Source organism: Pelophylax lessonae (assembly GCF_965119305.1).
Source record: "Pelophylax lessonae genome assembly, chromosome: 9".
Taxonomy (NCBI): domain Eukaryota; kingdom Metazoa; phylum Chordata; class Amphibia; order Anura; family Ranidae; genus Pelophylax; species Pelophylax lessonae.
In genome coordinates this window covers 249,278,147-249,422,325 of record NC_138776.1, presented here as the reverse complement: position 1 = coordinate 249,422,325, position 144,179 = coordinate 249,278,147, and the positions used below count along the sequence as shown (strand labels likewise).

The following is a 144,179-nucleotide window of genomic DNA, read 5'->3' as shown; positions in this document are numbered from 1 at the left end:
AAGGACTTATAAATAAATGGTTGTGGAACGAATCATCTGAGTTTCCATTATTTCTTATGGGGAAATTCACTTTGATATAAGAGTGCTTTGGATTACAAGCATGTTTCCGGAACTAATTATGCTCACAATCCAAGGTTTTACTGTACTTTCTTTATGATGACAGCTAGGTCTGGAGCAATGACTGGTATCTGAAAAGTACTGTGATGGTCTGTCTGCCAGGTGCAGCATACCCTGGCTTCCTAACAGTGGAGAGGGAAAGGAGAGGGACAATAGAGGTGAGGGAGAGGAGAGGGGAGAGGAGAGGAGAGGAGGAGGGAGAGGAAAAAGGAAGAGAAGACGGAGAGGAGAGAAGAGAAGAGGGAGAGGTCAGGGACAGTAGAGGAGAGGGAGAGGGACAATATAGGTGAGGGAGAGGAGAGGGGAGGGAGAGGAGGAGGGAAAAGGAAGAGAAGACCAAGAGGAAAGAGGAGAAGAGGGAGAGGGACAGTAGAGGTGAAGGAGAGGAGTTGATAGGGAGAGGAGAGGGACAGAAGAGGTGAGGGAGAGGAGAGGAAAGGAGATAAGAGGAAAGGGGGAGGAGAGGAGAGGAGGGGACGGAGAGAAGAGAAGAGGGACAGTAGAGGTAACGGGGAGGAGTGGAGAGGGAGAGGAGAGGGACAGTAGAGGAGTGGAGAGGGAGAGGGACAGTGGGGAAGGGAGAGGCAAAAGGAAGAGAAGACAGAAAGGAGAGGAGAGGAGAGGGACAGTAGAGGAGAGGGAGAGGATTGGAAAGGGACAGTAGAGAAGTGGAGACGGACAGTGGGGAGAGGGAGAGGCAAAAGGAAGAGGTGACGGAGAGGAGAGCAGAGAAGAGAAGAGAAGAGAAGAGAAGAGAAGAGAAGAGAAGAGAAGAGGGAGAGGAGAGGAGAGGAAAGGAGATAAGAGGAAAGGGGGAGGAGAGGAAGAGGAGAGGAGGGGGAGGAGGAGACAGAGAGAAGAGAAGAGGGACAGTAGAGGTAACGGGGAGGAGTGGAGAGGGAGTGGAGAGGGAGACGGACAGTGGGGAATGGAGAGGCAAAAGGAAGAGAAGACAGAAAGGAGAGGAGAGGGACAGTAGAGGAGAGGGAGAGGATTGGAAAGGGACAGTAGAGAAGTGGAGAGGGACAGTGGGGAGAGGGAGAGGCAAAAGGAAGAGGTGACGGAGAGGAGAGCAGAGAAGAGAAGAGAAGAGAAGAGAAGAGAAGAGGGAGTGGAGAGGATTGGAGAGGAAGAGGAGAGGGACAGTAGAGGAGTGGAGAGGGAGAGTGGGGAGGGGAGAAGAGGGAAAAAGAAGAGGAGATGGAGAGGAGAGGGAGATGAGAGGGACAGTAGAGGAGAGGGAGAGGAGTGGAGAAGGAGAGGAGTGGAGAGGGATAGTAAAGGAGAGGGAGAGAAGAGGACTGGAGAGGGAGAGATGAAAAAAAATTAGAAGAAAGAAAGCAGAGAAAGGAAAGAGGGGCATGCTAATGGTAGGGGAAGTGTCGGGAAGAGTGTGGAAGTAAACATTAGCTAGTAATGAAATGTTGCTATGAAGTGATAATATGCTGAGGATTAAACTTTTTTTTTTTTTCTTTCTTTTTAGTTTGCCGGTGTTGTTTGTTTTTATAGGGTGTAATAGGAAAATGATGTGTTAATAAGGAAGAGAATTGGAATTAAATGAAAAGAAATGGAAAAATGTATTGAGCCTGGGTATGCCCAAGAGGCTCTGTTCTGTATCAATAATTTTTTTTTTTCTCTCTCTCAAGAAAAAAGAATGAAATAAGGGAAGCGTGTGGAAGGGCTGCAAAGAGTGTAGTGTGACTAGGATAGAGGCGAAGGAGGGAAAAGGAAGAGAAGAGAAAGAGGAGAGGAGAGGAGAGAAGAGGAAAAGGAGAGAGAAGAAAATAGGAAAATGTCGAGAAGTGGAACGAAAACATTTAGGTATATGAGGAGAAGAGAAAGAAGAGAGGTATATGAAAGGAACGCTGGGTTGGTGGTGTTCTCGTTTGTCCTGCCTCCCCTTCCCCACCTGTCAGCATTTTGGGTCTGCATGACTCCTTGTGGGTTCCTTGCTGGGTAATCTGGTCCAGAGCTTGGTGTCACAGAGGGAGTGACTGCTCTTTTAATTGGTGATGGTCATGTTCATCAATAATGTACGTTGATTGTAAGTGCATATAAGAACTTATTTGATGAGGCGGCTACTGTATTTACAGGCTTGCCATAACGTAAAACTTTGTTATTGTGGTAATTTATTACACTGTTTTCACCTATTCTATATTACTTAGATGATATCTGGTCATGCCCCTGAAGAAGACCTTTATTCCCTGATCGAAACTCGTCAGGGTCACCATCTGGATAATGCACGAGAAATATCTATGAACATATGACCAACGATATCTTCTTAAGGTTTTGTAACAGTGAATATCTTATAATAAAACCATACATGTTGGGTATTTATGTGTGATTGTTTTTATTATGTATAAATAAAGCTGGAAATTATTTTAAAGATTAGTGTCATTTTGCTGCCTGAAAAGTCACAAGGGGAACTGGTGGTATGCATTGCATCCTGTTAGGGATGTGGCGGCTCTTTACTCCTTCAGGGTGTTCTCGTATGCTTTTTGTTTAGGATCATGCATGAAGTTTTGCAGGACATGATCTCTGTATTGAAAGTAGAAAGTCAGCATGTGAATGTGCTTTAGTCCTTCCTGAGGGAGCGTTCTCTTTGTTCTGAGCTGAAAGTGTATCTAAACGCAAAACCAGAAACGTAATATATTGCCACTTAACATGAGGAAGGCTGCAAAAGCCGAAACACGTTAGCATCTTTTATATCATGCTTTAATACAGTACATGTAGCCAATAAAGAATTTTCTTCGCAATAGCTCTCCAAATTGCAGGCTTTAATCGTATTGATATCCACTACCTTGGGAGCTGAATGTCCCGGCCAGAGCACCGGACTCCAGCTCCTGGATATAAACAATTGCAAGTAGGTTGGGGTTAAGGCTGATGGCGGCACAATTGCCACATTCCAAAATTATACAATACAAAAAGCACAAAAAGTCCCACTGGGATTTTTAGGGCATAAGCCAGCCAAATAAGTAGGTAAAGTAAAAGTAGTAGACAGTATATAAAAATTGTCTCCCTGTGGAATCGGTATGACTGATGATCCAGACATACCTGTAAGTCCCTGTTTATATCAACCCCACTTGGGACTGGTTTTTCTTACTATATTATTGCCATATATTGATACATTCTTCCTTTTCCTCTCCCCCCTTTTCTTTTCCTTTTTTTTTTTCTTTCCTCCTCTCTCCATATCAGCTTCTTTTCCCCTTTTGGGGTAACCCATGTGAGCAATTCTGATAGACATAGCAGCAGAAATGCAGAAACAAATGGCTCGTTTCCATTGAGCGTTATGGTACGGTTCGGTTCAGTACGGTACGCTATTTATGCCGTTTCCATTGTGAATGGTACCCTAATTCCGAACCGTACCGTACCACTTTTTTGGGACCCTTTCGTTGGGGTACCAAGAACATTAGTACTGTACCAACAGGGTGGAGCTACACTCTGCAGAACTTTGATTGGTTGACAGAGAATCGTCTATCATAGCTTTCCTGCTACACCACGCCTATCATGAAAGGGTACTATTGGCAGTGGAAACGCAAGGTGTACCTTCCAAACCGTACCGTACTGAACCGAACCGTACCACTCAGTGGAAACGAGGCATAAGGTGCTTGAGACTTCTTGTCACAAACCTGTTATAAAAATGGCAATTTTTTGAAGAGGTAGATATTGCCAGGGCTTTTTTTCAGCGGGAACGCAGTTCCGGCACCTCTAGCACTGAATGTATTTTATGGCAAGGAGTGCTGGGGTGTGCCTGAAGGTCTATCGATGCTGGCTGCTGGGGGATCTATTGTCGTTGGTGGAGATCTATTTTTTGTGGGTGTCTATTGTTGCTTGTGGGGGGGGGGTCTTATGTTGCTAGGGGGTAAATTGTTGCTGGGAGAGGTTTATTGTTGCTGGCTGTTGGAGGGTCTATTGATGCTAGCTACTGGAAGATCTGTGGTTGCTGCTGGGGGTCTATTGTTGCTAGGATGGTATTTTGTTGTGGGGGGTCAATTGTTGCTGGGGGAGGATTATTGTTGTGGGGGAGGGGGGGTCTATTGCTGCAGGAGGGTCTATTGTTGCTAGGATGGTATTTTGTTGTGGGGGGTCAATTGTTGCTGGGGGAGGACTATTGCTGTGGGGGAGGGGGGTCTATTGCTGCAGGAGGGTCTATTGTTGCTGGAGGGGGGTCTACTGTTTCTGGGGTGGGGGTCTATCAAGTTTTATGCAAGTTATTTAGTAGCACAAAATGATACTTGGTTCTGTATTCTCTAAAAGGGGCGGTACTGGAAGGTGGGTAGGGGGTGAAACCTAGGGACCCTGCTCAGAGGTGGGTAGGGGGCAAAGACGAAGGGTGACTCAGAAGGTGATAGTTCCTGTACCTTTTCTCTGAGAAAAAAGCCCTGGATTTTGCAAACCGATTGTTGCAGCAGCTGTCCGGGTGGCTGGTCTCAGACAATCTTGGCGGTAAAGATGCTGGATGTGGAGGTCCTGGGCTGGTGTGATTACATGTGGTCTGCGATTGTGAGGCCGGTTGGATGTACTGCCAAATTCTCTGAAGCGCCTTTGGAGACGGCTTATGGTAGAGAAATGAACATTCAATTCACGGCCAACAGCTCTGGTGGACATTCCTGCAGTCAGCATGCCAATTGCACGCTCCCTCAAAACCCGTGACATCTGTGGAATTGTGTCTAATCAGCATCTTGATATGCCACACCTGTGAGGTGGACGGGTTATCTCGGCAAAGGAGAAGTGCTCACTAACACAGATTTAGACAGATTTGTGAACAATATTTTAGAGAAATAGGTCTTTGGTTTAAAAAAGTCTTAGATCTTTGAGTTCAGCCTATGAAAAATGGGGCCAAAAAACAAAAGTGTTGTGTTTATAATTTTGTTCAGTGTAGATGTATGTTCTAACAAGAGGGCTTGGTGAAAGGTGAAATGCAAGTTTACCCAGTTGGCATAGTGACAGTTATGGAAGAAGGCCTGTCATGAAGTGGGTATGGCCTGTTGACAACAGAAAACAGTCATTGCGTGGCAAAATCATTGTTTGCTTGCACAATCGGTCATTTTCCTTACTCCACCTCTCACAATAGAAATGTAAAGGGTCCAGGGGCATCACGTGTTCAGGCAAAGGTTAATATATTCTTGGAGAAACTCAGGCTTTTTGTTGGTAGTTACAATCCCAAGGGTTGTTTAGATTTTCACCACTCCCCTGGTTATTTAAGCCCCGTACACACGATCAGATTATTGAACGATCTATTGTGGCATGCTAGTCTGATGTGGAAAGTAAAGAGGTTATTTTCATACGAATCTTCCCGTACGACAGAATTCTACTTCAGAAGTGATGTTATGTGTTGGATTGCTTTGTATGTGTTCTTTCGTCTCTGAGCATGCCTAGTCTTAAGCCTCGTACACACACGTCTAAATTCGGCCGGGAATTTTCGTCCGACGACCGAACTGCCGATTTTCAGCTTGTTAGCATGATGCTTCCGACAACCGACTCCGACTTTTCGGCCGAAAAAATCCTGGTGTGTATAAAATTTTTGTCCACCGTCAAAACACATCCGATTTTCGTGCAGTCAGTACAGATTTCGACAGGGAAAAATCTTATGAGCAAGACTAGGCATGCTCAGAGAAGAAAGAACACATAGAAAGCAATCCAACACATGACATCACTTCTGAAGTAGAATTTTGTCATGCGGGAAAATTCGTGCGCAGTCTAGGCACATTCCAACGAACAAAACACCACTCTGGACAAAAGACGGACGACCGGTCGGCGGAAATTCGTTGCGTGTGTACGAGGCTTTACTCTTAAGATTTTTTTCCGTCGAAATCTGTACTAACGAGACGAAAATCGGACGTTGTTTTGACGGACGACAAAAATTATATAGCCTACACATCAGGATTTTGTCGGCCGAAAAGTCGGAGTTGGCTGTCCAAAGCACCATACTAACAATCCGAAAATCGGCAGATCGGTCGTTGGACGAAATTTCCCTTCAGATTTTCTTATCGTGTGTACAGGCCTTGAGGATTGGAACCTTAGCCAGCAAAAACCATCAAAAGGGCTACTATGAGTCGTGTTTTTTTTTTTTTTTTTTTTTGTAGCTGCAACAAATCCACATTTAAATGACCTTCTCTTCCTCTAAAGTTCAAATGAAAAAATGACTTACTTGTAGTGTAAGAGTATTAGGTGAAAACTTAATAAAACGAACAGATAGCCCTTATAGTTCATAACCTTCACAAACCGTAATTGGCAACCCATGCTTCAAAAGCCCTTTTTCTCCTGCACCCGGCCTCCCATTACCTGTCCCTGGCCTCACCAGTGTCCCCCTCCTCTACCATCCTATTAACAATCATCTATATTGGGCAGCACAGTGGGTCAGTGGTTAGCACTTCTCCCTAGCAGCACTGGGGTCATTGGTTTGAGTCCCAACCGTGACACTACCTGCCTGGAGTTTGCATGTTCTCCCTGTGCCTGCTCAGTTTTCCTCACACACTCCTAAGATGTGCTGGTAGGTTAATTGGCTCCTGTCTAACTTGGAAGAAAATGGCCTTTGGCCCCACCTATAACTGGCCTTCATAGCAAAGAACACATGGAAGGGCAACGCACATGAGACAAACAAAAAATGTATACTGGTGAGTGGACATACTGGATGCCTTTGCTGTAATACCATTGGCTGGGCTTCCATTATGCCCCCAAGTACCTTTAGGAGGGATGGGCCACCGCCAGGCTCACCTGCCCCCTATCTATCCATTAGCTTGCATGTGCTTCCACTCATAAATTCACTAGAGTTAGGACTGCAGGTAATACAGGGTGCCGTGGAGTGGCCCTGCAGCTTACACATGCGTTTGCAAATGTGTGCTACTAAACCCCTGTTTTGACGCAAACTGTTAGACAGGTTAATTTGGTTGGTAAGCAAACTGGTTAGCAAATTGAACTGGGAATTTTTATTTTTGTTTGTCTCCTGTCTAACTTGGCCCTAGAACAGTAATACCTTGGTTTGCGAGTAACTTGGTTTACTTGTTCTTTAAAATACAAGCAACATATTAAAAAAAAATTTGCCTTGATATGCGAGCACTGTTTTGATGCACAAGCAGTATTAGACTCACAATGTTAAAGTGGTTTAGCAATGCTAAAGTGGTTTAGTACAGTACAAGCGTGCCATCCCCTCTGTTACATAACATTATTTGTCTCTGTGCCTGTACTGTATATAAAAGATGCTGATTTCTACTGTATCAGTGTCTCCTGGCGTTCATATGACGCCTCGTCTCCCTGCTCCCCCCCCCCCTAGTGAGCGAGGCCGAGCACTCTCGCTGACGTCAATTGAGGCAGGAGGGGAGGAGAGAAGCAGAGAGCCGAGGAGTCACGTGAGCGCCAGGAGACGCTCTGATACAGTAGAAATATGTAACAGAGGGGATGGCATTCTTATACTGTACAGTACTGTACTTTATATATGATAGCAGCATACCTTTATGTATACCAATAAATGGCTGTGGAAGGAATCATCTGAGTTTCCATTATTTCCTATGGGAAAATTTGCTTTGATATACGAGTGCTTTGGATTACAAGCATGCTGCTGGAATGAATTCAGCAGTCCTGGGACCAACCTTGTTCAATTTATTCATAAACAGCATTGAGGACGGGATCAGTAGTTCTATATCAGTTTTTGCAGATGACACAAAATTGGGCAGGGCAATAACTGCACAGCATGAAGCAGATATACTACAGGATGACCTGGACAAAATAACGGAGTGGGCAACGACTTGGCAAATGAGGTTTAACGTGGAGAAGTGTAAGGTTTTGCACTTGGGGACTAAAAACATAAAAGCACAATACACATTAGGAGGGGAACCCTTGGGGGAATCAAAAATGGAGAAAGATCTGGGAGTCTTGGTTGATGATAGACTAGGCAATAGCATGCAATGTCAAGAGGCAGCTGCCAAAGCCAGCAGAATATTAGCATGCATAAAGAAAGGGATGTATTCCAGAGATAAGACTATAATCCTTCCACTTTATAAAACTCTGGTCCGACCGCATCTGGAGTATTCTGTCCAGTTCTGGTTGCCAGTCCTCAGGAGGGATGTGTTGGAGCTGGAGAGAGTCCAGAGAAGGGCAACTAAACTGATTAGGGTATTGGAGGACCTTAATTATGAAGAGCGTCTGCAATCGCTTGATTTATTCTCCCTGGAGAGGAGACGCCTGAGAGGGGACATGATAGCAATTTATAAATATCTCAATGGGGATCTCAGCTTAGAAAAAAAGCTGTTCAGTCGAAGGGATTGCATGAAGACTCGGGGGCATACAATGCGATTACAGGAGAAGCATTTTAACCTCAGGCAACGTGGGGGGTTCCTTACTGTTAGGGCTACAAGATTGTGGAATTCTCTACCACAAGAGGTGGTTTCTGCGGGAAGTATGGTGGCTTTCAAAAGACTCTTAAGCCCCGTACACACGTACCGATCGTCGGCCGACAGAACGTCCTACAAATGTTCGCGGCTGGTGTGTTTGTTGTTTGTCTGTTGAAAAGTGCTCTAAACTTGCCCAGGACATTTGTCTTCCGACAGAAAATGACGTCACTACGTTCCACGCACGTTCGCCGCTACAAAAGAGGAAGTGAGTGTTTGGCCGTGACCCTTCTGGGCATCTCGCGCTGATTTCGGTAGCATTTGTTTGGTTGACGACATTTCGCTATTTTCCGAGACATCGTTCGAGAATTTATTATGGCGACCGTGAATTCGTCCGTTGCTGTCGTTAGTGTTGGAGTTTTGGCTCTGAGACGACGTACGAGCAATAGGAAGAAGAAGCGGACCTCCTGGACGAAAAATTGGTTGCTTAACCGTGATCAATTTTCTCATATGTCCTTGCTGAGGGAGCTCCAGGAAAATACTCCTGATGACTTCAGGAATTATTTGAGGATGACGGATCCCATCTTTTACCGTCTTCTTGCCCTGGTGTCCCCCTATATTCTGAAGCAGGATACTTGTATGCGGCTTGCAATTACTCCTGAGCAAAGGTTAATTGCGACGTTGAGGTATCTTGCAACAGGGAGAAGCCTGCAGGATCTGAAGTTCACCACAGGCATCTCCCCCCAAGCTCTTGGTATCATCATCCCTGAGACCTGCTCTGCCATCATCAAGGTCTTGCAGAAGGACTATATCAAGGTATGTTTGATTTTTTACATTACATTACATGTATTACTAGTTTCACCCGAATTATGATGTTTTTGGATGTACAGCAATTGACACAGGCCATTATTTGTAAACTACCCTCTGTCCGCATGCACATAGTAGTAAAGATGTAGATTATCTTTAACCATTTGTAAAATTACCCACTAACCACCCCACCATTCTCTCCTATGTGTCCCTAAACGCATTGCCTGTTAACAGTATGTCGAATTTGGGTCATTTTATTGCTTTCCCTCAAACAATTATTCCTTGGCCAATGTTTTAGTACCTAGTTAATGATTTATCTAAAATACATCAGTCCATCCATTCCCACCTATGATTCTGTATGTTTATGTAATGATGTTAAAACCTTCACTGACCACAAGCCCTTATTGATGTATAAATGCCCAGTTTTACTTACCCATCCCCCACCCACATGCTAAATCTCAAAGTCAGCATATACCAAAGCTCAAGTTCAGAGGTCTTCAAACTATGGCCCACCAGTTGTTCACGAACTTCAATTTCCATCATGCCTAGTCATGTCTGTGAATGTCAGAGAATTACAAGGCCTCATGGGATGTGTAGTTCTGCAACAGCTGGAGGGCCGTAGTTTGTAAATCTCAGCTCTAGCTGGTGAGTATAATGGGCCATACACACTAGAAGATTGTCAGAACAATTTATCCTTCCGATTTACCAAAACCAAATAATATGAGGTCCAAAAAACACTTTCAAATCCTATGCAATCTGGTAGGCCCTTGCACTACATAGAAAAGGTAAATCTGCACGAAAAAGTCTTCAGAGAATCTTCTAGTGTGTATGGCCCTTTACAATATAAGAACAATAGGAGGTTGAAAAGAAATGTATGTAGATGTTACATCCCCATATCCAAACCTTTGCCTTCCTGTTGTATATTTTTTTAGCAAGTTGCATAAGCATTTAACAGACAACTGTGTGTGTAATTAATAATGTGATGTGCTCAAGCCCTAATTTTATTTTTTTTATTTTTTTTTATTTTTTCCCCACAGTTTCCTTCAAACGCAGAGCAATGGCTGGAGATTTCTGATCAATTTCTGGAGAAGTGGAATTTTCCCAATTGTGGGGGTGCTATTGATGGGAAGCACGTCCGCATTGTCCCCCCTCCGAATTCCGGCACATTTTATTATAATTATAAAGGTTTTTTTTAGTATAGTCATGCTAGCCATAGTTAATGCAAACTATGAGTTTATTTTTTTGGATATTGGCAAAAATGGCCGCAATTCGGATGGGGGAGTTATTGATCAGACGGAGTTCGCTCGTCGTCTAAAGAACGGCACTCTGAACCTGCCATCCAGGGAGCAAACTGTTGAGGGTATGAGCTTTGTGTTTATCGCAGATGAGGCTTTTGCGCTTGGGGAGCATCTCATGAAGCCCTACCCTCAGAGGAACCTCACCCCAGACCAAAGGATTTACAACTACCGGTTGTCCAGAGCTCGCAGAGTTGTGGAGAATGCCTTCGGGATAATGGCCAACCGGTTCCGGATATTCCTGACGTCCATAAACCTGGCACTGTACAAAGTGGATAATGTGGTCTTGTGTTGCTGCATTTTGCACAACTTCCTACGCAGGAATGCACAAAATTATGTATTGCAGCAACTGGATACTGACCCTGCTATGCCAGGTACAAGTGGAGAGGCCCAACCTTCTAACCAAGTGGAGTCCATGACGTCAATGGAAGTTGGACGGTCAGCATTGGCATCACACAGGGCCCGTCAGATCCGCCAGGAATATCTGGACTATTTCGTGGGGAGAGGAGCTGTGTCCTGGCAGCAATCACTGTCACACACCCATTAATCTTGTTAAAGATTGGACACACAAGATAAATGTCAGAGATATATTATTTTTCAACACATTAAACAAAAATTGCAATGATTCTGTATTGTGGATTATAATCATTTGGGCACATATGCCAAACACAATTATTTGGGTTAATCATGTGTTATATATGTGTGACTTTGGAAGGGTTAATACATTCATCAGTGTGTTTCTTGACTGTAGTCTCTCACCAGCTGATCCAAAGTGATGATGGCCATGTGTTATTTTTTAGCCAGTGGTGTAAATACAAGGGCCTTCTGCACCCCACAAAATGTGCACAAACCCTGTCACATTGAGAACTAGGTCACACCCAAGGTTCATCTAATGTCACCTTACATTGGTGTTCATTGTCCAGAAGTTGCCCATACTATATATTTCATATAATACATTAGGGTATTAACAAAGTACCTACACCTGTTATGTTGTGTTCATTTATGACATCCTTCTCACTGCCCACCAATGTTAGGATATGTCAGTGTTATGTGAAACTTGATCATTGTTCATCTCAAAGTGTTATATATATAGGTAATGGAAAGTGAACTAGAGCAACGAACAAGCAATACACTATAGATTACACTGATCTCCCTACACTGATTGCTACTGGCAATATCAATGCCATATTGAATCCTAGGACTGCTAGTACCTTGAGTGTTGAGTCACACTTATGCGATGCGGGAAGTCTGCGACTTTGCAGCCTTCCAGCATTGCATAAGGGTGACCCGCCACTTACTTTTTGCACAGGATTGTATTCCACAAGTGTTAAGCACTGTGCGATCCAATCCAGATACATCAGAAATAAAGGGTCATGTGCGACTTGTATGCGTGTTCAGTGCGAATGTAGCCATACAAAGTGTATGTCTCAATTCACACTGCACATCTGATGGCATGTAATATCGTAGCGCACTGCTCCTTTATTACATGCGATCAGATGTTCATGCGAAAATCAGCTATACAGTTTGTATGGCTCAATTCGCACTGCACTCGCACAAAAGTCGCACATGATGCATTTATTCAGCCGCATCAGGATAGGATCGCACAATCGTTCAAACTTGTGTGATCCGATCCTGTGTGAAATGTCAGATCGCACTGTGATATGCGTTAAAACTGGGGGTATCTTTAACATTTCATTGACACCTCCAGCAACTCGCATATGGCAGTGTCCAAAATGCTTTCTTTAACATGTAAATATGGGAATAGGACAGCCATCATACATTTAGTGCTTCTTTACACAGCTTTAGACCTCGACCCCCCAACGAAAGTCTAATAAAGAATTGAACACACATTGTTGAATGTAAAAACGTTTTAGTATCAAACATTCACAGGGTTAGGGTTAGGGTTAGGGTTAGGGTTAGGGTGTTGTAAAGTGCTTTTCCCAAACTTGGGTACACTCTTTAACATCTGAGTGTAATTAAAATGCCCTAAAACATTATAAAAAATTTGTAACATCAGGAACATCCCAATACAAACATTAAAAACCTAGTAAAATTGTGGCTTAAAATTTGCCAATCATGTCCACAAAATTGCGCATTTTGATTTGTAATGCCGTTGCAGTCTCCTTTATTTGTTCCAGGTCTGCGCAGCATTGGAGAGCCTCACGGGTCAATTTGGCTAATGTGCAACTATGTAAAACATGGTCTGTAAAAATTAAAAAAAAATGAGTCAATGTGAATCACCTACATGAGGTCATAATAATAGAGAAACATTTGGTGTCCAGGTAATCTTAAATTCCTCTCGAGTTAATACCTACCCTGTTCTTATGCTCTTTTGCCCTAGGCTCTTCTTCTTCCTCCTGTCCTCCTCCGATGCTGTTGCTGATGATTCTGCCGGTCTCCTGAGCTTACTATATATTCATTAGGGGTGTGAACGCATGATGACGTCATTGTGAGGGCATGGTTGTAATGTATATATATTAAGATGCAGAGACCAGAGACGGGCAGAATGCACGGCAACAGCATTGGAGGAGGACAGGAGGAAGAAGAAGAGCCTAGGGCAAAAGAGCAGACAACATAAGAGCAGAAGATTGGACAGCAGAAGACTGGAGAGGAGAAGATCCAAAGAGCAGAGTGGAGAAGACCGGATGAAGATCTTTAAGAACATTTCATAAACGTCTCCTGTCGTTATTCACATACACTTCCATTTATGTGGTTAATGTGTAGGGGTACTATGTACCCCATACCCATTCACATAGTGATTGGGGTCTGGGATCTGGGGGCCACCCTTTGTTAAAGGTTGCTTCCAAAGTCCTAGGAACCCCCTGGCCGCATGACCCCCCAAAACCACCAGACAGGGTTGTGGGGATGAGGCTCTTGTCCTCCTCTACATGGGAGTAAGGTGCTTTTGGGTGTGCGGTGCAGAGGCCCCCTGGCCCAAAGCAACAAAACCCCCCCATGTTGAGGGCATGTGTCCTGCTGTGGTCCAGGGGGTGTTTGGTCCGCTTGCTCGTTCTCTTTCCTGGCCTGACAAGCTGCATGCTTGTATAAGGGTCTGGTAGGGGTTTTGGGGGTAACCCAAGCTGTCTTTTTGTTGTGGGCATACCCTCAAACTCAATACCACACACAAAAGGCCTGGTTGTGAACTTGGGGGGACACCCACGGTGGGTTGTTCAATTTTTTGGTGTAGTTCCCCCTCAAAAATCTTCACAACGCAAGTGGCCCCGCAAGTCAGAGCATCCTGATCCGACTTAGGGTGCGACTTCCATTCAAATAAAGAGGCTCCCATAGGGAACTAGTGTTGTAAATTGGAGGCTAAAAATAACACTGATAAAAATCATTCTGCAAAAACCTACGTGGGCACACAACTGGCTCTCTGACACTTGGTCCTGGTTCCTCCACAGTTTCGGAACTGGCTTCCATGCTGCTTGGCAAGTTGCCAGGAGATCGGGGTTCTGACCTGGCTGGGGATGCCACATCCTGGCATGATGCAACATCTGCAATGTAAATTTGTAAGGGAATACAAGAATATAAGGTTAAACAATCATTGCAAATACACATATTTCTATGATCCCACTACACAAAAATCTGTGACTACCAACCTTCTTGTTGCTCTGGTGTCTCATCACTTATTGGCTCCACCAGGATTATTTCCGGAATAATGTCTTCATCTACATAATACAAAACATTGGCCATATCATAAAAGTCACAAGAGGTACATTTGTTAGGACATGGTGCCCTGCTTGATAGCTCTTTTAGTAACAAATATGAAGACATGTACATGGTTATCTACGAAAAATATGGTACATTAATGTTTGACAGTGCATAGGAACCAATTACCTTTAGTGGAATCTGTGCCACCTTCTGTGCCCATGTCCTCATCTTGTTCGGCAACTGCCGATGGAGCTGCCAGACCTCTCCTCCTCCTTTCCCATAGTTTGGCACGGAGTTTACGTTTTTCTCCTATTTAAAGGTTTGAATAATAATCTGTGATTAATAGGAATGTTTGCTGAGAAGATTCGTGCAGGAAAGAACGTTCGTTGCAACACAATACATATATTTTTAACTATGGCTTCCTGACTTTTAATGTCATATACTAAAACATCAACAATAGATCGATCAAATCACGACATGACAACTAAAATGAGTAATCTAACTTTTTACATAGACATTATAATCTAGACATGTTAATACAACATACACCAAATTATAAAAAACATATTGCATGATTAAAAAAATAAAGAAAAAATAAAACTTACTTTTTTTCAAAATCCGATGGATTTGGGAAAGCTGATCCTGCTCACGGTGTTTGAGGTCAGACCACCGTTTCCGAATCTGATCTTTCGATCGCTCGACACCGAATTTTTTGACCAAACAGGCCACCACCTTGTCCATGATGCCATCTTTCCTGGCATTGGGCCGCTCGTAATTAGCCAACTTGCCATCATAATCCATTTTTTCTAAAATGGAGACCATCTCCACCATTTCTGGCTTTGACATGGGTGTAGCCCTTGATTTTCTGGTGGCCCAATCACTTCGGCCCCCACTTGATGAACTCTGAGATATTTCAGACATTCTTCTTGATTAAAAGATTGTTCCTCTGCTTCAGGTGTGAGTGCCGCATGTAGGCCTGATCTTCGGCACGTACACACCCCTGCACAAGCCCGCCACTGGAGGAGGAGTTGACGCCTGCGCTGTATTTAAAGGACGCCAGATCGTTCGGCCGACGATTCGCTAGCGGACATATCGAGAGTTGGAGCACGATCGAGCGGCGAATCACGACTTTTCCCCACAAACAAAGGTACGACTCTTTTAATAGAAAGTGTGTGTTTTGGGCCCTATACAGCTTTTATTAGGAATATCTTTATTATGTGCCAAAATACATGCTATTTTAATATGTTTTGTGTGTTTTGTGTCTTGCAGGCATTTACTGTCCTGCAATATGGTGGACAATTTCACCACCCACAACTTTCTCATCAGTTTCATTGATGAATTCAGGCAACTCCCGTGTTTGTGGCAAGTCAAGTCCGCAGATTATAAAAATAGAAAACTCAGAAAACAGGCCATGGAACATTTGGTGGCCTTCTACAAGCCCGTCTGTCCTGGGGCAAATTTCACTTATATCCGCAAAAAAATAAACAGTATTCGCACTGCCTACAGGCGGGAGTTAAAAAAAATAGAGGAGTCCACCCAGTCTGGAGCAGGGGCACGGAATGTATATGTACCACGGCTGTGGTATTATGATAACATGCGGTTCCTGGCAGACACCATGGAATCCAGGCCGTCAATTTCAACACTGCCTTCTACTTCGGCAGAGGGCTCAGTGTCTGTAGATCCAAGCCAGGATGAGGATTTCCTGGAGGAGAGTTTTACTCAGGTATGGCATTTCACAATATATTGTCTGCTAAAATTTAATCATGTAACAAAATTATAAGCTAAACCATAATTGACCCTTTATGTAAACGGGCATAGCAAGGGGTTGGCATGACAGGCAACCGCCAGGGGCGCAGGCCAAGGGGGGTGGGTCACAAAAACATTGGCATTGTTTTATTGTTTATTTTAACAATCCACTCAGCCTGCACACCCCAGAACCCCCAGTTTGCAGGCGGATTCATGCAGGTGTAAAACATTGAGAGCAGCTTCATGCAGGTGTAAAACATTGAGAGCTGCTTCATGCAGGTGTAAAACATTGAGAGCAGCTGAGCCAAAAGACCAGGAGACTGAGACTGCCTCTCACTGCATCCCCAGCACCCCTCCGGTCTTACAAACACTGCTGCATCCCCAGCACACCTCTGGTCCTAACAAACACTGCTGTAGCCTCAGCATTCCTCTGGCTCAACCTTTTTTAATACAAAACTAACAGCTCCTGCAAATGATCCATCCATCCTTGCTTCCATGTCTCTGGTCTCTCACTGTGGGTCAGCAAGGCAGGTGGCTCCCTTATTCATGTTTCCCTGCACTGCTTCACCCTCAATGCCCTACATCAAGCCCTCTGCAAGTTCAGGCCCCTCTCTCTCTGCAACCCCCTCCTCTCTCTCTCACACCCCCTCTTTCTCTCCCTCTCTCTATCTCTCAACCCTCTCTTTCTTTTTCACACCTGAGACAATGATTGCCCACTAGAGAGCTCTACACTGGGCAAACAAGGGGCAAATTAGAAACTTTTAATGCCCTTTAATTTTTTTTGGGGGGGGTGGGTTACAGTTTTACATTGATCTTGGGGGGGGGGGGGTTGTTGCCAAATACAGCTCCTCAACAAGGGCACTGGAGACCCTAGATACGCCACTGTATGTAAAGTCTGCTATTTGTTCACAATAATATAACAAACATGCATTTTTATATACACTATAACATTCTAATCAATTGTTCATTTCATCAACAGGGAAGTGTCACTGAGGAGGAGCCAGGTTGCAGCCAGGAGCCTGGGGAGCCTGAGGAGCCTGTGGAACTATTTCCACCACCACCTCCTCCTGCCAAACGGAGGCAAAAGAGGAAGCACGTGGATGACATCACCGACGAGTTTATCCAGGAGGCCACCATAGCCCTACGTCGGAAACCGGAGGCCAATGAGTCCTTCGGCAACATGACGGCAAAAATTTTGGATAAGGTGGACCTCAGGCAGTGTCAGTATGCCAGAAAAATCATACTCGATGTGCTGCAAAAGGCTGAAAACGGCATACTTACTGAGCACAGCCATGCATGCCAGGAGCACCCGTGCCCTCCACCTCCACCTCCACCTCCACAACACCCACCACCTCGCCAAATGCCACATGGCCAGTGGCAATATGGCCAGCAGGATCCAAACCTGCCCTCATGGCAACCTGATTTCAGTTACCAGCAACTTTAATTTTTGTAACCCCCTATTATTTATTTTACCCCTGTTTGCCAGTTTCTAGTTTAATTTTGTCCAAATGGAACTTTTTTATGTTTAGTTTATTATACGGAAAGTATTGATGTTTTCTTTGGTTTTTTTTTGCTGAGATCCAAAAAATAAAGAAAATGAAAATAAAAAATGGCCTATCTGAATTTGTTAACATGTTTAATATTGTGCATAACCTGAAAAATATGTTTTAGACATTAATTCATACAAGAATAAAGGGTCATATCAATAGTTAGATCTTTGGTGTGAAAATACAAAAATAATGGTGAAGAGTTCAAATTATTTAATTATAAAATTTGATAGAACAGATAGAATAGACAAACATTATCTTCATCATAACAGAACACATGCCTTTTTATTAGAAAAGTATGGCATTATGAGCAGCATCTTCCTTCTTCTCACATTTATCAAGATGAGCATGTGCTCCGCATTTCACCTATTTCTTGGACTTCCGCGAGCCGAAAGTTCTTTCTGAATAAAATGTTGAGTTTACTAGAGAAAATTCTTCCGGGAACTCATTTGGTTTGATCATGCGTGTTGGGATTTGTAGCTGTGTGTCGGCCGAATTCTGTACTGACAGGCGAACAATCGTCCGTTCTGGTGTCGGCATACAAAAATTTTCATGTTTGCAAGAAAGACATTTGTCCGCGGATTGTGCGCAGACATCTGTCGGAGGCACCATACTAACACGCGTACAATCGGCAGATCCTTCGTCCACCGACGTTTGTATGCCGACGATCGGTACGTGTGTACGGGCCTTAAGACTTACATCTCAAGGATCAGAACATTCAGGGGTATGTGAGATGATTACAGCCACACACACCTACACAGGTTGAACTGGATGGACTATTGTCTTTATTCAACCTCACCTACTATGTAACTATGAATTATGCTCGTAAACCAAGGTATTACTATATATGTATGTATGTGAGTTAGGGAACTTAGATTGTAAGTACCTTAAGGGCAGGGACTGATATGAATGCCCAATATATATGTAATGTGCTGTGTAAATTGATAATGGTATATAAATACCTGTACTATATAATCCTACTGTGACAGATGTCCTGTAGAGGAGGGGGAAAAGTCCAGCAGCGGTTTATATCATTTACAAAAAAAAAAAGAGATGGACTTTATTCTAAGTACTAGATAATACATTGTGGCCTAGAATTCTTCTCACCATTACTTTAGAACAGGGTTTCTCGACCAGGGTTTTATCGAACCCTAGGGTTCCTCCTGAGGTTGCTAGGGGTTCCTTGAGCAATGGGCAATTTCTGCCTCTCGGAAAAGTTTCCAATGACACCAATTTTCCTTTTAGCTATCTGTAAGGGGGTAATTCTTCCCAATGATGACAAGAATAAGGAGAATTCTTCCCACTGACTGTCACACTAATGTCATGAGTTGTAGATTTTAAATTTTTACTAGGGGTTCCCCGAGACCAGAAATTTAATTCAAAGGTTTCTCTGTGTTGAATAGGTTGAAAAAGGCTGCTTTAGACCATTAAAGGTTAAAGAGGAGTTCCACCCTGGAAATACTTTTTTTTAATAAAAATACCCCGGGACAGTCAGGGCTAGTACATTCCACAATGGCTAGCCTCTGATCTGTCCCGGGTTGCACTTACCTTTTAGGAGAAATACTTACCTTGAAAATGTATTCTCCAGCGCTGCCATCTCAGGTGTGGGCAGCTTGAAGCCAGCGCGATCCTCTTCTGCGTCCTTTTCCTTCTTCAGTCCCACGATGCACTGCACCGGCCCCGCCGTCACTTCCGGTGCGCGCGCGTCATCCCTCCACAGCTTCTGGGCATGCCCAGAAGCTGTTTAGAAGGGAATTACGCGCGCACACCGGAACTGACGTCGGGGCCGTTGCAGGCGCAATGATTCCTGGGAGCGATGACGTTCAGCTCCCAGGAATCATTGCAAACGCCAGGAAGTGACGAATCGCCGTGGCCGCCGAGGGGAGGAAGAAGGAAGTAAGGTAAGTATATTTTCTCTACAAGGTAAGTAAAAAAAAAATTGCGATTATCCATTTGTTTTTCAGGTGACCCGGAGCGAGAAGATGGAGGTAAGTATAAATTTCGGGTGGAACTCCACTTTAAGTTCTCCATTTCCAGAAACTGGCCTGTACAATCAAGGGGCCACAGTGAATATTAAAAAAAAAAAGAAAAAACTATGCAGCTTTGTAAAATGTTCAATAATATTATTGTCATGCCTGTAGAGCATTCGGGTCCCCTTAGATGCCTGGCCTGAAAGTTCCCAGTTGACAATCCCCATGTCCTGTCTTGTTGCTAGGACATGAAAACCATTGGATGCCTACTTCCACCATTGCAGGATTGAAAACCAATGGTTGGCCATTTTGGGTTTTTCAACATCATTGATAGCGCGGTGTGGTTGCACAGTCTTTTTTTCTTTTTCCTTTCTTATATTTTGGTTCCTTTTCTGTCTGGAACTAGAGGTCTTTGCCGGTATTGAAATCTTTAGGGCCTTTTGGCCGTAGGTCCGCATATTATGGCATACTCTGGCATCCAACTACTTGATCTTTTCCTTGTTTTGTGGATGTACCTCATGTGTATCCTGTAATATTGTACACCATTTTTATACTGGCAACAATTCCTTTGTACTGTTATTAAAAGAAGGTTATGGATATTACCATGAGAGTTTGTATTTGTATTACAGATACCTTCGTAAAATAATAAAAATGATTGGAAATAGAAAACCAATGGTGGGATTCACAATTACTATTGTCTACTCAAGCTACGCGCACTTTATTTAGAAAGGACACGTGTACTGTATAGAGGAGTAGATATTTGTACTAGTTTTAGTATAATATATAGTTACAGGACATTCCTGGTAATACCTTACAGTTCTATTTTCAGCCTTTGTTATCTCCAACACACCAGATAACACTATAATGGCGCTTTTCCACTGCATGGAACTGAACGGTTCGGCTCGCTTTTGTGCTTTTCCACTGCTGGTACCGCATGGTATGGCGTAGGAACGGTTCGGTACGGTACGGCGGCGCTTTTCCAATGCATGGAACCGAACGGTTCGGCTCGCTTTTGTGCTTTTCCACTGCTGGTACCGCATGGTATGGCGTAGGAACGGTTCGGTACGGTACGGTGGCACTTTTCCAATGCATGGAACCAAACGGTACGGCTCTCAAAAACAGCACCACCTCGATTGTGGTTCCAAGAGGTACCATACCCGGTGCCATATCCCACAATCCTTTGCATGCAGTCACTACTAGCCACTGATTGGTCAGAGAATCCCATCCACCCCGTTGTTATCCCACCCACTTAACTTTAGTACTACTTTAGTGGAAAAGCAAACCATACCGTACCGAACCGTTCCAACACCGTAACATGCGGTACTAGCAGTGGAAAAGCAAACCGGGCCAAGCAGGGCCGAGTAGAGCCGAGCCGGTACTTGCAGTGGAAAAGTGCCATTAAATAGGCCAACAATGAAAGTTCCTGCACTGACTGCCAAAAGGAAGGTGGACAACTGGAGAGGTTGTCAAAAATAAAAAATGCTTAAAAACTCCTTTTCCAGGAGACCTCTAGGAGAGTTAATTTGAGAGTTGGGTCTGCTCCCGTGCGGGAAACACAAGTTCTAGAGAGTTTAACAGCCCTGCAGTAGCTCCTAGCCCTCAGTATTCGAAGGATGACTTTGCAGGACAACAATATTATGATGAACATGAATGGGGAACTCTCCGTCCTGAAGGATTACTGATAAAAGTGTTAACTAATAACTCATATATTCCTAGTCATCCTCCGGGACAGTTTACCTGAAAGATTAGCAAAAGTTATCGCTAGGGTTGGAACGCTAACTAAAGTGCCTAACTTCCCAAAATGTGATTTCCACTGGAACTAAGCCATTGTTTGTAGTTTTTGGTGCCTCGTGCCAGAAAAATGGGACTTTATGGGCAAGAGTAAGTAGATAGTAGTTAGGTTTAACAATTTATTTAGCAAAATTAAAGATATTATTTACAGACTTATATAGGACATCCGATTGGACACCTCCTCTGAACTTAGTTCCTGAACGATACATGGAACAGCATAGTAGAAATGTCCTAACAAATGTCACCCATTTTACTCACCTGTAAACTCACCTTCTATACTTTCGTCACCTCTCACACAATGGGCCTTCACCCATTCACAAAATGTTATACAAGTCTGTAAATAATATCTTTAATTTTGCTAAATAAATTGTTAAACCTAACTACTATCTACTTACTCTTGCCCATAAAGTCCCATTTTTCTGGCATGAGGCACCAAAAACTACAAACATAACTCCAGGGACGGTGGCAAAAAACTACTATAGGATTCCACTGAGATCCAACCTTTTTCTCTCCAGGAACTAAGCCATTAACCACCATGCTGCGTGAAATTACACCTGCATGATTGGTATGAGCTATGAGTTGCCATATGACTACATAAAGCATAATACATGGTAGCTTGAATGTAAGTTATCGCCGATGCTACAGATTCTTTATCATTATTTGAGAATGTCCTATATAACCATAACAAATGCATCACTGCAATAATGTGATACATGAAATGCCCTGCAAGCAACAGAACCCTGAATCTATATATCAGGCAACGTAAAATGTATATTAAAAAAAAAAAGTACCCTTGCAGTGGGGCCCTCAAACTGCAAGGGTTGAAAGCTTAACAAGACTAGGGGGTTGCAGAAGAGAAGGTATTACTTACCTTCATCTCACTCCAGTAGGCACCCTCGATCTGTTAAAGTGGGCCGCCACAACCTAAGTTGTTCTAGACCAGGGATCCTCAAACTACGGACCTCCAGCTGTTGCAGAACTACGTATCCCATGAGGCATTGTAAAACTCTGACATTCACAGACATGACTAGGCATGAAGGGAATTGTAGTTCCTGAACAACTGGAGGGCCATAGTTTTAAGACCCCTGTTCTAGACCATGGTTGCACTCCTGCCCCCACCATATGCAATGCAGGGTTCCACTATGTACAATGCATAACCCTTCACTGTGCATGATGACACCAAGGCTCTGCCCACAGAGCACAGCTTTGGGGAGAGGAGAACAGTGCCACCAGCTGCTGGAGCGAGGAGTCAGATAAATAATACAGTCTCTTCTACAAGCATTTAACTATTGCAATGTGAGGAAGACCCACTGCAAATATATATATATATATATATATATATATATATATATACACAGTATATTTTTTTTTTATCTTGTTTTCTGAGTTGGGTTTTATTATCCCATAAACTGCATGTAAAATGTATACCCAAATTCCATAATATGACATAACATCATAAACGTATAAAGTGTCTGCTCATGCAGACTGTAATCTTTGTGTGAACTGAACTCAGGGTACCTGTGCTGCAAGGCTATGAAACACTAAATCACATTTTTGTGGCCGCTTAGACTAATATAAACATCACAGCAACCGACAATGCTACATGACTAAAATGCAAAAATCTCATTATGAATATATGGTAGTATTAGCAGTTCAGTCCAGAACTGAACACAATAAGGCCCCTTTCACACAGGCGGACCGTTCAGATCCGCCTGTCTGTTTTTTTGGCGGATCTGAATGGTCCCCCCATGCATCTCTATGGGGGATCGGATGTCAGCGGAGACATGTCCGCTGACATCCGAACCGTCAAATCTGGACGGATGGAAACCCTATTTTCCATCCGTCCAGCGGATCGGATGAGAACGGACCGACGGTCCGTTCCCATCCGATTTACCCCATAGAGATGCATGGGGAACGGACAGCTGTGTCTCTGCACACAGCTCGGAGACACAGCTGTCACACTCCTGCTCAGCGGGGGATCGGCGGCTCGATCCCCCGCTGAGAAAAACGGAATCCGTCCGACGGACAAATAGTGTGAAAGGGGCCTTAGGGATTCTCTCTTCCCCCAGCAGGAGGAAGTGTCTTCTAGTGTGCTGAAAACAACAGACTGGAAACCAGGAGTTACAAAAAAGGAGATACAGAGTGTACGGCAAGAATTGTTGTTCCTATTCTACTACAGTGTACAGCCATAAAAGGTTCAAAAGGTAAAGCCAACTTCTTGCCACTGATGAGCTAGTGTCAACTGTGTCTCATTTATAGTTGCAAGACTGATGGAGATTCCAGCTAATTGTCCAGATTTGGGTGCCGCCACTACCACCGCACTCTGGTGCTGTGCATGCTCCTCTCTCTTAAAAGTAATATTCATGTACTGGGCTCTCATCCCCTGTTGGTATCTGGGACCTGTGCTGAAGTACCCACTACCTGCTGCAAGCACCTACCACACCAATTCCAGGATGCCAGCTTCCTCTCATATGAGGTTTAGAAACAAACAAAAAGTGATTTTATTCAAAGGCCAATTGTGAAGTAGATGTAAACAGCAAAAAGTCCCAAGCACTAATCTCTGTGGCCAACCACAGTGTTTACTGTCCCAAACCAATCCGGTGCAGCCATCAGAACTTGGTACAAAATGAGCATCCAACAAGCAACCAGTGTGGACAGCGCTATCCGGATGGATGATATCATGAAAGTCTCCAATTGTTAGCAAGCCAGTGGAAAATTAAAAATGTTATTGAACAAACAGTTGATATAGATAAGAGATAAAATTCAGTAAGATACCAGGCCTGCCTGGACAGTTGGAGCTTGGCCAATGTGTGCTGGGTCTGAAGGAATGGGTGAAAATATCCACTGTAGTGTAATGTTCTGCCGCTGAGTAGAGCCACAGACGTTCAGGGAGCCGGGCCAGACGTCGCTCCTACGTGACGTCACCGCAACTCAGGGACTCGAAAGCGGAAGTGGCAAACCCGGATGCAGGGAGTCGATGCAGTCAGCCTGGAACGCAAAGGAGGAGCGTTGCAGTGACGACACGTTTCGCGCGCATGCGCTTTCTCAAGTCACGGAAAAAGAGGCAACAACGTAATTTCAAAGTCAATGAATGAGGTGGGCGAGAAGTGAAATTAGCATAACGAGTAGACATTAACCCATCACCATTTATACAAGGCTCTTAACTATCTGCAACAATAGTAAACCATCATTAAAAAATAAAAACGTATACGTATATCTAGACACTTAAAAGTAAAACATAATATAAACCAAATGTCAGTATTGCTGTTGAGATATTTATTTACCTTATTTATTAAGTCTGCATCATAACTAAATAAGAAATAAAAAATAATAAATAATGACCAATGTGGATGTGAAATATACAATATATATATATATATATATATTTAAAAAAATAATAAATACTAAATCAAAAATAGAGTGTACATATTGAAGCTGGATATCAGGGTGATAAATTGATACACCGAATGTGAGAACACATACAGTAAGTACACCACCCACAGACATGTATGCCAAATGCACCCCGGTCCCAAATTGTGGGTGGGCCCAAATATAATGATGACAATCAAGGTAAGGATTTTGGAAAAAAAAGAAAGCTATGAAACACTCGGCTGACGCCTATTAAGGCCCCATGTATACAAAGGTGCGCTATATTTAAACAATAGTATGCATTTCTAGCTCCTTATTGAGGCCACAAGGAGACAAAGACCCAATTTTAAAGATCCAGAAAGTCTCCCGCTTACACAAGAGGGAGAACCTTTAATTTGCGGTCAAAGTGTCCTTGGGAATGGCCTCAATTGCCATGACCTCCAGGCAACTGATGTCCTTTTTAAGTGCCTGTAGGAAATGGCGAGGGACGCTGTGTTTATCACAACCTTTGCGAAAAAAATCTACGATGTTCTTCAATTTGTTTATGCATGGTGCTTGTTGTGCGTCCTACATATAGTACTTCAAAATGTAAATTACGTATTCCGTTGAACATGTGATAAACTGTTTAACATAAAAAGTATTACCTTTGTTGTCATGGTGGAGCGTCCATGCATTATCAATTGGCAATTTAGACAATCCCTTTTCTTGCATTGGAAAACCCCTGTCCAGTTATCAAAATAGGATCTAATATCTGATAGGGGTCTGTTACTGGTAATTTTAAGTTTAAGCCAGAATATGCTTTGTGGTTTGTGCCCTCTGGAACGTAACCTGTGGTTTAAAATATTAAAAATGTTTACGGATGATTCTGGAGATTTGTATTTATATTGGTCATTATAATTTATAATGAATCTAACTGTATTGGTATTCTCTCTTAGTAATGTCAATTTTGTATTAAGACCTAAAGGTGTTCTGTGTAAATTTAAGGCTTCTTTTATTAGTCCCTGAGGGTGCCCTTTTTCTAAAAACTTTTGAGACATTAACGTTCCTTGTGAAATGTAGTCATCGACCTTGGAGCAATTACTCTTTAGTCGATTGAATTGACCACTAGGAATGTTAAAATTTTAAAGTTAGATCAGAGGTTAGGCCCTACTTTACCGTCTGTACCACAGATCACGCTCCGGAGGGCACAAACCCATAAATATTCTGGCTACAAGTAAACTTAAAATTACCAGCAACAGACCCCTATCAGATATTAGATCCTAATTTTAATAACTGGACAGGGGTTTTCCAATGCAAGAAAAGGGCTTGTCTAACGTGCCAATTTGTAACGCATGGACGCTCTTGCGTATCTGAATACTTTTTTATTACACAATTCATCACAAGTTGAACTGAATATGTAATTTACGTTTTGAAGTGTTTGTGCAACCTACTATATGTAGGAAGCACCATGCGCAAACGAATTGGCGAACATCGTAGATTTATTCTCAAAGGTTGTGATAAACACAGTGTCCCTCGCCATTTCCTACAGGCACATAAAAAGGACATCAGTGGCCTGGAGGTCATGGCAATTGAGGCCATTCCCAAAGGCACTTTGACCACATAAAGGTTCTCCCTCTTGTGTAAGCGGGGACTTTCTGGATCTTTAAATTTGGGTCTTTGTCTCCTTGTGGTCTCAATGAGGAGCTTGAAATGCATACTATTGTGTAAATATAGCGCACCTTTGTATACATCAGCTGAGTGTTTAATAGCTTTCTTTTTTCCAAAACCCTTACCTTGATTATCATCATTATAGTTGGGCCCACCCACAATTTGTGACATATATGAGTCCAGGGTGCAATTGGCATACATGTCTGTGGGTGGTATACTTATGTGTTCACACGCTCACAGTCGGTGCATCAATTTATTACCCTGATATCCAGCTTCAATATGTACACTCTATTTTTGATTTAGTTTATATATATATATATATATATATATATATATATATATATATATATATATATATATTTATTTATTTCATATCCACATTTTTCATTATTTATCATTTATTTATTATTTCTTATTTATTAAAATTATTAAGTCTGCATCATATCTCAACAGCAATACTGACATTTGGTTTATATTATTTTTTACTTTAAGTGGCTAGATATACATATACACATACATTTTTATTTTAATGACGGTTTACTATTGTTGCAGATAGTTAAGAGCCTTGTATAAATGGTGATGGGTTAATGTCTGCTCAGTACGCTAATTTGCTCCGTCCACTGCACGCCCACCTAATTCATGGCCTTTTAAATTACGTTGTTACCTCTTATTCAGTCACTTGAGAAAGCGCAGTCGTGTGAAAGGAGTCGTCGTGGCAACGCTCCTCCTTTGCATTCCAGGCTGGCTGCATCGGGTTCCTGCATCTGGGTTTGCCACTTCCGCTTTCGAGTCCCTGAGTTGCTGTGACATCACGTAGACCGGCAGGCCTGGCTCGGCTCCCTGAGAGCCCTTGGATCTACTCAGCGCCAGAACATTACACCCCAGTGGCTATTTTCACCCATTCCATCGGACCCAGCAGACATTGGCTGAGCTCCAACTGTCCAGGCTGGCCTGCTATCATACTGAATTTTATATCTTATCTATATCAACTGTTCAATAAACATTTTTAATCTTCCACTGGCTCTCTAACGATTGGAGGCTTTCATGACATCATCCATCTGGATAGCGCTGTCCACACTGGTTGCCAATTGTAAAGTATTTTTTTTTTTTTTAACAGGTGGTGGTACATTTTAAGGGAAGGTGTTTCTCTATATGAGAAAGGAAAAGGAATTGGCAGCGCTCCAGGTTGAGTCAAAATCCAGATTTATTGACTGGACATCCAAATATGACAAGGTAGACGCGTTTCACACACTGTGTGCTTAATCATTTTGGTAATGATTAAGCACACAGTCAGTGTGTGAAACGCGTCTACCTTGTCACGATTGTCATATTTGGATGTCCAGTCAATAAATCTGGATTTTGACTCAACCTGGAGTGCTGCCAATTCCTTTTCCTTTATCAAGTTTTCACGAAGGCGAGCCGGGGCATGCACTGGTGTGAGTCATCAGGCAATTACACCACCTTGAGCAGTGAGTTCTTGTCTCTTCATATCTCTGTATGAGGCTCCTCTAATTTTGCTAACTACAAAGCACAAGTCTTCAGTGCAGTGACGAGAAATATGTGCCCAGAAACTGAAACACAGAGAAACTGAAGAAAGGGGGCATCTCAAGAGACACTTTATGGATTTTTTGTCAAAGGGGCATCTCCAGAGACCCTTTATGGGTTTGGTCAAAGGGGCATCTCCAGAGACACTTCATGGGTGTTGTCAAAGGGGGCATCACCAGAGGGGGCATCATGGGTGTTGTCAAAGGGCACATCTCCAGAGACCCTGCTTGAGTTTTGTCAAAGAGGGCATCCCCATGGGTTTTGTCGAAGGGGGCATCTCCAGAGAAACTTCATGAGTTTTGTCAAAGAGGACATCTCTAATGGGTTTTACCAAAAGACAGCATCTCCAAAGACCCTTTGTGGGTTTTGTCAAAGAAGGCACCTCCAGAGACCCTTCATGGGTTTTGTCAAAGGGAGCATCTCAGGAGACCCTTGATGGGTTTTGTCAAAGGGAGAATTTCAGGAGACCATTCATGGGTTTGGTCAAAGGGGGCATCTCAGGAGAACCTTTATGGGTTTTGTCAAAAAGAGCATCTCCGGGGACCCTTCATGTCTTCTGTCAAAGGGAGCATCTCCAGAGACCCTTCTTGGGTTTTGTCACATGGGTGATTCTGTAGCTTGACAGCGACAGCATTTATAAACTTGTGGCAGGGAAATCTCACTGGAGTAGCCAAGACATAAGAAGCCAATGGCTGACTCACCAGTACCCACCAATGCTGCTCTACTGGAGATCATTGTAAATTAACTAAATAATTCAATATCATGCAGCATTTTAAAAATTTCCTTTGTTCCCAAACCAACATTACCCAGAATTTGCTCTCTACCCAAATCTAGTCTTTTCTTGAATGGCTGTACACAGACACAATCTAATTGCAGAAGCATACAAATCCAGAAGCAGACCCCCACCCCACAAACAGGCAGGTTAAACAAACAATTTTGTTTCTGGACTTGCATGCTTCTGCAATTAGAGTGTGTCTGTGTACGACCATTCAAGAAAAGATTATCTGGCAATTACATCCTCTGCAGATGTGAAACATCTAGCGACATCTATGACCAGGCATTGCCTTTAATGAATATACAGAAAGAAAAAAAAAATACCACAACCCCTATTTTTGTAGAAACAAGTCAGCTTCATTTAAATAAGACACTATATGACTTAAAAAGTTGAATAAATAGAGCTTGAGGTGAAAGTTAAGAAAATCATAAATCATGAATATGATAAAAAATAGAGAACTTAAACGGAAGTCCAGGGTGCAACTTTTCAAAAAGTTGCTCGAGAAGGCAGCTGGAGCACATCGTCGCGATGTCACGCTACTCTGACTTAATCGTAAGGGACTGTTTTGCGCTTCTTTGCTGGTTCATCCGGTATGAGTTGAGTGTAGCTATTCAGATAGAGTGCCGAATTACGCTGCATGACCGCATTGTGATGCTGAATTAGGTCAGGGTCCATGAAGCTTCTTTTATGGACAGGTGGCTCCCCATATCTGCTCGTCGAAGGTCTTGGTTGGAAACTGCTAGCAGATGACATCATTTTGTCTTGCGACTGGCTTGCCATTGATGTCGGGATGTTATTAATAATGGCTGGCATTTTATGCTGCGCTACCTCGGTGGCGATTGAATGGTTGACGCTACTGCGTACGTTGTTCGGCATAGTTTGTGCCATTGAGGGGGCTGTCAAGAGGTGTTGTGGAAGTCTTTCTACCAATCTCTTTTTTGTAATATAACCTACTTTCTTCTTCGATTCTGGAAGAGATGCCCGGATTTTCATCGTCGTCATCATCGCTCGAATTTTCTGGATTCCTATTTTTGTGGAACGGAACCACTCTGAGAAAGCAGGGTTATAGTTGACGTTGGGGGCCAAATAAAAAGGGGCATCTGGTGCCATCATGGCACCAGGCCTAAAGCTCCTGTATTTTAGGTATGCGTTCACTGGATCTCTGTCTGGTGCATGTGGGGTTGCGTACATCCTTGGCTTTACTTGTCTAACATTTTTGCGGTTTTCCACTGTCTCCATCTGGCGATCAGTGTACTCCAAATACTGGTTCCCTCTCGGGTCCATTTTTAGCTTGATGTCGCCCCACTGGAGGTTGTACTGTTCCTTTGTCCGAAGGGCAAAATGAATTCCGTTGTTGAAAAACACCAAGTTCAACAAGCTTGTTGGGTTGTCCATCGACAGCGTACCACTCTTGAAGAGGTGTTCAATGTCGTCATCCGTCAAAGCCTCCTGTCTAATCGGTGGATTGCTCTCTGCTATCTTTTTCAAAAATTTAATTTTGGCATTGAGCGACTGCTTAGTCAACGGGAAGTCTTTGCTGTTCCCGTATACGATTGTATGCATATAGCTGTGTTCTTTTAGGTACCTATCAATGCTTCCCACCATGCAGCGGAGGGTGTGTGGCTCGTACTCGTTGCCATCCTTCCTTTTCACCACAAGAAGGAATTTTGAAAGCATTGTGTCAAGCTCGGTATGAGGTATGTCTTCAACTTTACGATTTTCGTTCATTTCACTCAAAAAATTTTGGAGTGTCTGAATGTCTGAGGTAGTTTTTCGGGCAGTGTTGATATTTTTTTGTTGCTGCTGTTGGTGTTGTTGCAGCATTTGGGCATGTTCCTGAGCAGGTGGAATTCCAAAGTGATTCATCAATTCCATCTGACCGGGAGGGAAAGTCCTCTGCGCCATAGAGCATCTTTTCCCCATGTGGATGTTGTTTAGTGTTGTACTGGAAGTTGCTCCATTATCCGGCTGACTTTTTGGTAAAATCTGAGCATTGCTTTTGCTTAGCGAAGAGCTTGCTTTTTCCTGAGGCCGAACAAGGCGCTGAGAGAGGGGAAAAGAAACATGGTGTATAAACAAGAAATCTGATTCACAAAACAATCCAGTTGATCAGTTGAAAAGACCCAACCCGTTCAGATGATAGCTCAACTCCCAAATACTTTATACTTGCCTCCCCCCACAACTCCTTTCTCCATCAGGGCTCACTTACACTTGCTTCGACTTAAAGCGGAGTTCCAGCTATTCACTCACCTGTCCAACAGTCCAGCGATGCGGCCGCCGAAGCCTCGATCCTCTCCCTCGGCGGCGCCGGCATCACTGCTGTGGGCACCCGGCTGTGACAGTTTGCGGCTTCACAGCCGGGTACCCACTGCTCATGCGCGAGTCGCGCTGCGCGTCTTGATTGGCCGGCAATCTTCTGGGATTGCAGGGAAGGAGGGGGAGAGGAGAACTTCCGTTCAGGGCGCCGCGGCGCTCCGAGCAGAAGTGGGAGCAGGTACCTGTCAAAACTAGGTACCCGCTCCCCCCCCCAAAAAAATGACATGCCAAATGTGGCATGTCAGGGGGTTAGAGTACCTAAAGCGGAAGTTCCACTTTTGGGTGGAACTCCGCTTTAACACACATTAAAGCGCCTACTGCTTCACCATGCTTTTTTTTATGTGTTTTAGACGCTTCTGTGATGCTTTGTTTGAAGCATTAATGAAACTTGACAAATGCCCCGTGTGTGTGTGTTGATTTTCTATTTGTTTTAAAGGGACTTAGTAGAACCCCAGCTTGGTAGATCATTTGTACTCCTGTTCAGCAGATCCCCAGCCAATTGGTACCCTCGTTCAGCAGATCCCAGCTTATTAGTACCCATGCTCAGCAGATCCCCTGCTCAGTAGTACCCCCAGCTTTACTGATTCCCCCCCCCCCCCCTCAGTTGTAACCCCCAGCTTTGCTACTACCCCTCAGTAGTAACTCCCAGCTCTACCGATCCTCTGGTTTGCTTATACTCCTCTCTCTCTCTGGTCTCCACTCACTTCCTGCTATATTGCTCCCACGCTGCACACCACATGTGACATTGCTAGTTTTTCCTGCTCCAGTCTCTCAGCTCTGCTGATCCTCTGCCGTTGAGTCCTCTCTCTCCGGTCCCCACTCACCTTCCGCTATAGTGTCCCCATGTGGCACACCATGTGTGCCATCTGCTAGTTACTCCACTCAAATCTGGAATCCACTCACCTTCCTGCTACTCCACGCTGCACACCAGATGTGACATCTGCACCAGTCACTCCAAAAATACATACAAATGAACCGGAAATGACTGCTGATGATGTCTTTCCAGTTCGCTTGTTGGTTTCCCGGTGCATCCTGGGCTAATACTGAATGAAAGCCCCTCAAAAGCTTTAGGTGCTGTTGGTGAGCATTTTTATAGACTTCTATAGAGGCTTTGGAGACAATTTGAAGCACCAAGAAAGTGACATGGGGTATCATTTTTGAAGCAAAACAAACACAATGTGTGAACAGGACTGTAAAAGTAACCATTTTATTTAGTGACAAGTGCTTTGATTGGCTCAGAGTGCTTTAAAAAAAAAAAACGTGTCCAATATTACTATATCAAGCAAGTGCAAATGAGCCCTCATAGCTGCCACCAATATTGCTGGTGCTGGAGCTCGAAGGGAGAGATGACATCACCCCTTAGGCCCAAACACTGTATCATGAGAGAAGGTCATGTGCTCCCCCATAATTGAATCCACTGGGTATTTTGAAGTGATGGCCACAAGAGAATGGGGGGGGGGGGGGGGGAGTATTGGAGACTCAAGTATAAAGTAGTTACTGAATATCAAGAGGGGATTTAGAGGCCAAACTGGGACCTAGTTCTAATGTGTGTCTCCCAGACAGGAAGGAAACAGAAACCTTCATTATTGTGACATATGCAAAAAAAAAAATAGAAAGAAAGAAAAAGAAAGAAAAAGAAAGAAAAAGAAGAAAGAAAAAGAAAGAAAAAGAAAGAAAAAGAAAGAAAAAGAAAGAAAGAAAAAGAAAGAAAGAAAAAGAAAAAGAAAGAAAGAAAAAGAAAGAAAGAAAAAGAAAGAAAAAGAAAGAAAGAAAGAAAGAAAGAAAGAAAAAAAGAAAAAAAGAAAGAAAAAAAGAAAAAGAAAGAAAAAAAGAAAAAGAAAGAAAAAAAGAAAAAGAAAGAAAGAAAGAAAGAAAGAAAGAAAGAAAGAAAGAAAGAAAGAAAGAAAGAAAGAAAGAAAGGTTTCAACAACTTGGCACTGTACGGGCAACTTAGGTTGTCCATATTTAAAGTATTACTAAACCCAGGAGCCTTCATTATATCTGGTCTCTAACAGTACACAGAACCTGGAAATGCAATTATTTTAGTAAATATAAACTGCTAAGCACTTTTTCTCATCAGCAGTATATAGCAGTCTTGTGACTTCTATCAGTGTCTGGTTAAAGCTTGTAGGAGGAGTTTTCATTCTCCTCCGATTGTAAAGTAGTTACTGAATATCAAGAGGGGATTTAGAGGCCAAACTGGGACCTAGTTCTAATGTGTGTCTCCCAGACAGGAAGGAAACAGAAACCTTCATTATTGTGACATATGCAAAAAAAAAAAAAATAAATAAATAGAAAGAAAGAAAAAAAGAAAGAAAGAAAAAGAAAGAAAAAGAAAGAAAGAAAAAGAAAGAAAGAAAAAGAAAGAAAGAAAAAGAAAGAAAGAAAAAGAAAGAAAGAAAAAGAAAGAAAGAAAAAGAAAGAAAGAAAAAGAAAGAAAGAAAAAGAAAGAAAGAAAAAGAAAGAAAGAAAAAGAAAGAAAGAAAAAGAAAGAAAGAAAAAGAAAGAAGGAAAGAAAAAGAAAGAAAGAAAAAGAAAGAAAGAAAAAGAAAGAAAGAAAAAGAAAGAAAAAGAAAAAGAAAGAAAGAAAAAGAAAGAAGTAAAGAAAAAGAAAGAAAAAGAAGGAAAGAAAAAGAAAGAAAAAGAAAGAAAAAGAAAGAAAAAGAAGGAAAGAAAAAGAAAGAAAAAGAAAGAGAGAAAGAAAAAGAAAGAGAGAAAGAAAAAGAAAGAGAGAAAGAAAAAGAAAGAAAAAGAAAGAAAAAGAAGGAAAGAAAAAGAAAGAAAAAGAAAGAGAGAAAGAAAAAGAAAGAGAGAAAGAAAAAGAAAGAAAAAGAAAGAAAGAAAGAAAGAAAGAAAGAAAAAGAAAGAGAGAAAGAGAGAAAGAAAAAGAAAGAAAGAGAGAAAGAGAGAAAGAAAAAGAAAGAAAGAAAGAAAGAGAGAAAGAAAAAGAAAGAAAGAAAGAGAGAAAGAAAAAGAAAGAAAGAAAGAGAGAAAGAAAAAGAAAGAAAGAAAGAAAGAAAGAAAAAAAGAAAGGAAGAAAGGAAGAAAGAAAGGAAGAAAGGAAGAAAGAAAGGAAGAAAGGAAGAGAAAAGAAAAGAAAGGTTTCAACAATTTGCCACTCTACAGACAACTTAGGTTGTCCATATTTAAAGTATTACTAAACCCAGGAGCCTTCACTATATCTGGTCTCTCACAGGACACGGAAATGCAATTATTTTAGTAAATATAAACTGCTAAGCACTTTTTCTCATCAGCAGTATATAGCAGTCTTGTGACTTCTATCAGTGTCTGGTTTAAGCTTGTAGGAGGAGTTTTTATTCTCCTCTGATTGTCCCATTAGGCTGCAGGACCCCTGACCCTCTGTCTGGACAGTGCCGATTGGCCCAGTGCTGATCACATGCACTCTCCCAAGAAAAAAAAAAAAAAAAACTCTCTAGCAATACACATGAAACTGAGCATGTGCAGCCTGACGCCTAACTCCTGTTCTATTAGGAGACATATTAGGGACAGCGGAAGAAGGGGGGAGGAACAGAGAAGACAGGATCAAACAGCCTTTTTACACAATGTGGAGAATTACCCCTTAGGTTCCACAGTGAGTATAACAAGCATGCTTAACTGCATATACAGACTGATTTTACTGTTGTGGATTTAGTTAAAAAGGTGTATGTTTACAGGTTAGCTTTAAATATACTTTAATTTAAAAATTGAATTAATAATTTATTGCTTTATAACTTGTCCCCATGTCCCCAGCAGATAAGTACAACTTATGGGGCCCCATAGCAAAACTTTGATGGGTCTCCTGGCTAATTCTCTGTAGGGTAGGGATCAGGGATGAGTACCATCAATAAATAAGAAAAAAAATGCAACATTTTGAGTTGACATCAGAACGGGAATAGAGGCAAATCTTTGATTTTCGATCTACTTCAGTGATTGTACCTGATAATCCTGGGATGAGTCATAATCATCTTCTCTGCAATCAAGATAGAGATTTGGGGGACATTTCTCGGGTGTATTTCCACCACTGGATCCATCTGTGGGAGGAATACAAACATGGGACTAAAGCTTCGTACACACGATGAGAATGTCAGACAACTGATTGTCGGTTGTTTTTTTGCATGCTTGTCTCATATTGAAAACGAATAGATTACCAGAGTTAAGAAAATTCTCATAAGACAGAATACTGTACAACTTCCCGTTATGATGTAATGTATTGTATTCTTTTATTTCCAAGTAAGTACGGTCTTGGTCACTCGATTTTTTAGGGACAAATACTGTACTGATTAAACTAAAATTGTTTGCTCAGTTACCATATGAGGAAAATTTTCGCGTTTGTCCCGTCGGATAATTTCGCATGAACGGTCTAGACCGGCTCTGGAAAGCTGTGTACTGAATGATCAGATTATCGGACATTTGCTCCAAAAGTGGTATTTTTCGTATGATTTTCTCATCGTGTGTACTAGGCCTTAGGAGTAATTTATTTAACTACTTGCCGACCACCCCGCGCAGATTTACTGCGGCAGGACGGCTCGGCTACGCATAATCATGTAGATCTACGCGATTATGCGCACACGGTCTCAGCGGTGCGCGATCTTCTGTCAGGATACCATACCCTATCAGAAAACCATACCTCCGTCATTTCCGGTTGCGGATCAGCTGTGGCTTCGTCATGCATCAGCTGTAGCCGTGTCACAAGTCCTACTGCGCATGCGCGGACTAGGTAGGGAATTTTGATAACATCGCAACGAGTCAGGCAAAAGTCCCACCAACGGGTCGGGCCGCGGCATCTCTCATAACAAACATGCATATTATCTCCATGCACCGGCCCGACACTGCACCGACCCGACAATGGGACAATCCTATTCCCTACCCCCACGCGCATGCCCACTGTCCATTTCATAGCTATGTGCCATTGTTGGGTTGGTGCAGTGTGGGGCATTGAGATCGGATTGTCGGGTCGGTGCAGTGTGGGGCATGGAGATCGGATGGATGTCTGTTATAAGAGATGCCGCTGGCCGACCCGTTGGTGCTCATGCGCACTAGGACTTTTGCATGATCCGTTACGATGTTATCTAAATTCCCTACCTATTACGCTCATGTGCACTAGGATGTGTGACGTGGCTATAGCTGGTGCATGACGTAGCCACAGCTGATCCGCAGCGGAAATGACGGAGGTATGGAATTCTGATGGGGTATGGGTTTTCTGATAGAACACCGGCACCAAGACCGCGCTCCCACTATGATTAGACACAGTGGGAGTCAGACCGTGGGAAGAGCAGCGGCGATCGCCCCCAGCCTCCCGCGATCTTCACAGAAACTGACAGAAGACCCGCCTGCCTATGTAAACAAAACAGGCAGGTTCTCTGTCACACAAGCAGACAGAGAGAGATCATGAGTTTCAGCTAAGCTACAACCCTGATCTCTCTGTGCCTGTCACAGAGCCCTTCCCCCACAGTCAGTAAACACAAACAGACATACATGTAACCCCTTGATCACCCCCAGTGTTAACCCCTTCCCTGCCAGTGTAATTTATACAGTAACAGTGCATATTATTTCCAATGATTACTGTATTAATGTCACTGGTCCCCAAAAAGTGTCAAAAATGTCAGTTAGGGATCCGATCTGTCCGCCGCAATGTCGCAGTCGCTGTTTACTGCCATTATTAATAAAAAACAAAAAATAAATAAATAAATAAAAAGTCCAAAAAAAAAAAAATCTATCTCCAAGTTTGTAAACGCTATAACTTTTGCGCAAACCAATTAAAACACGCTTTTTGTTTTTTTTTACCAAAAATATGTAGCAGAATAAAAATTGGCCTAAACTGATAAAAAAAATTAGATTTTTTACATTTTTTTTATTGGGAATGTTTTATAGCAGAAAGTAAAAAATATTGTTTTTATTTCAAAATTGTCGCTATTTGTTTATAGCGCAAAATCGAACAACCGCAGAGGTGATCAAATGCCACCATAGAAAGCTCTATTTGTGGGGGGAAAAAAAAGGACATCAATTGTATTTGGGTACAGCGTCGCACGGCCGCGCAATTTTTCGTTATAGTAACGCAGTGCCGAATCGCAAAAAATGGCCTGGTCATTAAGGGTGTAAAACCTTTCCAGAGCTGAAGTGGTTAATAAAATGCATCGTAAACGTACCTCATCATTGCAGTCACTGTACCTGCAACTACAACAGCAGCACGTTGTTGCTGGTGCAATTAGCATTGTCAACACTGATTGCCAATTCTTCAGCTTGTCAATAAGGTGTTGCTAGACCTAGCTCCATCTCCCCTGCTCACTGATTGGATGAGGCACTGGTCATGGGAAATAGGTCGTTCAAAAGTACAGCCCAGCCCCTCCCACCTTGACTGACAGTAAGGTCTTATAGACAGGTGTATCAGCCACATAACAAGCTTTAAAGTTCACCTTTAAAGAAAAAAAAAAATGCATATTTTTGCAGGCAAAAAAAAGAAAAAAGTGCATTTTTTTTTTATTGAGCCTTCAGAGCATTGCATCATGGGTGCAATGCCAGGCTCCTGCAGAATCTCAGTATAGCTGACTGCCCATACCTTCTATATGGCCAGACAGTTACTGGAGAGCAGGAAGATCAACGAGCTACAAGAGCATTCACCAACGCCCTCACTGTTTATTGAGTACAAGCAGTCTGCCGCAATGGAAGACAGTAGTTGTAGTTCATTCATTCACTGATGCACTTTTTAAATTGTGACAACAGGTGCAAGAAGAAGATACCCTGCCCTCTGTCTCAGAGGAGGATCGGGGTGGTTCAGGTGGGTGGACTTTGATAACATGTTACACCCTAAATACTGGAGTAACATGTAACAGTGAACTTATCCTTTAATAAACTGCAGGGGAAAAAAAAATGGGATTTTTGAATTACCGTAAAATCCATTTCTCTGATGTTCATTGACGGACACACCCCCTGTCATTCTTGACCATTGGGCTATGCTGCCCCCTACAGGAATAGGAAACTAGGCATAAAAAACTTCTGGCTACACCCATGGGCACTCCCGAGGGGTATACTCCCTCTCCCTGCTATAGTCACTCAGTTTTGTCACAAGCAGTGTCAGGAATATTATAACTCCACAGAGGGGGTGGGTACTGTGCCCGTCAATAAACATCAGAGAAATGTATTTTACGGTAAGTCAAAAATCCCGATTTTCTCTTTTGTTCATTGACAGACACAGCTCCTGTCATTCTTGACCATTGGGAAGTCCCAAAGCAGTGTCAAACATGAGGGGTAGGAAACAGCAAAAAATTCCCAAGGCTAAACATTAGCCAACCAGGCAACAGGGGCTCAACCAAAAACAACTATAGTCCACGAGAAAAAAAAACAATACACCCTCAAAGAGGATCAGGTCCTCCTAAACAGCAGCCTGCAAAACCTTGTGGCCAAAGAAAGTATCCGCAGATGCCAACACATCCACTTTATAAAACTTTGTAAAAGTGTGCACTGACGACCAGGTGGCCACCTTGCATACCTGTCTTGATGACAGAAGGCCCAGGAGGCACTAAGCGTCCTAGTAGAGTGTGCCTTGACGGGGAAAGGAGGAACCTGACCCCTGATGGAATAGGCCTGAACTACCGTCTGTCTGATCCATCTAGAAATGGTCGCAGAGGAAGCAGACAACCCTTTGGGAGGTCCATCTGTGAGCACAAATAGAGAGTCTGACTTCCTGAAAGACTCCGTAGCTGCCAGGTACACCCTTATTGCCCGGACCACATCCAAGGCATGCAACCCAATTTCCTTAGGATGTTTGGGCCTGGGACACAGGGAAGGTAACAATGTCTTCATTTAAATCAAAGTCAGAGACCACCTTAGGAAGGAATGACGGACAGGGGCGAAGCACCACCTTATTCTTATGAATCACCAAATAAGGTAAACGACGAGATAATGCCGCCAGTTCCGACATCTTGCACGCAGAAGTGATAGCCACCAAGAAGGCCACCTTTTGGGACAGCGTAAGCAGGGGAATCTTCCAAATATTTTCAAAGGGAGACTTATGTAGAGCTGAAGCACCAAATTAAGATCCCAAGGCGGCAACTGAGCCTGCACTGGAGGAACCAAATGTCGGATACCCTGAAGAAAAGTATGCACCAGGGTGTGCGTGGCCAAAGGTCGTTGGAAAAAAAATCGCCAATGCTGATACCTGGCCCTTGATGGTACTCAAGGCCAATTTCTGTTCAACCCCCGGTTGAAGGAAGATTAAGATCCGAGCCACCGAGAAGCAGCGAGGATGAACCCCAAGAGACTCACACAACACAATGTACGTTTTCCACGTACGATGGTAGATATTCCTAGAAGTAGATTTTCTAGCTTTTGAAAACGTAGGAATTGCCGACTCAGACGAACCTCTATCTTTTAGCACCTGGCGTTCAACAGCCAAGCCAACAAAGCCAGCAACTGTAAAACAGGATGGAAGATCGGTCCTTGGGACAGCAGATCCTCCCTGAGAGGAAGCTTCAAAGGGATGTCGGCGACCAGCCGCACCAGATCGGCGTAACAAGCCTGGCGAGGCCAGTCCAGAGTCACTAAAATGACCGGAATCCCTTCTGCCTCGATCCTGCCTAGGAGTCTGGGCAGAAGCTTGAAAGGAGGAAAGGCGTAGATCAGACGATACAGACCCCCACAGGGCCACCAGTGCGCCTGTGGCATTTGCCAGAGAAATCTTTGACCGGGCCACAAACCTCTGCACCTTTCTGTTGATCCGAGACCCCAACAGATCCCCGAGGTGCCCCACCGGAGACACAGCTGATGAAACCCCTCCGGATGAAGGGACCACTCCCCTTGGTCCAAAGCCTGCTGACTGAGATAATCTGCCTGCCAATTTCCACCCTGGGAATGTGCACGGCGGAGAGGGCTGGAACGAACCGTTCTGCCCACATTAAAAATGCCAGCTACCTCCAGAGCCGCCAGGGCACTTCTTGTGCCCCATTGGTGATTGACATACTCCACGGCCATGGCATTGTCCGATTGAATGCGCACTGGGCATCCCTGAAGACGATCTGTCCAATGATCCAGACACAGGCTGATCGCTTGGAGTTCCAGGACATTGATCGGTAGTTTGGACTCTTCCAGCATCTAGATCCCCTGAGCAGAATGCTTGCCGAGGACGCCTCCCCAGCTGGACAGGCTGGCCAGCACCCGCATGCAAGTCCAGAGGGATGACCATTTGTTGGATAGCAAGAGGCGAATTGCAGCCTGCAATTTCTGGAGTTTGTCCAGAGGAAGGAGCACTCTGTCTACGGCCGAGTCCAGAGTGAGGCCCAAATAGTCCAGCTTCGTGGACGGAAACAAGGCAGACTTCTGAAGATTCAGAATCCAGCCGAACTCCCGCCGAGTTTGTATTGTGATCTTCAGGTTCTCCACCACAGCAGAGGGAGACTCCACTTGCAGAAGGAGATTGCTCAAGTAGCCCAGTACCGCAATCCCCCGTTGGCGTAGCAAGGCTAGCACTGGAGCCAACACTTTTGTGAAGACCCAAGGAGTTTAGGCGAGACCAAAGAGTATCGTCACAAACTGATAATGCTCCTCTCCCACAGCAAACCAGAGAAAAGGCTGGTGACTGGCACGTATTGGAATGTGAAGATAGGCATCCTTGATATCTATAGAGGCGAGGAAATCCCCCTGATGCAGGGATGCCACCACCGTTCGCATATACTCCATTCTGAACTTCTGTACCCACACAAAGCAGTTCAGCGCCTTGAGGTCCAGGATTGGACGCACTTTGCCTTCCTTCCTGGGGACTGATGATCACCCCTTAAAGGAACAGATCTTGTACCACCCCAAACAGACCCTGCAACTGGTCCGTGGACAGGCACAGGTTGGAAGGAAAAACCCTTGCTGGGGGACAAGAATGAAACTCAATCTCGTAAACAGACAGATTGACTTCCTGGACCCACTTGTCTTGCACCAGGAAGGTCTACGGTACTGGAAACCGACGAAGATGTCCCCCCACCCCCGATATAGGTGAGGTCGCACCTTCATGCAGAAGGAGCCTTGTCCGCGGGCCTGGAGAAGCCCGTACTCGGCTTGCCAGACCAGGGTCGTTTGGATCTGCCAGAGGAGGCCCTGAAAGGCTTCGAGCCCTTGTCAGTCGATCCTAAGCGATAAAAAAACTTCTTATGAGCCGAGAAGCAAGGTCCACATCTACGATGTAGGCTGCGGAAGAAAGGTACTCTTCCCCTCTGTGAGACCTTTAATGATGTCATCCAGGGTAGCTCCAAACAGACAATCTCCTTGAAAGGGAAAATCAGTCAAGGCCTTTTTAGAAGTCAGGTCCACAGACCAGAATTTGAGCCAAAACACATGCCGCAGGACCACCACCAAAACAGAAAGGGGAGCCACATCAAAAGAGGCATCACAGATAAATTGCAGCCCCTGGACCAGCTGGTCCGCCAGCTCAGCATAGGCAGGAGGGAATGGTTTACTCTCCAGATAACAGCGTAGGAGCTTAGCCCACTCAGTCAGAGTTTGTGACACCAGGGCAATAGTAAAAACCAGCCTCATTGCCAAACCAGCTAAGGTGTACATAATGCGGGCCACAGCCTCCGCCTTCCGATCAGCCGGATCCTTAAAGGCCAGTGACTCTTCCGCCGGAATCATGTTTGCCTTGTTTAACTGGAAACCGGAGGGTCCACAACCGCTCTACCACCGGTGGCACAGTCCACTTCTTAAGAAGGGACTCATAGGGATAATGCCTAGTAAAGTGCTTAGGAACCACACGGGGACGCTTTGGTCGTCCCCACTCTTTAGCGACAATTCTGTCAAAATAGGCTCTAGATGGCGTGTGAGTGCGAAAAGGTACCTGCTCCTCCGTTGCAGCTTCAGCTGCACCGATACAATCAGTGAATCTACCAGCACCTTTTCGTGTGCAGTCGTAGATGTGGAGGAAACCTCCTCACTATCAGAGGATTCCAGGTGCGTGGTCGCAGACCCAGAAGGGTGACCCACGTCCTCTGAATCAGATTTAAGATCTGATCCGACACGCGCAAGCCGCCTCCACCCAAGACACAAGCGACTTCAGGACCGCCGTCAGTGCATGGATGGATGGTTGGGACCTGGAAGGCCCCGCAGCCTCAGAGAGGGGATCAGGTGGGCAAACGTGCTCTAAAAGACTCCATGAGTTACCAGTGGGACCCCAAAAAAAGTGTAACACACTGCTAACGGACAACCCCCACTGCGCTGGCAGCTCCACCCAGTCGCCAAGCACAAGGCAGAGAGGGAGAGGACCCCACCAGACAACACAGGCATCTGTAATCACCAGGAGAATCTGCACTACACATACGGTGATCAGAAAGCGAAATGATCCAGGAGTCAGCACCAGGGGATAAGGAGGGGCTCCCACCGCCAAAATTGCTTTACTGCCATGGCCGCCGCTATTTGCAATGCAAACTACGAGAAAATGGCCGCTGGACTACACAAACATGGCCGCCGTGTATAGGAATACACAAGACTACAACAAAATGGCGGCTCCACATGCTGCCACAAGGCCTCCAGAAATCAGGAGACCAGGCCTCAGGACAGATCCAGGCAGGACAGGGGGCCCTGGCAGGAGCCCCCACCAGATAGAGCCCCCCCCCCCCAGTCGAGCGTGTAGTCGCCAGCGGCATACCCCCCGATCGCCAGTTAGCACCCTGCCCCCACCCCAGGTAAGTGTCAGACCACCCCAAAAAAAAATACATCCCCAGCGTGGATGGGGGAGGGGGGGCAGGATGAGGAACTTGGCAAGGGGGGGGTGCCTGCGGTAAGGAGGGGAACCGGGGGGTCTGACCATCCCAAGGAGGGGCCCACGTCCACCCCAAAACCCTCCAGGGGTAGTAGGGGGGACAGCTACTCACCATACCAGGAACCAGGTGGCCACCACTCCAGACAGATCCTCCTCCATCAAAATGGGGGCTGTCGGCCAGGAGGAACACTGCGACTCAGGCCGAGGCCAGGTTGTATGCGACCTCACGAGGCGTTTAACTCACAGGGCCAGCCCCCGTCCAGTGGGGCTTTGTCGGGGCTGACCTAGCGCGGAGCTAAGGCCTGCGTGCGCTCACTGGCCAGACAAGGGTGACCACTGGATCTAGAATATCCAGCTTGTCGCCTTGTCCGGCAGTGGATTGTAGATCTCACAGGAAACCAGGAGGAAAAAAAAAATTATATCTAAAAAATTTTGCCAGGGCCAAATATCCCAGCAAGGAACTAGGTCCTTACTCCTGACTAGGCAGAAGAAAAAAACTGTGACTATAGCAGGGAGAGGGAGTACAGTATACCCCCTGGGACTGCCCATGGGTGTAGCCAGAAGTTTTTTCTGCCTATTGTCCAGCTTCTGTAGGGGGCAGCATAACCCAATGGTCAAGAAAAGCTGTGTCCATCAATGAATGAAAGAGAAAGTAGTTTCTACTACTTTATTGCAGTTATTAAAAAAAAAAGGAAGGGGCTTTTAGATGAACCTTAACATTCTCTTAGCATCCAGGTAGTAAACTAATAATATTTTTCACCTGTGTTAATATATATAGGGCTTTCTCCTTCTTTATATGTGTCATCCCATTCTTCATCATCCCACTCATCATCTGATAAGATCTCAATCTTCACTTCTTTCAGTTGTTCATCCTATGTGGAAAAAAAAAAAAGCCGAAACAATAAACATATGGAAATGCAATCTTTCCAATATTCATCTATCTCCTTGAAGATTCTACCTCATAATACTGCTGGGCCTCATCATCTTCCTGCTCCCAGTCTTTCCGGACATGGCCAGTGTTCCATCTGCAATCCTTTAAGTTACGCTCAGCTTCCCGTTTGCAGTCCTTTGGCGTGGAGTTAACCCCCCGTCTACAGTCCTTTGGAATACAGTCAACTTCCTGTTTACAGTCCTTCAGGATTGTGTCAACTTCCAATTTACAATCCCCTGAGGTATGTTTATTTTCCTGTCTGCAATCTTTGGAGATGCTGACTTCCTGTTTACAATCTTTAGGGATGCAGTCAACGTCCTGCCTGCCATCCTTGAAGAGGTGGCCAGTTTCCTGTTTACAATCTCTAGGGATGCAGTTGATTTCCGGTATACAGTCTTTTTGGATACGTGCAATTTCCCGTTTACAGTCCTTTAAGATCGTCTCAACTTCTTGCCTACAAATTTTTCGGATTAGGTCAATTTCCTGTCTACAGTCGTTTTGGATTTGGTCAACTTCCTGATTGTTTTCGTTTGGAAGGTTGGCAACTTCCTGTCTAGAATCTTTAGAGATATGGCCAACATCCTGTTTTGAACCCTTTGGGGGATCATCTGTTTTCTGTCCACAATCCTTCAATACACCATAATCTTCATTTACAGACCCCTGGTCACCTTTGTTTTTAGGATCTCGGGTAATACTGTCATTTTCCTCTTCAGGTTGTCGAGATACATCGACGACGTTCTCTAAACGATTTTGTGCACAAACAGGACTGGGACTTCTTTCTGGTGTACTGCAAGAAATGGATTCTCCTGTGGGAAAAAAAAAATGATTTACCTTCCTTACCAACAGGCTAGAAATTATATATATACAGGGCTCAAAATTTAAAGTCTTGAGCTACTAGCCAGGCCTTAAGGGTTACTCGCCACCAGTTGCCCCACCCAACTCCTACCCTGCCCCGCCCCTAATTCCGCCCCTAAACACGCCATAAAATTGTACTGTTAAATGTTTTTGCATTAATGCAGAAGTTACAAAAATAAATATTAATAACAACGTTTTCAGTGCCCATCAGTGCAGCCTAATCAGTGCCCATCAAGGGTCTGGAACCCCCAAATCACCATCCTAGTAACCCCCCCCCCCCCAAATTTCACCTCCTAGAACAAATCCTACCCGTCAAATCCTCCCCCCATCAAAATTTTCCCCCTAGCACAAAAAAACCCATTATTCCTACTGACACAACCCCCCCCCCAATACCCCTTTTTAACAGCCCCAAGACTTCCTGTTCTGGCACAAATCCATCCCCCCACCCCATTCCAATAATCTCTATAAGGGCGATCCCCAAATCCCCACTCCTGGCACAAATCCTCACCCCCCCAGCACGAATCACTCCTCCTAGCACCCTCCCCCCCCAATTCCCCTGCTAGAAGAAATCTTATATTGTCACCTCTCAAATTCCCCATCCCAGCACAACCCCGCTCCCCCCCCCCATATCGATCCCACTTAGAAGTAATCATCTTCTCCCCACCCCTCCTAGTACAAATACTTTTTGGGGGATTGTCCCTGGGGGGGGGTTGGAATAAGAGAATTTGTAGCATGAGGGGTGGGGAGAAGATGATTACTTCTAGGTGGGATCAATATGGGAGGGGGGTTGTGCTAAGAGGGGGGGGGGGGGGACTGTGCTGAGATGGGGTGGTTGTGCTAGGAGGGGGGATTGTGCTGAGATGGGGGGGTTGTGCTAGGAGGGGAGGGACTGTGCTGAGATGGGGGGATTGTGCTAGGAGGGGGGGGGCTGTGCTGAGATGCGGGGGGGTTGTGCTAGGAGGGGGGGGGGACTGTGCTGAGATGGGGGGGTTGTGCTAGGAGGGGGGGATTGTGCTGAGATGGGGGGGACTGTGCTGAGATGGGGGGGTTGTGCTAGGAGGGGGGGATGGGGACTGTGCTGAGATGGGGGGACTGTGCTGAGATGGGGGGGTTGTGCTAGGAGGGGGGGATTGTGCTGAGATGGGGGGGGACTGTGCTGAGATGGGGGGGGTTGTGCTAGGAGGGGGGGGGACTGTGCTGAGATGGGGGGGGTTGTGCTAGGAGGGGGGACTGTGCTGAGATGGGGGGGGGTTGTGCTAGGAGGGGGGGGGACTGTGCTGAGATGGGGGGGGGACTGTGCTGAGATGGGGGGGTTGGGCTAGGAGGGAGGGGGGGGATTGTGCTGAGATGGGAATTTGGGAGGTGACAGGATAAGATTTGTACCCCAGTGTAGTTCATCCTTTCCTCCAGCATGTCACAGACCTCAGATTCAGCACCTGTGATACCAGATACATCGCTCGGTGATCCTCCTCTTCATATGTCAGAGCGGAGGAGGAGCGGAGGAGAAGCCGATTCCTATTCCTAAAGCTTTGCACGGACAGCTGGCGGGAGAGATGCGGCTGCAGAAGGGGAAGAAGATTGCAGCTCAGGAAGGACACTGCATGTAAGATCGGGACTATACAGGAGTTTGTTACCCGCCCCCTTTCCACATTGCTTTGACTCGGAGGAGAGGGGATAACAAACTCTGTATAGTCCCGATCTGACATGCAGTGTCCTTCCTGAGCCGCAATCTTCTTCCCCTTCTGCAGCCGCATCTCTCCCGCCAGCTATCCGTGCAAAGCTTTAGGAATTGTCTTCTCCTCCGCTCCACCTCCACTCTGACTCAGGGGAGAAGTCCCGATCTGACAGGAGTGTGTGAAGCCCGGCGAGAAGACAGAGAGAGCGCATCCCGCTCTCTCCTGTCACAGAAACACTACTGGCAGCGCCCCTCCACCTCCCATGACACAGACACCCAGCCAGAGCAGCCATCCATCCCACCCTACCTTGTACGGGTGTACTGCCGATTTTTCCAACTTGGGCTTGAACCCCTCCATCAGTCCTGCTGGATAATGTCGGAGCGGCGGATCATCCCGCTCAGCTTTAATTGTAATTGGCGGGCGCTCGCTGACATACACAGTCCCGCCTCCTAGCCCGGCTTCTTTGATAGACAGAACACGTCCTGGTTGGCCAGGTGTTCTGTCTATCAAAGAAGCCGCGCTAGGAGACGGAACTGTGTGTCGGCGAGCGCCCGGCCATTACAATTAAAGCTGAGCGGGATGATCCGCCGCTCCGACATTATCCAATCCTTCGGCGGCTTTCCTCTCCTCTCTTCCCCTGGCAGTAGCTCGCCATACATAATTTTCCACTCGCAAAATGCGAGTAGGCGAGTGGAAAATTTGAGGGCTGTATATATATATATATATATATATATATATATATATATATATATATAAAAATTTATGGACACCTCAGGAGGTGATCAAATTCCACCAAAAGATAGCTCTATTTGTGTGAAAATAAGTTATATAAATTTCATTTAGGTACAGCCGAAATGGAAGTGGAAACTGGCAAACAAAAAGATATCAGTCAGCCAGTTATGTGGTTGGTGAGAGTTGACAGGGGACCGGATATATTCAAATGGTGGTGTTTGAAGAGTCTGACAGAATCAAGAAGTGATCCCATGGAGTCACAGGCGGGTCAAACTATGTGAGCAACACCATGCACAAAGGCTGCTACCAAGGAATGAGTGGCAAGCAGTCTTTGAAGAAGAATTGCTAAGGCCTAGATATAACAGTGTAAAAACTATCAGCGCAATAGTGATAAAATGAATCGTGTGATTAAATGAATATGAATCGTGTGATGCAATATGCTCTCAGTGCAAAAAAAAATCTTAAAGTGTCCGGCTGCTAACACAAAATAGTGTTAATCAATCAAAAACTAAAACAATATACAGTGCTGTGCCAGAAAAAATACAACTTAGGGCTCTTTCACACGGTCCGCCGGTCCGTGCTGCTCAGCGGGGATCGATCCGCCGATCCCCGCTGAGCCGGCGGATGACAGCTCCGTCTCCGCTTGCAGTGCGGAGAGGGAGGTGTCACAGCTCCCACTGCTCTCTATGGGGGATCGGATGAGAGCGGACCGCCTGTCTGCTCTCATCCGATCCCTGAACGGATGGAAAAATAGGGTTTCCATCCGTCCAGATTTCACGGACAGGATCGGATGCAGATGTCAGCGGAGGTGTCTTCGCTGACATCCGCTGCCCCATAGAGCTGCATGGAGGATCCGATCAGATCCGCCTAAAAAACTGACAGGCGGATCTGATCGGATCGCCCGTGTGAAAAAGCCCTTAAGGTTTAAGAACTATAAGTAATGTATACAAGTGTTTCCAGTGTCCAGAAAAACGTATAACTTATAAAAGTGACTCGTGAAGACAAATCTTCAATCTGTGATCACCACTAAAAAATCCGTGATGTGCTCCACTTCACCGCCACCAGAAATCAAAGCCTCTCACCTTACACACTGACCCAAGAATCAACCCGGGCCAGAAACAGCTGTACCCCACAAGGGTCACCAGATGGTGTAGAGCAGTGGTCCTCAACTCCGGTCCTCTGGGCCCACTAACAGGCCAGATTTTAAGTATTACCTTGGCGAGATACAGACTAGAATACTGCAATCACTGAGCAGCAAATTAGATCATCTGTGATGTAATTTAGTTATCTTACAAACCTGGCCTGTTAGTGGGCCCCGAGGCCCGCAGTTGAGGACCACTGGTGTAGAGGATCTTCATTGGGACACCAATAGAAATTCCCAGGGTAGGCTCCACTCTCACCATAAGCAGATACCGGGCATAAGAAGGAAAAGCACAAAATAATCGAATGCTCTCCGTATAAATGAATCAGCAAGATATTTATTTAAATGAGGTACTCACAAAGCAAGCACTAGACAGATGCATAAAAGATACACGCTCCGCACAGCTGAGAGGATGTAGCGTCCAGCAGGATAGGCTCCGCCCCCTATACATGTTACGTCATCGCCTATTGGATGCTGACTTCCACAGTAGAGCATTTATATGGAGAGCATTAGATTTTTTGTGCTTTTCCTTCTTATGCCCGGTATCTGCTTATGGTGAGAGTGGAGCCTACCCTGAGAATTTCTATTGGTGTCCCAATGAAGATCCTCTACACCCTATCTTGTGACCCTTGTGGGGTAAAGCTGTTTCTGGCCCGGGTTGATTCTTGGGTCAGTGTGTAAGGTGAGAGGCTTTGATTTCTGGTAACAGTGAAGTGGAGCACATCACGGATTTTTTAGTGGTGATCACAGATTGAAGATTTGTCAGTTATCACATTTTTTTGACACTGGAAAACACTTGTATACATTATAGTTCTTAACCACTTAAGCCCCGGAGGATTTTCCTGCTAAAAGACCAGGGGGTATTTTGCGATTCGGCACTGCGTGACTTTAACGGACAATTGCGCGGTTGTGCGACGCTGTACCTAAACGAATTTGACGTCCTTTTTTTCCCACAAACAGAGCTTTCTTTTGGTGGTATTTGATCACCTGTGCGATTTTTTGATCACGCGCTATAAACAAAAAAAGAGCGACAATTTTGCAAAAATAGCAATATTTTTCACATTTTTTTATATGAAATTCCCCCCCAAAAAAAATGTAAAAATCTAAATTTTTTAAAATTTTTGGCCAATTTGTTTTATGCTACATATGTTTGGTAAAAAAAAAAAAAAAAATCGCAAAAAGCGTATTTTGATTGGTTTGCGCAAAAGTTATTGCGTTTACTAACAAAGGGAAAGATTTTTGTCATTTTTGTTGTTTTTTTTTTTTAACGCGTAATGGCGGCGATCTGCGATTTTTTTTTGCGGTACTGCGACATTGCGGCGGACAGATCGGACCCTTGACTGACATTTTTGACACTTTTGGGGTTACCAGTGACATTTCTACAGTAATCAGTGCTATACATATGCACTGTTACTGTAAAAATACACTGGCAGTGAAGGGGTTAACTTTATTTGGGAGGGAGGGGCTGTGTGTGTCCCTAGGGGCGTGGTTTCTACTGCGATTGGCTGTGGCTCTAGCTGTAAGGACACTGATCAACGGATCTACATACTAGATCCGTGTGATCAGTGTCGTTACAGCGAGGAGAATGACAGGTGGCTTGTTTACACAAGCTGCCTGACATTCTCCCTCTCCCCCGACGATCGCCGAGTGGCCGGCGGACATCGGGTCCGCCGGTCACACGCACGGGGGGGTCCGTGACCGCGCGCTCGCTCCCCAGACCCTCCCAGGCTAGTGACGTTAATTAACGTCACTCTGCCTGGCAGGGGCTGACCGCCGCAGTAAATTTACTTGCGGCGGTCGGCAAGCGGTTAAACCTTATGTTGTATTTTTTCTGGTGCAGCACTGTATATTGTTTTAAAGCCTAGATATGGCCTTGATAGCACTTAAGGCCAAATAATGATCCAGACAAGTTAAAAAAAATAAAAAGTCCCTGTTTATTGCTCTCGTCCTCCTCCAAAGCTTGCTGCTGTAATCTGACCTCCCATTAGGGGGAGGCTAAGTTCATTCCTAATGGTCCCACTGTATGTAGAAACATAGCCTTCCTCTCTTGTTGGCTCCCGAGATAGATTAGGCACCGTGGACTATGGGATTTGTAGTGTGCATAGAGCAGTGAACATGACCGCAACTAACCCGCTGATAGACAGAAAATCTTCCAATGGAGACACTAGTTCTGCTGACCCTTGGGGCCCCAAGAAATTCCCTCATTTCCTCTCACTTCCTGTTTTGACTATGGGGACGGGAAGCGAAGGTAAATCTCCCCAATAGGACAGATGGCAAAAAAAAAAAAAAAAAAAACACAAAAAAAGGAAAAAAAACCCTGACAGAGGTTATACCCTCCTATCCAAAATGAAAAAAAAAAAAAAAAAAAAAAAAAAAAAAAAAAACGTTTTGCCTATTATTTTACATTAAGGATTCATTTTATGGTTGGGAATCGGCACAAGTTTTAGTATTAAGAGATTGGATCACTCTAATGGCCAAGTTAATGTCATGAACCAGTAAGTGTGTGTGGGGTCATTACCTGGCAAATGGGATACCGCTCAACCGACCAAGTGCTTACATAGGTGTATGGGCTCCGCCCACGTCTCTGACACATTTCGGGGGCTATGTCACCAAGGGGCTTGGTGAGGGGGCGTAGCCAGAGCAGCGCTGGTTGAGCCCAAACTCCTTTGTAAACACTGGGTCGGTAGAGCGGCACCCCATTTGCGGTATGTTGACACTTCTGAATTGGTAAAGCCAGACGCTCGCTCCCATACCGTACCGGCAGGGAGACACTCAAGCCCCTAGCTTTGAGTGGCGCTACAAGCTTTCCGTGATCGCAGTCCTGGGTTGTTGGCAGCATACCATCCACCATAGAAACATAGAATGTGTCGGCAGATAAGAACCATTTGGCCCATCTAGTCTGCCCAATATATCTGAATCCTATGAATAGTCCCTGGCCCTATCTTATATGAAGAATAGCCTTATGCCTATCCCATGCATGCTTAAACTCCTTCACTGTATTTGCAGCTACCACTTCTGCAGGAAGGTTATTCCATGCATCCACTACTCTCTCAGTAAAGTAATACTTCCTCATATTACTTTTAAACCTTTGCCCCTCTAATTTAAAACTGTGTCCTCTTGTGGTAGTTTTTCTTCTTTTAAATATGCTCTCCTCCTTTACCGAGTTGATTCCCTTTATGTATTTAAAAGTTTCTATCATATCCCCTCTGTCTCTTCTTTCTTCCAAGCTATACATGTTAAGGTCCTTTAACCTTTCCTGGTTAAAGGACCTTAACCTACAATGCTACTGGTAGGTGTAGAACCTCTGATCTAAGCTTTACGTCACATGAGAAAGCTTGGAAGTAGCAGATGCTTCATGGTAAGAAAACTTTTAATTATATATTGAAAATAATGGTAATGGAGACAAGTACCACATGAAGAGTTAATGTTTATGAGCATTTGAAAAAAGTGGGAAATCAAAATTCTTACCCAGAGGTGTGAAGGTTTGCCAATCATCCTCCATGATGTCCTCAAAGAGATTCTTGTGTCCTTCCAAATACTCCCACTCCTCCACTGAGAAATGGATTGTGACATCCTGACACCTTATAGGAACCTGACACACAATGATACAGTCACCATCCAGACACATTATTATTATTCAGGATTTATATAGCGCCAACAGCTTGCACAGCACTTTACAACGTAATGGCAGACAGTACAGTCAAATTCAATTCAATACAGGAGGAATCAGATCCCTCCCTCCCGGATAATGTCCCAGAATCCCCGGCACCGCTCACCTCTCCCGTCAGCAGAGCGATGATCTTCTGGGTGACTTCTAGTATTTTCTGGTCATTGCTTCTCTCAGGGATCAAGGAGGGAGGTGGAGGCTCCGTAATGGGGCTCTGGCTTTTGTTATGGGGTGTGTTGCAAACGCATTGTTTGTTAATAGGCCCATAATCCTAAATAAGGAGGAATAGATCAATGTTACACTGTACATGGTCTATTTAAACAAGAGTATCATCGCATACCATTTTGCCTTCAAACATATGATGCCCTGAATCCCGATCCTGTATGCGCAACTAAATGACACACAAAGGACCTATTTGTTACTAGTAATGGCTAGATTGGTTCCAGCCTGGTTCTTTCTTGTTTAATCTACTCTGACATCATGTCTGTCTAATATGTACTCCTATTAGTTCCATGCCTGCGAAGACAACTGCTGGTCAGTGACAGTTCATATAAGAGTAATAAAATTCCCAGAATCCTCCTCACCTCTCCGGTCAGGTCTGTGTTTTATTAATAGAGATAAGAGTGATGTCATGTGACCTCCCAGAATCCTCCTCACCTCTCCGGTCAGGTCTGTGTTTTATTAATAGAGAAGAGTGATGTCATGTGACCTCCCAGAATCCTCCTCACCTCTCCGGTCAGATCTGTGTTTTATTAATAGAGATAAGAGTGATGTCATGTGACCTCCCAGAATCCTCCTCACCTCCCCGGTCAGGTCTGTGTTTTATTAATAGAGATAAGAGTGATGTCATGTGACCTCCCAGAATCCTCCTCACCTCCCCGGTCAGGTCTGTGTTTTATTAACAGAGATAAGAGTGATGTCATGTGACCTCCCAGAATCCTCCTCACCTCCCCGGTCAGCTCTGTGTTTTATTAATAGACATAAGAGTGATGTCATGTGACCTCCCAGAATCCTCCTCACCTCTCCGGTCAGGTCTGTGTTTTATTAATAGAGAAGAGTGATGTCATGTGACCTCCCAGAATCCTCCTCACCTCTCCGGTCAGGTCTGTGTTTTATTAATAGAGATAAGAGTGATGTCATGTGACCTCCCAGAATCCTCCTCACCTCTACGGTCAGGTCTGTTTTATTAATAGAGATAAGAGTTATGTCATGTGACCTCCCAGAATCCTCCTCACCTCTCCGGTCAGCTCTGTGTTTTATTAATAGAGATAAGAGTGATGTCATGTGACCTCCCAGAATCCTCCTCACCTCCCCGGTCAGGTCTGTGTTTTATTAATAGAGATAAGAGTGATGTCATGTGACCTCCCAGAATCCTCCTCACCTCCCCGGTCAGCTCTGTGTTTTATTAATAGAGATAAGAGTGATGTCATGTCACCTCCCAGAATCCTCCTCACCTCTCCGGTCAGGTCTGTGTTTTATTAATAGAGATAAGAGTGATGTCATGTGACCTCCCAGAATCCTCCTCACCTCCCCGGTCAGGTCTGTGTTTTATTAATAGAGATAAGAGTGATGTCATGTGACCTCCCAGAATCCTCCTCACCTCCCCGGTCAGGTCTGTGTTTTATTAATAGAGAAGAGTGATGTCATGTGACCTCCCAGAATCCTCCTCACCTCTCCGGTCAGGTCTGTGTTTTATTAATAGAGATAAGAGTGATGTCATGTGACCTCCCAGAATCCTCCTCACCTCCCCGGTCAGGTCTGTGTTTTATTAATAGAGATAAGAGTGATGTCATGTGACCTCCCAGAATCCTCCTCACCTCCCCGGTCAGCTCTGTGTTTTATTAATAGAGATAAGAGTGATGTCATGTCACCTCCCAGAATCTTCCTCACCTCTCCGGTCAGGTCTGTGTTTTATTAATAGAGATAAGAGTGATGTCATGTGACCTCCCAGAATCCTCCTCACCTCCCCGGTCAGGTCTGTTTTATTAACCACTTCTGGACCGCCGGTATTTCGACGTTAATTACCGGTGTTATGGCAGCAGATAGCTCCCATAACCCTGGTATTTTCTTACAGGGCCGGCGGTCCTCTTTCACATAAAAGTGGTCCCAGTAGTGAATTAGCCGCAGGATCACTTTTATGGGTGGTGGGAGAGGTGTCCTGCCGCTTCCTGGTCGGTTTCCCTGCTTACCGGAGCCGTCGGTAGTGGGGAAAACGATTAGGTTTGCTGTCCCCTCAGGCAGGAAGTCGAGTGAGGGCAAGATGGCCCCCACTCCACTCTATGACCTTGAAGGCCCGGAGCGATGTCATATGTCAATTCAGCATTTTTTTTTTGTTTTTATGTGTAGATGTGAGATCTTTATGACCCCAGACCTTATATTAAAGACAAATTGTCCTGCTTATTTCTATTACATTCCTTGTAAAAAGAATAAAAGTGAGCAAAATTTTTTTTTGTAATGCGACTGTGTAAAAATAAAAAGGTAAAATAAATAAGAAAAAAAAAATTAAAAAAAATTTAAAGCGCCGTCCCTTCGTGCTTGCGCGCAGAACGCATACCCAAGTCGCGCCAACATATGTAAATGGTGTTCCAACTGCACATGTGAGGTATTGCCGTGATTGTTATAGCAAGAGCAATAATTCTAGCACTAGATCTCTTCTGTAACTCTAAACTGGTAAACTGTAGAAATATTTAAAGCCTCGCCTATGGAGATTTTTAAGTACCAATATGTGTTGCCATTCCATGAGCGTGCGCAATTTTGAAGCATGACATGTTGTGTATCTATTTACTCGGCGTAACATTATCTTTCACAATACATTAAAAAATGGGCTAACCTACTGTTTTCCTATTTTTTTTTTAATTCAAAAAAGTGTATTTTTTTCCCAAAAAAATTGCGTTTGAAAGACCGCTGCGTAAATACGGTTCGACAAAGTATCGCAACGGTCTCCATTTTATTCTTTAGGGTCTCTGCAAAAAAAATAATATATATATATATATATATATATATATATATATATATATATATATATATATATATATATATAATGTTTGGGGGTTCTAAGTAATTTTCTAGCAAAAAAATACTGATTTTAAAAGTGTCAGAAATAGGCCTGGTCCTTAAGTGGTTAACAGAAATAAAAGTGATGTCATGTGACCTCCCAGAATCCTTCTCACCTCTCCAGTCAACAGGTGGATGATCTTTAGAGTGAGCTTTAATATCTTCTTAGCCACATGATCTCTGTTCTTGTCCATCCTCAGGGAATCCGTAATGCAGGGTCAGCTTGAAGCAACTTCAAGAAGATTTCTACAAAACAACCAATGCGGTCTAAGACAGAAAGACTACTGAACACACTGGAATTGGCCAAATACCATCTACTGATAAATAATAAAAATATTACGATATTATAAATAATGGTATTTTTGACTTACCGTAAAATCCATTTCTCTGATGTTCATTGACGGACACAGCTCCTGAGCTTCTTAATCATTGGGTTATACTACCCCCTACAGGAGTAGGACACAAGGCAGAAAAAAAATCTGGCTATGCCTATGGGCAGTCCCAGGGGGTATACTCCCTCTCTCTGCTATAGGTACTCAGTTTTGTTGCAAGCAGTGTCAGAAGAATTACAACTCCACAGAGGGGTGGGTGCCGTGTCCATCAATGAACATAAGAGAAATGAATTTTACGGTAAGTCAAAAATCCCATTTTCTCTTTCGTTCATTGACAGACACAGCTCCTGCTCTTCTCAACCATTTGGGCGTCCCAGAGCAGTGTTAAACATGAGGGGGTGGGAACAGCGAAAAATAAATCCCCAAGGCTAAAACTACAGCCAACCATGTAAACAGGAGCTCAACCAAAACAACTGGAGCCCACCTGAAAAGAACAATACACTCTCAAAGAGGATCAGGTCCTCTAAACAGCAGCCTGCAAACCCTTGCGGCCAAAGGAAGCATCCGCAGATGCCAGCACATCCACTTTATAGAATTTTGTGAAAGTGTGCACCGACCAGGTGGCCGCCTTGCAAACCTGTGTCACTGACGCCTGATGACGGAAGGCCCAGGAGGCTCTAATGGCGCTTTTCCACTGCATGGAACCGTACCGGTTCGGCGCGCTTTTGTGCTTTTCCACTGCGGTACCGCATGGTATAGGGTCGGAACGGTTCGGTACGGTACGGTATAGGTTTGCTTTTCCACTGCAAGGAACCGAACGGTACGGCTCTGAAAAAACAGTACCTACTCGATTGTGGTTCCAACAGGTACCAAACTGGTACCATATACCACAATCCTTTGCATGCAGTCACTACTAGCCACTGATTGGTCAGAGAATCACACCCACCCCGTTGTTATCCCACCCACTTAACTTTAGTACTACTTTAGTGGAAAAGCAAACCTATACCGTACCGTACCGAACCGTTCCGACACTATACCATGCGGTACCGCAGTGGAAAAGCAAACCGGGCCAAGCAGGGCCAAGTAGAGCCGAGCCGGTACTAGCCTGTACTTGCAGTGGAAAAGTGCCATAAGCGCCCGAGTAGAGTGCGCCTTGACAGGTAAAGGAGGAACCTGACCCTCGAGGGAATAGGCCTGAATCTCCGTCTGTCTGATCCATCTGAAAATGCTCGCAAAGGGAGCGGACAACCCTTTCCGAGGCCCATCCGTGAGCACAAATAGGGAGTCTGAATCCGTAGCTGCCAGGTACACCCTAACTACCCGGACCACATGCAAGGCAACTTCCTTCAGCTGTTTTGGCCTGGGCCACAGGGAAGGCAACACAATGTCTTCATTCAAATGAAAATCAGAGACAAACTTTGGAAGGAATGATGGACAGGGGCGAAGAACCACCTTATCTCTGTGAAACATCAAGTAAGGTGAATAACAGGATAACGCAGCCAATTCCAAAACCCTACGCGCAGAGGTAATAGGCACCAAAAAAAAAAAAAAAAAAAAACACACCTTCTGGGACAGCTTAAGCAGGGGAATCTCCTCAAAAAGGAGGCTTCTGGAGGACTGAGAGCACCAAATTAAGATCCCAAGGCCAGTTTCTGCTCAACCCCCCATTGAAGGAAGGTCAAGATCCGAGCCAACGAAAAAGAGCGAGGCTGAACCCCAAGAGACTCACACCACGCAATGTATGTCTTCCACGTACAATGGTAGATATTTCTGGAAATCATTTATTTCCTAGCTTTAATAGCGTTGGAATCACCGACTTCGACAAACCTCTATCCATCAACACCTGGCGTTCAACAGCCAAGCCGTCAAAGCCAGCGAGGAAGCGTCCAAGGAATGTCAGCGGACAGCCACACCAGATCGACGTACCAAGCCCAGAAGGCAAGTCCGGGGCCACTAAGTTGACTGGAATACCTTCTGCCTCCATCCTGTGTAGAAGTCTTGGAAGGGGCTTAAGAGGAGGGAAGGCGAAAATCAGACGATACTGACCCCACAGGGCCACCAGCGCATCTGTGGCATCTGCCAGAGGATCCCCTCACCGAGCCACGAACCTCTGCACCTTTCTGTTGAGCTGACACACCAGAGAGATCCACCTCAGGGATGCCCCACATCCCTGACACAATTGATGAATCACCTCTGGATGAAGGGAACACTCCCCTTGGTCCAACGCCTGCCGACTGAGGTAGTCCGCCTGCCAGTTTTCCACCCTGGGAATGTGTACAGCGGAGAGGGCTGGATTAAACTGTTCTGACCACCTTAGAATGCCGGCTACCTCCAGAGCTGCCAGGACACTCCTTGTGACATAAGCCACGGCCGTTGAATTGTGCGATTTAATGCGCACTGGACATCCCTGAAGACGATCGGTCCAATGTTCCAGGCAAAGTCTGATCGCTCAGAGTTCCAAGACATTGATCGGTAGTCTGGACTCTTCCAGTGTCCAGACCCCGAGTTAAATTTTTGCCTAGGATACCTCCCCAGCCGGACAGGCTGGCATCCGTGGTGACCACTGTCCAATACAAGGGGAGGAAGGATTTTCCCAGCCGAAGCTCCAGAGAACGAAGTCACCATATCAGGGACTCTTTACTTTCCCCGGCTCATCTGAATCTAATTGTCCATAGGCTGCCGATTCTTGTCATATGTGCCCAGAATCTCTCTTTGCAGGGACGTCTTATGGAACTGTGCATACTGATCCACCTCAAAAGTAGACACCATCAGGCCCAGCACCCGCATGCAAGTTTGGAGGGATGACCATCTGCTGGACAGTAGGAGACGAATTGCAGCCTGCAGTTTTTGGAGTCTGTCCAGAGGAAGGAGCACTCTTGCTAAGGCCGAGTCCAGAGTCAGACCCAGATAGACAAGTTTTGTGGATGGAACCAGGGCAGACTTCTGAAAGTTCAGAATCCAGCCGAACTCCCTCAGAGTTCGTTTGGTGATCTCCATGTTTTCCACAAGAGCAGAGACTCCGCTCGCAAAAGGAGGCTGTCCAAGTAGCCCAGTACCACGATCCCCCGTTGGCGTAACAATGCTAGCACCGGGGCTAACACTTTTGTGAAGACCCAAAAACCAGAGGCGAGACCAAAGGGTAACGCCACAAACTGATAATGCTCCTCTCCCACGGCAAACCAGAGGAAGCGCTGGTGACCGGCACATATTGGAATGTGATGGTAAGCATCCTTGATGTCGACAGAGGCAAGAAAATACCCCACCCCCGATGCAGGGATGCCACCACCGTGCGAATGGACTCCACTCTGAACTTCTGCACCCACACAAACAGTTCAGTACCTTGATGTCCAGGATTGAACGCACCTTGCCTATCTTCCTGGGTACTGTAAACAGATTTGAGTATACACCTTGAAAATGTTCCGATGTTGGAACTGGGATAATCACCCCTTGAAGTAACAAGTCTTGCACCACCCCAAACAGACCCTGTAAGCGGTCTGGGGACAGGCGCAAGTTGGAAGGAAAGAACCTTGCCAGGGGGGAAAAAGGGAAACTCGATCTTGTAGCCGGACCGTATGACTTTGTGGACCCATATGTCTTGTACCAGGGAAGTCGTCCCCCACCCCTGATATGGGTGAGGGCACACCTTCATGCTTAAGGAGCCTTGCCCGCAGGTCTGGAGAAGCCTGCTCTCAACTTGCCAAGTTCACTTGGATCGACCAGAGGAGGCCCTAAAAGGCTTTGATCCCTTGTCAGGCGCCCCTGAGGGGTGAAAAAACTTCTTATGAGCCGAGAAGGCTGGCCCACGTCTACAACGGGGGTCCTTGCCCCGAATAGCCTGCAGAAGAAAAAGGTACTCTTCCCCCCTGTGAAACCCTTAATGATGTCATCCAGGGTAGCTCCAAACAAGCGATCTCCTTGAAAAGGAAGATCAGTCAAGGCCTTTTTAGAAGTCTGGTCTGCACACTAGCATTTGAGCCAAAAAATACACCGAAGGACACCTGATTAAACAGAGAGCCTAGCGACTAGGGGAGCCGCGTTGAAAGAGGCATCACAGATGACATGACAACGGACGCGGCGATGGAAGAGGAGAAGACGGGATGACGCGACGACGGAAGAGGAGAAGACGGGATGACGAGACGACGGAAGAGGAGAAGACGGGATGACGAGACGACGGAAGAGGAGAGGACGAGACGACGTAAGAGGAGAGGACGAGACGTCGAAACGACGGAAGAGAAGACGGGATGACGAGACGACGGAAGAGAAGACGGGATGACGAGACGACGGAAGAGGAGAAGACGGGATGACGAGAAGACGGAAGAGGAGACGACGGAAGAGAAGACGGGATGACGAGACGACGGAAGAGGAGAAGACGGGATGACGAGACGACGGAAGAGGAGAAGACGGAAGAGGTGAAGACGGAATGACGAGAAGACGGAATGACGAGAAGACGGAATGACGAGAAGACGGAATGACGAGAAGACGGGATGACGAGAAGACGGGATGACGAGAAGACGGGATGACGAGAAGACGGGATGACGAGAAGACGGGATGACGAGAAGATGGGATGACGAGAAGACAGGATGACGTGACGACGGAATAGGAAGACGGGATGACATGACGACGGAATAGGAGAAGACGGGATGACGAAAGAGGAGAAGACGGGATGACGTGACAATGAGCCCTTTAGGATACTTGCACATGGTATTGATGTATGAACATCAGATTTCTGGCTAAAAAATTCCTGCGCAAAAATGTGAGGGCGGGTCATATAGTAAATGTACACATTTGCGTGTATGTGCACAAAATTTTTTTTTTTATGGTCACGCTGTACAAGCACATATCCTGCATACGTGCGTGTAAAATACTCTCCAGCAATGCAGATTTTTGTCCTTTCTTTTTACTGGAAAGTGCCTACGTGTACAAGCCCATTAAAAACATGCTGCATTTACATTGGTAAAAAACAAACAAACACCCGAATGCCAAAAAACATGGCGTTTTTAGGCGTCCATGGGCACAGCCCTTAAGGCAACGCGTTTCAGTATCATATAAAAAAAACAAAAAAGCGCCCTATGGAATCTGAGGGCGAAGTGCGACCCGGTTGTCACACATAGGCCCCGATATCGGGGACAAAGGTGAACCGATCCCCAAACAGGGAACACAAAATGCAGCAATCAGGGCCCAGAACATCAGATCTACAACAAGGAACATTCTATAAAAGGGACATCCCCTTCCCCCATGTGATAATCTTCTATGGAGGGGGCTCCCTCTGACACAATAGACATTTAATATTCCTGGCAGCCATGAGCCCAGCTCAGCCCTGCAACACAGGCTCAGCCACCACACATGGCAGCCAGGGGCTCCACAACTCACCTACATACAAGGCTCCCCAGCCTCAGCTAGGAGAAGAAGAAGACATTGAAGCCAGCAGTGGGACAGCTCCAGCTTTGACATAACTTAAACACCGGATATTAGTTTGCTATAAACTTCCTGTCTGCGTTCCAAGCCTCTCCTTGGTTAACAGCAGCCAGCGCACACTAGAGGCCGAACGTTCCCCATACTAGCAGTGGGCTGTTTGTGCTTCCCCCCTTGGGTTCCTTATTCCGCCATTTTCCTGAAGGCCACAGCCTCTCCGCGGCTCCCAAGGGAGGCGCCAGGTCAAGAAGAAAAGGAAAACGCCTCTTGTTCTGCTGTGTCCCCGCTGAAGCAGACACGGCGCCATTTTGGCGTAGACCACCCGATGCTTTTCTTGCTTACGCAAAGCAATTGAATAATCACAGAGGACTTGTTTTAAACACAAATTTCGATTTGCGAATAATATATTCAGCCTTGCCGCCACTTTTACTTCAAATATGTGTGAAAAAAACATATTTTTCACATTTACTAACCTTTACGTCACCTAAATGCGTCGATTTTACGTGAATTGTGTGTTTTATAGATAATATTTCCTCATTTACTCAGCTTTGTGACATCTAAATAAAACCGACACAGCTATTTTTTTTATTTTATTGTAAACACAAAGAAAAAATGCTGTGAGAAAAAATGTCTCCAAACCTTGATATCATAGCCTCATGTAGGCGCCATTTTCTTGTAGCCGCTATTCCATTTATATTAAGGTTAAAGTACCACAGGAAAATGGCTCCTGTGGTAAAGACAGGTTTGGTAAAACAAATTTAATTCACGTGTAAGAAGTAAAAGTAGCTGAATTTTAGCAGACGCAGTTTGATAATGACTGTAGCCATGTGATATGTAAGCTTTGTGTTTAGTGAATTGGGATGTTTTGTCTCTTTGGGTGTCAGGAAGTGGAGTCCAATGTACTACAAGTCCCAGAATCCTCTTGGGTGGATAGTGGTTGTATTTCCTATGTATGCTGTGCCTATTACGTCGTTCCGTGAGAAAAACCTACCCGTGAGAAATGCCCACCCTCGTCACTTCCGGGTTACCTACGTCAGCACGTAACTCATTGAACAGCAGAGGGCCTGACAAGTGCGCATGCTCGGAGGGTATGGATTTATCACGGTAGTGTGTGTAACGTTACACTTGCTATAGCCTCCTGTAGGCGCCATTTTCTTGTAGACACTGTTCCAGTTTAGTCAGCTTTGTGTCATCTAAATAAAAGTCTTCAGTTCCCAACACAACTATTTTTTTTTTATTTTATTTTAAACAGAAAGAAAGGAGGTGGGAGTTTACTCTAAAAAAGCTGTGAGAAAAATGTCTCCAAACCTTGATATTATAGCCTCAGGTAGGCGCCATTTTCTTGTAGACACTGTTCCAGTTTAGTCAGCTTTGTGTCATCTAAATAAAAGTCTGCAGCTCCCAACACAACTATTTTTTTTTATTTAATTTTAAACAGAAAGAAAGGAGGTGGGAGTTTACTCTAAAAAGCTGTGAGAAAAATGTCTCCAAACCTTGATATTATAGCCTCAGGCAGGCGCCATTTTCTTGTAGCCACTACTCCATTTATATTAAGGTTAAAGTACCACAGGAAAATGGCTCCTGTAGTAAAGACAAGTTAGTGAAAACATACTTAATTTATGTATAAGACGGGAAATTAAATAGGTTTTCGTTTGATATTGACTGCAGCGATGTAATTTACCTTTTGTGTTTAGTGAATTGTGATGTTTTGTGTCTTAGGGTGTCAGGAAGTGGAGTCCAATGCACTACAAGTCCCAGAATCCTCTGCTGTGGGAAGATCACTTCCAGGGTGCTGTTTAAGGGTGATTGCAGGCAGTGTTATGGAGGTGGCTGTATTTCCTATATATGCTGTGCCTATTATGTGATTCATGCTTGGAAGGTAAGCAATGCTCAGTGCTGGGCTATTGAGCTGACAATCAATTCTGCCTGTGGGGGGGAGGGGAGCAGTGTGTATGTCAGGACCCATTGGAATCAAAGCATAACCAGGAAATGTATTCTGAAATGCAGGATCTCATGCTTCACTGGGCATCTGCTGTACATTCTTCACTTTATTCATTGGCTCCGCCCATGCAGAACTAAGATTTCAGGTTTAGGTGGAGATTGGCTGGCGATGAGTCGACTGCTGTATACAGCGATCAGCCATAAGTGTATGACCACTGACAGGTTATCTCATTACAATGGCATCTGAAAGGGGGTGGGGCATATTGGGCAGCAAGTGAACATGTTGTCCCTGAAGTTGATGTGTTGAAAGTAGAAAAAATGGGCATTACAGTTTGTTGTGTATGGGGCTGTGTAGCGACAGACCGGTCGGGGGGGCCAATGCTGATCTGCGTCCACATCCGCAGGTGCCTACAATGGGCATGGGTGCCCATGCTGACCCGTGTCCACAGCCAAAGGTGCCTACAATGGGCACGGGTGCCCTTGCTGACCGGTATCCACAGCCAGAGGTGCCTACAATGGGCACGGGCGCCTATGCTGACCCGTGTCCACAGCCAAAGGTGCCTACAATGGACATGGGTGCCCATGCTGACCCGTGTCCATAGCCAAAGGTGCCTACAATGGGCACGGGTGCCCATGCTGACCCGTGTCCACAGCCAAAGGTGCCTACAATGGACATGGGTGCCCATGCTGACCGGTATCCACAGCCAGAGGTGCCTACAATGGGCACGGGTGCCTATGCTGACCCGTGTCCACAGCCAAAGGTGCCTACAATGGACATGGGTGCCCATGCTGACCCGTGTCCACAGCCAAAGGTGCCTACAATGGGCACGGGTGCCCATGCTGACCCGTGTCCACAGTCACAGGTGTCCGCAATGGGCATGGGTGCCCATGCTGACCCGTGTCCACAGCCAAAGGTGCCCATGCTGACCTGTGCCTACAATGGGCACAGATGGCAATGCTGACCCATGTCCACAGCCATCGGTGCCCATGCTGATCCGTGCCCACAGCCACAGGTGCCTACAATGGGCACAGGTGCCTATGCTGACCCGTGTCCACAGCCAAAGGTGCCTACAATGGGCATGGGTGCCCATGCTGACCTGTGTCCACAGCCAAAGGTACCTACAATGGGCACAGGTGCCCATGCTGACCCGTATCCACAGCGAAAGGTGCCTACAATGGGCACGGGTGCCTATGCTGACCCTAGTCCACAGCGAAAGGTGCCTAAAATGGGCACAGGTGCCCATGCTGACCCGTGTCCACACCCAAAGGTGCCTACAAGGGGCACGGGTTCCCATGCTTACCTATGTCCACAGCCAAAGGTGCCTACAATGGGCACGTGAGCATCAGAACTGGACCACAGAGCAATGAAAGAAGGTGGTCTGGTCTGATGAATGATGTGGATGTGGTCGGGTGTGTTTGCGTCACTTACCTACGGAAGAGATGGCACCAGGATGCAGTATTGGAAGAAGACAAGTGGGCAGAGGCAGTGTGATGCTTTGGCCAATGTTCTGCTGGGAAACCTTGGGTCCTTCTATTCATGTGGATGTTTCCTAGACATGTACCACCTACCTAAACATGGTATTCCTTGATGGCAGCGGCAGCAGGATAATGCGCCAAGCTTGCCACATTCTAAAAATGGTTTGTGGAATGCAATGATAAATTTGAGGTGTTGACGCCAGATCTCAATCCAGTGGAGCATTTGTTGGATATACTACAAAAACAAGTCTGAACCACGGAGGCCTCACCTCGCAACTTACAGGACTGAAAGGATCAGCTACTGATGGCTTGGTGCCAGATACCACCGCGTACCTTCAGAGGTCTAGTGGAGTCCATTCTTTCATGGGTCAGGGTTGTTATTGCAGCAAAAAGGGGACCTACTCATTTATTAGGTGGGTGGTCATAGTGTTCTAGCTGATTGGTGTATCTGTTGGTCTCCAGTAGCAAGACATCCTGGCACTCTTCCATTTAACTTGGGGCCTTCCCGTCCCTCACACTGCGTTCTCCATAATAGAAAGTGAATGAGGATTCTCCGGAATGCGGGCAGGTCTCAGGAACTCAACAGCAGAGATCCCAATGAAGTCCCCAGGAGGTGGAAGAAATTTTCAGGGGGTTTATTTAGCCAATGTCTTGTGAGGACTTCCACTTTAAAACCCAACTCCCATCATCACAAATAAAACCTTGCATGGGGGGGCCACCACATGAGTAGGTTTCTCTCTAATTTTAGAGTTGGGCCTTGGCATCACTTTACCCACTTAAGGTCAGCCCTATAGCAGTTTTACTGCTACAGGGCGGCACCTCTACCCTGGATAACGTGTGTGTGTGTGTATATATATATATATATATATATATATACAGTGCTTTGCGAAAGTATTCGGCCCCCTTGAACTTTTCGACCTTTTGCCACATTTCAGGCTTCAAACATAAAGATATAAAACTGTAAATTTTTTTTTGAAGAATCAACAAGTGTGACACAATCATGAAGTGGAACGAGATTTATTGGATATTTCAGACTTTTTTAACAAATAAAAAAACTGCAAAATTGGGCGCGCAAAATTATTCATCCCCCTTAAGTTAATACTTTGTAGCGCCACCTTTTGCTGCGATTAAAGCTGTAAGTCACTTGGGGTATGTCTCTATCAGTTTTGCACATCGAGAGACTGAAATTTTTGCCCATTCCTCCTTGCAAAACAGCTCGAGCTCAGTGAGGTTGGATGGAGAGCGTTTGTGAACAGCAGTTTTCAGTTCTTTCCACAGATTCTCGATTGGATTCAGGTCTGGACTTTGACTTGGCCATTCTAACACCTGGATATGTTTATTTGTGAACCATTCCATTGTAGATTTTGCTTTATGTTTTGGATCATTGTCTTGTTGGAAGACAAATCTCCGTCCCAGTCTCGGGTCTTTTGCAGACTCCATCAATTTTAACCATCTTCCTTGTCCCTGCTGAAGAAAAGCAGGCCCAAACCATGATGCTGCCACCACCATGTTTGACAGTGGGGATGGTGTGTTCAGGGTGATGAGCTGTGTTGCTTTTACGCCAAACATAACGTTTTGCATCGTTGCGAAAAAGTTTGATTTTGGTTTCATCTGAGCAGTGCACCTTCTTCCACATGTTTGGTGTCTCCCAGTTGTGGCAAACTTTAAACGACACTTTTTATGGATATCTTTAAGAAATGGCTTTCTTCTTGCCACTCTTCCATAAAGGCCAGATTTGTGCAGTATACGACTGATTGTTGTCCTATGGACAGAGTCCCCCACCTCAGCTGTAGATCTCTGCAGTTCATCCAGAGTGATCATGGGCCTCTTGGCTGCATCTCTGATCAGTCTTCTCCTTGTATGAGCTGAAAGTTTAGAGGGACGGCCAGGTCTTCGTAGATTTGCAGTGGTCTGATACTCCTTCCATTTCAATATTATCGCTTACACAGTGCTCCTTGGGATGTTTAAAGCTTGGGAAATCTTTTTGTATCCAAATCCGGCTTTAAACTTCTCCACAACAGTATCTCAGACCTGCCTGGTGTGTTCCTTGTTCTTCATGATGCTCTCTGCGCTTTAAACGGACCTCTGAGACTATCACAGTGCAGGTGCATTTATACAGAGACTTGATTACACACAGGTGGATTCTATTTATCATCATTAGTCATTTAGGTCAACATTGGATCATTCAGAGATCCTCACTGAACTTCTGGAGAGAGTTTGCTGCACTGAAAGTAAAGGGGCTGAATAATTTTGCACGCCCAATTTTCAGTTTTTTATTTGTTAACAAAGTTTGAAATATCCAATAAATTTCGTTCTACTTCATGATTGTGTCCCACTGGTTGTTGATTACAGTTTTATATCTTTATGTTTTTTGAAGCCTGAAATGTGGCAAAAGGTCGCAAAGTTCAAGGGGGCCGAATACTTTCACAAGGCGCTGTATATACATACGTGATCCGGGTCTTTCGGGTAGTGGGCGCGGATGCGCGCCACCGGCGGCGTTCTCTCACTGTGATCACACAGCGGGAGCTGATCGGCGGTTATGGCGGATTTGATGTCCGCCAGCACCCGCTGATAATCCAGCATAGAGGCAGAATGGCAGTCTGTTTACGCAAACAAGGCAGATCACTGTTCTGCCAGTAGGGAAGGCATGGATCCTGTGTTCCTGCAAAGCAGGGGGACCGATCCATGCCTCCCTCTAGTAAAAGCAGAACACACACTGTAAAAAAAAAAAAAAACACTGGCTAGGAACATAGTTAATCCTTTGATCGCCACTTATGTTAACCCCTTCCCAGCCAGTGTCAAACATTGGCTGCACAGAGGGGCCTACGTATGTGCGGTGTGTGGGCAATAAAGCCCACCCTTTGGCTGCCACACACATGTGTTTGGTCTAGATACTCTTTAACCCCTTTACAACCAACCAAGGACAGAAACGTAAAATTGTATCAAATACTTACCCCAATTTTCCTTTTCCTGGGGCCAAACCATGACACCATGCTACCACATTTATGCTGCCATGTTGGCTCCTGGAAACCTAAATTTATTGCACGTTCCTGGGTGTGATGCCTGCATTTGTTCTTCAGCTTTTTTTTTTTTCTTTATTTCCACCTGGATATCCTGTTGGTAATGGGCCATACACACTATACAATTGTCTTTAGATTTTTTCCTTTACATTTACCAAAACCATATAATATGAGGTCAAACCTAAACACTTTACATTTGTATGCAATCAGGCAGGACCTTGCACTACATAGTTGAAGGTAAATCTAAAGGAAATCTGACAACAAAAGTTGTATGGTGTGCATCCAACTTAACACCCTTCTTGTCCTAGGGCAGTGATGGCAAACCTTGGCACCCCAGATGTTTTGGGACTACATTTCCCATGATGCTTCTGTACTCTGCAGTGTAGTTGAGCATCATGGGAAATGTAGTTCCAAAACATCTGGGGTGCCAAGGTTCGTCAGCTCTGTCCTAGGGTGACAACACTCACCTGGTGTACTGTATCTGTACAGAATCAATGTTGTCACCCTAGGGCAGGACTACAGAACTTCTTTCTCTCCTCATCTTTATAACATTGGAGGAGTTCTGTAGTCCTCAGATAACTGGGAGGAAAGTAATTGATGGCAGCAGCTGCTATCAAAATTTCTGGCAGGATCAACTTGTTTTTATTTATTTATTTTTGCATTTATCAAGCAGATAGAACAAAATGTATTCATTGTTATCCAGCTGCATCTCATACGATTAGAATATCATCAAAAAGTTAATTTATTTCAGTAAATCAATTCAAAGTGAAACTCATATTTTATATAGATACGTTACACACAGGGTGATATATTTCAAGCATTTCTTTCTTTTAATGTTGATGATTTATGGCTTACAGCTAGTGAAAGCCCAAAAGTCAGTATCTCAGACAATTAGAATATTACATAAACCAATTAAAAAAAAAAAAAGGATTTTTAATACAGAAATGTTGGCTTACTGAAAAGTCTGTCCATGTACAGTATAGAATGCACTCAATACTTGGTCGGGGCTCCTTTTGCATGAATTACTCCATCAATGCGGCGTGGCATGGAGGCGATCAGCCTGTGGCACTGCTGAGGTGTTATGGAAGCCCAGGTTGCTTTGATAGTGGCCTTCTGCTCATCTGTTGGGTCTGGTGTCTCTCATCTTCCTCTTGACTATACCCCACAGATTCTCTATGGGGTTTAGGTCAGGTGTTTTGCTGGCCAATCAAGCACAGTGATACCATGATCATGTGACCAGGTATTGGTAGTTTTGGCAGTGTGGGCGGTGCCAAGTCCTGCTGGAAAATTAAATCAGCATCTCCATAAAGCTGGTCAGCAGAGGAAAGCATGAAGTGCTCTAGAATTTCCTGGTAGAGGACTGGTAAAACACAGTGGACCAACACCAGCAGATGACATGGCTCCCCAAATCATCATTATCATCATCATCATCATCATGTGGTCACTTATAAAAAAAAAAAAAGGGTGTTTTGTTATATCTAAACCCAAATGTTTTGCCTTTTATTTATATTTTAGACTGAATGGGTTGTTTTACAAGGGGAGGGTACATAGACTTTTAACCTCCATAGCGGTATTCCCATATGTGGCTCGGGGTTAATATAGTGTACCAAAATTGGTAACTCCGAGCCACACTCGGGTTTACCCCAGAATTATACTTGCTTTCCCCTGCGATCCCCCGCTGTCCTCCCCAGCCGTCCTCCCGCTCTGTGCTCGGGCAGATGCCGGCACCTGTCTTCCGGTTCCCTTCCCTGCGACCGTTGCGACGTAGGGGGGTGGAACCGGCAGAAAATTCAAAAATGTAAATACACCAAATGAGATGATACAAAGCTGTGATCCTAACGGATTACACTGTATCATCCCATTTCACCACAGGATTTCACCTGGTGACTTTTCCAGTGCCCTGCCTGTGTTTTTCCAGTTCTTTGAGCCTGGAAAATAGAGAACGACCATGGCGTCCAAAAAGCGTTCTTTTTGCGCAAAATCGCTTTTAGACAAACTGGAAAACAGCGACAGCGAAACGGAGTTACTTGAACTGAGCGATAGCGATTCGTGGGAAAACTCATCATCAGGTACGGAAAGCGAGAACAGCGACGATTCTGATGTCTCTTTCTGGCACATAGTTGTGGAATTTGGGAAATATATCCAAGGATTCTTCAGAATTTCCAACGGAGCGATGTGCCAGAAAGAGACATCAGGATCTTTCCGTACCTGATGATGAGTTTTCCCACGGATCGCTATCGCTCAGTTCTTCAAGTAACTCCGTGTCGCTGTTTTCCAGTTCGTCTAAAAGTTTGTCTTTGCGCAAAAAAACGCTTTTTGGACGCCATGGTCGTTCTCAATTTCCAGGCACAAAGAACTGGAAAAGCACAGGCAGGGCACTGGAAAAGTCACCAGGTGAAATCCTGTGGTGAAATGGCAAGATACAGTGTAATCCGTTAGGATCACAGCTTTCTATCATCTCATTTAGTGTATTTACATTTTTGAAATTGCCGCCGGTTCCACCCCCCCCAGCGTCTCAATGGTCGCAGGAAAGGGAACCGGAAGACAGGTGCCGGCATCGGCTTCGGAGGACGGCTAAGGATCGCAGGGGGAAGGGGAGTTTTAAATGTAAAACAACAGATTTCCATGCAAAACAATGTACTGCTTTTAGCACAGAAATCTTGACATAATCAGACCGCCAGGGAGGTTAATGCGTCCTACTGCACCTCAAACTCAAGAGAAGGGAGAATCCAACATCCAACAACATCAGGCAACACGGTGGAAAATCGCAAGGGCACATGGAGGGATTTGTATCTTCAGTAAAAAACGAAGTATCCACTTAACTGATAAAAAAGCAGAGATTGATTTTTGGAAGTGCTGGAGGCCACACACAGATACCGGCCAGGCAGAAGGAGGTTAGGCCCTGGGCCTTCTGCCTATGAGAGATGCCGGCTCCATTGTACCCATGGCCACCCCAGCCTTTCAAAAGAGTAGGGCCCAGCTATAGGAATAAATTGGGGCAGTGGCACATGTGTAGTAGGTGCAGGACCTGGGTCAGGACGCTCCATTGTACCCATGGCCACCCCAGCCTTTCAAAAGAGTAGGGCCCAGCTATAGGAATAAATTGGGGCAGTGACACATGTGTAGTAGGTGCAGGACCTGGGTCAGAACGCTCCATTGTACCCATGGCTGCCCCAGCCTTTCAAAAGAGTAGGGCCGAGCTATAGGAATAAATTGGGGCAGTGGCACATGTGTAGTAGGTGCAGGACCTGGGTCGGGACGCTCCCTTGTACCCATGGCCGCCCCAGCCTTTCAAAAGCGTAGGGCCCAGCTATAGGAATAAATTGGGGCAGTGGCACATGTGTAGTAGGTGCAGGACCTGGGTCAGGAAGTTTGATATTTTTATTTTTTTTTTTTAGGTTGTTTTTGGGAGATGCTGAAGAATTAACCACTTTCCAACCAGCCACCGCAGATATACGGCGGCAGTTTCCTGCAAAACGACGTACATGTGCGTTGCTTCGCGGAAGGGGCACGCATGCGCCCATTCGCCAGCGGGGAAGCTGATCTGCGGGGCTAGCTGCCACGATTTCCGCCAGGCACTCGCAATCGCTCACCAGGGAGACAAAACGGTGGTCTGCCGTTCTAAACACAGCACACTGCTGTTCTGTCAGCAATCAACACAGGGCTCCTGTGTTCCTCCTATTTACGAACACAGGTCCCTGTGTTGATTCCATAATCCCCCCACACAGTTAGAAAGCACCCCCTAGGCACACATTTAACCCTCTGATTGCCCCTGGTGTTAACCCCTTCCCTGCCAGTTTCATTATTACAGTGACAGTGCATATTTTTAGCACTGATTACTGTAGTAATGTCACTGGTCTCCCCAAAAGTGTCAACAATGTCAGTTAGGGGTCCGATCTGTCTACTGCAATGTCGCAGTCCTGCTAAAAATCGCAGATCGCCGCTGTTACTAGTAAAGAAAATAAAAGTGACAAATCCTTCCCCTACTTTGTAGACGCGATAAACTTTGGGCAAACCAATCAAAATAACGCTTATTGGTATTATTTTTTTACCAAAAATATGTAGCAGAATACAAATTGGCAAATTATATACAAATATATAAATAAGAGGCGTATCTGACGTCCGGCCTTCCCCTGGGAAGCCATCACTGATGACGAAATGCGTCGGAGTTGGCTGTTACTGAAGACATCACACTTGCTTAGCCGTTACTCACGGCGTTCCTGTCTCAGGAGCTGACAGTCTGCTGGTTTTTGACTTGTTGGTGCCTGTGTACAACTCATCGAAGGTACTTCTTTTATATTTTAAATAAAAGGACTCAAATGTTAGCAGGCTTCACTATGCTTGTTCATTTTTTTTTTCTTCCCGCTCCATTTGGAGCTGCTGCTGAGCAGCCACCTCCTATCTTGGATGGTAGGTTATTTTCTGATTTTTTTTATTTTTTGACCATTATAATTTATGGTCCACGCTATCTGGTAAGAAGCATGTGCTAAGTGTTGGTGCTTGATGGTGGATTTCATCAATCAATGTTACTTATACGCTTTTTTTGCATTTTATAGACACTCTTGTTTAATATTGAAAAGGACTTTTTCATTGAAAGGACTTTTATTATGTTCACCTAACATTGGATTTTGCACCTTTTTTATTATATCACATTCATATGGTTGATTTTTATTATTTTTTTTTTCAATGATATATTTTGCTCATAATTTATTTATTGCAAGCTTAGTTGTTTTCATGGCACAATATTTACCATATGATTTATTCATGATTGCACTATTAGGACTTAGCGCCGCCTCTTATTTATATTGATCATTTATAGGTAGTTAAGCGGCTGCTCCCTGTACTGGATTCCCGGGTCTGTACACCTGCTGTGCCCATTATGAGGGGTTCCCACCACCCCTGTGCTGAGTTCCCGTTTCTGTACACCTGCTGTGCCCATTATGGGGGGTTCCCACCATCCCTGTGCTGAGTTCTTGGGTCTGTAAACCTGCTGTGCCCATTATGAGGGGTTCCCACTATCCCTGTACTGGATCCCAGGGTCTGTACACCTGCTGTGCCCATAATGAGGGGTTCCCACCATCCCTGTGCTGAGTTCCCGGTTCTGTACACCTGCTGTGCCCATTATGGGGGATTCCCACCATCCCTGTGCTGAGTTCCCGACTCTGTACACTTGCTGTGCCCATTATGGGGGGTTCCCACCATCCCTGTGCTGAGTTCCCGGTTCTGTACACCTGCTATGCCCATTATGAGGGGTTCCCACCATCCCTGTGCTGAGTTCCCGGGTCTGTACACTGGCTGTGCCCATCATGAGGGGGTCTCGCCATCCCTGTGCTGAGTTCCCTGGTCTGTACACCTGCTGTGCCCATTATGAGGGGTTTCCACCATCCCTGTGCTGAGTTCCCGGTTCTGTACACCTACTGTGCCCATTATGAGGGGTTCCCACCATCCCTCTTCTGAGTTCCCAGGTCTGTACACCTTCTGTTCCCCTTACGAGGGGTTTCCACCATCCCTGTGCTGAGTTCCGGTTCTGTACACCTGCTGTGCCCATTATGAGGAGTTCAGAGTATGGAGATCTCGAACAGCATCCAAGACCTAAAATAAGGTCAAGAGGCTCCAACTACAACTAAAATATAACTTTTGGGTAGATTGATGCTTTTAAGTCATTTCCAAATCTGTTGGTTTTAATGCGACATTGTGTCTTTAAGCTGAAATCTTGGTCTAATCACTGTGTGATAAGTGATATGCGATTGTCACAACTTAGGTTTCCGTCACCTATCAGCAAGACATTCCGCTGCCACGAAGACCGAACAACTGGACCGGCTCAGAGCTCTTCACTTACAATGGACAAGAATCACGTGACTGAGAGGATACTAAGCCTCACATTGGAGATCATCTACCTGCTGACCGGAGAGGTGAGGAGGATTCTGGGAGGTCACATGACATCACTCTTATCTCTATTAATAAAACGCAGACCTGACCAGAGAGGTGAGGAGGATTCTGGGAGGTCACATGACATCACTCTTATCTCTATTAATAAAACACAGACCTGACCGGAGAGGTGAGGAGGATTCTGGGAGGTCACATGACATCACTCTTATCTCTATTAATAAAACACAGACCTGACAGGAGAGGTGAGGAGGATTCTGGGAGGTCACATGACATCACTCTTATCTCTATTAATAAAACACAGACCTGACCGGAGAGGTGAGGAGGATTCTGGGAGGTCACATGACATCACTCTTATCTCTATTAATAAAACACAGACCTGACCGGAGAGGTGAGGAGGATTCTGGGAGGTCACATGACATCACTCTTATCTCTATTAATAAAACACAGACCTGACAGGAGAGGTGAGGAGGATTCTGGGAGGTCACATGACATCACTCTTATCTCTATTAATAAAACAGACCTGACCGGAGAGGTAAGGAGGATTCTGGGAGGTCACATGACATCACTCTTATCTCTATTAATAAAACAGAGCTGACCGGAGAGGTGAGGAGGATTCTGGGAGGTCACATGACATCACTCTTATCTCTATTAATAAAACAGAGCTGACCGGAGAGGTGAGGAGGATTCTGGGAGGTCACATGACTTCACCCTATCTAATAACCACTTGCCGACCAGCCGCCATAGCTATACTATGGCAGGTCGACGCTGTTACGTGAAACGACGTACCTGTGCGTCGTTTCGTGTAGCAGTTAGTGTGGGTGCGCGCACGCGCCAATTGGCTAGAGGGGGAGCCAATTAGCGGATCCGGCGGCCGCGATCGCTCCCCGTGGAGACAGAATGGCGGTCTGCGGTTGTAAACACAGCAGACCGCTGTTCTGTCAGTTATGAACACAGGGACCCTGTGTTTCTCTTCTTTAGGAACACAGGTCTCTGTGTTCATCCAGCAAGCCAATCCCTGGCAGTTAGAAAGCACCCCCTAGGCACACATTTAACCCTTTGATCGCCCCTGGTATGTTAACGCCCAGGGGGTGTTAACCCCCTTCCCTGCCAGTGTCATTATTACAGTAACAGTGCATAATTGCCTACATTTTTTTTTTTATTATTATTTATTTATTTATTTGTTTTAGCTTTTAAAGCATAGGGAACGCTAAGAGCCCATTCACACTAGGGCGACTTATGAGGCGACTTGTGTGCCCTCAAGTCGCCCCAAGTCGCTTGACATAACAAAAGCAATGTTAATCAATCAGTGCCGTCTTAATTGGCACTACTGAAGTCGCTCCGACTTCTGAAAAGGGTCCTGTACTACTTTGAGGCGACCTGTGATCCGACTGTCCCATATACTTCAATGGGAGTCGCCTCCTTATCTTAATTGACACGACTTGTGATCCGACTTTCCATAAAAATGGTATTGAACAAGAAAAAAAGAGCATTTTTCTTATAATTTTTATTAAAACAGGAATATGGCTCCTCTCCACCTGGCCGTTTTTATTGCAGGCATTTATCGGGCATTTTTGGAGGCAGGCATGACTTTTTTTGGATAAGTGTCTGGGAGGGGTCTAAAAAGTGTACCTGTGAAGTTTCATCTCTGTAGCATGTCCAGAACCCCCAAAAAAATACATTTTTCTTATAATTATTAATACAGCAGTGTGGCGGCTTCTCTACACCTGGCTTTTTTTCTTGCAGGCATTTATCTGGCATTTTTTGAGGCAGGCATGACTTTTTTTGGATTTAGTGTCTGGGGGGGGTCTAAAAAGTGTACCTGTGAAGTTTCATCTCTGTAGCATGTCCAGAACCAGAAAAAAAAGATAATTTTTCTTATAATTTTTAGTAGCACGGGCATATGGCTTCTCTCCACCTGGGCGTTTTTGTTGCAGGCATTTATCAGGCATTTTTAGAGGCAGGCATGACTTTTTTTGGATTTAGTGTCTGGGGGGTCTAAAAAGTGTACCTGTGAAGTTTCAGCTCTGTAGCATGTCCAGAACCAGAAAAAAAAGATAATTTTTCTTATAATTTTTAGTAGCACAGGCATATGGCTTCTCTCCACCTGGGTGTTTTTGTTGCAGGCATTTATCAGGCATTTTTTGGGCGTCTTTGGAGGCACTAAATCCAAAAAAAGTCATGCCTGCCTCCAAAAATGCCCGATAAATGCCTGCAACAAAAACGCCCAGGTGGAGAGGAGCCCTATGCCTGTGCTACTAAAAATTCTAAGAAAAATTATCTTTTTTTTCTGGTTCTGGACATGCTACAGAGCTGAAACTTCACAGGTACACCTTTTAGACCCCCCAGACACAAAATCCAAAGAAATCTAATTTTTTTTTTTTTTTTCAATAATTTTTTCAATAATTGGCTCTCTATCAAAAACGACAAATTTTAAGAACTTTTTTTTGTGTGATTGAGCATGACCCAGAACCATCATATTCTGATTGGCCAAATACAAAGTCGTCATACAAGTCGCGCTGAATACGCGCAAAGTCGCGCTAACAAGTCGCCCCTTATGAGGCGACTTAGAGGTGGCGGCAGTGTGAACCGGCTCTTAGAACCACCGTCAGGTTTTTATAGTCGTCCATAAAAACAGATGTAGCTGGAACAGGTGTCCCTACTGAAGATCCCTTCATCTCTGAAACCTTCCCGATTCTATTCAAAGCTGGAAAAAATGTTTTTTTTTTTTTTTCTGTTTTACATGGAAAAAAATTGCCTAAAGTGTTTTTTTTTTATTTATTTATTCATTCATTTATTTATTTTTTTAGCTTTTAAAGCATAGTGAACACTTAAAACCCCCGTCAGGTTTTTATAGTCGTCCATAAAAACAGACGTCACTGGAACAGGTGTCCCTACTAAAGATCCCCTCATCTCTGAAACCTTCCTGATTCTATTCAAAGCTGGAAAAAATTATTATTTTTTTTTCTATTTTACATGGAAAAAAATTGCCTTTTTTTTTTTATTATTTTTTTTATTATTATTATTTATTTATTCATGTATTTATTTTTTTTTTAGCTTTTTAAAGCATAGGGAAGGCTTAGAACCACCGTCAGGTTTTTATAGTCGTCCATAAAAACAGACGTCACTGGAACAGGTGTCCCTACTGAAGATCCCCTCATCTCTGAAACCTTCCCGATTCTATTCAGAGCTGGAAAAAAAAAATATTTTATTTTTTTCTGTTTTACATGGGAAAAAAATTGCTTAAAGTGTTTTTTTTTTATTTATTTATTCATTCATTTATTCATATTTTTTAGCTTTTAAAGCATAGAAAACGCTTAGAACCGCCGTCAGGTTTTTATAGTCGTCCATAAAAACAGATGTCGCTGGAACAGGTGTCCCTACTGAAGATCCCCTCATCTCTGAAATCTTCCTGATTCTATTCAAAGCTGGAAAAAATGTTTTGTTTTTTTGGGTTTTTTTTTTTTTTTGTTTTACATGGAAAAAAATTGCCTAAATTGTAATTTTTTTTTATTATTATTTATTTATTCATGTATTTATTTTTTTTAGCTTTTAAAGCTGGAAAAAAAATATATTTTTTTTCTGTTTTACATGGAAAAAATTGCCGCCCTAAAGTGTTTTTTTTATTATTTATTTATTCATGTATTTATTTTTTTTAGCTTTTAAAGCTGGGAAAAAAATATATATTTTTTTCTGTTTTACATGGAAAAAATTGCCGCCCTAAAGTGTTTTTTTTTATTATTTATTTATTCATGTATTTATTTTTTTTAGCTTTTAAAGCTGGAAAAAAAATATATATTTTTTTCTGTTTTACATGGAAAAAATTGCCGCCCTAAAGTGTTTTTTTTATTCTTATTTGTTTATTTATTCATGTATTTATTTTTTTTAGCTTTTAAAGCTGGAAAAAAAATATATTTTTTTTCTGTTTTACATGGAAAAAATTGCCGCCCTAAAGTGTTTTTTTTATTATTTATTTATTCATGTATTTATTTTTTTTAGCTTTTAAAGCTGGGAAAAAAATATATATTTTTTTCTGTTTTACATGGAAAAAATTGCCGCCCTAAAGTGTTTTTTTTATTATTTATTTATTCATGTATTTATTTTTTTTAGCTTTTAAAGCTGGAAAAAAAAATATATATTTTTTTCTGTTTTACATGGAAAAAATTGCCGCCCTAAAGTGTTTTTTTTATTCTTATTTGTTTATTTATTCATGTATTTTTTTTTTTAGCTTTTAAAGCTGGGGAAAAAAATATATTTTTTTCTGTTTTACATGGAAAAAATTGCCGCCCTAAAGTGTTTTTTTTTTTATTATTATTATTTATTTATTTATTTATTCATGTATTTATTTATTTTTTAGCTTTTAAAGCTGGAAAAAAAATATTTTTTTTTCTGTTTTACATGAAAAAATTGCCCATAGTGTTTTTTTTTTTTTTTGCTTTGTTATCCAGTAAATGATAAATAATAATAAAAATAATGTTTTTCTAGGGTTGCACGGTGGTTAATAAGGCCAGCGAGCAGATGACCCCTCGCAGCCACCCTCACTTACCGGATCGGTCCGGCAGAATCAACTCGAAGAAGATTCTAGAAGTCACCAACAAGATCATTGAGCTACTGACGGGAGAGGTGAGCGGTGGCGGGAACTCGGAAGGGATGTGTTTGTCAAGTGGCTTGAAAGCGCAGCAATGTGACCAAAGAAATCCTTGCAAGTATTTACCCCCTTAATGACCAGGCCATTTTTTTGCGATACGGCACTGCTATATAACATTCCCAATATAAAAAAAATTAAAACATCCAATTTTTTCATTAATTTAGGCCAATATGTATTCTACTACATATTTTTGTTAAAGAAAAATCCCAATAAGTGTATTTTGATTGGTTTGCACAAAAGTTATCACGTCTACAACCTAGGGGAAAGATTTATGTCATTTGTATTTAATTATTTTTTTACTAGTAATGGCGGCGATCTGCGATTTTTAGCGGGACTGCGACATTGCGGCGGACAGATCCGACCCCTTACTGACATTTTGGGCCCTTTTGGGGGGACCAGTGACATTACTACAGTAATCAGTGCTAAAAATATGCACTGTTACTGTAATAATGACACTGGCAGGAAAGGGGTTAACAGTATAGGTGATCAAGGGGTTAAATGTGACCCTAGGGAAGTGATTCTAACTTTATGGGGGTTGGACTTGTGAAATGATCACAGAGACCTGTGATCCTATATAGAAGGATCACAGGGGCTCTATGATCATTCCAAGGAGAAGAACGGTCGGCTGTGTTTACAATCGCTGATCGTTCTTCTCTCTCAGCGGGGAACGATTGCGGGTGTCAGACGGCAATCGGAGCTGGCAAGGAAGGTGTTAACACCAGGGGTGACCAAGGGCTAATCATAAGCCTAGGGGGTGCTTTCTAACTGTGTTGGGAAAGGACTCAATGGGTGAACACAGAGATCAGTGTTCCTGAATAGGATGAACACAGGATCGCTGTGTTCATCACTGACAGAACATCGGTCTGCCGTGTTTACATAGGCAGACCGCTGTTCTGTCTCCATCGGGAGCGATCGCGGGTGCCCGGCGGATATTGCGTCCGCTGGACCTGCTGATCGGTTCCCCCTCTAGCCAGTCATCCGGCAGCACGTGTAAGCCCCCTTTATCTGCTACACCAGGGATCTCCAAACTACGACCCTCCAGTTGTTGGGGAACTACACATCCCATGAGGCATTGTAAAACTCTTGACCAGGGATCCTCAAACTACGACCCTCCAGCTATTGGGGAACTACACATCCCATGAGGCATTGCAAAACTCTGACATTCACAGACATGACTAGGCTTGATGGGAATTGTTGTTCGGAACAAATGGAGGGCCATAGTTTGGAGACTACACGAAGAGACGTACAGGTACGTCGTTTCGCGTAACTGAGCCGACCTGCCGCTGTAAAACTATGGTGGCTGGTCGGCAAGTAGTTAAATTCTCCTTTAGTCTAGAGCAGGGGTCTCCAAACTATGGCCCTCCAGTTGTTCAGGAACTACAATTCCCATCATGCCTAGTTATGTCTGTGAATGTCAGAGTTTTACAATGCCTCATGGGATGTGTAGTTCCGCAACAGCTGAAGGGCCAAATTTTGAGGATCCCTGGTCAAGAGTTTTACAATGCCTCATGGGATGTGTAGTTCCGCAACAGCTGGAGGGCCAAATTTTGAGGATCCCTGGTCAAGAGTTTTCCAATGCCTCATGGGATGTGTAGTTCTGCAACAGCTGGAGGGCCGTAGTTTGAGGATCCCCAGTCAAGAGTTTTACAATGCCTCATGGGATGTGTAGTTCCGCAACAGCTGGAGGGCCAAAGTTTGAGGATCCCTGGTCAAGAGTTTTCCAATGCCTCATGGGATGTGTAGTCCCGCAACAGCTGGAGTGCCGTAGTTTGGAGATCCCTGGTGTAGGGGGAGCTGGGCAGGAAGGACTACTTACCAGACCCCTTGCTCCAGCACTATCCACACTGACAGGCACCGCAGCCGGCTAACTTTTCTTGTGGAGTAGGTGGATTCTGATGAGGAACTCTGAAAACTTAGTTCCCTATAAGGTCTGATCGCCTTGTAATTGACAGGAGATGGCAGTGTGTGACTTTAGGGATGCGCCGGTACCGAGTATTTTAACTTTTAAAATTTCTCCTGATACTAAAAACCGATACTTTGTGGTGCGATTTGCTTTAATACAAAATGAATTGGCGCAAATCACACTGCAAAGAATCACATGTGATTTCAACAGGAATCCTCCAGGAGAGAAGGTGTGCTATAGGGCTTGGGGAGTTGGGCTTTAACGATATAACTCTAAATGGTGACTGTATCATTGTGTGTGTCAGGTTCCTATAAGGTGTCAGGATGTCACTGTCTATTTCTCCATGGAGGAGTGGGAGTATATAGAAGGACACAAGGATCTCTATGAAGAAGTCATGGCAGAAAATGCAAAGCCTTTCACCTCCCAAGGTAAGGTACAACACATTCATAATATTGTTTTGTATACACTTTTTGTTATCTTCATGCTTTTTGGAGTGATTTAAAATTTAAATGTCTGGCGATTGCACGGTCATGCAGCACTGTACTCAAATGATTTTTATATCATTAGTAGAGTTTTCTTTTGGTGGTATTAGATCACCACTGAGTTTTTTTATTTTTTTTATCATATACCGTCAACGAAAAAAAGACCAACATTTTTGAAAAAAAAAAAAAAAGATATTTTCTACATTGTTTTAATACAAATTCAATAAAATCCAATTTTTCTAATACATTTTAACCAAAATGTATTCTACGTTTGTTTGTTGTTATTTTTTTGGGGAATTTCATATAAAAATTTTTTGAAAAATATTGTTATTTTTTCAAAATTGTCGCTATTTTTCTGGTAAAATTAAAGGTGCGCTAAATGTAAATCAACAATTCACAAAGTATATATACAAAAACATATACAATATAGTGCAAATTGATAGTGGGTTCACAATTGTGTGAAACAGTGAGTGTTGTTGAAATGAGGGACCAATGTCCAAACGTAACAAATCACAATATACACATAACAAAATATATGGAATTGTGCGTTTTCAAAATTAGGACCAGTGGAGTCCAATGTGTTAACATCCACAATAACGTGAATTCACCACGTGTATGGATGAGTGCACAGATGAACGAAATAAAAAGTCCCAAAATGAATCCAAAATATTCAAGTCCAAAATAGTGTTCTCAACAAGGTGCTGAAAATCAATGAAAACTAGAAGTGCTATATCCAGTGCTCCGTGACTGAAGATCCCGCCACCAAAAGGCTTGCCTCCTTACCAAAGGTATTAAAATAGTGTGCAGAAAAAATTCCACTACTGGATGGCGAGAAGGAGATATCTTTAAATGAGTCACCCCGTGGTAAGATAAGAATGGCCTCTTACCAACTATTAGGATTTAACAAGCACAAACTGAATCCACTGCTGCGAACTCCATACATGGATCAATTGTCAGATGGTGCAATCCCGCTCCTGCTATCGGTTCCTATTTTCTTATGGCTTCCACAAATGAACATGTGTGGGGCAAAGAAAGAAGACCATAGCATAATACCCCGAGAAACTGTTTATTTATAAAGATGTTGCACTTACATTCATGCAGGGGATACGAGCGTTGTATGCGAATCAGTGCACAGATCCCGGCTGCAGACCGGGCTTGTGTGTGACGTCACGTGGCGGCGCGACACGCCTCCTCTCTTACGTCGTTTCCTCTCAACAGGCTTCTACTGAGACAGGAGGGAAGGGCGCTATTTTTCTGTTTATAGCACAAAAAATAAAAATCGCACAGGTGATCAAATACCACTAAAAGAAAGCCCTATTTGTGGGAAAAAAAGGACGTCAATTTTATTTGGGTACAGCGTCGCACGACCGCGCAATTGTCCGTTAAAGTCACGCAGTGCCGAATCGCAAAATAGGCCATGGTCTTTGAGCAGCCAAATCCTCCGGGGCTTAAGTGGTTAAGACATGCCACATACATTGTAACTAGATATATGTGGGATATTTGTGGCTGGTCTTGAGGAAGCACGAAGTGAAACACGTCGACCACTACGCCAATCCAACACCTCTTGTGTAAAGTTTATATGTAGAGGTTGGAGATCTATGCCACTTATCTTGTGTGTAACCAATACATACCTTATGTGTGTTGCTTTTATTAAGCCATTATGGCGTCTATTATGTTTTATATGATGTTCAATAAATGATTTATTAATCGTTCTATGTGAGTGCCTTTAAAATCCACCACTAGCAGGATGCAGTTCCCGCAAATTTTCTACTTCACTTATTTGCAAACTTTTATAACAGAAACCTTTTGAAAATGAAAACTTTGGGGCTTTTTTTCCCCAAATGTGCTCACTTTTGTTGTTGTTTAGCAAAAAATAAAGAACTCATTGGTGATTAAACACCTCAGGAAGTTCCATCTCTCTCAAAAAAATGATAAAACTTTCATATTGTTAGATCGTTGCATGACCGCGCAATTGTCATTCACAGTATACCAGCGCTGAAAGCTGAAAATTGGCCTGGGCAGGAAGGGGCTGAAAGTGCCCGGTATTAACCACTTACCGCAAACTGACGTATATATACACGTCGGCAGACTCTGCGGGGTTATACCGGGATGATGCCTCTAGCTAGAATCATCATCCCGGTAACGTCGTTTACAGCCAACGGTCGGCTTTCCGTCCGTAACGACCGATGCGGCTCGGGAGCCGCTCGATCGTTACCCGGGTGAGCGGGAGGGGACGTCCCCCCTCCCGCCGCCTTCCGTGACTTTCAACGGGCCTCCCATCCCACCGGGAGACCCGAGCACCCAGCTGGCACGTCCGCCGGCTGGATGGAGTCCCGATCAAAGCCGGAAACGGCTTCGATTGGGTCTCCGATGACGTAACCCAGAGGCAGCGTCCATGACGTCACTTCCGGGTTACTGTGCTGCAAAAGGCAGCAAATTTAAAAAGCGGCTGTATGCAAAAACGGCATTTTGCATACATGGAAGTGTAGTGGAGGGGTTTGGGGTCTTTTAGACCCTCGATCCCTCCATAAAGAGTACCTGTCACTGCATATTGGTGTCACAAGGGATGTTTACATTGCTTGTGACAGCAATAAAAGTGATCAGATTTTTTTGTTTTAAAAAAACCTGTAATAAAGTTAAAAAAAATAAAAAAAGGAAAAAAAAATTTTAGCTGCCGCTGTCACCGTTAGCTCGCGCACAAAAAAAAACGTATACGGAAGTCGAGCCGCGAATGAAATCGCTGTTCAAACCACACGTGAGGTATCGCCGCGATCGCCAGAGCGTGAGCAATAATTTTAAAAAAAGAGCTCCACTCTAACTCTAAACTGGTAACCGTTAAAAAAATGTAAAGCGTCGCCTATTGAGATTTCTATTGACCGTAGTTTGTTGCCATTCCACGGGTGCGCACAATTTTAAACCGTAACATATTGGGTATCTATTTACTCGGCGTGACATCATCTTTCACAATATACAAAAAAAATGGGCTAACTTTACTGTTTAGTATTTTTTAAATGCAGTGAAATGTGATTTTTCTAAATTTTTCCAAAAAAATGGCGTTTTAAAGACCGCTGCGCAAATACCGCGTGACAAAAAATATCGCAATGACCGACATTTGATTCTCCAGAGTCTTTGCTAAAATAATATATATAATGTTTGGGGGTTCTAAGTAGTTTTCTAGGAAAAGATACTGGTTTTAACTTGTGAACAAAAAGTGTCCGAAATAGGGCTGGGGCTTAAGTGGTTAAAGTTGTTAAACAAAATGATTTGGAACAATAATTGAAAAATCCCAAATTTGCCTAAAACTTGCATTTGGCTAAAAATGACTCTCTCTTATTAAAATCTTAATTTCTCTTTATTTGTTTCCAGATGAGTTAGAAGTCGCAATCGCTCCCGATGACCATAAAACGAACAGGGTACACTATGACAAGCGGCCAATCTCAGACCCGTGTAAGCCTAAGACAAACGGTGCAGGGGCACCAAGCTTGGGTCAATGTGGAGTAACCACAGTGGCCTCATGTACTAAATACACGCAGACCAAGCTTGACCACAACAAGGATGTGTCTTCTTCTTTCCATGAAGACGATGATGTAATTTACTCCACCGCTGAAGATCCTGTAATCGACCGTATAACCGAAATTCCAAAACCACTTGAAGAACCCAGTTGCTCTGATGACGAGGACTGCCTGGTGACCATGGAACCTGAAAAGGAGATGGAAAGCGATGTGGTCAGAAGTCGTTCTCATCCACAAACAGTTCAAAAACCTGCTGATGTTCATGAACATCAGTCTGCGTGGCCCCCAAATTGCGTGTCCACCTATAAGAAAAGTCATACGACCCTAAATCTCCCAGAGATGGAATACCCATCAAACTGTATCCTCGAGGTCTCTTCTTTATGCCCAGAGGAAAGCGTTTCCCACATGGACGTATATGCAGCCTCCAACAGCCGGCCAGGGCCGTATAGATCGGCCCAAACCCCAGAAGAACCTAAGAACGTAATGTTCACCAACATCTTCACCCCCGACGACCTAACTCAAGATGAGTTAACGAGCATCAAGCAAGAGTTGGTTACATGGGAGGAGGAAAGCCTCTCGTTTCAAGAAATCTACCTACCTGTGAAACATATACAGGAGAATACAGCAGGAGGGGCGGTAGCAAGCCGCAGCAACAATTTACATGTCAACTTTGCTGCCACCCATGTTAAGATGGAACACGGAGAAGAGGACAACGTGGACGATTTTCCACCTCAAGAACCTTCTCAGGAGGCCTTCGTGGACGTTTGCATAGAAGAGGATAGCAAGGACTCTATTAGTGCGGAAGAGTTAGGCAAAAACCAGACTTTGCTGAATTACACGGGCTTTGGGAATAACTTTAACAGTGGGCTTGGTTACGTCACCCCACCGATGTACAACTGCCCAGATTGCAAAAGATCGTTCTCCAACAGCAGCAACCTGGCCAAGCACCAGCTGCTGTGCCGGGGCCGGAAGCCGCACGTGTGCTCAGGGTGCGGCAAGTGTTTCGCCAGCGCCTCCTACCTAGTCATCCACGAGCGCATCCACACCGGCGAGCGGCCGTTCGCCTGCTCCCACTGCGGGAAGAGCTTTTCGCGGAAGCCAGACCTGGTCAGACACGAGCGCATACATACTGGAGAAAGGCCATTTGCGTGCCCGGACTGCGGTAAACGCTTCACCAGCGTGTCCAACATTTTCATGCACAGGCGCATCCACACGGGCGTCAAACCTTTCCCCTGCTCGCAGTGCGGAAAGAGGTTTATCAAGAAGTCAGACCTGGTCCGCCACGAGAAGATCCACTTGCCGCAGAGACCCCTGCCTTGTCCAGAGTGCGGTCAACTTTTTGGGTCTAATCACATCCTTAATAAGCATATGCTGAGCCATGCGGGGAGGATGCAGGTGGCTTTCCAGGGAGGAAGTTGATTTAAAGGGGAGGTCCTCCTTAAAAATAATAGCTCGGTTTTGGGTGGGTGCTGATAGATCCAGTATTCCACTAGCACCTTAAAGGGCCAGTCTGCCAAAAATTGATATTTTGGTGTTGGGTAAATGCTGGCGAGTTAAACTCCTGAAAGTCTCGTATAGCTCTCAGAGGTTAGATCTCCAGCGCTGACTTCCCAAACTATGTAATAGTTTATGAGGGTAATACATTTTAAAGCATAGAAAGATGCAGAAGGCTCGTGAGCAAGCATTCCAAAAAAAATATCCAATCCATTTTATTCCTTAAAAATTGCAAACCAGGCAGAAAAAGCCTGGTGCTGTGAAATGGGCTTTTGCAAATAGGACCTTGTCTTTCCAAGTGCTTTGAGAGCATGCAAAAAGTGCTTTGTTTACATTCAGCATATTCATGTCTGCAACTGCAGACAAGGACTGAGAAGATGTCTACTCCATATACTGCTCCATATACATGTGGTATTTAGGGTATTCACTAATGAAGTTATGAATTATATGCTGCAGTGCACTCATGTAATCAATAAAGATCACTAGCTGCTAGAAGCAGATTGCGTATGCATAGGTTTAGCTAAGCTCTGCCCAACCATGTGACCTTAAACAGCCAATTGTCCACTTGAAGAACACAATACATACATTTACATTGTGGCTTTCAAGTGGTTCCTGCAGCTACAGGCTTTTTTTCAAAGCCATCCTAGCGGCTAATTAGCCGCTGGATGGCTTTTACAGGCAACGGGAAGAGTTGCCACCTGTCAATGCCTCTCCAGGTTCCCCCGACCCACCGGAGAACCCAGAACTGAAGCCAGCAGTTCCACCGGCTTTCCATAGAGCTTTGAAAAGACTGGAAGGTCCCCGTTCAGCTTTATGGTCTAGGACAGGGGTCTCGAAACTTGTAAACAAAGGACCAGTTTACTGATCTTTAGAGTTTAGGGGGGCCGGACTGTGGTCAGTGGGAGTAAAAAAAAATACATTGTGCCTGTGGTCAATAGCAGGAGGAATTGTGCCCCATAATGGATATTAGTGATAATAATAATGCCCCATCAATGGTGTCAGTGGGAGGAAACTGCCCCAAGATTGGTGTTAGTGGAAGGAATAATGTTCCATCATTAGTGTCAGTGGGAGGAATAGTACCCCATCATTGGTGTCAGTGGGAGGAATAGTTTTCCATCATTGGTATCGGGGGAGAAATAGTGCCCCATCATTAGTGTCAGTGGGAGGAATAGTGTTCCATCATTAGTGTCAATGGGAGGAATAGTGCCCTATCGTTGGTGTCAGTGAGAGGAACAGTGTCCCATCATTGGTGTCAATGAGAGGAATAGTGCCCTATCGTTGGTGTCAGTGAGAGGAACAGTGTCCCATCATTGGTGTCAATGGGAGGAATAGTGACCTATCATTGGTGTCAGTGGAAGGAATAGTCCCCCATCGTTGGTTTCAGTGGAAGGAATAGTCCCCCATCGTTGGTTTCAGTGGAAGGAATAGTCCCCCATCGTTGGGTTTCAGTGGAAGGAATAGTGCCCCATCGTTGGGTGTCAATGGAAGGAATAGTCCCCCATCGTTGGTGTCAGTGGAAGGAAAAGTCCTCCATCGTTGGTGTCAGTGGAAGGAATAGTCCCCCATCGTTGGTGTCAGTGGAAGGAATAGTCCCCCATCGTTGGTGTCAGTGGAAGGAATAGTCCCCCATCGTTTGTGTCAGTGGAAGGAATAGTCCCCCATCATTGGTGTCAATGGGAGAAATAGTGCCCCATCATTATTGTCTGTGAAAGAATTTGTTTCAGTGGGAGGAATAGTGCTTTATATCTGGGAGAGAAACCCCCAAGAGCCACATAAAGGTGGGCAAAGGGTGGCATCCGGCCTGTGGGCCAAAGTTTGGAGACCACTGGTCTAGGAGACTGGAAGCCCTAATCATTTGTGTCACTTCCGGTTTCTCCAGATGTAAAGAGCGCCACACGTGAGGTATCGCTCCTTATCTCACAGTGAGAGCCATAATTCTAGCACTAGACCTCTGAAGACTTTGAATCAAACAGGTAGAGGTAACGGATGTCTTCCTTTAAATCCATCCTGGTCACAGGGCAGACTGCAGACAGGCTGAACATAAGCAATGCAATGTTTGTACTGGCCAGTAATAATAGCTCTCAAAGCTCAGGGGAGAAAAGCAGAGATTATATTTTTGCTAGGTATCCCTGGATAAATAAAAACTGTTAACATGTTGATTCATATGCTGCAGTGCACTCATGTAGTCAATGAAGATCACCAACTGCTAGGAGCAGATAGCCCATGCATAGGTTAAGCTAAGCCCTGCCCACCCATGTGACCTTAAACAGCCAATTATGGAAAGCAGAATGCACATCTAAATCTCCAATGCCTTCTTTATCCACAGGTCTGGTCTGCACACACATGATCCCTAAACTAATACAAGAGCACATGTCTGCAGACCAGCCCTGCCAACATTAAAGGGGATGGAGATCTAGAAATCAATATCTATAGCTCCTGGCCAGGGCCGGCCCTACCATGGATCCCGGTGGGACCATGGGACCCAGGCGGCATTTAGAGAGGGGTGGGCCCCGGCCGCCTCTTCTCTTTTTCGGCTCAAGTAAAAAAAAAAAAAAATCAGCGGCCGGCCCGACATGCACACTGCGCATGCGCCGCCGCCGCTCTGGAAAACCAGTACATGTTCGGCTATTTCTGGAAATAGCCGAACATGTGCGGGCTTTCCCGAGCGGCGGCGGCGCATGCGCGGTGACGTGTTGGCGCTGGTCAGCGACATTTTTAAATCTAAAGTCTCGGGAACAGGTAAGTGACACTCCTCTACAGCCCCGCATTCTCCTGTACCATGCCTGCAGCCCCGCATTCTCCTGTACCATGCCTGCAGCACTGCAGGGCACTGTGGCACTATAGACAGGAGAGAGCCTGGTGCGCTCATCTGCCCATTGTCTACTGCTCTGTCCTGCTCCTGCTGTCACTCCGTACACACTCACACCCCTCTGACTGCGTTCATAGTCCTATAGAATGTGGGGGCCTTTTGGAGGGCGTGAAATTTTTTTGGGGGGGGGATGGGGGGCAGCATTTCATTCTTGGACCCAAGCAGCACAATGTCTTGGGCCAGCCCTGCTCCTGGCACTGTAGAATTTGAATCAAACACGTATAGGGAACAGATGTCTTCCTTTAAATCCATCCTTGTCACAGTGCAGACTGCAGACAGGCTGAATGTAAGCAACGCAATACTTGCAGTGGCTAGTAATAACAGCTCTCAAAGTACAGGGGAGCAAAGCATAAATATTTTTCCTGGGTATCCCTAGATGAATAAAAAGAATGAAAGTGCTGTAAGAGTACAGTAATTCCTTATGGCCCACCAACATGACAACTACATCTAAGAAAAAATGTAAATATTAAACATAAAGCTTGTTTAAAAATGTGTAGGATGCTTTAGAAGCTCTGCAAATAATACAATGAATATGTATATCTGTGATACTGCTAGAATTTGTTCACATTTTTGAGGTGAACCCTCAAAAACTTAAAGGTTTAGCTCATACAGGCTCCTTTTATATATTCCTATGAAGAGTCCAGCAGGGGGAGCCTGACAACAGATCTAGGAACAAAACGGTTTCAAATATGCAGCGCTATGAGGCAGAGTTGGGGGTCCCTTCAGGGAACGTTACCCCACTGGGGTACTGAGAGCTTTATAAATACTGTAAGCAGTAGACCACATCAGCATTTACTGAACACTGAGTTATGCTTTTCGGGTGGACTAATCCTTTAGTTGAAAATGATGGAAACTAAAGCATAAGCAAGCATTGTAATTTCTAATTAGGAATAAAGCGGGCAGGGCAAAGCCAGGAGGATCGGGTGACCGACTGTTCAGAGCATGCTATCCTCACCATGTCTATACGGTGGCTCAGGATAGGCTGAACAACTTACTACTAGGTTGCATACCACAGTATGGAGAGTTCCCTGTACCGCATGGGTTGGCACTTACTAAAGCTACTTATCACTTCTTCTAAACCTGGTGCTTTATTAGGTACACCTATCTTGTAAACCCCATAAAGATACATGTGATCGGCACAATAATGATATATTGAGACTATGAAAAGGATGCCTAGTTGGTATTAAAGGGCTTCGGGTGTGCGCCAAGTGAACATTTTGGTGTGTTTGTTACAGTGCTGGACCAATAAAAACAAGGTTAGGTATTGGTGCATACACTGTGGAGTAAGTCTTTCTTCCCGGGGCTAATACCCAATGTAGGTGGACCCCTATTACAGTCTTGGGTTTCTACCTCAAAGAGGACGCTCGGCAGAAAACTCTTGGATGGGTATAGAAGAGCACCAGGTACAAAAATTCATATGCTTCGAGAGTCTATTTGACATGTTTATTGAAGATAACCGGTAAAGGCAACGCGTTTCAGAGGAATGCCTCCCCCTTCTTCAGAGTTGGCATATTGAATGTAACTTAGAATGAGGCTCGTTACAAGTTCTCAGATCATCTAGTAACTGCAGGGTGGCGGCATGGTATGGCTCATTCAAAGTCCGATTGCCATTCCATTCATAGGCATTTTGGAGACATTTCCTCTGAACACATTGGATTTATTTGTAATGTTTATTCAAGACCGAAGGAAAACCCAACGCTTTTCGGGGGAAATGTCTCAGAAAGGTCTATGAAAAATAATGGGACTGGAAATAGCCAATTCCATGCCGCCACTCCAATGATCCAATGCCATGTCGCTCTAAAAGCTTGCAATGAGCCTCGTCCAAAGTCTTTTTACTGTTCCAGTGACATCCATTGTTCCAGCCCTGAGGATGTCCCCCGAAAAATGTTGGCTTTACCTGTTTATTTGGAATGTTTGTTGAAGACAACGGGTAAAGCCAACGCTTCTTAGTCGGAAATGTCTCTGATTGTAATTGGAACAGCAATGGGACATTGAATGAGCCAATACCATAATGCCACTCTGCAATAGGAAGTTCTGAGAGCTTGTAATGAGCCTTCTTCTAAGTCTAATCGTTGTTCCAATGACGTTCATCATTCCAACCTTAAAGAAGGGGGAGGCATTCCATGAAACGCGTTGCCTTTAGGTCTTCAATAAACAGTGATATGAACTTCTTCTATACCCATCCAATATTTTTCTGCTGAGGGTCCTCTTTGTCACTGTTAGAGAAGTAGAAGGAATGTTTATTGAAGACAAACAGGTAAAGCCAACGCGTTTCTTGGGAAATGTCTCTGAAATGTCTATTATTGTAATTGGAACAGCAATGGGACTTAGAATGAGCCAATACCATGTCGCCACTCTGCATTTATGGGAAGATCTGAGAGCTTGTAATTGTGATTTGAGCCTCCTTATAAGTCTAATCACTGTTCCAATTACATCTGTTATTCCAACCCTGAGAAAGGGGATAGGCATTCCACGAAACGTGTTGCCTTTACCTGTAATCTTCAATAAACATTTCAAACATATATGAACTTTTGTACCAGGCGCTCCTCTACACCCATCCAAGAGAACATTTTTGTCACCATTATACCTCCACCAGCCTAAAATGTTGACGTAAGCACCAGATTGTGTACAGTCCTCCACAATCTACATCAGGGGTCTTCAAAGTATGGCCCTTCAGTTGTTCAGGAACTACAATTCCCATCATGCCTAGTCATGTCTGTGAATGTCAGGGTTTTAGAATGCCTCATGGGACGTGTAGTTCTGCAACAGCTGGAGGGCCGTATTTTGAGGACCCCTGATCTACATAGTGCAAGTCCAGCAGACCAGACAATGTCTTCCCAGTTTGCAGTTGTCTGGTTTTTGGCAATCCCAGACCCACTGTGAAGCTATGTTGTCTCCTCCCCACCTAATATAACCCTTTGAAATCTGAGCTACCGTGCCGCAGTTGCGTGCATTGTACCCAATTGCAGGGCGGTTGGAGGGTTGCCTCGTAGAACTGTATTAACCGTGTTCGGCAGCGGCAACATGCTGTTTAAGCTTTGCCTCACGGGACGTGTACAGCCATGAGTATGTTAGTGGTCAGGCGCGGGGTAAAACCAAGACTCACCGGTCGCACTGCCCCCGGCCGCACTTGAGAACGAGTCCTAATAGTGACAAGGGTGGACTATGCCTGCACAATATATGTTTGCATGCTTTAGTCTCCACCAGAGACCCGTGTGACAGGGTGACAACACAAAAGCACAATTGGGAGACAGTTGTCACCCCAAAACAGGAATTGTCTGAACAAGGACCTAAATGTCAGGATCACCAGAAATTCTTAAATTTAAAGCATACGATTTAGAAACATTGAAAATGACTTTTGATGATGAAGATGAATTTTGGTGGCTGGGTTTACATACACCTCAATTTTCTTTCTGGTTTCCTACTGCTGAAGTCCATCCTCCTTAAAGTGGTTGTAAACCTCCGACATGAAATACGAAAAAGCCTATCCCTCTATAGTGTGTACTTGTCTCAATCCAGAGCACTGAGTGTAGTTTCTGTCTGCCACCTTCTTCCTCTGCTATCAGCATGAGTCACTTCTGACAGGTTTCTCTGACACCAAGTGATAAAAGGTGACAGGAGAGGGAGCTCCAGCACACAGCCTGTGATTGACAGCCTTGGTTCTGTTCCTGTGTGAAGGGGGTTGTTTCCCTTCCTTCCCATCAGCTCTTGCTGAGCTCTGCAGGGTGTAACTTTAGCTCCCCACCCCATGCTTTCTGAAAGCTCAGACAAGCTGTAAAAATTCTGCACTTTCAACAGATGTAGAGAAAAGAAGACTGCAGATAAACAAGTACAAATTATGTAGGGGGATTTGTTTAATCTCTGTGTATCACCAACAGGCCAGTCCGTTCACTGGGTATATAGAAGGGTTTACAACCACTTTAAAGTATAACTAAAGCCAAAACCTTTTTTTTTTTCGTTTTGGATAGAATGCGGAGGGATTAGAACCCCTGTCAGTTGTTATTGCGCTCTGTACCCCCATTAGGGAGATTTACCTTCTCTATTTGTCCTGTTTACTATTATTATCAAAAGTGAAAGTGAAAGTAAAAGAAAATCCCAAATTTTGGGTTGTCCCCAGAAGAGTAATAGAGGGGAAATCCTCTAATGGGGACTCTAGTTCTGGTGACCTAGGGGTCCCCAAGGTATTCCCTTAATTTGCAGGGATTTCCTCTCACTTCCTGTTTGGCTTTAGGACATACATGGTGAAAAAAAAATCTGACAGGGGTTATAACCCTCCCTTACTCTATTCAAAGTGAAAAAAAAAAAAGTTTTGCCTATACTTCTACTTTAAGTTTCAATGAGTTGTGTGTTCAGAGATGGCCTTTGGCACATGGGTGTTGTAGAGGGACTTGGTTAAGGAGCTGTGGTCTTCTTGCCTGCTGGGACAAGCCTCACCATTCTCCACGGTCCTCTGTTTTTCGATTTCTCATATGTTAAGACTTGAAGAGCTACAAACTCTGTTGAGATGGAATCTCTAGAGGTCATCCGTTTCCGAATTGTGTAAGCAACCACAACTGCACCATTGGTCAAAGCTACTTCAATTACACATCATGTCCATTTTGAGTGATCATCGACGAACCTGTTGCTTTGTATTGCAGCTACATGATTTGTTGTTACTTTTGCATTGAGTAGGTGTACCTAATAAAGTGAACGTACGTGTAAAGAACTAAAAAAGTAATAACACGCTGGGTCTATGTAGCTGTAACCATTATTTATGGTCTTCATCATCCTGACAGTTCAGATGACGTATATATCTTGGGCAAGTCTGTACTGGTTGCCCGAATGCGGGAGAAGGTGAAGAGCTAAAGGAGTCACCTATTCTCTGCTTGAGGTTAACTAAAATTCCTATACTAAAGCTGGCTATACACTAATACATTTTTGAACGAACTTTCAGAACTCTTTTGTACATTCAATATCTGGACGAATGTCAGTCGAAAGTACTTAAATTTCATTTGCTTTTAACATTCAATTTTGGTATGAATGTAATGTTCTAAATGAAAAAACCTTTCATCCTGCTCCTTGGAGTTTTCTCATCGTGGTCGAAAAGGAAAGTCAATATGACCCCACTAACCATTACAAAATTGAGCCAATTTTTCCAACCCTTTTTAATGCCACTGCTTTAGAGACCTGTTGGATGAAAGCATTCCTGCTCCTCTGCAGCTGCTGGATTGCTTCCACACAACCCCTGTAAGCGATGGTTCCCTACCTGGCGTGCGTGTCAATGCTATGTTTTCCAGGCTTTGCACGCCCATTAGAGGACCTGGGACGAAGTGCTAGGTGCCGCCAGGTAGAGGGGACTGTAAGTGGTGCTCCACCCCCCCCCCCCCCCAGCGTGCTCACCCCTGCCATGTTTTCCAGGCTCTGTATGCCTAGTAGTGGGTCTAGGATTGCGTGGTGGGTGCTGGTTCCTCCCCCCATGTGCGCCCCTGCTATTTTTCCCAGCGCCGCCCCCCCCTTCCTTTCCCACATGTGCTCCCCTGCCAGGTTTTCCAGGCTCTTCATGCCCACTAGCGAGACTGGGACTGGGGTGGTGGGTGCCACCAGGTAGAAGGGACTAAATACCAGTCCCCTCCCCCCCACCTGCATGCATGCTCCTGCCATGTGTTCCAGGCTCTGCATGCCTAGTAGCAGGCCTAGGACTGGCATGGAGTATGCTGCCCCCCCCCCCCAATGTGCACTCCTGCTATTGTTCCTGGTGCTGGTCCCTCCCCCCCTTCCCACGTGTGCTCCCCTGCCATGTTTTCCAGGCTCTGTATGCCCATTAGCCATCCTGGGACTGGAGTGGTGGGTGCCACCAGATAGAGAAAAACTAAGTATTCGTCCCCCCACCCGCGTGCATGCCCCTGCCATGTTTCCCAGATTCTGCATGCCCATTAGCAAACTTAAGACTGGCATGGTGGCTGCCACCAAATAGAGGGGACCGTAAGTGTCTGTCCCCCTGCCAACCTTTACGCCCCTGCCATGGTTTCCAGACTCTGCATGCCCATTAGCCAATTTAGGACTGGCGTGATGGATGCCACCGGATAGATGGGACTGGAAGTGGCGGGCCCCACCACCCATATGCTTGCCCCTGCCATGTTTTCCAGACTCTGCACACCCATTAGCCACCCTGGGACTGGCAGGGTGGCTGCCACCAGATAGAGGGGACCGTAAGTGTCGGGTCCCACCGCCCATGTGCGCTCCTGCCATGTTTTCCAGAATCTGCACAACTGGGACTGTCGTGGTGGGTACCACCTGAGAGGGGACTGTTAGTACCGGTCCACATGCATACCCCTGACATGTTTTCCAGGCTTTGCATGCCCATTAGCTAACCTGATGGGTGCCACCAGGTAGGGGAGATGAGGGGACTGCCCGCATATGAGCCTCTGCCATGTTTTCAAGGCTCTACTTGCCCATCAGCTGATCTAGGACCCACATAAGGGGTGCTGCCAGGGTAGAGAGGTATGAGATCTTTAAGTACCATAGTTTGGCACCGTTCCCCAAGCGTACGCAATTTCAAAACGTGACACATTAGGTATCTATTTACTCGCTGTAACCTCATTTTTTATATTTTATCAAAAAAATTAGATATTATATTGTGTCTGTCTGCAGTTAAATCCATAAAGTGGTATTTTTTTCCAAAACAATTTGCATTTCAAAAAACTGCTGCTCAAATACAGCGTGACATAAAAAATTGCAACACCCACCATTTTATTCTCTAGGGCCTCTGCTTAAAAAAATAATGTTTGGGGGTTCTAAGTAATTTTCTAGCACGCAAAAAAAATGTAAAAGGAAGAAGTGGTTAAACGTGCAAAACAAGAAAACCCCATAAAGATGGCTCTGGCAGCCAAAGAGTTCAAAATTCTACTAGTGTATAGCCAGCTTAAAGCTCTGACAAGCCTCCTGATACAGACCCTTACGGGAGTTGTGTTGGGAGGGGGGGAGTTCAGGTAAGAAGGCGGGGCAGAGACCACACTGGATGTAAATTATATAGCTTCAGGAAACGTCACATTTTTCATCATAAAGCCGTTATGTAGCTTTAGAGCACTGATGCAAATCAACAAGTCACTGTACAGAAAAAAGACAACCTTTTTTTTTTTTTTCGTGGCTGGGCAGCAGCCAATAGATTTTCCCGTCTTTTGAGCAGAGTTTCGCTTTAAGGTGTTGACGTGGTAGATTTGGGCAGGAAAGAGTTTTGTTATAAATTATTTAACACAGATAAAAGTTATAAGGAATGTTATGTTTATACGGTGGCTATTAACTTCTCGTTTTGGTATATATATATATATATTATATATATTTCTTTTTTTTTTTTTTCTTTTCGTTTTAATGTAAGTTGCATGAATTCTCTTTTATATGGAGAAATAAATAAAATAAACACGTTCATATTTCTTAGTCAGCTACAGAGTTTGTTATTGCTTCTTGACCACCCCCTTCGTGACCAGGCCATTTTTTTACGTTTGTGGTACTTCAACTGGCAATTTTGCGGTCATGCAACACTGTACCCAAATGAAAAATGGAAAATTTATATCAATACTTACCGTAATTCTCCTTTCCTGATGGACTCCATGGCAGCACACGTATGGGTAGGCTCCGCCTCCTCTTCTACCCAATAGGACCCCACTCCCATAAATTTTTGCTCCATACCAGAAGCCGTGTTCCATAAATAGACTACTCCAGCAGATGGGAGGGGACTCCTGGCAGATGGGAGGGGACTCCTGCTGCCATGGAGTCCATCAGGAAAGGAAAATTACGGTAAGTATTGATATAAATTTTCCATTTTCCTGACAGACTCCATGGCAGCACACGTATGGGAAATAACTAGCCATACACACCCGGGCGGGTAACTGCTGGTTTAACAGAAAATAGGTTTAATTTGCACCGTCAATAGACAAAACGTTTAAACCAAAATTAACCAAAGACAAAGAAGCCGGTTCAACACAATAATGCGACATGAAGGTATTGATTTATACCCAAGAAGCCGCTCTGCATATAACATCAGGTGCTACGTGAAGAGAAGCTGCCCACGACGTAGAGATCCCTTTGGTGGAACGAGCTGTCCCCACCTCTGGGGGAGCCAGTCCCTTGGCTCTATATGCCCACTGGATGGTCTGAACTATCCAACTTGCTATGGATCTTGAAGATGCTTGTTTACCTTTGTTTTTCCCGTAAAAGAGAACAAAAAGATGGTCTGACTGGCGAAAAGGAGCCGGGGTCTCCAGATATAACCGTAGTGTTTCCCCCACATCCAAAGGATGGATGAATACTTCATTTAGAGATTTAAATGTAGGAAAAACAATCTCCTGGTTAACGTGAAAGACTGAGGTTACCTTCGGATTGGAGCCAAGCATTGGATCCAAGACTACCCGATCAGGGAAAAATGTCAGGAACGGTTCCTTGTATCCCAAGGCACTGAGTTCGGAAACCCGTTTAGCTGATGTAATAGCCACTAGAAAGGCAGTTTTCATGGAAAGATTTTAAAGGAAGGACGGATCTTCCCGCTCCAAGGTAGTTGAGGAAAGAAAATCCAGGACTAGCGGAAGGTCCCATTTGGGGAACCTGGGCTTCCTAGGAAGCCTCAGCCTAGTGGCACCTCTGAAGAACTGGCGAACCAGAGAATGTGTCGCCCATGCAGTCCCGGTGAAGGCAGAAATAGCTGAGACTAATCCAGCCCGGTCTGGAGAAAACCTAAGATATCCTGAATTCCTGGATTAGTAACGGAACCGGACACACTATCCACATAATCCTTAAATTTAGACCAGATCCTTTCGTATATATTTTGTTGGTGCTGGGTCTTCTGGCACTCATCATCGTGGAAATTACCTCGTTTGGACAACCAAGGGCTTTCAGTCTTTCCCTCTCAAGAGCCATACCATGGATGAAGCTGTGCTGGACAGGGATGTAGAATAGGTCCCTGGGACAGAAGGTCTGGCCTGGACGGCAGGGGCATCGGGTCCCGACAGCTCAGTTGGAGCATCAGAGAAAACCAAGGTCTCTTTGGCCAAAAAGGAAGGATCGTTGTGATCTCCACTCTCTCCGCCCTGAGTCTCTGAAGAAATCTGAAAATGACTGGCATCGGGGGAAAATCCATAAGCTTTGTGGAAACTCCAGTGATCCGTCAGGGCATCTACCCCATAAGCCTGGGGATAACGCCACCTCGTGTAGAATCTCCAGTTTGGCATTGCTTGGAGAAGCAAATAGATCTACCTCCGGAAGAAATCCCAGAGACATGACCCACCTGAAAATCTCTGGATGAAGGGACCATTTGTTGTTGTCCAGAACGAACCTCGTGAGAAAATCCACCTGGACGTTCTGGACATCAGGAAGGTAGGCAGCCGACAGATTGGAAAGATATCTTTGAGCCCATGCCATAATCGGTTTCACTTCTTTCAGAAGAGAAGAACTGCGGGTGCCTCCCTGCGTCTTGATATATGCGACAGCTGTCGTGTTGTCTAGCCTTGGTAGGACCGAGGCACCGGTCACCAGATGATGAAAGGCCTGGAGAGCTCAGAATGCCACCCGAAGCTCCAGTACATTTGAGACCACCCCGAGGGCAGGGAAATCCCATCTGCCCTGGGCCACTTCTGACAAGCAGTGCACTCCCCAACCTGTCCTGCTGGCGTCCGAAGTCACGACCAACCTGGGCGCCAGAATGATCAAATGGCAATTCAGGAGATTTTCCCGCTGAAGCCACCAGGTCAAGCTCTCCCTCATGGACGATGTTATCTGTATGAAGATATCCGAACTCTCGAGACTCCATTGTTGGAGGAATCCTGTCTGAAAGGGCCTCATCCTCCACTGTGCCCATTTCACCATGGGAGCCGTGGAGACCATGGTTCCGATTATTTTCATGCACTGAGAGGCTGATAATGCTGGACGAATCCTGCTGCGAATTATCGGAATCTTCTCTAATGGAAGGGAGATGGTGCCTCTGGAAGTATAGAAGAAAGCCCCTAGGAAGACTAATGATTTTGTGGGTTCCAAATGGCTTTTTTCCATATTCAGGAGCCACCTGAATTCTTGAAGGGTGGAAATCACTTGAGACCTGTGACGCAGAATTTGTTCTTGGTGTTGTGATAGAAGAAGCAAATCGTCCAGGTAATGGTAAAGTCAAATCCATTTTGCTCTGATCAGGGCTACTACAGCCAGTAAGATCTTTGAAAAAATTTGAGGTGATGTGGTAAGCCCGAAAGGGAGACAGGTAAATTGAAGATGCGCCTCACCCACTGCAAAGCAGAGAAATTTCTGTATTTCCTTTGCTACTGGGACGTGAAAGTAGGCATCTTTCAAATCTATAGACACCATGCAATCCTCTGGTTGCACCATATGGCGAATTGTGAAAAGTGTTTCCATCCTGAACCTCTCTTTCTTGATGAAGGTGTTTAGGTGTGTCAAGTCTATGACTGGCCTCCAAGAGCCGATTCTTTTCAAGACCATGAAGAGCGGAGAATAAATGCCTTGGAATCTTTCTTCGATCAGAACAGGCACTGCTGCGCCCTGGGCAATCAGGGACTCTACGTATGATAGAAAAATCAGCTTCTTTTCTTCTGAATGGGGTAAGGCCGTAGGCATGAAGCGAAGTATGGGATTTTTGTCGAAGATCCAAACGTGGCCGTGTGACATGGTTCTGATAGTCCACTGATCTTCGACTGAGGCTGCCCAGACGTGCGCAAACATAAGCAAGCAAGCGCCTACCCGCACTGTCTGGACAGGTTCGATATCAAAAGGACTTCGCAGCCTCTCGGCCACCAGAAGATGTCCCTTTAGAAAACTTTTGTCCTGTAGACTGGGGGTGCTTCCAATTCTTTCTGAACTCGAGGCCAGGCCTGTAGAAACGCGCTTCTCTGGCACGGTCTGAGTTCTGTCTGTTCTGAAGTCTTCTTCGGTCCATCAACCGGTGATCTTGGGCAAGGAACCCTAATATACCACCAGTGGCACAGCTAATGGCACTGTCCAGCTTGTTGCCAAAAAGTGACGAACCCTTGAAGGGAATTCTACACCAAGCCTGCTTAGAGGTAGGGTCAGCCAACCAAGGACGCAACCACAAGGCGCGTTTGGCAGTGACAGAGGACAGCATGACCCGCGCCACCAAGCGGATGATATCAATGGAAGCCTCCCCCAAAAAGGCCATCGCCAGCCTCAATTCTTGAACAGCCGAGATTCTGGCCACCTCTTCAGAGACACTCTGTAGTGTAGCCTCCACATTGTCCACCCAGGCCTCCATAGCCTTAGACGTGGCCGCTAACGCCAGGGCCGGCTTACAGGCCATACCTGCGGACAGATAGATCTTCTTAAGATCTGTGTCAATCCGTCTGTCTAGACTTCCAATGGTAGGTCACGTGTTCTACCAACCTCATCAAGGCCGCATCTACTATAGGAGCGGAATCAAGATGTTTCACCTTATCAGTTTTGAAGGGATACATCCTGGAGACCTTGGATGACAAGGAGTTTTTCTTCTCGGCTCCTTCCCACTCATCCGTAATAATTTCACCCAGCTCCCCTAAAAAGGGAAAATGGGAACGCTATTTTTTTAGATGCTTAAAATATTTCTCTTGCTTTGCTGGGGATTACGCTGGATCTTCCCATTTCAGTGCCTCCTTAACCGCTTTAACTAGCGGTGGGATCATGGCAAACTCAAAGCCTGCATTCTGGCCCTCCAAGTCATCTTCACTGCCCGTGGAATCCTCCGAGAAGCGACTCGGTTGGGAACTACCCGGCTCCAATTCATCCCTCAGGAGGGGACCAGGAGCTTCAGAAGAGTGACTCGACATCCTACCAGGATCCCAATCTCTAAGGGATTCCTAAACAATCCGCCTGTTTCTCTTTTAGTGCCCGGGAATAACATGTATCACATAAGGACCTATCCTCAGGGACACAGGCCCGGCAGCCCCAACAGAACTTCTCTGTAGAGCAGTCAGAATAGCGGGAAGGTCGCAGGGAAACTGAACTAGCGGTATCTTCATGACGCCTGGACCTGGAGCTAGACCTATGGTGTCGAGACTTTGATGAGGAGTGATGCTGAACTGAAGGAGACTGATCCTTGGATCCAGAAATAGGGTGTTGGTCAGACCTAAATGGGCTGAATAGAGAAAAAGACAGGGGGAAAACACTTAAGCTCCAGCAAACAACCAGCCGAGGCAGACAGGCAAGGGTTAAGGTAACTGACTTACCTGTTGCACAGGGACTGGCCACCGAGGGGTGGTGAAGTATCCATTGCAGTCAGATGAACAGCCTGCAATAGGAAGAAAGTAAGCGTATAGTGCCTTGCGAAAGTATTCGGCCCCTTTCAACTTTGCGACCTTTTGCTACATTTCAGGCTTCAAACATAAAAATATAAAACTGTAATTTTTTGTGAAGAATCAACAACAAGTGGGACACAATCATGAAGTGGAACAAAATTTATTGGATATTTCCAACTTTGTTAACAAATAAAAAAAACTGAAAAATTGGGCGTGCAAAATTATTCAGCCCCTTTACTTTCAGTGCAGCAAACTCTTTCCAGAAGTTCAGTGAGGATCTCTGAATGATCCAATGTTGACCTAAATGACTAATGATGATAAATAGAATCCACCTGTGTGTAATCAAGTCTCCGTATAAATGCACCTGCACTGTGATAGTCTCAGAGGTCTATTTAAAGCGCAGAGAGCATCATGAAGAACAAGGAACACACCAGGCAGGTTCGAGATACTGTTGTAGAGAAGTTTAAAGCCGGATTTGGATACAAAAAGATTTCCCAAGCTTTAAACATCCCAAGGAGCACTGTGCAAGCGATAATATTGAAATGGAAGGCGTATCAGACCACTGCAAATCTACGAAGACCTGGTCGTCCCTCTAAACTTTCAGCTCATACAAGGAGAAGACTGATCAGAGATGCAGCCAAGAGGCCCATGATCACTCTGGATGAACTGCAGAGATCTACAGCTGAGATGGGAGACTCTGTCCATAGGACAACAATCAGTCGTATACTGCACAAATCTGGCCTTTATGGAAGAGTGGCAAGAAGAAAGCCATTTCTTAGAGATATCCATAAAAAGTGTTGTTTAAAGTTTGCCACAAGCCACCTGGGAGACACACCAAACATGTGGAAGAAGGTGCTCTGGTCAGATGAAACCAAAATCGAACTTTTTGGCAACAATGCAAAACGTTATGTTTGGCGTAAAAGCAACACAGCTCATCACCCTGAACACACCATCCCCACTGTCAAACATGGTAGTGGCAGCATCATGGTTGGGGCCTGCTTTTCTTCAGCAGGGACAGGGAAGATGGTTAAAATTGATGGGAAGATGGATGGAGCCAAATACTGGACCATTCTGGAAGAAAACCTGATGGAGTCTGCAAAAGACCTGAGACTGGGACGGAGATTTGTCTTCCAACAAGACAATGATCCAAAACATAAAGCAAAATCTACAATGGAATGGTTCACAAATAAACATATCCAGGTGTTAGAATGGCCAAGTCAAAGTCCAGACCTGAATCCAATCGAGAATCTGTGGAAAGAACTGAAAACTGCTGTTCACAAACACTCTCCATCCAACCTCACTGAGCTTGAGCTGTTTTGCAAGGAGGAATGGGCAAAAACTGATAGAGACATACCCCAAACGACTTACAGCTGTAATCGCAGCAAAAGGTGGCGTTACAAAGTATTAACTTAAGGGGGGCTGAATAATTTTGCACGCCCAATTTTTCAGTTTTTTATTTGTTAAAGTTTGAAATATCCAATAAATTTCGTTCCACTTCATGATTGTGTCCCACTTGTTGATTCTTCACAAAAAAATTACAGTTTTATATCTTTATGTTTGAAGCCTGAAATGTGGCAAAAGGTTGCAAAGTTCAAGGGGGCCGAATACATTCGCAAGGCACTGTATATAACCTACCTTCCCCCCTTCTCCACCGCACCCCCCTCACCCCAACAGCAACTGGTCCATTGCAAGACTTACCACCAATGAGCAGTGACGCAGCACGGGGAAGCCACCGCAAAGCCCGCAGACATCCCGAGGATAACGGCTTTGAGAGCTGTTTAAATTTCCCGGGAGCCGCGAGACGCAGGAGCGCTCCAGCCGCCATAGATAGGAAATAGCAAAGGTCAAATGAAAGTTTATACATTACCACCCGGGAGGCAGCAGGACAGTCTCAGGCCTGAGAATGGCATCCGCATGTGCATTAGGGCATCAGGGCCTCCCGCTAGTAGCAAGGACGTTTGGCCAGCGATGCATCCCACCTCTCATGCAGGATTTACGGCATTTTCAGCATCATGTAATATTGCCCGGGTCCACCCAGTAAATACTGAGATTACTGGACTAATACAAAGAGGCACTCTCCAGAAAAGAATGGTCACACGCCACCAGTTCGCCTGAAACCGATAAGTATCCTATAAGGTAAGACTTCCTTCTTGCAGGAGGAGGACAAAAAAGGAACACGGCTCCCGGTATGCAGCAAAAATTTATGGGAGCGGGGTCCTATAGGGTAGGAGAGGAGTGTGCTACCATGGAGTCTGTCAGGAAATAGAGCTTTCCTTTGGTTGGTATTTGATCACCACTGGGTTTTTTCATTATATAAACAAAAAAAAAGACCGAAAATTTTGAAAAATAATATTTTCTACTTTCTTATTTATGTAAAACATATCCAATAAAAAAATAATAAATTTAGGCCAAAATGTCTTTGGTAAAAAAAAAAAGAAATTAAATCCCAACAAGTGTATATTATTAGGTTTTTATGAAAGTTATAGAGTATACAAACTATGGCGTGTCTCAGTGGGGAAAATATCATGCTGGATATCTATACTGGTATGGACTGGGTAATGTGTTAGGATCTATACTGGTATGGACTGGGTAATGTGTTAGGATCTATACTGGTATGGACTGGGTAATGTGTTAGGATCTATACTGGTATGGACTGTGTAATGTGTTAGGATCTATACTGGTATGGACTGTGTAATGTGTTAGGATCTATACTGGTACAGACTGGGTAATGTGTTAGGATCTATACTGGTATGGACTGTGTAATGTGTTAGGATCTATACTGGTATGGACTGGGTAATGTGTAAGGATCTATACTGGTATGGACAGGGTAATGTGTTAGGATCTATACTGGTATGGACTGTGTAATGTGTTAGGATCTATACTGGTATGGGCTGGGTAATGTGTTAGGATCTATACTGGTATGGACTGGGTAATGTGTTAGGATCTATACTGGTATGGACTGGGTAATGTGTTAGGATCCATACTGGTATGGACTGGGTAAGGTGTTAGGATCTATACTGGTATGGACTGGGTAATGTGTTAGGATCTATACTGGTACAGACCGGGTAATGTGTTGGGATCTAAACTGGTATGGACTGGGTAATGTGTTAGGATCTATACTGGTATGGACTGTGTAATGTGTTAGGATCTATACTGGTATGGACTGGGTAATGTGTAAGGATCTATACTGGTATGGACAGGGTAATGTGTTAGGATCTATACTGGTATGGACTGTGTAATGTGTTAGGATCTATACTGGTATGGGCTGGGTAATGTGTTAGGATCTATACTGGTATGGACTGGGTAATGTGTTAGGATCTATACTGGTATGGACTGGGTAATGTGTTAGGATCCATACTGGTATGGACTGGGTAATGTGTTAGGATCTATACTGGTATGGACTGGGTAATGTGTTAGGATCTATACTGGTACGGACCGGGTAATGTGTTGGGATCTAAACTGGTATGGACTGGGTAATGTGTTAGGATCTATACTGGTCCGGACTGGGTAATGTGTTAGAAAAAAGATAAATTCGGATTCTGTGTTTTAAACCTGGGATCTTGCCAACATCCCTAATGAATATGGAACAAAAATAACCCCTGAGGATTGGGACTTTCAACGGCAAGAATCAGGACTTGAGTATGAAAATATATAAATTTTATTACACGTATTATAAAGATAAGTCATACATAATCACACATAAAGTATATGATAAAAACAAGGTCATAGATACGTCTTGGAACCAGGAGGGTCTGAGGTGTCTGGATCGGACTAGACGCGTTTCGGTCCAAATGCCTTTCTCAATGGTCCACAAAACACCAGAGCTCAGACTAGGAGCATAAAAGGTAACAATGAGTATGATACAAATGGTAAGTATAAAGTTAAATTTTACATGTATTAAACAATGTTAAAAGCAATATAACACATAATTCATTATACATAGTGTTTGTCGTATTTAGATGTGAAAAAGGGGGGGCAAAAATGCCTCTATGATTACATACCCGATATGTAAGACCTCTGTGGAATCCAGGACGTGAGACCAAAGGGATGGGCCTTGGTGGATGAGAAAAAGGCCTTCAATTGTCTATGGCCGCAAAGAGTATATGCTAGTTAAACTGGGTCTATGGAAGATAGGCTCAGAGCAATATGTTAATATTTGTATGGGCTTCCAAGGGAGATTTCAATAATTATAAGCCAAATACACAGTGGTATGGCAAATGACAGTGAGAAGAGAGCTCCACGAACAGAAAATCCCACGAGGATCTCCAAAGTGAGGTCAAAAACACACAGGTCATCTAGAAGTTTATGAGAAGAAATAGAGGGAAAATTAAATGAAGTATGTCTATGATGGAAAATAAAAGGGGAAATAAGAAAGGATATTGTTGGTAAAGACTACCTGTAAAATAGTAGTAGAATGAGCGTGTCTCCCGATGGATTTATAGTGCTGGGACGTATCCAGCCATGCATCCCTGTTGACATGAAATATGTCAAACATGAAATCGTGAGGGATATCAAAGGGTAAATAGGTAGGGAGTAAATGCAAGGGTAGAAAGAAGCCTCATTTCCCAACGTGAGTATTACAGTTCATAGGAAAAAAGGAAAAACTGAGAGGAGGAAAAACTGAGTGGTGGGGAGGAATATGGGAGCAATGTGTAGTCGGAGATAGGAGTCGCCAAGTGAGGGGAAGATAGTACTGGTAGAAGTCTCAAAGGGTGCCCAGGTACCAAAATAAATGTTAGCCAGAGTTCTATGACAAAAGCGGGTATCCTAAGAGCGGTTCAAATTATCCAAGAAGAGAATAACTTACCTGTGTAGGTCTGTGTGTATGAGTAATGGCGGCGCGCTCTGAGTAGAGCGCGGTCCGCCATTAAGTACGCCGGCGCATGCGCCGGAGCCTACATCTGGTCTCCTCCCAGGGCGTGTGTGGACCAATAGAGGTCCCCCGTGTCCGGAGCGCACAGACGCCGTCCACACATGGTTGGCCGCGGCGTGCGTTCCGGGCACGCCGACGCACAGTATCCGGGTCTGAGTCTCCGCCCACGGCGGGATCAGGTGACCGGTGATGGGGCGAAAGAACGCCCCTGTGTGCGCCGGGGGGAGAATCCGTCCGGAGAGCATACACTGTCATTAACATATAGCTGCGGCTGAGGGGACAAAGCCAAGACTAAAGACATATAAACAAGGCAAACTCTATGTTTACACAAAAAGGCAAATATAGAAAGAAGGATGTAAATTGATATTGGATACTTTGAAATAGCATTCAATAAGAACAGGAGCAAAAGACCACTGCAAGGAAGGTGTATTGAATAGCCACATGTTTACATAAAAAAGCAAATATAGAAAGAAGGATGTGAATTGATATTGGATACTTTGAAATAGCATTCAATAAAAACAGGAGCAGAAGACCACTGCAAGAAGGGTATATTGAATAGCCACATAGTGGTACTTATATGCTATGGTATATGATATAAAATATAGAATAGTAATAGTTAGAAAAAGATGGAGCAACTAATCCAAGAAGGACTAGAGGAAAAGTGAATGTAAATAATGAAATTCACAGATATTGGAATTAAAGTGGAATAAGGACGTGCAGACTAAATACATCCATTAGCAAAACCGATCTATATTTTATTGTCAGGCAAAATCTATGTAAGAATGAATCTATATGATGTAGAGAAATAATGTAATGTGGGTAATGTGTTAGGATCTATACTGGTATGGACTGTGTAATGTGTTAGGATCTATACTGGTATGGACTGGGTAATGTGTTAGGATCTATACTGGTATGGACTGTGTAATGTGTTAGGATCTATACTGGTACGGACTGTGTAATGTGTTAGGATCTATACTGGTACGGACTGTGTAATGTGTTAGGATCTATACTGGTATGGACTGGGTAATGTGTTAGGATCCATACTGGTACGGACTGTGTAATGTGTTAGGATCTATACTGGTATGGACTGGGTAATGTGTTAGGATCTATACTGGTACGGACTGGGTAATGTGTTAGGATCTATACTGGTATGGACTGTGTAATGTGTTAGGATCTATACTGGTATGGACTGTGTAATGTGTTAGGATCTATACTGGTACGGACTGTGTAATGTGTTAGGATCTATACTGGTACGGACTGTGTAATGTGTTAGGATCTATACTAGTATGGACTGGGTAATGTGTTAGGATCTATACTGGTACGGACTGGGTAATGTGTTAGGATCTATACTAGTATGGACTGGGTAATGTGTTAGGATCTATACTGGTACGGACTGTGTAATGTGTTAGGATCTATACTAGTATGGACTGGGTAATGTGTTAGGATCTATACTGGTACGGACTGGGTAATGTGTTAGGATCTATACTCGTCCGGACTGGGTAGTGTGCTAGGATCTATACTGGTATGGACTGGGTAATGTGTTAGGAAGAAAAGGATGCCACATCGTTTGATGGAAATGAAAATTATCACCCTACAGAGGGCTGAATTCAAAGACACCCCGAAAATCAAAGTGAAAAAATGATGCAGCAGGCTTGTCCATTTTGCAGAATCCACCAGCTCAGTGATGTCATGGAGGAGTGGAAGAGGACTCCAGTGGCTCCAGAAGCTCTGGTGAACTCCATGCCCAAGAGGGTTAAGGCAGTGCTGGAAAATAATGGTGGCCACACAAAATATTGACACTTTGGGCCCAATTTGGACACTTAGGGGTGTACTCACTTTTGTTGCCAGCGGTTTAGACATTAATGGCTGTGTGTTGAGTTATTTTGAGGGGACAACAAATTTACACTGTTATACAAGCTGTACACTCACTACTTTACATTGTAGCAAAGTGTCATTTCTTCAGTGTTGTCACATGAAAAGATAGAGTAAAATATTAACAAAAATGTGAGGGGTGTACTCACTTTTGTGAGATACTATGTGTGTATATAATATATATATAATCTCTTGAGGCCCTAAAATGCAGTACAAGGGCAGTACAAATATCCCTAAATGGCCCCCCTTTAACCACTTGCCGACCAGTCACGTTGACTGTACTGCGGCAAAGTGGTTTGTTATCGTCTGGCGACGTAGACCTACGTCACCAGACAATCCTCTCTCTCTGCGGCGCGCGCACGCCGCCGGAGGCTCGCTCCTGCTGTATTCAGTCACAGCGGGAGTCCGGCCAGGGGAGGAGCGGCGGCAATCGCAGCTGCTCTTCCCCGATCATCGGGGATCTAGTGTGGAAATCCGCCTGCTTGTGTAAACAAAGCGGGCGGATCTCCTAAATGACAGGCAGGGTCAGATTGCAGGGTTCAGCATAGCTGAACCTGCGATCTGTCCCTGTGTCACTCAGTCACCTCCCCCTCACACACGTCAGTAAGCACCAGGCATACATTAACCCCTCCTTCTCCAATAAAAATTCCCCTTCACTGCCAGTGTCATTTTTACAGTAACAGTGCATATTTATACCACTGATTACTGCAGTAATGTCACTGGTATCCCCAAAAGTGTCAAAAATGTCAGTCAAGGGTCCGATCTGTCCTCCGCAATGTCGCAGTCCCGCAAAAAAAATCGCAGATTGCCGCCATTACTCGTTAAAAAAAAAAAAAAAATGACAGAAATCTTTCCCTTAGTAAACGCAATAACTTTTGCGCAAACCAATCAAAATACGATTATTGCGGTTTTTTTTTACCAAAAATAGGTAGCAGAAAACAAATTGGCCTAAAATGTTAAAAAATTTAGATTTTTACATTTTTTCTGGGGGGGAATTTCATATAAAAAAATGTGAAAAATATTGTTATTTTTTCAAAATTGTCGCATTTTTTAATTAATATCGCAAAAAATGAAAATCGCACAGGTGATCAAATACCACCAAAAGAAAGCTCTGTTTGTGGGAAAAAAAGGACGTAAATTTCGTTTGGGTACGGCGTTGCATGACTGCGCAATTGTCAGTTAAATTCGCACAGTGCCGAATCGCAAAAAGTGGCCTGGACGTAAGACAGCAAAATCCTCCGGTGGTAAAGTGGTTAAAAGAAGTAGACAGCCCTTTGTATTTAGTAACAGGCATGGCAAGTTTTTTTGAAGTTGTAATTTTTTGGACACAATTTTTTGGAAAATAAAATATAATAATTTAATGCGACGTTATCCAAAAAAAAAAAAATATATATATATAACTTTTTTTTTTTTTTATATTTATTTATTAATTTTTTTAACATACTATGACTAGAGCAGTACAGTGTTACCATAGTAAGTGGGGAAGTGATTTTTTGGTTTTTTTCCACACACTCATGCCTTATAACAGTGACGACGGTCACTGTTATATGCAATCATCTTTTATGAATGAGATCCATGCATCCACTGTGATTGGCCCTGTGATCACTGTGACCAGTCTCAGAGATCAACACAATAGTACAAAGTAAATGGGTGTGAATGAAAGCCATTCATGGTGTACAAGGTCCATAAAGACATGGATGAGTGAGTTTGGGGTGGAGGAACTTGACTGACCTGCACAGAGTCCTGACCTCAACCCGATAGAACACCTTTGTGCTGAATTAGAGCGGAGACTGCAAGCCAGGCCTTCTCGTCCAACATCAGTGCCTGACCTCACAAATGCGCTTCTGTAAGAATGATCAAACATTCCCATAGACACACTCCTAAACCTTGTGCACAACCTTCTCAGAAGAGCTGAAGCTGTTATAGCTGCAAAGGGCGGGCCAACTCAATACTAAACCCTACGGACTAAGACTGGGATGCCATTAAAGTTCATGTGCTTGCTGGACTTCCGGAATGTAGGCAGCAGTTCTTTGGAGCTGCGTCCAATCCACCGCCATCCTGCATTAATCCTGCCCACCCAGCCTTTGCAACTTGTCCAAATTACCTCCATACCACTCCTGATCGTGGTGAGCGGCATATGAGATGGTGAAAATCGGATCTACCAGTGCGGATGGCCCGGGCTTCAAGGCTCCCCTCTCCTCTGCTGTCCGGACCCAAAATGGCGCCAATCCTCCTCGTGGACCGAAGACCACACCGACACGGACTGTTCGCCCTGCACAACCTCCATCTATCAGGGGCGAGTCACCAGATTCATGTGCGTGGGGCAGGCGTCCCAATACTTTTGGTTATATAATGTATATGGGGTAAGACGCTGCTCAAAACCGACCTAGTGCTTCAGATGTGAACTCGGCTGTTTATGGCCATGCCCCCCCCTCCCCGACATATTTCGTCCAACGGCCAAGTCCTGAAAAGGGGGGGCGAAACATGTCAGGGGGGCGTGGCTGGAGTAGCGCTGGCCGAGGCCATGCACAGCCATATTCACAACTGAAGCCCCGGGTCGGTTTTGAGTGGCGTCTTACCCCACAGATACTTTTAGTATAAAAAATAGACAAGTGGCAACTCACATGGAGACAATTAAAGTGTACCAATCATCGATCCTCACCAAACTTGCCTGGGGCTCCCAGCGAGGTATGGTACTTGTGCAGGCACACAGAGTAAGCAGATGTTCAACACCTAAAAAAGCTGAGGGGACACCAGGGGGCGCCAAACTAAGTGCAGCAATATAGTGATATAAGATAAATTAAAACAAATGTCAACATGTAGAGCAGGTGTGCAGATAACGGTGGTGGCGGTAGATCTGTTTGGTACGCCGGTCAACCATTCAAGAATCACCTTTGCTGTCCAGGAAGTATACGGTGTCCCAAGCAAGTGAGAAACAGGAAGCCGGGGTTTCGGCTGGAAGTGACGTCATAGGACACTCAGAGGGGGCGTGGCTATGGGTTTCGAGGCGCCTGCCTCTTTCTCAAGTCAGTAACTAAGGAGGATGCTTTATTTATGTAGGAAAGGGCGTGGGGCTACAAGGTGCAGATGTTTGGGTGGGACCAGATGAGTAAGTGAGAAACAGGAAGCAGGGGTTTCAGCTGGAAGTGAGGTCATAGGATGCTCAGAGGGGGCGTGGCTACGTGTTTCGAGGCACCTGCCTCTTTCTCAAGTCAGTAACTAAGGAGGATGCTTTATTTTTGTAGGAAAGGGCGTGGGGCTACAAGGTGCAGATGTGTGGGTGGGACCAGATGAGCAAGTGAGAAACAGGAAGCAGGGGTTTCAGCTGGAAGTGAGGTCATAGGATGCTCAGAGGGGGCGTGGCTACGTGTTTCGAGGCACCTGCCTCTTTCTCAAGTCAGTAACTAAGGAGGATGCTGTATTTATGTAGGAAGGGGATGTGGGACTACAAGGTTCAGACGTGTGGGTGGGACCAGATGAGCAAGTGAGAAACAGGAAGCAGGGGTTTCGGCTGGAAGTGACATCATAGGACACGCAGAGGGGGTGTGGCTACGTGTTTCGAGGCGCCTTCCTCTTTTTCAAGTCAGTAACTAAGGAGGATGCTGTATTTATGTAGGAAGGGGTGTGGGGCTACAAGGTGCAGACATGTGGGCGGGTCCAGATGAGCAAGTGAAAAACAAGAAGCAGGGGTTTCAGCTGGAAGTGACGTCATAGGACACTCAGAGGGGGCGTGGCTACGTGTTTCGAGGCACCTGCCTCTTTCTCAAGTCGGTAACTAAGGAGGATGCTGTATTTATGTAGGAAGGGGCGTGGGCATACAAGGTGCAGATGTGTGGGCTTCGTTCTAAGGTAAGTAATACATAATGAGCTAGTATGCGATGCATACTAGCACATTATGCCTTTACATTGCAGGTCCTAAAAAAAAAAAAAAATAGTAACCAGCTTTAGGTAATTAAAGCGGTTGTAAACCCAAAATCGCAAAAAAAAAACCTCCAAGACAAAGGCATAATGAACTAGTATGCATCGCATACTAGCTCATTATGTATTACTTACCTTAGAACGAAGCCCCGACACGGACCCCTGGACATCGCTGCGGGCGCTGCCATGATCCCTCGCCGTCTCTTCCGGGTTCGGCGGCTCCGGGGCTGTGATTGGCCGGAGCCGCGATGACGTCACTCCCACGCATGCGAGCGGGAGTGATTTTCCGGCAAGCAAAACTGAAGGTCCCCCCAGACCTTCAGAGCGCATGCGCCGCTCGCGTGAGCGGCTGCATGCACTGCAAATATCTCCTAAACCGTGCCGGTTTAGGAGATATTAATTGTACCTACAGGTAAGCCTTATTATAGGTTTTCCTGTAGGTAAAAGTGTAAAAAAGCGGGATACTACCGCTTTAAATATTGGGACAGTCCTGTGGAATCCAGGACATTGCAAAGGCATATGCTTGCTAAATACTCGGACTCAATCAATAATATATCAGTTATTATAAAATGTATTATTAAACTGCTATCCTATAAACTTTCTTAACGGCTGGGCAGCATCGCCCACAACCAAGATGGCGACTCATCCACTTCCTTGCCGTGACGTCACGAGCCTCTACACCGCGCTGCTCCTGAATGGCAGCAGAGGCACTTCCGGTGCGGACGGTGTCAGGTGTGAGCCGCTGGCAGCAGCCCGGAGAAGCCGGTAATTCCTGTAAATGCCTCGGTCCGGCCGTTCCTCTCTATTGTCCAGGTAAAACGTGTGGACCGTCAGACACCCGAGGTGTGGAAGGACTGCATGTCCCAGAATGCACCGCAGTGCTGGAGAGAGGCAGGGGATGCTGGGAGTTGTAGTCCCCCAGGGTGCTTGGGTTTTTTCCATTACCTTGACCAATGCTGATGTTGAACTTCATGCAGTCAGTGATGGTCAGGTGGTGTTTGGAATAGGTTCATGAGATATCCCGGCGTGCTTTGGGTCGTCGATGCAATTCTCACACAGGTCTCATGGGGGCGACATCAGGTTTGGGGCATTACTTGGAGCCCCGTGCCCTGAAAGCCATGAATTATTACGGAAGTCCTCCTTAGAACTTGATTCCGGGACGGCCAGTGACGTCACCCCGCTGCCTCGGCTCCCGGTCACATGACCAGAATTCAGATACGTCGACGATGTCTTTTCAGCACCGACCATGTGATCAGATCTGTGGTCATGTGACCGGTCCCTGGTAGAAAGGGTGAGTATATCTGGACATTTGTGACCCCCCCTAGGAGAGGCTGTCCTGACGGTGAACGATCCCCATGGCAACGGGTCATGTAGAGGAAGGATCCTCAAACTACGGCCCTCCAGCTGTTGCGGAACTACATGTCCCATGATGCATTGTAAAACTCTAACATTCACAGACATGACTAGGCATGATGGGAATTGTAGTTCCTGAACAACTGGAGGGCCGTAGTTTGTTTGAAGACCCCTGGCACAGGTGTCAAACTGGCGGCCCTCCAGCTGTTGCGGAACTACAATTCCCTTGAGGCATTGCAAGGCAGACTGTTACAAGTATGACTCCCACAGGCAGAGGCATGATGGGACTTGTAGTTCCGCAACAACTGGAGGCCCATAGTTTGAAGACCCCTGGTGTAGAGCAGTGATAGGGAACCTTGGCACTCCTGATGTTTTGGAACTACATTTCCCATTAAGCTCATGCACTCTGCAGTGTAGTTTAGCATCAAGGGAAATGTAGTTCCAAAACATCTGGAGTGCCAAGGTTCCCCATCACTGGTGTAGAGGGTTCCCAGCTCCGCCCCCCACCTGGAGGAATGAGGGGTAGGGTCACTCTACTAAGAAAGGGCAAGGAAACGGGTCCGACCCTCTCTGTACCTTACAGTACTTGATGGACTGTGCCCCAAATACCTAAAGACATTACTACTCCTCATCGGGGGTGGATAAAAATCAATAATTTCTTTTTTTGTTGTTTTTATTTATTTATTATTATTATTATTATTTTTTTATCAAATATATTTTAATAAAATGCTTTTAGAGTAAAAATTGATCTAAAGATAGTTTTCTATTTAGAATACATTCAGCATGAAATGGAGCTTAGTTATCTACATTGAACAATAAACGCAACACTTTTGTTTTTGCCTCCATTTTTCATCAGCTGAACTTAAAGATCTAAGACTTTTTCTATGTACACAAAAAGCCGATTTCTCTCCAATATTGTTCACCAAATCTGTCTAAAGGCCCGATCGGCCGATTTTTCGGCTTGTTAGTATGATGCTTCCGACAGCCGACAGCGCACTTTCGGCCGAACAGAATCTGTCGTGCAAGCATTAAAATTTTTGTATGCCGACACCAGAGCGGCCGATTGTTCGCCAGTCAGTACAGAATTCGGCCGACAGACAGCAGATTAGCAAGACTGGGCATGCTCAGAGAAGAAAAAAGACACGGAAAGTTAACCATCACATGACATCACTTCTGCAGTCGGATGTTGTTGGCCAACAAAATTCGTGTGCAGTCTTTTGCACTTTTCAACAGACAAGACAGCCCGCGGACAAAAGACGGCCGATCGTTCGGCCGACGATCGGTACGTGTGTACGGGGCTTAGGTCTCCGTTTCCACTACCGCGGCTACGTAATGTATCAGTCATTAGAAAATGTATCCTATTACATTAGTAATTACTATTACTATTAGTAATTAGTATCCTATTATCCTACTATCCTATTACACCGGCTGGGCAGCGTCGCCCACAACCAAGATGGCGACTCGGTCACTTCCTGGCCGTGACGTCACGAGCCTCTACACCGCGCTGCTCCCGAATGGCAGCAGAGACACGGAAAGTTAACCATCACATGACATCACTTCTGCAGTCGGCTGTTGTTGGCCGCCAAAATTCGTGCGCAGTCTTTTGCACTTTTCAACAGACAAGACAGCCCGCGGACAAAAGACGGCCGATCGTTCGGCCGACGATCGGTACGTGTGTACGGGGCTTAAGTCTCCGTTTCCACTACCGCGGCTACGAAGTCGTGCTACTTCTAGCACGACTTCGTAGTGAAAGTAAACTGTGGCTTTCAGTGCGACTTGTCCCTCATTATAGAGGGAAGTCGCACTGAAGTCGGCTCAAATGTAGCGCAACTGAAGCCGCGGCAGTGAAAACGGGCCCGATTGAAACAAATGGCTTTTGACTTGCTGTGCGACTTGACATGTGTCAAGTCGCACTAGTGGAAACCGGCCCTAAAGGTCCTTTAAAACCGGCTTTCCGCCCCGGCGGACTCTCTTTTGCTCAGCGGGGATCGATCGAAACGTAACAAAAAAATAGAAAATCAAATTTGTTCATGATTTTAGGCCAATTTGTATTCTGCTACATATTTTTGGTAAAAAAATCCCAATAAGCGTATTTTGATTGGTTTGCGCAAAAGTTATCACGGGAAAGATTTATGTAATTTTTATTTATTTTTTACTAGTAATGGCGGTGATCTGCGATTTTTAGCGACATTACGGCGGACAGATCGGACCCCTAAATGACATTTTTGACACTTTTGGGGGGGGGATCAATGACATTACTACAGTAATCAGTGCTAAAAATATCCACTGTCACTGTAATAATGGCACTGGCAGGGAAGGGGTTAACTCAGGGGCACTCAAAGGGTTTAGTGTGAGCCTAGGGGAGTGCTTTCTAACTGTATGGAGGAGGGGCTTGTGAAATGAACACAGAGACCTGTGTTCCTATATAGAAGGATCACAGGCGCTCTGTGATCATTCCAGGGAGAAGAACGGTCTGCTGTGTTTACAACATCAGACCGTTGTTCTCTCTCAGCGGGGAGCGATCGCTGGTGCCCAGTGGCAATTGCGGCCGTCGGTCCATTGGATTGGCATCCCTAGGAGTGCTCCCGCGAACCGCCATACAGATATGAGGGTCAGCCTTCCACACTTTTGGGGGTATCAGTGACATTACTACAGTAATCAGTGCTAAAAATATGCACTGTTAGGCCTCATGCACATTGGACATTATCAAAACGTCAGTAGAAAGCTGTAAAAGGCGTTTTTCAGCTTTTTTTGCAGTAGCGTTTTTTAGCTTTTTTTCAGCTGTAGCATTTTTTAGCTTTTTTTTAGCAAAATTATACTCCCACAAAAGCTTATGGCTCAAATACGTTGATAAAAGCCGCGTTTTTTAGGTTTTATCAAAGTTAGAGCGTTTTTACAGCTGAAAAACACCTCCTAAAACCCTCTAGTTCTGGGGTTTTTTTTACAGCCAGAAAACGCGCCTGCCAAAAAAAGTTGGTAACAGCCTGTGTGTGCATGGAGACATAGGAGGAGTTTACTGGCTGCAGAAAAAAAACATCTGACGCCAAAAACAGCCGCTGTAAAAACGTCCCGTATGCATGAGGTCTTACTGTAATAATGACACTGGCAGGGAAGGGGTTAACGCGAGGGGCAATCAAAGGGTTAAGGCTGCTCCTAGGGAGTGCTTTCTAACTGTGTGTGGGATGGACTCACTGGATGAACACAGAGTCCTGTGTTCCTAAATAGAAGGAACACTGGATCCCTGTGTTCATCACTGACAGAACAGCGATCTGCCGTGTTAACATCGGCAGACTGCCATTCTGTTTATATGGGGAACGATCGCGGGTGGCTGACGAACATCGCGTCCACCAGACCCGCTAATTGGCTCCCCTTCTGGCCAATCGATGCGTGTGCGCACCTCCATCGGCGCGCCCCCACTATTTATTACAAGGAGCGACATACAGGTATGTCCCTTTACGTAATACAGCCGACCTACCGCAGTATAACTACGGCGGGTGGTCGGCAAGTTGGTAAAGTAGAAGACATCGAAAATAAGAGAAGGGCGCTGTAATGTTCCGGTACCTTTGGTACCCTAAATTACACTTTCCACAAGTGTATGCGCATACACCTTTAAGACTGGAGCTGTCATCACCCAGCGCCGGACTAGATGGCTATTTAAAGCGCCGGTTCTCACTCACATGTGTTCGTTCAAACACCCTTACCTGGATGCTAACCTTGCTTGAAGCTTCCATGCTTGCAAGCTTACTTCGCTGATGGAACCTCGCTGCGCTGATCCCTGTATCCCGCTACTGGATCATCCGCCTCTCCTGAACCACCCTTCGGCTGTATCGCTAATAGTGCTAAGTACCCCGCAGGGGAATTCTCTATAAACTTATACTAAGCTTACACTATCTAGCTCTGCATAGTAAAGACTGTTTATCACATCTGCATAACTAGATTGCTAGCTCTTGAGACTACTGCTACTTTTCTGCACTGGGTTGATCTCTTTAGTATGTCCACCTGCTATTCTATCATCTGCTATCATACAACATTGCTAAACCTTCCTGCATCCATCTGCTACTGTCTCACCTTCAAGTGTCTATCACCTACCACCTCCACTCAACCTATCCCTCAACCTTCATCATTGTGTTACCACATGCATAAAGTCACTCTAGGAACCAGTTTGCTAATTGTGTGTATTTACTGGCTGAAATAAGACCTTCCACACATGATGAGTCATTGAGGTTGGGAATGGTATCTCAGCATATCTCTTACATGACTACTGACGTGGAACTATTTCTGCAGCTGAAAATCCACACCATATAAGAAACGCAGGAGCGTTACAGGCGCCCCCAGACCTAGTGCAATATCACAAGACATTTATTAAGAGATTAAAAGACATGCCATACATTATACTCATGAACGTATGCTAAAGGTAAGCATAAGAAGGGTTTCTTTTTGCAATCCGGAGACCTCCAGAAAAAAAGTGTGCTTTTCAGTAAAGCAGGAGGACTGGGAGGTGTCCGTGGTGATGGGGCTGACGCGTTTCAAGGGAGAACCCTCTTCATCAGGGCCATCTGAAGTCCAGGCAACACCTAACTAATGCTAAACCTGCTCTGTGCCGCATTCTAACCCTAATCTATCGAACACTGTAAAGCAAAAATTGCCTTACTTACCTATTCTGCAACCGATCTGGTCTGGTCCCAGCATCAGCTGTCAGCGGCAGCTTCAACGTGGAGGCGGGTGCATTAGAGGCAGCCGACAACGGAAGCCCCATAGCAACTCTATTGGTGGCGTCACTTCCCACTTTGCGTCACTTCCCACTTTGTGGCTTAGTCTGTATCTGTACGTGTGAGATACACCCTTTGGATACTGTTGTTCTATTCTGCTATTTAATAAACACCCATTTAGGGGAAAGAAAGATATTAAATTGCGGCTTAGTCTGTATCTGTACGTGTGAGATACACCCTTTGGATACTGTTGTTCTATTCTGCTATTCGATAAACACTGATTTAGGGGAAAGAAAGATATTAAATTGCGGCTTAGTCTGTATCTGTACGTGTGAGATACACCCTTTGGATACTGTTGTTCTATTCTGCTATTTAATAAACACCCATTTAGGGGAAAGAAAGATATTAAATTGCGGCTTAGTCTGTATCTGTACGTGTGAGATACACCCTTTGGATACTGTTGTTCTATTCTGCTATTCGATAAACACTGATTTAGGGGGGGGGGGGGGGAATGGCGGCCTAGTCTGTATCTGCACATGTGAGATACACCCTTTGGATACTGTTGTTCTATTATGCTATTCAATAAACACCCATTTAGGGGAAAGAAAGATATTAAATTGCGGCTTAGTCTGTATCTGTACGTTCATTTTACAGCCGTTGTTGGTCCTCTCCTGCACACAGCTTCAGTCGCTGAAGAGTGGACCGGATCAGTTGCAGAATAGGTAATCACATTGAGTTTTGCTTTACAATATGGCAGCGAGCAGGTTTAGCATTAGGTAGGTTTTCAACCAAAAAAATGGCCCCTGCCCCCACGTATAACTGGCCTTCATAGCAAAAAGCGCATGGAAGGGCAACGCATTCAAGATTAGTTAGGTTTTGCCTGGACTTACACTTTAAGCTATGAAAATTCTCAGACGACAGACTACAACTTTGGAAGTGATGTAAAGTGTTGTATTATAATGTATTCTTTAGTTTCCGAGCATGTACAGTCCTAGTCTTTTTAGATTTTTTTTTTTGTGGGACGAATACTTTACTGAATAAATGAAAATTGTGCATTCTGGTATTTATATGAGAAAAATTCACGTGTGTCCCATTCCCTTCAGATGAACTGTCTTGATCAGCTCTCGAAAGCTGTGTACTAATGATGAGATTATTGTACGATCGATTTGAAAGGGGTATTTTTCGTCCAGTTTTCTGATCGTGTGTACTAGGCATTAGTTGAAAAGTTCTGGTTAGCAAACACTGATTGGTGTGACGTTTTATTGCCAACAGATTAACTGAACAATGGATCAGCATAGTGGAAACAATGCATCTCAGTCACAGAGCACTAACCATTCATCAACCATAAACAATCCATCGTTGCCTGTAGGTTCAGGGCAGCAAGCGTCCATCTTGCAAGTTGGTGGTCAGTCTTTCCTGATATTGACCTCAGGGCAACTATCGTCTCCACTGCAGGGTCTTGGACTTAATTTGGTACCAGTTGGTGGACCTGATGCATCCTTAATACAGACTGGTGGACCCCAGGAACAGCTTCTTCAAGTAAGGGGTGTTCAGCCAGCTATCGGTCAGATCAGTGGAAGCAAACCTCTCTTTAACCAAACTGGAAGAGTTCAGCCCAACCTTGTCCAGATGCGTGGTCCTCTGCCTGCTACTATACAGCTTGGCCCTTGTGTTCAGCCACAAACTGTCCAAGCCAATGAGCTAAGGTTTATATCATCTCAGTCCATCAGTCCACTTGACACCAAAGTTCAAGCTGGCGGCCTGCGATCTTCATCGATTCAAGGTGGACATACAGTTTCACCTCGATCGGCAACTTTGCAAGTTCGTGCTCCCAAATTTACAAGTGAATCTTTAGTTGAGGACAGAGTTCAGTCAGTTATAACCCAGACTGGTGGTGCTATGCCTCTCTTAACCCAGACTAGTAGAGCTCAACAAAGGACTGTCCAGATTGGTGGCCATGTGCCTTCCTCAGTCCAGATGGGTTCTACCACTCTGGGAATGGTAAAGACTAAAACCAGCAAAATCAAGATTCAGACTATGACAGAAAAAACATTTCATCCTGCTCTAGTTCAGAACAGTGGAACAATGCAACCCTCAAGCCAGACTGGAAGATTTCAGCCCAGGATCACCCAGTTTGGTAGGCTTCAGCTTTCCTCGGCCCAAGTTACAAGTGCTGTTCCAATACAGACTGAATTTTCCCAGGCCAATGCCGAAATCAAGACCGAGTCCGGACTTAAAGAGCCGGCTGAGATCAAGCCGCTAACAATCCAAGCTAGCGGACATTATGCAGAAACTGCCAATGTTATTCATTTTGGTACCCCAACAATCGACTCGAGCCTATTCCAACCATCGTTGGGACACGCTGGTGGACTCCACACCTTGGCTCCCCAAGAAAATGCAAAAAATTCTGCTTTAACCAAAAAGAACAAACATTCCTTAACAAAGAAGGGATCTAAATGTCAGCAAGACACCCCTAAATGTGCCGACGTTGCGTGCTCTGCCTATAATCTGATAAAAATGAAGCACGCTTGCACTAACACAACCAAGATGAGCAAAAGCATCGGGACGCAAGCGAAAATTCCATTAAAGAGTAAAAGTCAAGCCATTCAGTTTCCTGAGGACAGTTATGTGGAGCCTGAAGTGCCAACCTACCAGGAATGTTCCACGCAGTCTGAGGAATCCTTCTGGCCCAGAGAAGTTGATTTTCGGCAGAGCAGAGAATCTCATCCCTACCAAGTTGAAATCGTCCAAGATCCTGAACCGGAGAACGCCAGCGTATTTTTTTCTGGGGCTTATCACAGGGACAGTGATGAAGTGTGGAACATGGAAGGAGCCGTGAAGTGGATACACAGATTTTATGAGTCTGTAAGTATGCCTTTTACAACTAAAGGAAGAATGCCAGCCAAATAGGAACATCTTAATTAGGTTGCTGTGATGATGTGTAAATAAAGTTCATAGCAACCTTCTTCACTTCTTATGTAGCAGTGGTGTTAAACTCCGTTTTATCATGGCCACATCAGCATTACGGGTGTCATCAAAAGGTAGGTCGTATCCGTAAGACTATAAAAATGTATGCATGGCTTTTTTTTTCAGAGAATAGGTGCAGGAGCTCAACCACACCCCTCGCTGAACTGCATTGAATGGTGGGTGTGACCAAATTGCACAGTGGGAGGATCTTAAAGGAGGGATAAATACCAAGAATGTGTTATGTGCAGAGTTCAAGGATGTGCTAGGTAGAAAGGGCAAAGTTCAGAGATGGGCTACGTGCAGAGTTCAGAGGTGCGCTACGTACAGATTGCAAGGTTCAGAGGTGCGCTACGTACTGATTGCAAGGTTCAGAGGTGCGCTAAGTACAGATTGCAAGGTTCAGAGGTGCGCTACGTACAGAGTGCAGGGTTTGGAGGTGCGCTACGTACAGAGTGCAGGTTCAGAGGTGCGCTACGTACAGAGTGCAGGGTCCGGAGGTGCGGTACAGAGTGCAGGGTTCGGAGGTGCGCTACGTACAGAGTGCAGGGTCCGGAGGTGCGGTACAGAGTGCAGTGTTCGGAGGTGCGCTACGTACACAGTGCAGAGTCCAGAGGTGTGCTACATACAGGGTGCAGCGTTCAGGGGTGCGCTACGTACAGAGTGTAGGATTCAGGGTGGGCTACGTACAAAGTGTGGAGTTCAGGGGTGTGCTATGTACAAATTGCAGAGTTCAGGGGTGTGCTACGTACAGAATGCAGAACTTAGGAGTGTGCTATACACATTATGCAGGGTTCTGCTCTCTTTTACAGGCTGTTCACCTCTCTCCTCCACCTCTCCCCCTTGGTGTGAGGGACACATGAAATGGCCTGGCAGGCTGGATCCGGCCCACAGCGTGGCTCGGGGTTACCACTTTTGGTACTGAAAATTAACCCTGATCCACACTCGGGATTTCCGCCAGGGAGGTTAAGGGGTCTCAGTGGGCTTCCTCGAATGGTGGACTCCTCCACTGTGACTTGTTATTGTAGCAGAAATGAAATGTACTTGGACCAAGGCAAATCCACCATGCAATTCCCTAAGAAACAAAAAAAGGTAAATATAGCTGCTTCCAGGCTCTGACATCTGTCCTGGGACTGCAGCTAATTGCTTTGTGTGCAGCTACATGCGATCTGCAGCTGTCAGCAAGCCATTCGTTTAAATTAGCTGAGCTGCCAATGTTAATCACATAATCCAGTCATTCCTGCAGCAAGAATCTGCTCCGACGCATTTCATCACTTCCGCCATGACGTCACATGCGGGAAATGAAGAAGGTTGCTATGAACTTTTTTTACACATTGTCACAGCAATTTGTTAGTGGTGGCGGAACCCTCTGAGTGAGGCTTAGTGTTCTCCATCCTCTTTGCAAAATTCATAGATTACCAAGCCATGGTCTTGGTAACCGAGGGGGCCTTATAGGTGGCACAGGGGCTGAACAGTGACCACACATAGTAATATTTATCGGCTCAGAAACATGAAGTCATGGCCTTCACAATAAATAAGACGTAGTTCCTGAATGTGAAAGAGATTTTTTTTTTCTTTTGCACAATTTTAGGAATACAGTGACAAGAGTCTTCCCGTAATCTGGTCTCTCCTTAGGAATACCCACACTTTGATGACATAGCGGTTTATTTCACAGAAGAGGAATGGGCGTGTTTAAACGATAAAGAAAAAAACCTTTATAAGAAGGTGATGATGGACAATTACTGGAACCTCATGGCTGTAGGTAACGTAGTCGCGTTTGTGTTATAGGTGAAAAAGTACACCCAGGTCTTCATGACCTATTTGATGTTTCCCAAAACCTAACTCCAGACAGACGTTGCACTACCAATCTGTCACTCTGTACAAGGTACTGGCAGACAACTACACAGACTGTCTGCAAGAGCCGTGAATTTAACCTGCAATGCTTTGCAGGCTCATAGTAAAAAAAAAAAATAATAAATGCACATTTCTCATTCATTCATTGACGGGCACAGTTTCTGATATTATTAACCATTGGGTTATACTGCCCCCTACAGGAGTAGGACACTAGGAAGAAAAAAGTCTGGCTACACCCATGGGCAGTCCCAGGGGGTATATTCCCTCTCTCTGTTATAGGCACTCAGTTTTTTTTCTGCCTAGTCAGGAGTAAGGACCTAGTTCCTTGCTGGGATCTCTGGTCCTGGCAACATTTTTTTCTTTTAGATAGAACAGAGTCTCCTGCTCTGGTGGAAAACCTGGAGATCACAATGCGAATTCTGCGAGAATTCGTCTGGATTCTGAATTTTCAGAAGTCTGCTCTGGTTCCTTCCACGAAGCTGGACTATCTAGGCCTGACTCTGGACTCAGCCTTAGCCAGAGTGCTCCTCCCTCTGGACAAGCTCCAGAAATTGCAGGGTGTGATTCGTCTCCTGCTGTCTAGCAGATGGTAATCCCTCCGGACTTGCATACAGGTGCTGGGCCTGATGGTGTCTACCTTCGAGGTGGTTCCGTTTGCACAACTCCATAGGAGGTCCCTGCAAAGGGAGGTTCTGACCAAATGGGACAAGACCCTACAGTCTCTAGACAATCAGATCCGGCTGAGCCGGGGAACGAAGTAGTCCCTGATATGGTGGCTTCATTCTCCAGCGCTGGGCAAATCTTTCCTCCCCTTGTATTGGACAGTGGTCACCACGGATGCCATCCTGTCCAGCTGGGGAGGCCTCTTCGGGAAGTATTCTGCTCAGGGGATCTGGAACCTGGAAGAGTCCAGACTTTTCCCGATCAATGTGCCGATCAGACTGTGTCTGGGCCATTGGATGGATCGTCTTCAGGGTTGTTGTCCAGTGCGCATTTATTCAGACAATGCCATGGCCGTGGCTTATGTCAATCACCAAGGGGGCACAAGAAGTGTCCTGGCGGCTCTGGAGGTAGCCGGCGGTCTAAGGTGGGCAGAACAGTTTGTTCCAGCCCACTCCGCCGTACACTTTCCCGGGGTGGAAAATTGGCAGGCGGATTACCTCAGTCAGCAGGCGTTGGACCAAGGGGAGTGGTCCCTTCATCCGGAGGTGTTTCATCAACTGTGTCTTCCGGTGGGGCACCCCCGAGGTGGATCTGTTGGCATCTCGGCTCAACGGAAAGGTGCAGAGGTTTGTGGCTCGATCAAGGGATCCTTTGGCGGAAGCCACAGATGCGCTGGTGGCCTTGTGGGGTCAGTATCGGCTGATTTACGCCTTCCCTCCTTTCATGCTTCTGCCAAGACTTCTACGCAGGATGGAGGCAGAAGGAATTCCAGGCATCTTAGTGGCTGCGGACTGGCCTCGCAGGGCTTGGTACGCCGATCTGGTGCGGCTGGTTGCTGATGTTCCTTGGAAGCTTCTTCTCAGGGAGGGTCTGCTGTCCCAAGGACCGATCTTCCATCCTGATTTACAGTCACTGGCTTTGACGGCTTGGCTGTTGAACACTAGGTGCTGAAGGATAGGGGTTTATCTGAGTCAGGGATTCCTATCCTGTTGAAAGCTAGGAAATCTATTTCTAGGAAGATCTACCATCGTACATGGTGTGAGTCTCTTGCCATTCATCCTCGCTCCTTCTCGGTGGCTCGGATCTTGACCTTCCTTCAACGGGGGGGGGGGGGGGGGGTTAACAGAAATTGGCTTCGAAATACCATCAAGGGCCAGGTGTCGGCTTTGGCGGTCTTCTTCCAATGACCTTTGGCCACATACTGCCTGGTGCGTACCTTTCTTCGGGGGGGCCGACATTGGTTCCTCCAGTGTGGGCTCCGTTGCCGCCTTGGGATCTCAATTTGGTGCTTTCATTTCTCCAGAAGCCTCCCTTTGAGAATCTGCGGAAGATTCCACTGTTTACACTGTCCCAGAAGGTGGCCTTTTTGGTGGCTATCACCTCTGCACGCAGGGTGTCGGAACTGGTGGTGTTATCCTGTCGTTCACCTTACCTGGTGATTCACAGGGATAAGGTGATTCTTCCCCCTGTCCGTCGTTCCTTCCAAAGGTTGTCTCTGGTTTTCATTTGAATGAACACATTGTGTTGTCTTCCCTGTGTCCCAGGCCTAAACATCCAAAGGAAATTGCCTTACATACCTTGGATGTGGTCTGGGCAATTAGGGTGTACCTGGCAGCTATGGAGTCTTTCAGGAAGTCAGACTCTATTTGTGCTCACGGATGGATCTCGTAAAGGGTTGTCCGCTTTTTCTGCGACCGTTTCCATATGGATCAGACAGATGGTGATTCAGGCCTATTCCATCAGGGCTTAGGTTCTTTCTTTCCCTTTCAAGGCACACTCTACTAGAGCGCTTGGTGCCTCCTGGGCTTTCCGTCATCAGGCATCAGTGACGCAGGTCTGCAAGGCGGCCAACTGGTCATCAGTGCACACTTTCTCAAAGTTCTATAAAGTGGATGTGTTGGCGTCTGCGGATGCTTCTTTTGGCCGCAAGGTTTTGCAGGCTGCTGTTTAGAGGACCTGGTTTATTGTTTTTATTCAGGTGGGCTCCAGTTGGTTTGGTTGAGCTCCTGTCTTCCTGGTTGGCTATAGTTTAGCCTTGGGAATTTATTTTTCGCTGTTCTCACCCCTCATGTTTTACACTGCTTTGGGACGTCCCAATGGTTAAGAAAATCTGGAGCTGTGTCCAAGAAAGAACAAAAGAGAAAATGGGATTTTTAACCTACTGTAAAGTCCATTTCTTTGATGTTCATTGAAGGACACAGGACCCTTCCCCTCTGTGAAGTTGTAATTCTCCTGACACTGCTTGTAACTAAACTGAGTGCCTATAGCAGAGAGAGGGAGTATACCCCCTGGGACTGCCCATGGGTGTAGACAGAATTTTTTTCTGCCTAGTGTCCTACTCCTGTGGGGGGCAGTATAACCCAATGGTTAAGAATATCAGGAGCTGTGTCCATCAATGAACATCAGAGAAATGGATTTTACTGTAAGTCAAAAATCCAATTTTTTTACCTGCAAAGAGATGTGCATTTATTTTTATTTTTACAAAGGTGAATTTATCCTTTAACTGTAGAGAAAAGTAAGGTCACTGACACCTGGCAGTTCATTGGTCTAGGCAGGTTTTTTTCTGCCTGTTCAAGCCCAGTCTCATTTGCTAGATGGGGTCCTAATGGCATTCCCGTCACATGTCATCCTGGTTAGGGTACCAGTAAGACCAGACAGGCCTGGACTCGCACACCAGCAGCAAAAGTCTGTACAGGAGCTCTGAATGACTGCAGGCTCTTCCCATTTGTAAGAAGAAACCCCACCAGTCTGTAACTGGAATCCATTCTTGAGCTGTGCGTTCTGATTGCCCAAGCACCCTTTCACTGCCAACACTGGCTCTCCGCTTGTCACTTACTGCATTTACAAAGTGACAATGCTACTCTCCCATTTCAAAATGTTATGTTTTGGAGGCTAATATGTTGACCTGGGTATTCTTTGCAGCTGTGTTGAGAAATGTCTATTGCACAGGATAAAATTTACACACATGGGAAAAAGTCACAATGCTGATTCCTTCCACTCCCTGCCCGCTCTGTTTAGACCCCTGGTTCACAAACTGTGGCCCTTTGGCACATTTTGTGTGGCCCTCTGGGCTCCTGCAGACACTAATTTTGTGTTTCTCTAGCAGTGATTTCTAGCATATGCATATCATATGTCTCATGTAATGTGTTTTCCAATCTGTGACTATCTCCCCAAGCATGTCCCCAGTCTCCAACAACTCCTATAGCATGTTCACAGTCTCTTACCATCTTTGGTATCATGTCCAAATTCTCTGACCACCACCTGTATTGTGTCCACATTCTCTGACCATTTCCTGTATCATATTCCAAGTCTCTGACCATCTCCTGTGTCATGTCCACAGTCTCCGACCATCTCCTGTATTGTATCCACAGTTTCTGACTTTTTCCTGTATCATGTCCTAAGTCTCTGACCGTCTCCTATATCATGTCCAAAGTCTCTGACCGTCTCCTGTATTGCATTCACAGTCTCTGGCTATCTCCTGTATCATGTCCTAAGTCTCTGACCATTTCTTGTATCATGTCCAATGTTTCTGACCATCTCCTGTATTGTATCCGCAGTCTCTGACTATCTCCTGTATCATGTCCTAAGGCTCTGACTATCTCCTGTAATATGTCTGCAGTTTTTGACTATCTCTTGTATCATGTCCACAGTGTCTGACCATCTCTTGTATCATGTCCGCAGTCTCTGTCTGTCTCTTGTATCATGCTCACAGTCTCTGACCATCTTTTGTGTCATGTCCACAGTCTCTGACCATCTCTTGTATTATGTCCGTAGTCTCTGACCATCTGTTGTATCATGTCCACAGTCTCTGACCATCTCTTGTATCATGTCCACAGTCTCTGACCATCTACTGTATTATGTCCGTAGTCTCTGACCATCTCTTGTATCATGTCCACAGTCTCTGACCATCTCTTGTATCATGTCCACAGTCTCTGACCATCTCCTGTATTATGTCCGTAGTCTGACCATCTCTTGTATCATGTCCACAGTCTCTGACCATCCCTTGTATCATGTCCACAGTCTCTGACCATCTCTTGTATCATGTCCACAGTCTCTGACCATCTCTTGTATCATGTCCGCAGTTCCTGACCATCTCTTGTATCATGTTGAGGGCCCCACTTGAGGCCCCCCATATCAAGAAAGTTGACCACCACTGGGTTAGACACAGCCCCTGGATTTCCAGGTAGAGGGAGAGAGTCTTAAGGCAAACAGATTCTGCTTTGCTCTTTTTAGAAAACCTGTAAAAACATGTTGCTGGTATTGGGTGTACATTAAATTATAAATTGATTACTTAGATATTATACGAATGGTAAAATAATAAATAAATAAAGATAGATGTTTAAAAACCATATAGGCTTTTCCCCCCTGGCACTGAGCTCCTTCTCTTGTCATCTGGCAAATGGCAGAGCTTCTATTGCCTACTGAATTCCTGGCATTTGACAGTTGAATGACAGGAGCAGGACTTAGCACCAGGATGGAGTTGAAAAGGGAAAAGTCCTGGCAGTCCAACATCTTTACAAAACCCCGTAAGGTGGTGTATGACAGCCTCAGCCTGGGCTCCAACCAGGCCACGGCCCTGATGCGTTTCACTCCAGAGCTTAGTCATGGGGATAGAATGAGCTTAAAGAGACCCTGTTAAATCTCTAGAAGACAGAGACTTGCCTCTCTGGTGGTCCATGTCTCCTGCCTTCCCTCCATTCCAGTGCTGCACTTTCCATGAGCCTCTTGGCATTTGACACTTCCTAGAGTGTCGGTTAATTGATTCCCTAGTCTCAGACCTCCAGAAGTGAGTATAATGGAACTTCTGTGGCAGGAAGCTGATGGTTTTATATCTTCAGAGACCTGAAAGGTAATCTTGAGGTGGACATTCGTAGAATCCCGCGTGCCTGGGGGCACTCCAAAGGGACTGAGGGATAGATTTTAAAACACTGCTGCAAGGGCCCTGTACTTCAGAGCTGTTAGGTTACAAATGGTTCAGGGCAAGGCGGTTCTCTTTGTGTAGTTCAACCCCCCCAAAATCCTTTCACATCCAATTAAGCAAAGTTGGCTACAATGCCACAGCAGGTTTATCTTGCTCTCTTCTGGCCCTAAACTGCTGGGGTTTGGGTGAGACTTTACATATTGTTCCCCTTTTAATTTATTTGTTCTGAGATGGAATGATTGCCTATTGAATGTTGTGTTTTATATACAGGGAAGATCAGTGTAACACCCCCATTGATATCAAAGTTTGAGAGAGGAGAAGAGCCCTACATAAGGAGCCTACAGCAGGCTGACCACAAGCAGTTCCCTGACTCAGACAGCAGAGGTCAGTAGTGGGCTCTGGGCATTGTCCGGTATCCAAATCTCTAATCCTTTTAAAGCAGTGGTTCTCCACTCTGGTCCTCGGGACCCACCAACAGGCCAGGTTTGCTAGATAACTATATTACATCACAGGTGATCTCATTTGCTGCTCAGTGATTGCAGCATTCTAGTCTGCATCTTCCCAAGGTAATACTTAAAATCTGGCCTGTAAGTGGGTCCCGAGGACTGAAGTTGAGAACCACTATTTTAAAGGGTAACTCCACTTCCATGTGAAAAATAGCAAATGAAAAAAAAAATATATATAACATGTACAATTACTACACAAGTCATATTGTAACTGAATGTTATTTAAAACTACTTTTCCTTTGCAATCTGCAGTGCTATCATTTTCTTTCAAATTCAGTTCAGTACACAGAAACTTAATTTCCTACTTGTGTGATTGGCTCCCTGATTTTCCCAGAAGTCTCCTAAGATGCAAGTCAAATATTTGACATCCCCTGCAACAAAAATGTCTTTTGGTGAGATGCTTCCTAAGGGAAATCATATCTAAAAGGATGCAGACTCTGACACTTTCCTCATAAGAGCCCCGCAAGTGCAGCAGTTGATAGATAATAATAAAATTACTCCCATTGATTTTGCACAAGGAAAAACAGCCACACAGGACAAAAGGTAGGAATCTGCAACAAAGTTTGTTCAAATCCCTGCAGTGTACATAGATCACCCAGAGGTGTTATAGAAATGAATGGGGTTTGGAGCATAGAAATTCACTTGGTGCGCTAAAAAGCGCACTTGCGGATATTAGTACACGCCAAGCGCCATTAATCCCTTGTACTGAAAAGTACAATGTACACCTCTTTTGTTTAACCACTTTACCACCGGAGGATTTTGCTGTCTTACGTTCAGGCCACTTTTTGCGATTCGGCACTGTGCGACTTTAACTGACAATTGCACGGTCATGCAACGCCGTACCCAAACAAAATTTACGTCCTTTTTTTCCCACAAACAGAGCTTTCTTTTGGTGGTATTTGATCACCTGTGCAATTTTGACTTTTTGCGCTATAGACAAAAAAAAGCAACAATTTTGAAAAAATAACAATATTTTTCTATATGAAATTCCCCCCAAAAAAATGTAAAAATCAAAATTTTTTATAATTTTAGGCCAATTTGTTTTCTGCTACATATTTTTGGTAAAAAAAAATCGCAATAAGCGTATTTTGATTGGTTTGCGCAAAAGTTATTGCGTTTACTAACTAAGGGAAAGATTTCTCTCATTTTTTTTTTTTTTAAACGAGTAATGGCGGCGATCTGCGATTTTTTTTTTTTGCGGGACTGCGACATTGCGGCGGACAGATCGGCCCCTTGACTGACATTTTTGACACTTTTGGGGGTACCAGTGACATTACTACAGTAATCAGTGCTATACATATGCACTGTTACTGTAAAAATGACACTGGCAGGGAAGGGGTTAATTTTTATTGGTGATCAAAGGGTTAATGTATGCCTGGTGCTTACTAACGTGTGTGGGGGGAGGTGACTGAGTGACACAGGGACAGATCGCAGGTTCAGCTATGCTGAACCCTGCAATCTGACCCTGTCTGTCACTTAGGAGATCTGCCCGCTTTGTTTACACAAGCGGGCGGATCTCCACACTCGATTCACTGACGATCTGGGAAGAGCGGCGGTAATCACCGCCGCTCCTCCCCTGGCCCGACTCCCGCTGTAACTGAATACAGCGGGAGCGAGCCTCCGGCGGGCGCACGCACGCCGCCGAGAGAGGGCAATGTCTGGTGAGGTAGGTCTACGTCACCAGACGATAACGAACCACTTTGCCGCAGTACAGTCAACGTGACTGATCTGCAAGTGGTTAAAGAAATCCAAGCGCGCTCGACAACAAAGAGAGAAAACAGGCCAAGCCTGTATCACGGTCGTCGTCCATAGGAGCAGTCCTGCCCAAGGCAGCGCTCTTGTTTATTTTATAGTCAGAGAACACAACCAATCCCAGACATTTATACTTTCAAAAGTACAATAGGAAAGAGGAGTGTATGTTTATGGTAAACCCGACCGTGTGCACCTGTCAAGTGAAAGTGAAACAATGCACTATTGCTAAAAATGGCTGCCAAACACGATCGTGGATTCTAATGGACTCGGCCACGCCAATTCATAAGCATGCACTCCCATCATAACCTGTTAGAGTGAATCCTATATAATATAGTTCATATTTCATAGTGATTATGCTATTGTTCTAGTAAATGGCACGATATCTGCAAAAGGAAATAGCAGTATTTCAATTATGCAGATCAAGCATAATAGAAAGCTACCAGCCACAAAATTCCAGCAAAAGGGCAGATAATTATCAAAACGATAATAATTCCACATTACAAACATATCTCCGCCAGTGAATACCGGGGCCCCGGCTGGCTGATATACATTTGCGCGATGGAGTTCGCATCGCACTGCCATAGATCCTCTCCAGAGGTAGCCGCTTAGAGCGCCCGCCATTCTGGAGATCAGGCGAGTGATATGCAGTCTCCATTTAATGGCAGTTAAAGCCATATTCGCTGTACATAGCAGATACCGGTAAATCGTCACTGGGAGACATAATGTCAATTTAAATAAAACACTTCCTAAAAAATGTCCACACAAATATTAATAAAATTGTTAATGTTTTTTTTTCTCAACAAAGGCGGAGGCACTTTTTAGTGTTCTATTTTACTTTTACATACACTGTGCAGCTGCAACAATTGCAATAAGTGTGCTCCTTTAGGTACAATAATGTGCCTTGGAGCCTTTTCTCCAGCATCACTGAACCCATGCAAACTTGCACATTCTATTATACAAATGGACTTAAAGAAGAAAAGGTTGTCAGCTGACCCTGGGCGGTACCGTGCTATTGGTCATCAGGATAGAAAGTGACAGGAAAGCCACATTTATTTGATTGTCACCAGAACAGGAAGTAAGGTGAAACCTTTTTCCGGGGACGTGTATTACAGTGACAACAGTGTAAATGGGGAATTCCCTTCACTTTGCTGTGACTTCCCCTCACTTTCCCTTGTGTCTTCAGGACTTGTTCCCAATAGGACAAAGACAGCACAAGAAAACCTGGCAGGATTTTAACTCTTCCCTATTCAATGCAAAGCTAAATAAGAAAATAATTGGCTATATACGTCTTTTTATTGACCCCGTTGTTTTGCCTGGAGTGAGGGAAATAAAGGTTAATTTTAAATTCTTCACTACTTACTAGGGTTGAGCCAGGAGTTTGCACATTTTAGCTGGCTAAAACTGAACTTCAGGAAAACTAACAGTCCTACCCTGCAGTGGGGCTGTGCCAGCATTGCAAGGGTTCAATGCTCATTTATGTCTAGGGGAACCGGGTAAAGCAGTTTTACCTACCTGATATTTAGTTCTTATGGGCTCCACTGTGCTGGTAGTCCAGGCTTTTCAGCCCCTTCTTCCCTGTACTCTGGAGGTCAGATGCCCCTGACACCAGGGCCCATAACTTTGCATTGGACACGAGGGAGCTGAGGATCAGGTAAGGTGCTCTTACCATCCCCTAGACCAGTGGTCTCCAAACTGCAGCCTGGGGGCCAGATGCAGCCCTTTGCTTGCCTTTATCCGGCCCTTGGGGTCCTGTTCCTTTCACTGATACAAGACACTATTCCCCCCACTGACACCAACGTTGGGGCACTATTCTACCTACTGACACTAATGATGGGATACTATTTATTCCAGTGACAACAACAATTGGGCACTATTCCTCCCACTGACACCAACGATTGGGCATCATCCCTCCAACTGACACCAACGACTGGGCCCCCAATGATGGGGCACTTTTCCTCCCACTGACACCAACGATTGGGCATCATTCCTCCCACTGACCTCAGTGATGGGGCACTAATCCTCCCACAGACCACAACAATTGGGCACTATTCCTTCCACTGACATCAATGATGGGGCACTATTCCTCTCACTTACACCAATGATGGGGCACTAATCCTCCCAATGACACAAATGATGGGACACTATTTCTCCCACTGACACCAATGATGGGACACTATTCCTCCCACTGACACCAATGATGGGGCACTATTCCTCCCGCAGACACCAATGATGGGGCACCAATCCTCCCACTGACACCAATGATGGGGCACCAATCCTCCCACTGACACCAATGATGGGGCACTAATCCTCTCACTGACACCAATGATGGGACACTATTTCTCCCACTGACACCAATGATGGGACACTATTCCTCCCACTGACACCAATGATGGGGCACTATTCCTCCCGCTGACACCAATGATGGGGCACTAATCCTCCCACTGACACCAATGATGGGGCACTATTTCTTCCACTGACACCAATGATTGGGCATTATTCCTCCCATTCGCACCAATGTACGGCCCCCTAAAGTCTGCAGGACAGTAAACTGGCCCTTAGTTTAGAAAGTTTGGAGACCTCTGCCCCAGACTAAATAAGCATTAGGAGCCTGCTGCTCCAAACCCCCCCCCCCCCCCCCACAGCTCAGCGCTCCAGTGAGCATGGGGGGGGGGCAGAGCAGAGAACTGGTGACTGACAGTCAACAGCTCTCTGCCCACAGAGCACTGCGAACTGAGCGATCAACAGTGATTGATTGCTCAGTTCTCAGTCTTAGAGCCAGCTGGGGACAGATGCAGTATAGGCCCAATGCTGCATCCACCTAGGTAAGTATGATTTGAAAGACGGAACAAAACCCAAACTTCTCTTTTAAATAAAATCATTCAGCAGTGTTACAGTAGTTGTTAGACTGGGGGCAACTGCAGATTCCGTTGCAGCATCTTTTTCAAATCCAGGCTTGGCGCTGCTCAGATGTAAATTGGGTTTGGACCTCAAGTATCCCTTTGCTCTAACAGTCTTTATGTTATAGATTAACCTTTTCCAGCTGGCCCCTCATAAAAATTGTAATGCCTCCAGCTTCCCTGATCATGTGACTTAAGTAATTGGCTGTTGCAGTGATGACAAGCTCATGAGCTGTCACTGTATGATTGGGAGCTGTGGGAGACATTGCAGTCACAGTGCTGGGGGCGCATGCTTAAAGTAGAACTAAACCCTCCTATCCTTTTCAACCAAGGAAGCTGCATCTTGGCTTTTGTTTGATCTGCAACTGCCATGGTGCTGCACATGTGATCAATTATGACGCCAGCCATTTGATGGTTTGACAGTTTGGTTGGAAGCACAACCAATGAGACAGTTAGCAATCCCACCATGCCGGTAATGTAACCGCTTTAAGAAAACCCTTAAGTCGATGGGTTTAGTTCCACTTTAAGCATGCTCCCAACACAAAACAGATGCATATACAATATGTGGCAGCATAGATTGAAGCCCGTTCTCTGCCCTACCACATTAATGTATATAACCAGCAGGAAGAGGTTAATGAGTTGCAGGCTGTGAATTGCTAAACAGTTCCTTTTCATGAGTAACTCGAAAGCATTTAGGAAGTTCCTGGTCTTTGGTCACTTACCGTTACAATATTGGTAACCTCTACTCTTGTTTCTGATAGATGATTCGTCAAGCCAGAATATCTTTGGTGAATGTTATAATATTCAACGCTTCTATGAACGCTTGAAAACGATCACCACTCCCATCAGGCTTGCCATGGCCGGCCTGACTGTGACCAGAATAATGTCTGACCCGTCGTCTTGTGAGCCATCTCAGGCTGCCCATGGTGAGGAGAGAATTAGAGACCCCGGTGATCAATGTCCTTTCAAGCCTTTCCTGAAGGAAAAACCAGTGATCAATGAGAGGCCCTTCCGTTGCTTCAAATGCGAGCGAACGTTCAAGAGGTTTGGCAGTCTCAGCAGTCATTATCAAAGGGCACACCAAAGCGAGAACGACCTCACTTGTTCCGAATGCGGCAAAAAATTCTCAAAAATGAAAGCTCTCCTCCTCCATTTCATGAGACACACGGGAGAGCGACCCTTCGTCTGTATAGGTTGTGGGAAGACTTTCACGTCCCAGGTTTGTCTCAACAACCATTATGGATTAAATTCGAAGAAGAAGCAGTATGAGTGCTTGGAATGCGGGAAGCAATTCAGTCTCAAACAAAGCCTCATCAAACACGAGAAGCTTCACCAAATGGATAACCACAATGTGTGTTTGGTCTGCGGGAAGGAGTTTGCGCACAAGTCCGGTCTTCGGCTCCACGAGAGAATCCACGGCAGTCATTACGCCTGCTCCCAGTGTGGGCGATATTTCAGCCGCAAAGAGGACTGTGAGAAGCACATGGTAGACCACCGGCAGGTGCAACTGTTTGTATGCTCTGAATGCGGTAACGCCTTCCTCTATGAAAGCCAGCTTATCGAGCATCAGAAACTGCACCAGAATGACTACGCCAACTTGGTGTATCCTGACCTGGTGATCAAGGTGAAGGAAGAAGATTGAACAAATGTTTAATAGCGAACTTTAGTTTGTGGGCTGAGCTACATCGGCGATATTGATTGCGTTTTTGTGAAAAGGAGGTTTTCAGGAGGTTTTTGGTTCTAGAGCAGGGGTCTCCAAACTTTCTAAACAAAGGGCAAGTTTACTGTCCTTCAGACTTTAGGGGGGCTGGATTGTGGCCATTGGGAGTAGAAAAGGTACTGACATCAGTGGGGAAAAAACAAGGCCCCATCTTTGGTGTCAGTGGGAGGAATTGGATCCTATCATTGGTGTCATTTGGCCCCATTGTTGGTGCCATTGGGAGAAATTGTGCCCCATTATTGGAGCCATTGGGAGGAATTGTGCCCCATTGTTGGTGTCATTGGGGAAATTTGTGCCCCTTTTTTGGTGTCCTTGGGAGGAATAGTGGCCCATTGTTAGTTTCATTGGGAGGAATTGTGTCCCATCATTGGGGTCAATGGGAGGAATTGTGGCTCATCATTGGGAGAAATGGTGTCATTGGGAGGAATTGTGCCGCTTCACTGCTGTCAGTGGGGGGAATTATGCCCCATTGTTTGTATCAGTGGATGAAATAGTGCCCTAATGGCCTGGATAAAAGCAAGCAAGGGGCCTCATCTGGGCCTCGAGAGGCAGTTTGGAGACCACTGATCTAGAAAATTTAAATAAACATTTACATAAAAAAGAAGTATCATGAGAACTTGAAAATTCTTGTTGAATCCCCCATGTAGCACTTAATCCTGTTCAGATGTATGCATTCGTTTTTGAGCTGGACCCACATCTTACTCCTCCTCTAAAAGCTGTCAGGAGGGAACACTGAAGTTCTGTACAGTAAGTAGAGTGAAGCAATAGGGCTGTTCTCACAGGATCCCGAAGCAGAGCTGAGGGATATTCATTTGTCCGCAGTTGTCTTGCAAGGACCCTCAGGTACTTTCTTAGTGAGTTGGAGAGAGACTAGAGTAGTAGTTGGTTGCTTGTGTTGTTCTGAAGGACAGAACAGACAACAGAGCTAATAGCCTGCTATTATGAGGAGAGAGACTAGAGTAGTAGCTTGCTGCTTGTGTTGTTGCAAATGACTACACGGTGGTAGTAACATCATTCACAACAACACAAGCCTACAGCAAACACGCCAGCTAATACTCTAGTCTCTCTCTAATTAATGTTGGCAACGTTTTCAACCGACGAACACTGTTTCGATGGTCGGCGGGCAACGGTCGGGCGATATTCGGGCCGTGTATGTTGGCAACGTTTTCGACCGACATATACTTTTTCAAAAGTCGGTGGTCGAATGATCGGGCGATATTCTAATCGTGTATTCACACCATAACAACTGAGCCAAGACCCACCTGCCTGCTATTATGAGTAGAGAGACTAGAGTAGTATTCGTTTGCTTGTGTTGTTGTGAAGGACGGAGCACTGGATATAAGCGCCATCATTCACAAGCCCACAACAAACACCAGCTAATACTCTAGTCTCTCAGGCAACTGAGCCCAGGACACCTACCTGCTATTATGGGGGAAAAGGCTAGAGTTGTAGCTGGCATGTGTTGTTGTGGGCTTGTGTTTTTGTGAATGATGCCACTACCAACGTGTAGTCATTTGCAACAACACAAGCAGCAAGCTACTACTGTAGTCTCTCTCCCTATAATAGAAGGCAAATCAGCAGGGACAGCCCCCTGTTTTGCTCAGTGCAGACTACCTTAAAAACTGGATAATAAGACATATAAACAGAGGTAATGTTCAGTAAACCACTGAACAACACAAGCAAACGACTACTACTCTAGTCTATATACCCATAATAGCAGGCAGGTGGGTCTTGGCTCACTAATTCACATGTAAGGATAATTAGTAGATTAGGAGGCTTAAGTTATGCAAAAATCCCAAAATACAATTAAAGGCAAAATTTGTTTTTCAGTTTTGGATAGAGTGGATATGGATCAGAACTCCTGTCAGTTTTCATTGCTATCTGTCTGGGACATTCACCCTCTCTTTTTGTCCTGTTTATCATTAGAAATGAAAGTAAAAGAAAATCCCAAATTTTGGGTTTTCCCCAGAAAAGTAAAAGAGGGGAAATCTTCCAATGGGGACCCTAAGTCTCTTGACCTGTAATTTGCAGGGATTTCCTCCCACTTCCTGTCTGGCTATGGGACAGGAAATGAGAGGAAATCTCTGCAATGGGACACAGATGGCAAAAAAAAGTCTGACAGGGGTTATAACCCCCCCCCCCCCCCACTCTATCCAAATTAGAAAAAAAAATTGCATATAGTTCTACATTAAATTACGTGCAAAATCTTACCATTTACCATAAAGTCTGGCTTGTTCCCACCCTCTCTCATGTCTTGCTCTTAACATTATCTGCCTATGTTTCTGGATTTGCTGTTCATTTTGAGATGTAGTTTTCACGAACAGTAACTATTGCTTAAATATGTTTTAAATTTTCATATTTTCTGTTTCAAACACACACATTTGTTATAGGAGTACTTTAAAGAGTATTGCCTAATCAGTGGGTGATCTCCAGAGCGTTTGATCAACCGTCATTAATTCAGTGCCACCCTATGACACTACTCTGGAGGGTTGATCATGTTTTTTTTTTTTTACACTTTATTGCTTATAACAGTGATTATCAGTTTGGCTTTCATTTATGACAACTTTGTTACTATTGTCATGCTGTGATTGGCTACAGCTAATCACATGGTGCAGGGTGCTGTAATTGGCCCAGGTGCTATGTGATAGCTGTGGGCCAATCACAGCATCACAATAGTAAGCAAGCTGTCATGAACAGAAGCTATTCATGAGTTTTGCTTTCACATAATCGCTATGATTGGTCATAGCTATCAAATGATACCCTGACCGCTCATAGGGGCAAGGTACCATGCACCGTGACCCGGTGTGTCCACAGGGGACACAGGATCAAGACTAAGGTGGCGAGCCACTACGTGTGAACACCACGACGAACCCTGTAGCTGCTGCCTGCAGTACATGTACTGTAGGCAGGCTGCAAGTGGGTAAGGTACCAAGTCCATCATGCTAATTAAGAGCAAAAACACCCATAATGGTTTTCGGGGGGGAAAGTTTTAATCCCCTTCAAGCTCTCCATGCTACTTCGAAAGCTGGTTGATGGAAATATCCCACCTTCAGAAAAGCTGAGCTACTGTTGTTACTGGCCCAAGGATATCCTCATATATTCAGTCCTACGGGGCAGATGATACAGAATGTTTTTGTCCCGTATCCTTAGGAGGAATTCATAAGGAATTATGAAGAATTAACTGAAAGCCTTGAAAAGCCAACCTTGGCTTGTCAATGACAAGTGGGGGATTTACCTCCCTGGATAGCAATAAAGACCGGGCAGGAGACTGAACCCTCTCCTCATTTTGCCGTTTTAGGGTTTGTACACACAACCTATAACAGTGATGGTGAACCTTGGCACCCCAGATGTTTTGGAACTACATTTCCCATGATGCTCATGCACTTTGCAGTGTTGTTGAGCATCATGGGAAATGTAGTGCCAAAACATCTGGGGTGCCAAGGTTCACCATCACTGACCTATAATTATCATAATTTTGTGTTAGGCAGGCCATACATGTGTCGAATTTCTAAAGAACATTCTTTCGAACATCAGAAATTTTGTGCGTTTTGTGATTGGATGGTGCCACCATTGATTTCGAAATTCGACAGATTATCGATCGATCTGTCGTCCGTTTTTTGTGGCATGCTAGTCTGATGTGGAAAGTGAAGAGGTTATTTTCATACAAGTTTTCCCCTACGACAGAATTCTACTTCAGAAGTGATGTCATGTGTTGGATTGATTTCTATGTGTTCTTTCGTCTCTGAGCATGCCTAGTCTTGCTCTTAAGATTTTTTTCCGTCGAAATCTGTACTAATGAGACAAAAATCAGATGTTGTTTTGACGGACGACAAAAATTTTATAGCCTGCACATCAGGATTTTGTCAGCCGAAAAGTCGGAGTCGGCTGTCGAAAGCACCATACTAGCAATCCGAAAATCGGCAGATCGGTCATCGGACGAATTTTTCCTACAGATTTTCTTATCGTGTGTACGGGCCTTTAAGCAGGCCATACACTATGCGAATTTCGAACGATTTATCATGCGATAAACGCAAGCGGCACTCGTGTACATCATGCAAGTGTACCATCAATGTGATTCGAAAATCGTACTTCCAAACATTATTTTTTGTGCCCTTTTAACCACACCTCTACTGGACACACCCCCTACTGTTCTGTGTTTTGTTAGGTGAAATCATACAACTCCCCACAGCAAAAAAAGATTTTGGTGCAGTCATTGAATTTGAGTGATCGGCCATGTTGGAAATTTTCTGAAAAACAAACGATTTTCTAATCGATGATGGGAGAATCGTGCGAGAAATATAACTGAAAAAGAAATGCGAGTGCAAGAAAAGAAAATTCCCGGAAAGAAAAGAAGATTTCCAGCCACGAAAATTATTTTCTGTAGCAATATGAGATGAAACTGAAGGCTTGGTTGGTCGAATCTTTGAAATCAATGGTGGCACCATCGAATCACAAAACGCACAAAATTTCAGATTTTTCGAAAGAATATTCTTTTGAAATTTGACCCATGTTTGGTCAGCCTTAATCAAAGCATTTGTTAATTTGCCTTTAATGCTGCGGCCGTGCTTTAGGCCGGCCATACATGGTTCGAATTTCAAAAGCATTTTCTTTTGAAAATCTTATCTAAGAATTTTCGTTCAAATTTTCACCATTTGTGGGCCACAGCAACAGACAATTTTGGTGCAGTCATTGAATTTGAGTGATCGGCCATGTTGGAAATTTTCTGAAAAACGAATGATTTTCTAATCGATGATGGGAGGATCGTGTGAGAAATATAACTGAAAAAGAAATGCGAGTGCAAGGAAAGAAAATTTCGGAAAGAAAAGAAGATTCCCAGCCACGAATATTATTTTCTGTAGTAATGGGAGGTCAAACTGAAGGCTTGGTTGGTCTAATTTTTCGAAATCAATGGTGGCACCATCGAATCACAAAACGCACAAAATTTCTGATTTACGAAAGAATATTCTTATGAAATTTGACCCATGTTTGGTCAGCCTTAATCAGAGCATTTGTTAATTTGCCTTTAATGCTGCGGCCGTGCTTTAGGCCGGCCATACATGGTTCGAATTTCAAAAGCATTTTCTTTTGAAAATCTTATCTAAGAATTTCCGTTCGAATTTTGCACCATTTGTGGGCCACAGCAACAGATGATTTTGGTGCAGTCATTGAATTTGAGTGATCGGCCATGTTGGAAATTTTCTGAAAAACTAACGATTTTTGAATCGATGATGGGAGAATCGTGCGAGAAATATAACTGAAAAAGAAATGCGAGTGCAAGAAAAGAAAATTCCTGGAAAGAAAAGATTTCCAGACATGAAAATTATTAAAATAAATTAGAAATATAACTAAAAAAGAAATGTGAGTGCAAGGAAAGAAAATTTCGGAAAGAAAAGAAGATTCCCAGCCACGAAAATTATATTCTGTAGCAATGGGAGGTCAAACTGAAGGCTTGGTTGGTCTAATTTTTTTAAATCAATGGTGGCACCATCGAATCACAAAACGCACAAAATTTCTGATTTTCGAAAGAATATTCTTTTGAAATTTGACCCATGTTTGGTCAGCCTTAATCAGAGCATTTGTTAATTTGCCTTTAATGCTGCGGCCGTGCTTTAGGCCGGCCATACATGGTTCGAATTTCAAAAGCATTTTCTTTTGAAAATCTTATCTAAGAATTTTCGTTTGAATTTTGCACCATTTGTGAGCCACAGCAACAGACAATTTTGGTGCAGTCATTGAATTTGAGTGATTGGCCATGTTGGAAATTTTCAGAAAAACTAACGATTTTCTAATCGATGATGCGAGAAATATAACTGAAAAAGAAATGCGAGTGCAAGAAAAGAAAATTTCAGAAAGAAAAGAAGATTCCCAGCCACTAAAATTATTTTCTGTAGCAATATGAGATGAAACTGAAGGCTTGGTTGGTCGAATTTTTCGAAATCAATGGTGGCACCATCGAATCACAAAACGCACAAAATTTCTGATTTACGAAAGAATATTCTTTTGAAATTTGACCCATGTTTGGTCAGCCTTAATCAGAGCATTTGTTAATTTGCCTTTTAATGCTGCGGCCGTGCTTTAGGCCGGCCATACATGGTTCGAATTTCAAAAGCATTTTCTTTTGAAAATCTTATCTAAGAATTTCCGTTCGAATTTTGCACCATTTGTGGGCCACAGCAACAGATGATTTTGGTGCAGTCATTGAATTTGAGTGATCGGCCATGTTGGAAATTTTCTGAAAAACTAACGATTTTTGAATCGATGATGGGAGAATCGTGCGAGAAATATAACTGAAAAAGAAATGCGAGTGCAAGAAAAGAAAATTCCTGGAAAGAAAAGATTTCCAGACATGAAAATTATTAAAATAAATTAGAAATATAACTAAAAAAGAAATGCGAGTGCAAGGAAAGAAAATTCCCGGAAAGAAAAGAAGATTCCCAGCCACGAAAATTATTTTCTGTAGCAATGGGAGGTCAAACAGAAGGCTGGGTTGATCTAATTTTTCAAAATCAATGGTGGCACCATCGAATCACAAAACGCACAACATTTCTGATTTTCGAAAGAATATTCTTTTGAAGTTTGACCCATGTTTGGTCAGCCTTAATCAGAGCATTTGTTAATTTGCCTTTAATGCTGCAGCCGTGACGTAGTATTTAGAAGGGAAGAATGTCAGTGTGAATTTTTTCAGGATTGAACACGAGTGCCAAAACGGAGCAGTCTGCAAACATTTTTGCATTTAACGGGGGGGGGGGGGGGGGTTCTAATTTATAGATCAGTACAAAATGTTGAACTGTTCGCCAAAAAGAAAATAAAAGTATTAACTTAAATTGCACTTTGGGGTCACATCATTGCCCATATAAACGTGGCCTAATATCTTGAGCACTTGGGTCATTGAGAAGTCCCTTCCTGGAGGTGGAATGACTCCTATATAGGGCACAGTCCAGATAAGGCTTTGATATGTACTAATGTGTGATCTGTAGCTGCCATGTAGCTTAGCCCTGTTTTGTTTCTTGTTTCTGAAATGCTCTTCCTTACTTTTGTTATTTAGAGTTCATTTATAGGTAATAAACAGAATTAAGTCGGACAGATTCTGTGATGTATTATTTAACCAGGATTTGTACCAGGAGCAGCTCTGACCTGTTGGACAATACACTTTCTGGGATGAATTGGGGGCCTCATGCTGGAGTGGCCCGTCTTTCAGTTGCTAACTAGTTGGGAAAAAAAGGGGGGGAGAGGTGGAACACCTACCCCCACAGGTCTACGCTTGCTGAAATTAAACAATATATATATATACCTAGTAGGCTCCTAAAACCAAAAATTGTAATAGAATGTGTACTATAAACCAGTGGATGGTGAAAAAGTATTATATATAGTCAGGGCTTTTTTTCTCGGAGAATAGGTGCAGGAACTCCCCCCCCCTTCTGAATCACCCCTTGTCTCCACCCACTTCCCACCTCTGAGCATTGTCCCTTGGTTCCACCCCCTACCCACCTCCCACGCACAACAAAATTCCTCACCCAGCAACAAAAGATCCACCCCAGAAACATTAGACCCCCCTCCAGTAGCAAAAACGGCTCTCCCAGCAACCAGTATCAATAGATAAGCCAACAATAGACCTCTACCTCAACAGGAGATCCCTACCAACAACATAAGACCCCCCAGCATCAATAGATCCCCCAGCAGCAACAATAGTTACATACATAGTTACATAGTAGTTGAGGTTGAATAAAGACAACAGTCCATCCAGTTCAACCTGTGTAGGTGTGTGTGGCCGTAATCATCTCTCATACCCCTTAATGTTCTGAGCCTTGAGATGTACGTCCAAGAGTCTTTTGAAAGCCACCATACTTCCCGCAGAAACCACCTCTTGTGGTAGAGAATTCAACAATCTTGTAGCCCTAACAGTAAAGAACCCCCTACGTTGCCTGAGGTTAAAACGCTTCTCCTCTATAGTTACATAGTACACATCATCAGTAGGGTAAAACTAACCTGTTTCACACAATACCAGATCTCTACCAGTGACAATAGATCCCCAAGCAGCCAGCATCAAGAGACCCTCCAACACACCCCTTGCTATTACATACATTCAGTGCTGGAGGTGCCGGAACTGCGTTCCACGCGTTCCTGCTGAAAAAAAGCCCTGTATATAGTTTTGCCCCCAATACATAGAAAGGTACACAAGAATAAATAATAAATAGTGGAAGTGTGTACTAAATTGCCTAGTACAAACTATAATGATGCATGCATGTGATCAAAAAAGGATTTTAAATAGCCAAAAGACACAAACTATGCTGGTTTACCAGAAAGAATAAAATGTTATACAAGGTGAGACAATCCAAAAAACTCTAATAAGTCCAAACATAGGTTGAAGTTTCAGGTCAAAGTATTCTATGAATCCCAGGAGAAGAAGACTGCACTGCTACCTCATGCAGAGGACCAAAACCAAGACGAAGACCAAGGACACCACAAGTGCTTGGGAAGTGACAGAAAAACTCACCAGATGACGTGGATCCTCTCTTGTCTTACGACAACGGGGATCAGCCGGGCTTAGGTGGTCTCCCCCACCAGAGGATGTGTCCGTATCTCCTGGGTCCACTCGTGCCTCCTCTCCTTCCTCATTCCTCCTTGTTCCCCAGAGAGCTCAAGCGTATATAGATGTACTTGGCAGCAGGATAATAAAAGCTTAAAAACAAAGAAGAAATCGAGAAAGGAGACACTTGATCGTTTCAACAGGACCTTCTGGACCGGGAAGGATTTGCCCCCTTAACCACTTTACCACCGGAGGATTTTGCGGTCTTACGTCCAGGCCACTTTTGCGATTCGGAACTGTGCGACTTTAACTGACAATTGCGCGGTCGTGCGACGCTGTACCCAAACAAAATTTACGTCCTTTTTTTCCCACAAACAGAGCTTTCCTTTGGTGGTATTTGATCACCTGTGCGATTTTTACTTTTTGCGCTATAAACAAAAAAAGAGCGTACATTTTGAAAAAATAATATTTTTCACATTTTTTATATGAAATTCCCCCCCCCCCCAAAAAAAAAATGTAAAAATCTAAATGTTTTTAAATTTTTGGCCAATTTGTTTTCTGCTACCTATGTTTGGTAAAAAAAATCACAATAAGAGTATTTTGATTGGTTTGCGCAAAAGTTATTGCGTTTACTAACTAAGGGAAAGATTTCTGTCATTTTTGTTTTTTTATTTTAACGCGTAATGGCGGCGATCTGCGATTTTTTTGCGGGACTGCGACATTGCGGCGGACAGATCGGACCCTTGACTGATATTTTTGCGGATGCCGCAAACCCGGAAGAAGAGCGACACAACATGTCACCCGTGAGAGAGGTGAGCGGTCGGCACTTTGCAGGGTTTCGTTCTTAGGTAAGTATTTCATAATGAGCTAGTATGCGATGCATACTAGCTCATTATGTGTTTGTCTTTCAGGTGTTTGCTTTTTTTTTTTTTTTGCGATTCGGCACTGTGTAACTTTAACTGACAATTGCACGGTCGCGCGACGCTGTACCCCAATAAAATTGATGTCCTATTTTTCCCACAAACAGAGCTTTCTTTTGGTGGTATTTGATCACCTGTGCGATTTTAATTTTTTTCCGCTATAAACAAAACAAAGAGCGACAATTCTGAAAAAAAAAACAATATTTTTCACTTTTTGCTATAGAAAATTCCCACCAAAAAAATGTAAAAATCAATTTTTGTCATCCTTTTAGGCCAATTTGTTGTCTGCTACATATTTTTTGCAAAAAAAAAATCACAATTAGCGCATTTTGATTGGTTTGTGCAATGATTCTGGATTGCGGGCAGAATCGCAGGGATTCTGCCCGTGATCCGCTACGCCCACATGTGAACGTAGCCTTATAGTATAGGCAGCGATCAGCGATTTTTAGCGGGACTGCGACATTGCGGCGGACAGATCGGACCCCTAACTGACCTTTTCGACACTTTTGGGGGGACCAGTGACCTTACTACAGTAATCAGTGCTAAAAATAGGCACTGTTACTGTAATAATGACACTGGCAGGGAAGGGGTCAACCTAGGGGTGATCAAAGGGTTAGGTGTGAGCCTAGGGGAGTGATTCTAACTGTATGGGGGAGGGGCATGTGAAATGACCATAGAGACCTGTGTTCCTATATAGAAGGATCACAGGAGCTCAACAGCAGACGGTCGTTCTCTTTCAGCGGGGAGCGATCGCTGTCAGACATTGTTGCATACACATGTACTGGAACTCTTAAGCCCCGTACAC

The 144,179-nt window shown here is 44.7% G+C and overlaps 3 protein-coding genes across 3 annotated transcripts; 2 read left to right on the top strand and 1 right to left on the bottom strand.

Moving 5' to 3' along the window:
• Positions 1–28,927: 28,927 nt before the first annotated feature.
• LOC309562626 (uncharacterized protein) lies at positions 28,928–60,548 on the bottom strand. The gene is made up of 8 exons (XM_082266881.1): positions 60,396–60,548; positions 54,810–54,939; positions 51,749–51,910; positions 51,441–51,564; positions 43,596–44,374; positions 43,398–43,509; positions 34,840–34,934; positions 28,928–30,630 (listed from the first exon to the last, which is right to left on the bottom strand). Exons 2-8 carry the CDS (start codon positions 54,885–54,887, stop codon positions 29,134–29,136), a joined length of 2,847 nt encoding a protein of 948 aa, XP_082123007.1. The 5' UTR covers positions 54,888–54,939; positions 60,396–60,548; the 3' UTR covers positions 28,928–29,133.
• A 1,679-nt stretch (positions 60,549–62,227) lies between these two features.
• LOC309562646 (uncharacterized protein) lies at positions 62,228–84,928 on the top strand. Its single transcript, XM_082266919.1, has 5 exons — positions 62,228–62,316; positions 72,636–72,786; positions 77,246–77,383; positions 79,616–79,739; positions 83,160–84,928. Exons 1-5 carry the CDS (start codon positions 62,306–62,308, stop codon positions 84,722–84,724), a joined length of 1,989 nt encoding a protein of 662 aa, XP_082123045.1. The 5' UTR covers positions 62,228–62,305; the 3' UTR covers positions 84,725–84,928.
• Positions 84,929–111,294: 26,366 nt separating this feature from the next.
• Positions 111,295–134,129, top strand: LOC309562630 (uncharacterized protein). The gene is made up of 5 exons (XM_082266886.1): positions 111,295–111,401; positions 117,923–119,515; positions 121,250–121,376; positions 127,323–127,436; positions 132,969–134,129. Exons 2-5 carry the CDS (start codon positions 117,935–117,937, stop codon positions 133,847–133,849), a joined length of 2,703 nt encoding a protein of 900 aa, XP_082123012.1. The 5' UTR covers positions 111,295–111,401; positions 117,923–117,934; the 3' UTR covers positions 133,850–134,129.
• Positions 134,130–144,179: the final 10,050 nt, after the last annotated feature.

Coding starts and splice junctions, on each gene's coding strand:
- LOC309562626 (XM_082266881.1), bottom strand. CDS start 54,887: ATGGACAAGAACAGAGATCATGTGGCTAAGAAGATATTAAAGCTCACT. Junction 44,375..51,440: donor GCAAACCTTCACACCTCTGG/GTAAGAATTTTG, acceptor TTTTTCCCACAG/GAGAATCCATTTCTTGCAGT. Junction 43,510..43,595: donor AGGCCCAGCAGTATTATGAG/GTAGAATCTTCA, acceptor TTTTCCACATAG/GATGAACAACTGAAAGAAGT.
- LOC309562646 (XM_082266919.1), top strand. Junction 72,787..77,245: donor TCTACCTGCTGACCGGAGAG/GTGAGGAGGATT, acceptor ATGTTTTTCTAG/GGTTGCACGGTGGTTAATAA. Junction 79,740..83,159: donor AAAGCCTTTCACCTCCCAAG/GTAAGGTACAAC, acceptor ATTTGTTTCCAG/ATGAGTTAGAAGTCGCAATC.
- LOC309562630 (XM_082266886.1), top strand. CDS start 117,935: ATGGATCAGCATAGTGGAAACAATGCATCTCAGTCACAGAGCACTAAC. Junction 121,377..127,322: donor CTGGAACCTCATGGCTGTAG/GTAACGTAGTCG, acceptor TTTTATATACAG/GGAAGATCAGTGTAACACCC. Junction 127,437..132,968: donor CCCTGACTCAGACAGCAGAG/GTCAGTAGTGGG, acceptor TGTTTCTGATAG/ATGATTCGTCAAGCCAGAAT.